Raw genomic sequence first — 141978 nt, forward strand, 5'->3', positions numbered from 1 at the left:
GAGACCTAGGGCATCCAGGGGGTGTATGGCCCAGACCCCTCACCTTCCATGTTCAGATTTGACACCCCCCTCTGGTACTCTTTTATCTGGGGGAGCACCCCCAGACTGCAAATTTACCTTCATCACAGCAGCCATTCTGTGTCTAAAAGGCAGGGTAAACTCAGGTGCAACCTAAACATTAACGAGGGTTTCCGACTTTGAAACGCTATCGTCCTCGAGACGAGACATTACTCTCTCTCTCTCTCTCTCTCTCTCTCTCTCTACGCCTGTGCCTCAGCTGTCTGTGCAGACCGGGGAGCTGGTGGGGATGCCACACCCCCTTCCTTGTTGCCTCGAGCCTATAGTCTCGCTGGCCAGCCTCCTCTCCCTTCCGTGAGAGGAGTCTGGCGGCGCTGGTCACCATTATGGAATTCATGGGCGGTGCTTAGCAGCAGTGCGCTTGGAAAATAGTTTCCAACAATCCAACTTGCCATTTTCAGCATGTAGCAACGAGCTAGCGTGTAGGTTTCTGCCGTTAGCTTGCCAGCTAGTTAGCGTTGTTGTTTTCACTGCGGCGGCAGGGGACTATTTGCAGCGACACACAGGGAGGAGGGAGCGGAAGCCGCTCTGATTGACATGGTCGGAGCCAATGACAGAGCTTCTTAAGCGGGGAGCGGAAATCCGGCAGCGTCGGAAATGGACGCTTCCAATGGGAGAGCGGCTGTAGAGCAGGGGAGGGCTTATGCCAGCAGCCATGTTTCCGTGCAGCCAGAGTCCTCTCCCGGAAGGGAGGGGAGGCTGGCCAGCAAGACTACCTCGAGCCAGTCTCCCCCAAATCTCAGCACACACATCTCACCGCAAACACACAAAGTCACTTGTAGAAGCAGCTGCACAGCTTCAAAAGGGGAAATAAAGTGCAGTGGTAAAGGAGGTGGGCAGGAGGGAAGCAGGGAGCAGAGGAAGGTGTGACTGCTCTGGTACTCCGCTGATTACAGCTCTGCTGCTGGTTCCTGCTGCCTCACTGTCGAGTGTGCCTAATGCTCTGTTAGCTCTATTACAGCCCACAGCACTGCAGCCAACACACACACGCACACACCACCGCACGCACGCGCACACACGCGCATGCACGCACACACACACACACACACACACACACACACAGACACACACGCGCGCGCGCGCACGCACGCACCACCACCACCAACAACAACAACAACAACAACAAAACAACCCCTTGTCCTTGTTATATTTATCTGCTTAATTCTCCCCTGCAGATGTCACAGTGTTGAATAAACTCTGGCTCTTGAAGAAATCCTGTTCAAGTGGCCCTCCTCTCTCTCTGGTGAATGTAAGGCCATGGGGGGGTGGTGGATCCCATGGCCCTCCTCTCTCTCTGGTGAATGTAAGGCCGTGGGGGGGTGGTGGATCCCATGGCCCTCCTCTCTCTCTGGTGAATGTAAGGCCATGAGGGGGTGGTGGATCCCATGGCCCTCCTCTCTCTCTGGTGAATGTAAGGCCATGAGGGGGTGGTGGATCCCATGGCCCTCCTCTCTCTCTGGTGAATGTAAGGCCATGAGGGGGTGGTGGATGCCATGGCCCTCCTCTCTCTCTGGTGAATGTAAGGCCATGAGGGGGTGATGGATGCCATGGCCCTCCTCTCTCTCTGGTGAATGTAAGGCCATGAGGGGGTGGTGGATCCCATGGCCCTCCTCTCTCTCTGGTGAATGTAAGGCCATGAGCGGGTGGTGGATGTCATGGCCCTCCTCTCTCTCTGGTGAATGTAAGGCCATGAGGGGGTGATGGATGCCATGGCCCTCCTCTCTCTCTGGTGAATGTAAGGTGATGAGGGGGTGATGGATGCCATGGCCCTCCTCTCTCTCTGGTGAATGTAAGGCCATGAGGGGTGGTGGATGGATGTCATGGCCCTCCTCTCTCTCTGGTGAATGTAAGGCCATGAGGGGGTGATGGATGTCATGGCCCTCCTCTCTCTCTGATGAATGTAAGGCCATGAGGGGTGGTGGATGGATGCCATGGCCCTCCTCTCTCTCTGGTGAATGTAAGGCCATGAGGGGGTGGTGGATGCCATGGCCCTCCTCTCTCTCTGGTGAATGTAAGGCCATGAGGGGGTGGTGGATGCCATGGCCCTCCTCTCTCAACACGCTGGACCTTGTATTTACACTGGGTTTAAATGTCAGGGCTGTTGGCACCGAACAGTTGCCTGTAACCGATCATCACTGCGTTTTATTTAATTTGTCTTTTGATGCTGACTTTGCTCCAGTGAAGCGAGTGAAAAGCTCGCGCATTTTAAATAGTTTATCGGCTGAGAAATTCTCTGCTGCTTTTAACAACAGTGTAGTTTTAGTGCAGTCCGCCCTTGATGACATTGATTGTTTGGTCCACTCTTTTAACTCTCACTGTTCTGCCATTCTAGATGACATTGCCCCCATAGTAACGCGTAGCATCCCGTCTGTAAACTCCTCGCCCTGGATAACAGATGAGATCCGCAGCCTCAGGCGCAAATGCCGCAAAACTGAGCGGCTGTGGAAATCCACAAACCTCCAGGTCCATCGCTTTTATTTGAAGGAGCTGTTAACTGATCTTAATGACTCAGTAAAGAATGCAAGGGCTTCTTATTTTGCAACCCTAGTCACAGCTAGTAGGCGTAAGTAACCCTAGGGTACTCTTTCAAACTATTCATAATATTGTTAGCTCACCTCTCCCCTCACCCCTGGTTTTTTCCAATCAGGACTGCAACACTTTCCTTTCATTTTTTGTGAACAAAGTCTCTGATGTGAGGGCCAGTATCCCCACCTCCACCTCCCCCACCCCCCTTCCCACCTGTCCTGCGAGACAGGTCTCTTTTAGCAACTTTACCTGTGTCACCCTGCAAAACCTCACCGAGTTAGTCAGCTGGATGAAATCCTCCTCCAGCCCTTCAGATCCCTGACCAACTTCCCTGCTCAAGGAAGTCATCGGCTCTGTTGTACCCAAGCTTGGTTTCCATCATCAACACCACCTCACTGCAGTCTGGCTGTGTTCCATCCTCCTTTAAGCAGGCCGTTGTCAAACCCCTCCTCAAAAAACCCAATCTGGATCCGTCCCTCCCCAAAAACTACAGGCCCATTTCTAAACTGCCTTTTATTTCTAAAGTACTTGAGAAAGTTGTCGCTAATCAACTGACCTCTTTCCTGACAAATAATGACATTTTGGACAAATTCCAATCTGGTTTTGGTCAGAAGCACTCTACAGAGACGGCCCTGCTCCGAGTCTCAAACGACATCATGATGGCTTCAGATGCTGATGAATGCTCAGTCCTGGTGCTATTAGATTTACATGCAGCCTTTGACACTGTGTAGACCAGAGGTTCTCAAATGTTTTTCAGCCAAGGTCAAGGACCCCTTACAAGATAGAAAATATACCGGGGACCCCCTCATTCTGATTTGTGATTTTGGGCTAAGCTTAATTGTTTCCACGGTAACGTGCTTGACTTTTAATTTGATAGGTTTGTTATTAGAATATAATCCATGAACCATTTTAGATTTAAAGCATAAACTATTTTCGTTGAACTATGAAGATTTTGCAAAAAAAAAAATATATATATTTTTTTTTATTACATTACATTTACATTACGTCATTTAGCAGACACTTTTGTTTTATCCAAAGCGACTTACAATATCACAATTTGTCAACAGTACAGAAAACCACTATGCAACACAATCAATGACAGCCAAGATATTTTGATAGACTAGCACCATGTAGGAAGTAGTTTGAGAAGGAATAAGTAACATGTAGCATTTTATTTAAATTTTTTTTTTTTTTTTTTTTTTTTTACTTGAAAACTTTTCGCGGACCCCCTGGCAACGTGCCACGGACCCCTGGGGGTCCGCGGACCCCCATTTGAGAACCACTGGTGTAGACCACCGCATCATGTTGGACCCACTCAGTGATTGGGTGGGTGTTTCCTGTAGACCACCGCATCATGTTGGACCCACTCAGTGATTGGGTGGGTGTCTCCTCTCTGGGAGTGCCCTGAAATGGTTCTCATCCTATCTCTCTGAGAGAAGCTTCTCTGTGGCCGTTGGCCCTTTTACATCTGACCCCGCCCCTCTACCATGTGGCCTGCCCCAGGGTTCTGTTTTAGCCCCAATTTTATGGGCTCTGTATATGCTGCCTGCCTGCCTCTAGGCCTCCTCATCAACAGTTTTAAGGGCATCTCTTATCACTGTTATGCAGACGATATCCAGCTGTATCTGTCTTTTAAACCAGAAAAAATAGAAAAAATTAACATCCTGCATGAGTGCCTGTCTGCCATTAAAAACTGGATGGCAAATAACTTTCTACAACTAAATGCAGACAAGACGGAGGTCCTCATCGTGGCTGCTGACTCCATTGTTTCTAAGGTGGTCAAACACATGGGCTCTTTAACCCCCAACATTCGCTCCAGCCTAAGAAACCTCGGTGTCATTTTTGATCAGACCATGCTCCTGGACAGTCATGTAAAATCCCTCACCCGCACCTGCTTTTTCCACCTCAGAAACATTGCCAAACTCAGATCCATTGTCTCCCACTCAGAACTGGAATTGGCTGTTCATGCCTTTATTTCATCCCGACTGGACTATTGTAACTCGCTTTTCACTTGCCTCAATAAATCATCTCTGGACCGTCTACAACTGAACTGATACAGAACGCTGCTGCCAGGCTGTTAACCCGCTCACGTAAATCCTGTCACATCACTCCCATCCTGTTCTCACTGCACTGGCTCCCTGTGGCCTTCAGGTTTCATTTTAAGGTTCTGGTGACCACTTTTAGGGCCTTGCATGGGGAAGCTCCCTCGTACATTTCCGACCTCCTCCAGCCCTATGCTACCAGCCGGTCACTGAGGTCCTCCGACCAGGGGCTCCTGGTCGTACCCCAGACCAGGCTCAAAACAAAAGGTGACCGCGCTTTTAAAACAGTAGCTCTAAAGCTTTGGAACGCTCTCCCCCTGGACCTAAGAGCCTCTGCCTCTGTGGATATTTTTAAGAGACAGCTAAAGACCTTTCTGTTCCGGCAAGTCTTCAGATAACCGGTTATTATTGTTTATGTTCCCTGTGTCTTTTATCATGTATGTTTCTTGTTCATCGTTGCTTCTTATGTTTTTTACTTCACTGTTTCATTGTGACTTTGACTCTGTTTCTCTGTAAAGCACTTTGTGACCTCGTGCTGTGAAAGGTGCTATAGAAATAAAGAATTACTTACTTACTCTCTCTGGTGGATGTAAGGCCATGAGGGGGTGGTGGATGTCATGGCCCTCCTCTCTCTCTGGTAAGGCCATGAGGGGGTGGTGGATGCCATGGCCCTCCTCTCTCTCTGGTAAGGCCATGAGGGGGTGGTGGATGCCATGGCCCTCCTCTCTCTCTGGTACGGCCATGAGGGGGTGGTGGATGCCATGTTAATTAGTTGTGTCTTAAATATAGCCCACTATCACTGAAGACCCTCAATTACCGCTCCCATTGTTTCTAAAGGGAAGCCTTCTGCAGAGGAGACTTCAAACACAGCAGCAGAACTGAATCTCGCTATGTTGCTTCCATAGATGTTATTCATATCACAGATTCATAAGAGATCAACAACAGAGGATTATCAATGTGTGTGTGTGTGGGTGTGTGTGTGTGTGTGGGTGTGTGTGTGTGTGTGTGTGTGTGTGTGTGTACGCACACACGTGGGTGTTACAGCTCTGCTTCAAAGCTCAATGTGTTCCTATAGCCTATATACAAGTGGAGACCAAAGTGCAGAAAACAAGACCCTAGGCTGATGATTTCAGCACACACACACACACGCACGCACACACACACACACACACACACACACACACACACACACACACACACACACACACACACACACGACAAGACTTTAGACAGCCATCCCCCATATCCCGATTGCATTTCTTGTCATATCTTTGGATTTTGATTTGATTGTATTAAATACTTGTTTCCAAGGTCGTATGACTCACAATATGTAAAAGCACATTGTCAAAATGAATCTTTATAATCTCCTGCTGATCGGCAAGACTTTGAGAGAATTATGTTAACTGTAATGTTCTGCCATTCATGATATAATTATAGCATAATATAATGCATGAGGCTACAGTATATTGTATCATTAAACAAATGATCATTTCAATTGCATCAACCTGCCAAGGGACAACAACAGATGAAAATTAGCCTGTGGCTAATTTTCATATTTAATTTGGTGTCATATTTGATTTAGTGTTCAATATTTATTCAGTTGCACTGTATATAAATAATTCATAGATACAGTAATAAATAATGTCTTGAAAAATGGTTTCTACAACATTTATGTTTCACCTTTATTACCAGGCAAGTGATTAAGAACAAATTCTGATTTACAATGGGGCCTGGAAAGCGACAAGAGACACTTGAGGGAAGGGGAAGTGGGGCGGGCTAGAAAATAAATAAATAAATAAATAAAAACAAAATGCAACAATAATATCAACAAACATAGGCACAATAAAACACAGGCAGGCAAATCAACAAGACGAGATATGGGGAGAGAGAGAAGTGTTATGGAGATATTACATGGTGGAGAAAAAGCTGCAGGTATCAGTGACAATGTCTGAGATGGCGTCTTTGAAGGCAGAGATGGGAATGAATGTGTCCAGTTTGAGGTTTTTTCGCAGAGCATTCCAGTCACACGCAGCAGCAGACTGAAAAGATGCGAGTCCGAGGGAGGTGTTGGTTTTGGGAATTTTTAACTGGATATGGTGTGAGGACGACCAGGTGTTGTGTGACAGACATTGGGCGCAACAGGTGACACAGGTAAGGGGGGTGTTAGGCCAGGTGCAGTGATGTGTTTTGAGTGCGGCATTTGTGACAATAGCAGAGTGGTAAAGGGTGTCTTAGCTTGGAAGGAGTGCCTTTGCAAGCAGAAATGGTGTCACCGTAATGGAACACAGTGAGAAGGGTCGTTTGTATGAGCGTGAGTTTGGCAGAAGAGGTGAAAATGAAGTGATTTCTATGAAAGAACCCGAGTTTGGCCTTTACCTTAGACTGCAGCTTTGAGGTGTGGTAAGAAAAGGAAAGTGTGCTGTCTAGCCAGATGCCCAGGAACTTATAGACAGTGACCTGATCCAGGAGAGCTCCCTCTCTGGTGGTGATATTGAGGACTGGAGGGGGCGTGGCACCCTTCCGACAGAAGCTATCCTGGAGTGTTGCGAGTACAGCGTCAGGGGAAGGGCCGGTAGCATAAAGAATTGTGTCATCAGCGTATAGGTGAATAAATGATTTACCGGCAGCCTGAGGTATGTTATTGAGGTATATGGAGAATAGTGTAGGACCAAGTATGGAGCCTTGGGGGACGCCCTTGGTTACTGGAAAAAGAGGTTTTCAAACCTCACACGTTGCACTCGGTGAGAGAGATAGTGAGAAAACCAGGACAATGAGTGATTAGTGACCCCAATACTGCGCAGTGTATTTAACAGGACGGAATGTGAAACAGTATCAAAAGCTTTGGCAAGGTCAATGAGTATTGCAGCACAGTGTAGTTTAGCATCTAATGCAGATGCAATAGCACTGAAGACAGTATACCATACACTTCCAGGTAATCAGTTAGCCATTTGTTAACGAGCTTTTCAAATACCTTGGACATGCAGCAAGGCAAGGTAGAGATGGGCCTGTAATTGTTTGGGTGAAACAAGGGTGAAAGACTTCAAACAAAAACCTTTAAAAAATGTGTTTAGTGATTGGCTTGATTTGGCTGTGATGCTTTAATCCAACATTGCGGTTGAGAAAGATGAGAACAATGAAGACAATTGCTCACTTTTCTGAGTTCTATTAGCGCCTTTGTTCGTGTCGCACTGTAGTAGAGCTGCAACGATTAATCGATTAATCGAGAAAATAATCGACAGATTAATCGATTATGAAAATAATCGTTAGTTGCAGCCCTACACTGTAGCAAGAAAACAGATCAACCAAAATACAAGAGTTGATTCACAACCGCTGCTGGGAGGATGAAACACAAACTTTCTTCATCAATGCCCCTTTTTACAAAACTGATAATGAATCTGTTGTTGTTCCTATTTCTGCAGCTGTCCGTCTTGAGTGTGTGTATATTGAGAGGTTGGTTGCTTTCCAGGCTGGCACTAAGGGCGTGTTCAGCAGGTCCCAGGACGGGACCTGTTTGGGGCTGGTGAGTCACGCTGACTGTCAGCCTCTCTGTTTTGCAGCTGCATCAATATGGCAGCAGACAGACGTCTGGCTGGCAGGGTGGCAGGCAGGGCCGCGGGCCAGTGACAGGGACAACTGACAGCAAAGGCCAGGCCACAGGGGGCTTTGGCACAGTCACACACAGACAGTACACCAAGACACACAGCACTGAATCGGCTCTTTGTTAGTGATACTGTAATACTTTTCGGATTTTTTAAAATGTTTACACATTTTAGAATAATGGTAAAGACACAAAAAACTATGAAAATAACACAAATGGAATTATGCAGTGAGCAAAAAAGTGTTAAACCAAACCTATCTTTAAAGTTGCCGCCGTTTAAACTAATCAAGTCCGTTTGAATCCACGGGCTTGGGCCAACAGGAAGGGGGGGGGGGGGGGGGGGGGTCTTGAAAAAGTAATTGTAGCATGTAGCATACATTTGCATTGACTTCACTATTTTAAAGCATTGAAGTAGGCTGGTATAGTGTTTAGACTGCAGGCTGAGTTTCTGACTTGCAGTTATTTCTCTCCTTCACCGATTCAGTAAAACCAGTTCAGGGGCGGCTGTAGCTCAGGAGGTAGAGCGGCTCGTCCACTAATCGCTTTGGATAAAAGAGGTCGTGGTTAGATTCCCGGCTCCTCCAGTCTGCATGTCGAAGTGCCCTTGGGCAAGATACTGAACCCCAAATTGCTCCTGATGGTGTGCCAGCACTCTGCGTGGTAGCCTGCAGCCATCGGTGTGTGAATGGGTAAATGTACCTACTGATTGTAAAGCGCTTTGGATAAAAGCGCTATATAAACGCAGACCATAAAACCAGCTTATTTGAAACTAAGCTAGGGGTTTTTAAAAAAACGATCAACTGGACTCCTCACTCCAGTGGCTCTGAACAGAGGTCCATCACAGTTTTGACGGGAGGATCCAGAGTCAATCTCGGTGGCTGTGTGCGGAGCATGGCCTCAGTGAACAGCTGGGAGTCTCTGTTCTTGAGCCTGATCTCAAAGCCATTATCTCTGCTCCCCGAGAGCCAAGTCACACACACGAGAGAAAATCAACTTTGCTGCCTTGTGTGTAACTATAGTGCCCAAAAGCCTATTTACCTCCATACATCAAGCTGGCTGCTATTTTAATGACAGGGATGGAGCTCCAGCAAAAATGTCAATGAAGGTCCTCCTGTTCCATAAGGTCAATATGGATATAGGCTATTTATATTTATTTTATCTATGAGAAGTCATTCTATGTTGAATATCAGTCGGTGGGCGCAGGAGAAAATAAAATAAATTGTGAAAGAGACAAAATATGGCAGGGATATTGAAGAAGGTCCATTTGGCAGATTCAGGATATTTAACATGACATTTGAACTTCTTCCATATGGGAATAATCACGCACAGACAGAGGAATAGCTCAGCCACAGGCAAACAAGGCAGGAAAGACAAGACAGCGGACTCTTGGTGTATGACAGATAATTACAGTCTATAACACACCCTGAAGAAGGCTGTTTATGCATGCTTGTATCCTAGCTCTATTTTTAACATGTTAAGAATGTTAAAAATGTTAAGCATTTCACCATGAAATAGCCATCTGAATAAAGGCTTTTCACATTTTTGCCAGAAGAGTGCCTTGGACCTTTTTGTGTTCCTTACCAGAGAGCTTTTCTTTCAGAAGATAATGATAGAATTTTGAGCCAATTGTGAAGAACTCAAGATATCTTCTCCTTCATAGTATCAATGAATTGTGTGTCGTGGAAAACAGTGTGTGCGTTATTGCAGTCGGAAGCATTTAACACAACAGTCCAGTCCAACACATAGTGAGGAAGCCGCCTATACAAACCCACAATCACCACACCATTATGTCGTCTTCCTAGTGGCGTTTGACTGAAATCAGTGGACTTTCTCCGCAGCACAATAGTATCTCAGCAGCAACAAAGGGCCTAAGTAAAGCCATTTTGTGCTTCAGTTGACTCAAACCCAGATGTGGTCCCATCTGTCCGACCTCTGTCAGCCACCCCCCCCAAACACAACTTCCTGTCCCTCACTAAAGCGTCCCCATCTCTTTCAACGACACAAAGACTGTGAATCAATCAGTAGTCTATGAATAATAGTTTCGTTCTTCATCTAAGGAGTCTAAAGTCCTAAATGTGCTCAATAACATCTAAGACATTCAAGAAGTGTCTAAAGTCCTAAACGTGCTGCTCAATAACGTTGAGAGGACATTATTCTATGAAGCGCTGCACCAATGATTGATTTGCCATTCTTTGGCGGTAAGGATTTGGTTTGGTTAGCGTTCAAAGAACAGGAAGCACGGAGCAGGTTATTGTTAAGTCTGTCAAATAGATTTGCAGTGAATGGTAGCACGCCTTATAATAAACAGCTACCAATCGGAGCCAGGAAAACATCCATATACTACAAGATGGCTGTCATCCCATTTTCAAGTTTCAACAAAAATGCATCTGACTATCTCGCCCATGAGGTGGAACAAGCTGGAATCAATGAACACAGGCAGGAAATGTCCCCATCTTTACATTTTTTATATTATAAGGCTTCACTTTAAAGAGATCTGCAACTTCAGTGTTTAGAAGTTTTTTTGGACAAACACTGCCTGCTCTGTGTCTGACCGAAGCCGGCCTGCTCTGTCAGTATCTTATGGCGCTATGGCAAAAGTTCAATCACAACAAAACATGACTGTCTGGCCCTTGGAGGCTGTGCAGTCTGACCTTTACAACCTCTCCAAACATAGTATGGGGCAGTGGATCTTCATCCACGCCTGTGGACAATTAGGTTGGAACAGACAGTCCTGCTCTTTACTGTAAACAACGGCTGTGTTTTCATCCCAGGAGACCATAGACTTGTCTGATGTTGGACTGAATACAATAGCCTATGGTCCAAATTCAGATGGAATGACGGTAGCTCTGGGAAGCGAGCCTCAACTGAGCACAACCACATTAGCAAAGATAAAGCTGAAGAACAATAGTTGTGACCTAATGGGCCGCGCCTTCATTTCACCATAGCGTCATGAAAATGTGATTAGCACTGATGTAGGCGTGTTTCTCTCGGGAGTGACAGCAAATGAAGATGCAGAGTCTTGTTTTCTGCTTACAGGCACACCAAACCTGTTGTTTTCTGCTTACAGGCACACCAAACCTGTTGTTTTCTGCTTCCAGGCACACCAAACCTGTTGTTTTCTGCTTACAGGCACACCAAACCTGTTGTTTTCTGCTTACAGGCACACCAAACCTGTTGTTTTCTGCTTACAGGCACACCAAACCTGTTGTTTTCTGCTTACAGGCACACCAAACCTGTTGTTTTCTGCTTACAGGCACACCAAACCTGTTGTTTTCTGCTTACAGGCACACCAAACCTGTTGTTTTCTGCTTACAGGCACACCAAACCTGTTGTTTTCTGCTTACAGGCACACCAAACCTGTTGTTTTCTGCTTACAGGCACACCAAACCTGTTGTTTTCTGCTTACAGGCACACCAAACCTGTTGTTTTCTGCTTACAGGCACACCAAACCTGTTGTTTTCTGCTTACAGGCACACCAAACCTGTTGTTTTCTGCTTCCAGGCACACCAAACCTGTTGTTTTCTGCTTACAGGCACACCAAACCTGTTGTTTTCTGCTTACAGGCACACCAAACCTGTTGTTTTCTGCTTACAGGCACACCAAACCTGTTGTTTTCTGCTTACAGGCACACCAAACCTGTTGTTTTCTGCTTACAGGCACACACACACACACACACACACACACACACACACACACACACACACACACACACCAAACCAGGCACTCCTGTCTCCTGGGAATACAGTACCGCAGGGATGACGTATTTTTGTAGGCTTACCCACAAGTCCCTGCACGTCCTGGTTCTTATGTGTAAAAGTCGTCAATGGGATTTTTGTATGGGAATTTCGGTTAAATGCATGAAATAAGGTCTGTGGTTAACAAAAGTTTACGAAATAGTTAACCATTTTTTTTGAAATAGTTAACACAAGTTTATGAAATAGTGAACTGATGGAGATGGAGGGAAGCTAACTATTGTTCATTTGCATATACTACCGTAATGATACAAAGCTAAAAATCGGCAAAGTGGCCCTTTAAATGGTAGAATTAGGAATTCAAGAGACGACACTGCAGAATTCATGATTTCATGATTTCATGCTGTGGAAAGTCTTTTTTGAGCCATTGGGCTTTGGTTTCACATGGGTGCTTACAAGCTCCAGGAGCCCCAGGCTCTTCCTGGCTTCTTCCTTCAGTGTGTGACGTAAGGTGTGAACACATCTCCTGCCTATTCCCGTCATGGCTGGGCTCCGAAGAGTATGTTCCCCTGGTGTGAGAGCAGATCTCAGGCCTGTGTCCCGCTCATCAAGCACTGCTTCTCCCATTGATCACTGAGGCAGGCATAACTAGCCGCTCGCACGCTGCTCCACAAAGACACAATCAGCCGGTGCTTAGTATACGTCCCTCCAGTCTGCCTTCTGATTGAGAGCTGAAGAGAAAAGCGGCAATGACAGTTAAAGAGAGAGAGAGAGAGAGTGAGTGTGTGTGTGTGTGTGTGTGTGTGTGTGTGTGTGTGTGTGTGTGTGTGTGTGTGTTGTTTGCCTGTTAGAGAGATGTCGAACCAGAAAGAGAGGCAGACAGAGGGGAGAGGGTGAGAGAAAGTGCAAGTATGCAGAGAGATAGTCCTAATAGGGGTAAAAAGTAACATAGTGCAACAAAACATATTTAAAATATAAACACAATGCAAAGTGAGAACCTGAGTTAGAGCTCTACATAGCTCTACATACTGTAGCTAAGTGAAAAGTGCAGAGTACAAAATATACAGGAATTACAGTCTGATACTAAAACCTGAGTTTGGGATAAACATACAGCTAAAAAGTGAGATCTACATATCGCGTTAACAAGCTTGAAAATGGCATTCGAGAGGTCACAGCGACCTTGACCTTTGACCACCAAAATCGAATCAGTCCATGCTTGAGTCCAAGTCGATGTTTGAAGCAAATTTGATGAAATTCTGTCAAGGCATTCCTGAGATATCGCGTTAACAAGCTTGAAAATGGCGTTCGAGAGGTCACAGTGACCTTGGCCTTTGACCTTTGACCACCAAAATCGAATCACGTCATGCTTGAGTCCAAGGGGATGTTTAAGGCAAATTTGATGAAATTCCCTCAAGGCATTCCTGAGATATTGCGTTAACATGCTTGAAAATGGCATTCGAGAGGTCACAGTGATCTTGGCCTTTGACCTTTGACCACCAAAATCTAATCAGTTCATCCTTGAGTCTAAGTCGATGTTTGAGGCAAATTTGCTGAGATTCCGTCAAGGCATTCCTGAGATATCACGTTAACAAGCTTGAAAATGGCGTTCAAGAGGTCACAGTGACCTTGACCTTTGACCACCAAAATCTAATCAGATCATCCTTGAGTCTAAGTCGATGTTTGAGGCAAATTTACTGAGATTCCGTCAAGGCATTCCTGAGATATCACGTTAACAAGCTTGAAAATGGCGTTGGAGAGGTCACAGTGACCTTGACCTTTGACCACCAAAATCTAATCAGATCATCCTTGAGTCTAAGTCGATGTTTGAGGCAAATTTGATGAAATTCCGTCAAGGCGTTCCTCAGATATCGCGTTAATGAACATCGGACGGACGTACGTACGTATGTACGGACGGACAACCCGGATCCATAATGCCTCCGGCCTGGCTATCGCCGGCGGAGGCATAAAAAACAGACTTGTTGCTGGAACCACAAGGCAAACAAAAGATAACAGGAGGCACAGGAGGCCAGCTGTAGCATGTATATATATATATGTAATAGTGAGAATGTGTGGTGGGCCTGGTGAATGTGACATGTTGCAGGTACAAGAGAGAAAGCCAGATACCTGCTATTGTGAACAATAGAGATTGATGCATCAGGCCTCTGCCATGCGGTCTATCAAAATAAGACTAGTCATATACAGAACACATCATGGAGAGTGCAATCATGAACAAAAGGTCTAATTTTTCATGACTTCCCATGCTTATTTATATATATACGCTATACTCTCTGCTTAACAGTAATCCGGTACTTTCACTGTGTCTAATGGGGCTATTTTGTTGCTAAAGGTGGCTGATATGTGTTTCGGAGCGTCTATTTGTACCCGGGTGCAAATAGACTGCCCCAAATAAATTTTAGGCCCTGTGAATTGGAGGTGTAAATATTCACATGAGCTAATGCCTATTTACACCCGGGTACAAATAATAGCCACATCGTCTATTTACACCCGGGTGCAAATAGCATATGCCTATGTGTTTCTCCTTGTTTGTGAAGCATTTCGTTTCCTGTTTGGGGTTTTTCTTGAATCCGAATTTCCCCAACTTAAGTCTCTTATGTTACCCCTGCTGGTATAGTTTAAGTCTCTTATGTTACCCTGCTGGTATAGTTTAAGTCTCTTATGTTACCCATGCTGGTATAGTTTAAGTCTCTTATGTTACCCTGCTGGTATAGTTTAAGTCTCTTATGTTACCCCTGCTGGTATAGTTTAAGTCTCTTATGTTACCCCTGCTGGTATAGTTTAAGTCTCTTATGTTACCCCTGCTGGTATAGTTTAAGTCTCTTATGTTACCCTGCTGGTATAGTTTAAGTCTCTTATGTTACCCATGCTGGTATAGTTTAAGTCTCTTATGTTACCCTGCTGGTATAGTTTAAGTCTCTTATGTTACCCCTGCTGGTATAGTTTAAGTCTCTTATGTTACCCTGCTGGTATAGTTTAAGTCTCTTATGTTACCCCTGCTGGTATAGTTTAAGTCTCTTATGTTACCCTGCTGGTATAGTTTAAGTCTCTTATGTTACCCATGCTGGTATAGTTTAAGTCTCTTATGTTACCCCTGCTGGTATAGTTTAAGTCTCTTATGTTACCCTGCTGGTATAGTTTAAGTCTCTTATGTTACCCATGCTGGTATAGTTTAAGTCTCTTATGTTACCCTGCTGGTATAGTTTAAGTCTCTTATGTTACCCCTGCTGGTATAGTTTAAGTCTCTTATGTTACCCCTGCTGGTATAGTTTAAGTCTCTTATGTTACCATGCTGGTATAGTTTAAGTCTCTTATGTTACCCATGCTGGTATAGTTTAAGTCTCTTATGTTACCCATGCTGGTATAGTTTAAGTCTCTTATGTTACCCATGCTGGTATAGTTTAAGTCTCTTATGTTACCCATGCTGGTATAGTTTAAGTCTCTTATGTTACCCTGCTGGTATAGTTTAAGTCTCTTATGTTACCCCTGCTGGTATAGTTTAAGTCTCTTATGTTACCCATGCTGGTATAGTTTAAGTCTCTTATGTTACCCATGCTGGTATAGTTTAAGTCTCTTATGTTACCCCTGCTGGTATAGTTTAAGTCTCTTATGTTACCCATGCTGGTATAGTTTAAGTCTCTTATGTTACCCATGCTGGTATAGTTTAAGTCTCTTATGTTACCCATGCTGGTATAGTTTAAGTCTCTTATGTTACCCATGCTGGTATAGTTTAAGTCTCTTATGTTACCCATGCTGGTATAGTTTAAGTCTCTTATGTTACCCCTGCTGGTATAGTTTAAGTCTCTTATGTTACCCATGCTGGTATAGTTTAAGTCTCTTATGTTACCCATGCTGGTATAGTTTAAGTCTCTTATGTTACCCATGCTGGTATAGTTTAAGTCTCTTATGTTACCCATGCTGGTATAGTTTAAGTCTCTTATGTTACCCATGCTGGTATAGTTTAAGTCTCTTATGTTACCCATGCTGGTATAGTTTAAGTCTCTTATGTTACCCATGCTGGTATAGTTTAAGTCTCTTATGTTACCCATGCTGGTATAGTTTAAGTCTCTTATGTTACCCCTGCTGGTATAGTTTAAGTCTCTTATGTTACCCCTGCTGGTATAGTTTAAGTCTCTTATGTTACCCATGCTGGTATAGTTTAAGTCTCTTATGTTACCCCTGCTGGTATAGTTTAAGTCTCTTATGTTACCCATGCTGGTATAGTTTAAGTCTCTTATGTTACCCATGCTGGTATAGTTTTGCTGTTGCATGTGGTCGCCTGCTGATATGTCACACTCAGATTAAGAATATATACTGATGTGAGGACTATAGACTAGTGTATGGGAAAGACTTGGACAAACTTGGTGATTGTGTGATGCTCTGTCTTCTGGCCCCCTGCAAAGTCCATCAATAAACTCCAACATTCCCAAAATAGTGTTGCCCATGTCCTCGTACATGACATCACACTTTTAAAATTTGAATTACATTGGCTAATGGTAGTAGTAGTAGTAGTAGTAGTAGTTGTTGTAGTAGGAGTAGTAGTGGTAGTAGTAGTGGTAGTAGTCGTAGTAGTCAGCTATTGAGCCATCAGACAAAATGTGGCTGGAGAAGTCTGGAACATCTGTGCTCTTTAAAATTCAATAGCCAGTCACTGCAAATGATGTTCTGTTGTTGCTACAACAGTACTTGATATAGCAATAGATTTGTCTGGTCTGAGATAGACAGAAGCAGAAGCTTCAGGACTGCTCAGAGAGGCTGTATGGGAAGGCAATATGTGATTATTACCAATGTTTTGATTCAAAGAAGAATACACATTTTCTCTGAATACATTTACATTTTATGAAAATAGATTTTTTTTTTTTGCTACGTTTATGTGCTACTACACTATGCCATTTTTCCAGGTTAAGTGGGCCATACTTCAATATTTTTCTCTGGCTGTTTTGATAAATATTATATTGTTGCAAACAAAGTGAAGATGCAAGCCTGGATATCATAAAGTCATTTTTTCCAAACCACCCCCTCTCACCGAATTCAACAATAAGTGCCCTTGTCGTCTCAATTTATTGTAAAAAAAAAATCACGTTGAATAAAACAATGTTAGCAAAACAATAGTAGCATAATACCACTTCCTGTGACTTCAGCAGCTGTGAGGCCTAAACAGGCGCTTCTGGAGAGCAATCCCTAGAATGTCAGTGTTTTCTGTAATTGTGTCTGACTTTATGACATCTCACACAGAAGCGAGGGAGACCACAGCATTTTGCATGTCGTGGCATTTAATATTCTTTGCGGCAGCCAACCATTCCCCCCAATTAGATGAGTTTAGCAGAAGGTTGCTTATAGTGGAGAGGACCTTGTGTCTGTGTGTGATCCCCCTCAGGTTACCTAGTCAAGATGGATGGTCTGCAGCTGACGGCCGGCCTGACCCCTCTCTGCTCTCGCTAACTGTACGTGTATGCTAATAGCCACACACTGGTCGCACATCGCTATCATGTTGCATCCTCACCAGAAAAGACCAGAAAAGACTGAAAATATTGGATGATTTTAATCCGGGATGTTTCTGAAATGCGTATGTGAAATATTCTGAAGATTTGACATACAGAGGGTAGATTAGCATAGTATAGTTTAGTAGAATAATTTACCCTAAGAATGCCTTAAGGCTGGGAGGTCTGCAAGCTGACCGGAGGCTTACAAATCTGAAGCTAGATATTCTAGAAAGAGTTGAACATATTGAACCATTGTGAATGACTATGAATTGCCTTTATGCCAGCATGTCAAACAGCATGAGATTAAGACACTGATTTGCCTCGCCTCTCTGAGAGTGAGTGCAGACACACAAGCTTGGACCAGCTAACTGCTGTCCAATTGAAACATTATCTCTCTGGGCCAGAATATGAAAGACATATGAGCACATATGAGCACATAGGCAACATGTCTCTTTGCTGAGATGGGGATTGGAAAATGAGACAAAGCCAATATAGGTGGGAAGAAACCAAACGGCGATGAAAAACTATTATTGTTATAGTGTTAATGCCAATCCATCCGTTAGATAAGGTCAATGGAATTTATTTACATGTATAGAGCGCTTTTCTAGTATATCAAATACTCAAAGCGCTTTTCTACTGTATCAAATACTCAAAGCGCTTTACACAATACAAGTATTTATACATGTACAGTGTACAGTATTTATACATGTACAGTGTACAGTATTTATACATGTACAGTGTATAAAAATACAACGAATCCCTCACGTTTTAAAAATAGTTTCTTGTTTCTTCCCCACTGCGATAAGGACACTGAACTCTCTATCACAATCCCCCATATCTCTGCTGCTACGACTATTGTGTACTGCTACTGCGTATTGTTACTGTGTATTGTTATTGTGTATTTAACTGCACTTAGTGCATATGATGTTCAATGTGGAACCTGGCTTATGTGTGAACTGTACTGAAAACAAATTCATTAAAGAATCTCATCTAATGTAACTAGGAGCAGTGGGCAGCTGCAGTGCAGCGTATTAACCTTACATGTCTTTGATGGTGGGAGGAAACCGGAGCACGCTGGAGGAAACACAAACTCCACACAGAAAGGACCTGGGACTGACCGGGATTCGAACCCAGGACCTTCTTGCTGTGAGGCGACAGTGCTAACCACTGAGCCACCGTGCCGTCAAAAATGTCCATCGTGGCCTTTAGAGGCTCCGTCCCACGGACTCCATGACTGTCTGGAGCAAATGGACAGCGTTGGTGCTGAAAAGACTTCAAAGAAATCAATCATCAGTGTGCGGAGAAAATCCTAACAAACCAAACTTTACTTTTTCCTCCACTTTGAAATACTTTCCCTTTCATCGCTCCTGAAGAATGAAATATTAAAAAATTTCACATCTGCATTTTCAGCCAGGCGTTGTGCCTGAAGATCAGCTCAATCTAGCAGGATTAGAGCCGGGCGCAGACACTCGCTGACTGTGACGGAGGGCTGGAGAGATGCAGGAGCACAGAGATGAAGGGACAGAGGGGGAGGGAGGGAGGGTGATGAGTGGGCTGTAGCATGAGGGACAGAGGGGGAGAGAGGGTGATGATGATAAGTGAGCTGTAGCATGAGGGACAGAGGGGGAGGGAGGGAGGGTGATGATAAGTGAGCTGTAGCATGAGGGACAGAGGAGGGAGGGAGGGTGATGATAAGTGAGCTGTAGCATGAGGGACAGAGGAGGAGGGAGGGTGATGATAAGTGAGCTGTAGCATGAGGGACAGAGGGGGAGGGAGGGTGATGATGAGTGAGCTGTAGCATGAGGGACAGAGGAGGGAGGGAGGGTGATGATGAGTGAGCTGTAGCATGAGGGACAGAGGAGGGAGGGAGGGTGATGATGAGTGAGCTGTAGCATGAGGGACAGAGGAGGGAGGGAGGGTGATGATGAGTGAGCTGTAGCATGAGGGACAGAGGAGGGAGGGAGGGTGATGATGAGTGAGCTGTAGCATGAGGGACAGAGGAGGAGGGAGGGTGATGATAAGTGAGCTGTAGCATGAGGGACAGAGGAGGAAGGGAGGGTGATGATGAGTGAGCTGTAGCATGAGGGACAGAGGGGGGAGGGAGGGTGATGATAAGTGAGCTGTAGCATGAGGGACAGAGGGGGGAGGGAGGGTGATGATAAGTGAGCTGTAGCATGAGGGACAGAGGGGGAGGGAGGGTGATGATAAGTGAGCTGTAGCATGAGGGACAGAGGGAGGGAGGGTGATGATAAGTGAGCTGTAGCATGAGGGACAGAGGAGGAGGGAGGGTGATGATGAGTGAGCTGTAGCATGAGGGACAGAGGAGGGAGGGAGGGTGATGATAAGTGAGCTGTAGCATGAGGGACAGAGGGGGGAGGGAGGGTGATAAGTGAGCTGTAGCATGAGGGACAGAGGGGGAGGGAGGGTGATGATAAGTGAGCTGTAGCATGAGGGACAGAGGGGGGAGGGAGGGAGGGTGATGATGAGTGAGCTGTAGCATGAGGGACAGAGGAGGGAGGGAGGGTGATGATGAGTGAGCTGTAGCATGAGGGACAGAGGGGGAGGGAGGGTGATGATAAGTGAGCTGTAGCATGAGGGACAGAGGGGGGAGGGAGGGAGGGTGATGATGAGTGAGCTGTAGCATGAGGGACAGAGGAGGGAGGGAGGGTGATGATGAGTGAGCTGTAGCATGAGGGACAGAGGAGGAGGGAGGGTGATGATGAGTGAGCTGTAGCATGAGGGACAGAGGAGGAGGGAGGGTGATGATGAGTGAGCTGTAGCATGAGGGACAGAGGGGGAGGAGGGAGGGTGATGATGAGTGAGCTGTAGCATGAGGGACAGAGGGGGAGGGAGGGTGATGATGAGTGAGCTGTAGCATGAGGGACAGAGGAGGAGGGAGGGTGATGATGAGTGAGCTGTAGCATGAGGGACAGAGGGAGGGTGATGATAAGTGAGCTGTAGCATGAGGGACAGAGGGGGAGGAGGGAGGGTGATGATGAGTGAGCTGTAGCATGAGGGACAGAGGGGGAGGGAGGGTGATGATGAGTGAGCTGTAGCATGAGGGACAGAGGAGGAGGGAGGGTGATGATGAGTGAGCTGTAGCATGAGGGACAGAGGGAGGGTGATGATAAGTGAGCTGTAGCATGAGGGACAGAGAGGGAGAGAGGGTGATGATAAGTGAGCTGTAGCATGAGGGACAGAGGAGGAGGGAGGGTGATGATAAGTGAGCTGTAGCAGGAGGTAGTCACACACGGCCGCCTCGCAGGTTATTGAGAGATAATGGGATTCTCGGGGCGAGTCAGAGACACAGACAGAGAAGACATTAGAAGATAAAGAATGCAGAATTCTCTTTCTCTCTCTCTCCTGCTCTGTGTGGGTGGCTGTCCCTGTGTGTGTGTGTGTGTGTGTGTGTGTGTGTGTGTGTGTGTGTGTGTGTGTGTGTGTGTGTGTGTGTGTGTGTGTGTGTGTGTGTGTGAGTCGGTCTCCAGCAAACCCTTCAGTATGATGAAAGATGGAGATATAAGGCATTAATCGTCAGCTTTCCTAGTCTGACAGACAGACTTGAACTGCTGGCAGATATTTTTATATACAGTATATACAGTATATAAAATTATATATATATAAAAAATATATAGAAAAATGTATAAATATATACTGCCATAATATGGCAGTAGTGAAAAGTGTGTGTGTGTGTGTGTGTGTGTGTGTGTGTGTGTGTGTGTGTGTGTGTGTGTGTGTGTGTGTGTGTGTGTGTGTGTGTGTGTGTGTGTGTGTGTGTGTGTGTGTGTGTGGGGTGGGGGGGTGTTACTGGGAGTTTTTGCAAGTGAACAAGGACACACACAAACATACCATGCAATCTCCACAGTAGCACATCTCACACTGAAACACCTGGAGAGTAACAATGCATATGCTAGAATGTTGTTTATTGACTTCAGTTCTGCGTTCAATTCTATCCACCCAGACATTTTGCTAAGGAAACTAGTTAAGCTGGGTGTGAACCCCTTTGTAATAAGGTGGTATTTTTCCTTCTTGTCCAAGAGACCACAGAGGGTCAGATTCAACAGTGTGCTATCTGAGGAGGCACTGAGTAGTACAGGGGTACCCCAAGGAACTGTAAGCTCCTCCTTCCTCTTTACTCTGTATACAAATGACTATGTAAGCTCAGATCCGAATCAATATGTAATCAAATTTTCTGATGACACTGTCGTACTAACCCTACTAACAAGCAATTCCAGCCTTCTCAGCCATACAGAGGGAGTGGACAGGGTTGACGAGTGGTGTGATCAGAATTACCTGATCATAAATCCAAAGAAAACAGAGGAGATGGTTATAGATCCCAGGTCCATAGGTGACCACACTATTATAAGTGTCCATAACAATAACATCAGACAGGTCTCCTCATATAAATATCTAGGAGTACATATTGATAAGGATATGAATTGGCACACGCATGTCACATCTTGCTGTGCAAAGATACATCAGCGTTTGCACTTTCTTCGCAGACTCAGGTTGTTTGGAGTCAGTACGAGTATCATGTTGATTTTCTACAGGGCGAGCATAGAATCGATCCTGAGGTATGGTATAGCCAGCTGGTTTGGCAACCTGACAGTCAAATTTAAATCCCAAATTGTAAGGCTTGCAAAAACGGCCGGGAAGATCATGGGCATGTCTAGCCCCCCGATCACCCTCCAAGCCATTTTTGACCAGGAAGCTGTCAGACAAGCTCGGAACATTACTTCTGACCCTTTGCATGTACTGAACCCAGAATATGTGCTCATGAGGTCCGGTAGAAGGTATAGAATTCCAAAGTGTAAATACAATAGATATAAACACTCCTTTGTCCCTCTCTCAATTAAGCTACTTAACGATAACTAGATGCTCCTTACTAAGGGACTTGAAATGCACAAGGGTGTATGCAATTTCACGTTGCAACTATGCAATTATGTCTTATGTTTTTGTATCTGATGTATCTGTGTTAAATGTCTGTACGCAGCTTGGATCTCTGTCTCCAAGACAAATAAACTTGAACCTTGAACCTTGAACAGCTGTCTGTGTGTGTGTGTGTGTGTGTGTGTGTGTGTGTGTGTGTGTGTGTGTGCGCATGTACGTGCGTGCCCGTGCGAGGAAATGTTCAGACATGGGACCAAGTCACTTCTGTCCAAGTCTAAAGTAAGTCCCAAGTCATTTTGTTTTGGTCAAGTCAAGTCACAGCCAGGTTATGTCAAGTCAAGTCGCAAGTCATCAAAACAGGGACTCAATTTTACGCCCACTTCTCAGCGAGCTAGCATAAAATGGTATACCTAATATTCACCTGGATTTCTAGTTTCCACTAATACCAGAAGCTCTGCTGTAGCTTACAAATTGAGCGCAGGCCATATTCTCCTTCTTCCCACGGAGGTCCCCCCTGGCAGCTGCGGGGCCCTAAGCAGCTGCTTAGTTGGCTTATAGGGAGAGCCGGCTCTGCTTGGAGGCCCGGCAGTATAGGCTCAAGAGGGATCGCTGAACCCGACACAGAGCATAAATTCATCTTTTCATTTACATGTCTGACCGAGCGGGCTTCATTATGCACGGTGGAATCACTGCAGACTGTCAGTCAGCGGCCATGTTGGTCTGATTTGGATTGACCGTGTGATGGTGTCATTACTTGGTTTCAGCGTCCTGTCACGTTCAATAATTCAAACGGGTCTGGACTCGAGTAAAGCTTAGCCGTTTAAAATATCAATATCATTTGGACGAGCATGGGCCATGATTGATTTCATCGAATGATTTCATCACATATTCCCATAGGCCTATAGCTAATCCACAAGTCATTATATGATATATGATATGATAGTTATGTCTTATCTTTCTTTGTCCTAGATGCACAACCTCTCTCATTCTTTAGAACACTAGTGGAACACCCATCCCGTGTGTGACTGGCCATTTAGTCAGGCCTTGCTCACAGAGTTGGCATGCAGCCTCTCCTCTCTCTCCCCAGTGGGTTTTCATAGTCCACTCCCCTGGCTGTTTCCAACTTGAACAAGGATTGAAATAAAAAACAATCGATACAGTACACAATATAGACTCACAAGGTAAAGCTCTTGATAATAGTTCTACATCCAGTCTGCAGCCTACAATGTTTCAGTTGGATTGACTCTTCTAGTCGTATATACGGGTTTAAAAAAAAGAGCTAAAGGAATGTCTTGTTAAAACACACCGGCTGAATTAGTGTCACTTCCCTCAGTGAAACTAAGCTACAGAGAGCGTGTGTGAGGAGAACGCAGAATTCACAATGAGCCAGAAGAACAGTCGGCCAGTGATTTCTCTCCATAAAGGTGGCAGCAGTGGCACAATTAAAACGTGTCTGACGCGTGTTACCATCCACCTCCGTGTGTCTGTTATGTACTATATGTCCCTCCGTTCTAGTTAAGCGTAGTGTGTAAAGACATGCCCAAAGGGACCAATTAATTATGAGGGGGAAATGTGCATGACTATGTTGGGTTTTTAAACGAGTCAAAAGGTCAACATGTTGCTTCAACAAGTGAAAGACTGGTGGTTGTGTTGGATCCTGATGCTGAGAACACCCTCCAGAACAAGAGACTCAGAGCCTGACCGATACTGGATTTTTGAGGCCGATGCCGATACCGATATTAGGGATATCGGTAAAATCCGATATCGATATATCGGCCGATGTTCTTATATTATATGTACACTGTACATTATATTACACTTTTTTTTTTGCAGTGATCCCCCTCAAATAATCACTTGACAAAGATATGACTTGACATGACTTGCGATATGTAATGTAGGCAGGATATTTTACAGCTTATCAATCAACTTTATTGTCCAAAATGACATCAATGCAATGAAACGGTGAACTAGAATAACTAGAAACTAGAAATACAAAAACACAAATAGAACAAATATAAAATATAACTTGAGTTAAGAAAAAAGATCAAATATGCACAACATATAACATTATAACTTAAAAAATACAAAATAAAAACATATCTGCCAACATATTGGCCGATACCGATATATCGGTTATCGGCCAATATCAGCCGATAATATGGGTGGACCGATATATCGGTCGGGCTCTAGAGAGATAAAGATTGCTCCAGGTTTACAACTACCTTGTTGCTTTCTTTCTTTAGTGCGTATCACTGCTTACCAGGCTATATCACTGCAAGGCTGTGATTCAAATATCCTTCAGTACAAAGGAGCTGGCTATCACAGTACGTATGTGCTGTGATTAAAATATCCTTCAGTACAAAGGAGCTGGCTATCACAGTACGTATGTGCTGTGATTAAAATATCCTTCAGTACAAAGGAGCTGGCTATCACAGTATGTATATGTGCTGTGATTAAAATATCCTTCAGTACAAAGGAGCTGGCTATCACAGTATGTATATGTGCTGTGATTAAAATATCCTTCAGTACAAAGGAGCTGGCTATCACAGTACGTATGTGCTGTGATTAAAATATCCTTCAGTACAAAGGAGCTGGCTATCACAGTATGTATATGTGCTGTGATTAAAATATCCTTCAGTACAAAGGAGCTGGCTATCACAGTACGTATGTGCTGTGATTAAAATATCCTTCAGTACAAAGGAGCTGGCTATCACAGTACGTATGTGCTGTGGAAGAGGACAGGTTAAGTATACAGCAGCATCCTCTGTGATGGGAGACACTAACGAGCCTCCTCAGCCTCCGCCCTCAATTTACTCTCACCGACGTTAATTAACTATTAATTCCATTTAGTGGTGGGGAATTTCTTCAACAGTGTTGTTTGCAAAGAAGGATAACATTGTTGCATGGCTAACAGCACCTGTGCCGGTTAGCACAGCACAGATGATCCTGTTGTCTGTCAAGCTTAACGCTGAGCTGCTGCATGGTTCAGGCGTTGCAACACTTCAGTGCAGCTCAGGAGAGAGAAAGAAACGTTTTGATACGAGGTAACCTTGTGCTTAACGAACTCCCCAGGCTTCATTACAGCGCAGTGATCCTCACTGCTTCAGTAGGCTGACGGGCAGTCAAGGCTGCTTGTGGTGAGGAAATATACTCAAAGGGGAAAAACACATGTCTCAGTGCACATGTGCACCCGGTTAACTAAAAGGAGGCTGGGCGCATGTTTGCTGCAAGACTTGTTGAGTTTTTATATTTGGGCATATTTTCTTCATTGCAAGTCTACTTTATGTTGGTTTCCATTATGATCTTTGGAATGGTCGCCTTGATTTACATGCTTTGAAAAGTGATTCATTGCTCACATATGGTACACAGTATGTCGTAGGTCATGAGGAAAATGAAAAGATGTCCCTTTGGTCAACAGTGTGTGCAACAAACATTTCTGACTGAATTCAAAATTCAGTTAAATAAGATAAACAGCAGCACACACAAAAACTGAATAGAAAAGAATACAACAAATAAAATCACTACATATTTTTCTTGTTTTGTGCATTGATTCAAATGCTGCTTGTCTAGAAATTCAATGGCAATTATTAGGCTTCCTGAAAGGGAAGGATTACTCCAATCCTCTGAAGTGACTTATTTATTTTTCATTCACAGTGGATGGTGGCTTTGGATTGACGCAGATTTCAGTCAGCAGGATATTTGTCTGTGTCAAGCTGACCGGGATCTGATCTCACATAGCCTAGTAGAACCTAATGTGACTTTCAATTATGATATGACAATGCATATTCACATTCTTATTATAGGATGAATGAGTCATTCACCTCGACACACTTAAGTTTAAGACATCTTTCATACTGAAACCACATCAGTCTCAATTTGAATGCTTGCAAAGCAGTCTAATCCATGTGTAATTAGAGCCCATTTCAGCCAAATTAATGAGTAACTCATTTGGTGCATATTTTGTTTCAAAATGTTGACAAATTCTGAAAACGCGTAAAACTGCATCAAAAAGTCAAATTATTGAGCCTAATTTGATTTGATTTCGAACATGAAGATAAAAAAACAAAAACAAGAATAACAAGAATAAAAAACAGTTGGAAAACAAATAAGGCAGTCTAAATGTTCCCCATAGTCTATTTATGAATGAATATCTGTCCCCTGTCTCTGACTCATTGGATTTGTTTGTATTTCAAATGACGCGTGCCATCAATCATCCAGCACCGTCCAGTTACGCACGACTTGGTGACATCAATGGAGACGAGGGATCCCGCAAAACTACAGCGTGGTGTGACGCCAGTGACCGGTGAGTATAAATGCTGAGACGCATAGTTAGCTCATATCTATTGGCCTTTACGGGTCACCAGCAGCTGAGAGAAGCAGAACAACTATCATCACTGCCGCTGGTGCGCTCAACAGAAACTGCGAAACAGGAGAATTCCAAAGCAAGTATGGCTCACTTTTAATGCTTTATAGCCTACTGTACAGTGTTTATTGTATCCTATGCTGCAGATTTACTGCTGCATTGTGATAGATTGAGACAAATTCATTCATGAGGGATTTTAGACAGCATTTATTTTCCAAATAGGTCCATCCCATGCTAAATTGAATCTCGCATTCAAAACATTTTCTACGAGTGAAAGATTCTGCCGGGTGAGACCATTTCAGTTGTTTCAGAAATTAGATAATAATTGGATAACAGTCAAGACATTTCTTAGGGTGCCTACAGATTTTGTTTCACTTTAAGATGACAAAGTCTCAATATTATGTAGAATTACTTAAGATGGATATTTTTGCAGTGCCTTTGCCTATCAATTTAACTTAATCTTGTCATGTTTCCTATCGACCATGGCATGCTTTATTCCCTCAACACAGGACCAACAAAATTACCATGAAGTCGACTTGTCTGGTCATCTTGGCTTCTTTCACGGTCTGCAACTTAGCGGTGTCTGGAGGACAGGATGAGACCATAGACGACATCATACTACAGAGAGCAGAAAGTCTCCTGCTACGGTCCATTCTCAAAAAGATCAAGGATGGAGATGGCAAAAACGGTGCGTAAAAATATGGTTTGGGTCATTTTTTCAGGCAAACTTCAGCGCAAAGATTACGTGGCACTCTTTCCAAACTATAGACTACAAGATGCATGCGCAACATTGTGACATTCAATGCATGACCAACTGCGTATTTAATATATGATTATGGACTTATTGTCCTTTAAAATTATATTTCCTATAATCTGATGACTTGTGAATGTTTTAGCATGAAAAAGTATTTAACTGCTGTGACAGCACACGGAAATTGAAAATAATCCCATCCTGCGCTTCACGTCTATCTTTAGATATTTCCCAGATAGATAACTACAAATGAAGTTATGTTTAAATAACACAAAAATAGCAAAGACTTCTTGCAATGCTTTTTTGGCATTTACTCTCAACTCTAGGCTGTGCGTAATTTACGCACGGAATAGCCACTGAAACATGTGGCGATATTTGTTTTTATTTGACATGTATTAGTTGCAAATCTAAGTACCTCGTTCCATTCCCCAGAGGGATTCTCCTCTCAGCACGAGTGGGTAACGAAACGACAGCATCCCGGTAAGAGATACAGCGAGGACTTGGAGAAGCGGCAGCATCCGGGGCGGAGAGAAGAGGACCAGGATGAAGACTACATGGACGTTGAAAAGAGACAGCACCCGGGCAAACGCCAAGATGGAATGGACTCGCTCATGGAGCTCCAGAAAAGGCAGCACCCGGGAAAGCGCTCGATGGTGGGAGCGATTTCTGAAAACCCCATCATCATCCTAGGTGAACTTTCCAAACGACAGCACCCAGGCAAGCGCTACCTGGTGCTGCACAGCAAACGCCAGCCAGAGCGCTACCCTGAGTCAGAGGATGAGAACGGGGATGCGGATGGGGATGGAGACCTGCAAGAGTTGGAAAAGCGTCAACACCCCGGGAAACGCTTTTGGGATAACTCGAGTCCGGATTTAGGCACAAATAGTCCATGTGATGTATTGGACCCTATGAGCTGCAGCAACACCAGCCTGTTGCTCGACTTTTTAGACAACATCAAAAGTCACGCTGAGGAGAAGAGGCAACACCCGGGTAAAAGGTCGGCACCCGAGGAGGATTTGATGCAAGAAGAGTAGGGCAATTCAAATGTCTGGTGCTGTGCGTCTACTGTTGTACTATAAACAAATAAAAATTTAAACTAATTAGTACGATTAATTATTTAAAAAAGTTAATACGTTTACATTATTACCCCTTTTGTGCACAGTAGGCATATTCTTTGACAGTCATTTTCGATCGCCTCACAAAACATTGTCAGTTTCTTTGGAGAGCGAGAGCTGAGCTGGTGCGTAATTGGGCACTAAACTTGAAAGCAGAGGCGGCTATTTGGTTTAAAGTAATTAGAAATAACGTACTCATAACAGAGTGTCTGTGTCGAATCTATATCATTATTATTGCGTTGTTATTTAGTGACCCAGGCTGTGTCATCCAAGACCAAGGATGAAAACATTTGCCATATTGACTTTGGCAGGTGGAGCCTCTGTGAGGCTGCAGCCAGTATGCCCAAACTGGAAAGATACATTCACATTACATTCACACCCTTAAGTGTTCATAGTCTAGATACGAAATTCATTTGGATTTGTTTGTTTCATTTTTATTTTCTACACTTGTGTAAAAAATAGCAGCAAATAAAGTGTGCCATTGATTATTTTTCGACACAAATATTATTGCATGGATTCTAAGATTATTTAACCTACACTGTTGTAAATTCTGTTACCTTTGCCTTAAACCTATCACAAATAATTTTGTTGTACAATAAAATGCATATTGGTTCAGATTTAACACTGTTGCAGAGTGAATGACAAGACACAGAGCTTTCATAAAAGCCTGTTGTTTCAGTGAACACACCCAACTAAGTGTCCATTCCAACGAAGCAGTAGCTGGCATATAGCCCCATCTCCAGTAATGAATGCCAGTCAATAACAGGCAGCGTGTGTCAGGTAGGCTACTCTCTCTTCAGCTTAATAGGCTCATTCCATCACTGTCTGTTGCCCACATTGATCAATATGCAAATTGTCCTTCAAGCACACGAGTTAAGATAGGGACTTGGTCCAATCCTCACCTGTAGACACTATTGACACGCACACGCGCTGCGCACGCACGCAAACGCACACACACACACACACACACCAGCAGACAGTGACATCTTAGAACCCACACAACTTTAAACCCCAGCCCATAATATGGCCCAGTGCGTGCTTGTCGGTCCATTTTGACACAGGTACAACTTTGGTTTGAGAAGTGTGGGGGGGGGGGGGGATGTTATCTCTCATGAGAGAGATAATGAGGAAAAGAGTGGAAGAGAGATACAAAGTATGGAGGCAAGATACCGTAGGTCGCTTTTTATCCTCATCTAGACTTGGACAACTATTATGAATACCATATCAGTGGTGTAAGGCAGTGGTTCTCAAATGGGGGTCCGGGGACCCCCAGGGGTCCTTGAGGGGGTTCCAGGGGGCCCCCAGCCAAAAGGGGGATCATTTATTTTCACTATAATTCCATTCATAAGTAACACAATGACTATTTCGGTCATGGGTTTTATACACTTTCTGTAATAAAACATCTAAAAGCATCAATCTTATTATCATATGGGGGTCCGTGGGACAAAATCCTATCAAATGGGGGTCCGTGGTCTAATTTTTGTCAGTTTAGTGGTCCTTCATGTGAACAAATCTGAGAACCACTGGTGTAAGGGATCAGTTCGTCCCAGGCCTGGACAAGAGACGCGGTGGCCCTGTGAATATGCTCTGGGTTTTGGGCCCCCTGAGCTCTTGGGCCCCTGGGCCTGGGCCCAGTAGGCCCATTCGGTAATACATCCCTGAGCATAGCATGACATGATTGGTATCAAATGGATGGCTTAGGTCTTCTAGTTTCAGTATCTTCACGCTCTGAAAAGAGCAATATCGGCTCACATCCGCAATTTTTGCGATTAAAAACTGACTTGACTTGTATGTCAAACAAAAATGCTTGTTGTTTGAAACAATTAATCAGTCGCTCGTTGAAATGAACCAAGGAGGATTTATTTCCAAGTAATGGTCTGTCTGTATACAGAGAGTCACACTGTCTGTATACAGAGAGTCACACTGTCTGTATACAGAGAGTCACACTGTCTGTATACAGAGAGTCGCACTGTGTGTATACAGAGAGTCACACTGTGTGTATACAGAGAGTCACACTGTGTGTATACAGAGAGTCACACTGTCTGTATACAGAGAGTCACACTGTCTGTATACAGAGAGTCACACTGTGTGTATACAGAGAGTCACACTGTGTGTATACAGAGAGTCACACTGTGTGTATACAGAGAGTCACACTGTCTGTATACAGAGAGTCATATCTATATCTTCTAACGAGCAGTGGCTGGCCCCCCACCCTCCAGAGTCTGCTGTAAAGTTCCATCACCTCATCAGGGAGGATTCAACTCTCACTCCGGTCAAGCAGACCTGGATGTTCTCTCCCTCACATGCCTGAAGGCCTTTGAAGCTCAGCAAGCAGAGATGATTCATCTTAATGATGTTTTTTAATTATGTTTTGGAACTACAGCATCTCTCAGATGGGGAAGGCCGCTCACCAACACTGAACACAGACAATAATGATCAACAATCAATCAATCAATCGATCAATCAATCAATAATTTTCACTCACAGGCGTCCGGTGTCCCAGTGGCTCACCTGCATGGGAACGCGCACCACAAATGTCCACATCATCCCCTCTCTCCCCACCTTTCCTGTATATTCACTGTCCTATCCATTAAAGGCAAAACACCATTTCAAATCTCTTGATAAACAGTATAGTTTTTCTAAAGCAATGTCCCTTATGGGGTAACAAAGTTCAGTTCAGCCAGCAGCTGAAAGGCCTTCGGCTGGGAGCACCAACTGAAGATGGCTGCCTGCTTCGGCTGGGAGCACCAACTGAAGATGGCTGCCTGCCACTGTGGTATTTGATCTGAAATGCCCGAGGGATCAATGGAAACAGATGAAAAGAGGTAAAAACACACACCTCCTAACCTGAATATAGGGCAGGTGCAAAGCTAAAGGTAAACTAAAGTGGAAAAAGAAAGAAAAGCACACACACACACATTGCAAGGCTCCAAGTTGATGCAATAAACTTGAAAGGAATCCACTTGGAACCCTTTTCTTTCTTTTTCCATCAATGGAAATAGGCCGTATGCTGTGTGGGCATAGGGTTGTCTAAAGGCAATCTCATACACAAGAGACATCACTTGTTTAAGGCTTTCATGCTGTTTTGACATTTCTCAAAGGCCTACAAAAGAAAAGAAAATCTCTCAAAAATGTCAAAAAAAGTAAGTATGTGGAATTATTAAAACCGTCTCTTTTCATCACTCCGTCACCAGACACATTTTAACGATTTATGTCCACATAGGGATTGAATGGTACAAGGACACAAATACTGCAGGTGCAGTGGACTACATTCACAAAACCATGGACTTATTCACAATACAAAACAGGCTACAGCATAAGTTCTCAGGGGTATAAGTAGCAGCGTCTCTGCCATAGGCTATATGGCAGCTGGCGCACACACGCGCACACACACACACACACACACACACACACACACACACACACACACACACACACACACACACACACACACACACACACACACACAATGATGGCCACACAACAAATCATAATACCTTTGTACAGAGTCAAGAAAAGAAAAGGCATTTCAATTAAACAATCACTTTCCAAGAGATACAGTCATACTGGGTACAATATTCCCTAGTCTTAGTTGCCAGGCATTTTCTATAAATCTGGCTAAAACAAAAATGTCCTTATCAAAAAGCCAACTCAACATATGACCTTCCGACAACCATAAGCATATAAATGCAACACTTTGGTTTTTTATCCCATTTTTCATTAGTTGAAAGAAAGAAAGAAAGAAAGAACTAATACTTTCCCCTATGCACACAAAAGGCTTATTTCTCCCCAATGTTGCTCACAAAGCTGTGTTAGTGAGCACCTCTCCTTTGCCCAGATAATCCCTCCACCTGACAGGTGTGCCAGATAATCCCTCCACCTGACAGGTGTGGCAGATAATCCCTCCACCTGACAGGTGTGGCAGCATATCAAGATGCAGATAATCCCTCCACCTGACAGGTGTGGCAGCCTATCAAGATGCAGATAATCCCTCCACCTGACAGGTGTGGCAGATAATCCCTTCACCTGACAGGTGTGGCAGATAATCCCTCCACCTGACAGGTGTGGCAGATAATCCCTCCACCTGACAGGTGTGGCAGCATATCAAGATGCAGATAATCCCTCCACCTGACAGGTGTGGCAGCCTATCAAGATGCAGATAATCCCTCCACCTGACAGGTGTGGCAGCATATCAAGATGCTGATAATCCCTCCACCTGACAGGTGTGGCAGCCTATCAAGATGCTGATAATCCCTCCACCTGACAGGTGTGGCAGCATATCAAGATGCTGATAATCCCTCCACCTGACAGGTGTGGCAGATAATCCCTCCACCTGACAGGTGTGGCAGATAATCCCTCCACCTGACAGGTGTGGCAGATAATCCCGCCACCTGACAGGTGTGGCAGCCTATCAATATGCTGATAATCCCTCCACCTGACAGGTGTGGCAGCATATCAAGATGCTGATAATCCCTCCACCTGACAGGTGTGGCAGATAATCCCTCCACCTGACAGGTGTGGCAGCATTATCAAGATGCTGATTAAGCAGCATGATTATTGCACAGGTGTGCCTTGGGCTGGTCTCAAGAAGAAAAGGCCTGCACTCTAAAATGAGCACTTTCATCTGGAAAAAAGACAGTTATTGGGCACTGAACTACTATAATTTGAGAGTGGCCTTTTATTGTGACCAGGCCAAGGCCTAATCAGCATCTTGATGTGCCACACCTGTCAGGTGGAGGGATTATCTGCCACACCTGTCAGGTGGATGGAGTATCTTGGCAAAGGAGAAGTGCGCTCACTAACATAGATTTTTGTGAACAAAAATCTTTTGTGTGGATAGAAAAAGTATTAGATCTTTTAACTTTCCTTGACCTTGCATTATAGGCTACCAAACTTCTCCAGGTGTTCATATAATGACACTACAAGCAAACGAAAGGGCCCGGGGGAAACTATAATATTTATAACGATTTGTGAGCAGAACTGCTCTTTTATACTGGGGTGGTAAATGTCTTTACCACGTCTAGGGACCGCAACAACAAGACAATACATGTCTTTGATGGTGTGAGGAAACCGGAGCACCCACAGGAAACCCACGAACACAGGGAGAACATGCAAACTCGACACAGAAAGGAGTTGCACAAAGCACCTTAGGTTACTCTTAGAGTCAGAGTTAAGGTGTCCATAAAATAGAATTGGCTGCACAAAACACCCTTAGATGTTCTCCATAATGTTAAATATTTTAAGGAAAACATAAGCACAAGATTTAAGGGTGTTTTGTGCAGCCGATTCTATTTTATGGACACCTTAACTCTGACTCTAAGGGAAATCTTAACCTAAGGTGCTTTGTGCAACTGGGCCCTGGGACAGACTGGGGTTTGAGCCACCATGCCAGTGTATGCCTTTCCCCATTATTTCAAGCAGATAACCTACAGAAACTTAGCTACTACTAACGCTACACAACAACAACAAACATTAGAACCTAGAAACGTTTCTGAAGATGCTAAACTGTTGATGTGCTGGGGGCTACATACCACTCTCGTGTCAGTTGTTTCGTGCCATTTGTCCCTTCTCCCGTGCCGTACCGACTGTCTGCTAGTCACCTGACTAGGCAGGGCTGCTGTGCTGCAGCTGCTTTTCCGACCTGTCAAGAGAAGCAAACTGTCAACACCGTTATTATTATCGTTGACTACATTTGTAAGTATAGATAATCCCTCGCGTTGATCGGTTCTCAGATACAGTATTTGTTTTAGTCTGCTAAGTTATTTATCTCCGTGATTTTAAGCTACAAGATTGGAGAAACGATAACTAGCCAAAGCTAGCAAGCCTCGCAGCTAGCATTCTGGCTACATGATCTGTTCAGTGTCAACGGTAGTTAACGGTAGTTAGTTAGCAACGTAATTGGATAGCAAATTAATACGTTTGATGTAACCATGTAATACTCTTTGCCAAAGAGTATTAGTTGTATGGTTACTACATCAGTCTATAGCTACAAGCGACTGTAGCTATTAGTAAATACTTGTACAATAATCATCTAATGTTAGCTAAACGTTATCTAGTTTATTCCTCCCGTGATGGGGACAGCTGCCCCAGTGCTGCTTATGTTGTGCTTATGTTCAACTGAACTTTTACAGAGCTCGCTTTGACATGCTTTGTAATGTAAAGTCTGGTTTAATGTTCATGTGATTCCAGAAAACGTGTATGAGTCAGTGATGCCAGGATGTGCTGACGGCTGCAGTTAGGGTGAAATGTTGAATTTGCATGGTTTATGCTGCAACTCCAATAACGCTTAGCTCAGTTTCTAGCATGCAACTGTCTAGAAACTGATCAGAGGGATGTGTGTGTGTGTGTGTGTGTGTGTGTGTAATAGGTGACACTATAATGGTGTAATAAACCAAACCTATTTTACATTTACTTACATTCAATGCCTGGGGATTCAGAATGGAGTACATGTTCCAACATGGGTTGGAAAGTGGGGCGACCCTGTAAGAAAAGTCTTCCCTCATTCTGGATTGGTTCGGAGTGTGTTTAATAGGGGATGTCACAATATATCGTCCCACGATATATCGCGATATCAAAACGTGACAATATGTATCGTTGAGATGAAATCTCATATCGCGAGAAGAAGAAGCTGAACATGGTGGCACTGATCTGCATCTGATTGCATGCTCGCTCTCCTTTTCATTGCTTTGTTTGAACAGACGAGGGACGTTACAGACACGGAGGATGAAAACGGTGAAATTGCTCAAATTAGCGTGGAGGATAATGCCCCCTCAACTTACAAATCGATCGCCAAAAAATATTGTTAAAATATCGTATCGTTATCGTGAACCCAATATCGTGTATCGTATCGTGAACTGAGTGTATCGTGACACCCCTAGTGTTGAATAGTCTCTAAATCTTCACTTCTGCTTTGTTTTTGTGTGTGGTAACAATCCTCAGGCTTTTGTCAGGAGCGATGGAGTGGACATGGCTTGGTCTGCACAGTCACACCCAGTGGCATCATGTGGAATGAAGCAGGTTTCTGCCGCCTTGCTTCTCTTCTCTCCGGTCCTGCTCCACAGCCTCACCTGTCATGGCCTCTAGCTACCCACCCCCCTTTGAGGGCACAGGGGACGTGAAGGAGGGCTTCCTCTGCCCTCTGTGCCTGAAGGACCTGCAGTCCTTCTATCAACTCCAAGACCACTATGAAGAGGAGCACTCTGGCGATGACCGCCATGTTAGAGGACAGCTCAAAAGTGAGTCTCGCCCACGCATAGATAGACTCTGTTCTCTACAACCACAACTTGTGTTCACTGGTTGCCACACAGACATTTTTATAGCTCCAATCAGTGCGGTATTGTTTAATATATTTGCGTTCTCATAGCAAGTGGGATTAACAGAATGGTGATGAACAACAGATTCAGGTGAAGACTGGAATGTAACAAGAGATTTAGAATGCCTGGAGTGTGGGCTCAATATTACCGTTCATACCATGGTCTGGGTGAATACTTGTTTCTGATTGGCCGGCAGGTGTGCATTAAAACCATATAATGCACACGTAGTCTGGCTCAAGTCTAATCACATGTTGTAAATTCATCTGCTCCCCAACCTGCGCAGCTGTTTAATCAAACAGCACAGCTAGCGTTACTCAACTCGGTACCTCAGCTTCTCTGAGCTGAGCGGACTAACTTCCCTGCACCATACCGGCTCGTATCCAAGGTCCGTCCTATTTACTGGAACAACAAACAACGTTTCCATTTCCATTGCATGCGAAGCTGACGGGATGGTAACGCTTGTTCCAGGTATTAGTAGTTTTCCCAAGGGTTGCTAGGTAAACAGAGTTATGGCTTGTGGAAAAACTTAAGATTTTGATTACTAAACTTGCACCAACAATTCACAAATGGTTTTATTTTATATCGTTGGCAAATGACCAAGGTATAAGCGGGATAATCAACTCCTAGGTGTGCGTTATACGATTTGAATGTACTTCGCGGAGGCAACCATCCTCCGCCTGCGGCGCGGAGTGGTTCTTTGCCTCCACGTCGTGCCTTTAAAATCGTAGAACACACACCTAGTCGTTGATTATCCCTTACATGTTGTCTCCAGTTTGGGTTCCTAACTTTGCTGACATGGCCTTTGACAGTGTACATGTATATGATACCCATCATGAAAGTGGGTAAGTTTGAGAGAATGATTCACTTCAGTTAGGAAATGAGTCCCACATTGTCTTCACACTGTATTAGAACTGAGTCCCTATGGCACTTTTATTAATGCATGTTTTGAGCCCTGAGCATCTTTGTGAGTACAGACCTCATTTCTAAAAACTATAGTAAGCTCCATGAGCAGTGAGCACAATCGCCATTTATGTACTTTTAAACATAGTGACATTGTAGTGCAACAAGTCTTGGAGCCACTATGGGAAAGTCTTGGATGCATTGATCTTAGCACAGAAAATCGTGCTTTGGAACAAAGCAACAACCTTAGAAAAGAGGATGGTGAAGGAGTCAATATGTTAAGCCAAGCAGAAATGTGGAGAGAGCCACGCTTAGCTGGACAGAGCTTTGAAATGTGGTGGAATATTTATTGCTGGAGCTACATATGATGCGCTGTCATGTCATCCCCCCGAAACCCCCACCAGTGGTGAGGTAAGGACCTCACATTGAGGTAAGGACCTCACATTGAGGTAAGGACCTCACATTTTTGTGTGAAACAAACAGCATTGATTAGACATATCCCGATTGCTGTCAGGATGCAAAGTCAATGCACTTGGTGCAGTGTTTCCCCTAGAATTTTTTTCAGGCCTGGAGGGAGTTTTCGAAATGTAACCCGACCGCAACGGTGGGGGCCCTCACTGGCGATGCTAAACTTTTAGCTAACCTGTTCGCATCTATGTTCGCAATGGTATCATCATACTATTATGGGATGCGATGCGAACAGTTGTATTATGGGATGTGCGTTTCCCAGGCAACGACACACGTTGACACGTTTTGGAACAGCGCTGCACGCTGGCACAATGCTCCGAAAAGCAAAATGATTATTGTTTTGAATGATTTGGCATATTCTATTACTGTCAACACTCTCAACAACAGGGAAGCAGATTTTTGGCCTGGCGGGCCGCCAGGCCTGTAGAATGGTAGAATGGTAGGGGAAACACTGTCCAGGCCTGTAGAATGGTAGAATGGTAGGGGAAACACTGTCCAGGCCTGTAGAATGGTAGGGGAAACACTGTCCAGGCCTGTAGAATGGTAGAATGGTACAGTAGGGGAAACACTGTCCAGGTGGCATAGTAAAGTTTTGAGCTCCTTGTCAGAGGCAAAAGAGCAAGAAAAGATCGAAAGAGAGCGAGCCATATGCATCACATTGGCTTTGTTTGTGAAGGTGAACAAGTCAGGAAATTAATAATATCGTGTCTGCATGTGCTATTTATATATATTTATTTATATTATTCATGTGCTATTTACAGTATATAGGCATGACTTTGAGCAGTGTTTCCCAAACTGTGTTGTGGGGACCCACTTAAAAAAAGAAGCCAACCCACCATGACCCAATTCACAATAGGCCTTACATGTATATAAATAGTGAGAAGATTGATTTTGTGCGTAAATGAACGTCCCTGACCATGTTTTACTGCCATTTCAACATCACCTTATATATGATCTTGGAGAGGTCAACTGTCATGGCAGATTGTCTTTAATAAAACAAACTGAAGAAAAGAGCGGTCTTAATTGTTCAAACAATGGCACACATCACTTCATCAAAATGATAGGAGCAGAAGAGAGCAACAGCATCATGCTCTCATGTCTTTGTACTGATATCTTATTGAAACATATTACAGCAGCGATATGTGAGCGATACATTTATTGATACATGGGGAACATCCAGAACGTTCTCTCTGGGAAGACTAAAAGTCTTTTCCCAGCAAGAAACCAAACATTCTTTCCCACAGACAGAATGAGAGAGTAAATTAAATCCAAGAAGTTTCACCGGCAGAGGTAATTACCAGAACTTATTTTTTAGCCTTCCAGAATCCGGACGTGTTCTGGGCCTAATTCAGTGAAACATCTGTCACTTGGCATATCCACTCCTAACACTGAAACCAATCTTCTCCACAGGAGCCCACCAGCACCAGGGGCACCATGGGCCAGTCACATCAGCTCCTGTGTATACTGTAGGTCATATCCTTTCTTCTTTCCCTACTGGGAGTTCATTTTCTTTCCCAATTTCTTTGTGCACAGGTTTGGTTCAGAAGGCTAAGAAGGCCAAAGACAAGCTGCTGAAGAGGGATGGAGAAGACAGACCAGATACTGGCAGTTATGAGTCTTTCTACTATGGCGGAGTGGACCCATATATGTGGGAGCCTCAGGAGCTGGGTGAGACTGGAAAGCCTCAAATATCAAATATATGTAGGGAGGGAGGATTTGGCCGCCAAGTGCATCTCTCCAATGCATTCGAATGATGTTGACGTTTCTCGTTGTCTTTGTAGGAGCAACCAGAAGTCACCTGGACTTTTTCAAAAAACACCGGGCAGCCAGGATAGATCACTATGTCATTGAGGTCAACAAGCTCCTCATCAGACTGGAAAAGGTGTGGTTTTGTAACAGATAATCACAACTCATTAAAAGCATGATTTTCTTTCTACGGCTGTGGAAATGAGATTTAAGGCGAGCTTAACACGATGCCAACTCGTTCATTGTTCATCTTTTCAGCTGACGTCTTTTGACAGGACCAACTCCGATGCAGCCAAAATCAGAGGTTTGTCCACGTTTTAATTGAAATTGAGATTATTTTACTATCCGTGGTAAATGTTATGAATTTTGATATTACAAATAAATGCGCGCTCATCCCCTTTTCTAGCCATAGAGAAATCTGTGGTGTCGTGGGTGAGTGACTCCGACGTGCCCTTCTGTCCCGACTGTGGGAACAAGTTCAACATTCGGAACAGGCGGCACCACTGCCGTCTCTGTGGATCCATCATGTGCAGGAAGTGCATGGAATTTGTCTCGTTGACTTTGGCTTGTGAGTATGAACAAAAGCTTTGGCTTGTGAGTATGAACAAAAGCCCAGCAAAAATACAGGAACTCGTCACGAGTCTGGTCCAGGGTCAAGTCAACTTTCTGTCATATTCATCCAAACATCATGTGAAATGTGTCTCCGGCTGTTTTCCAGATAAGCTGACGACTGGGACACGGGAGGCCCTGTGCGTGCCACCCGGCAGCCCCGGGCAGTCGCAGTCCCCCCCGGCCGGGGCCGCCGGCGGCGGGATGGGCTCCAGGAGAGGCAGCATCAGCAGCCTGAGCAGCGTCACCTCCATGCTCGAGGAGAAGGACGATGACAGGATCCGCTGCTGTCGCCACTGCATGGACACGCTGCTGAAGAGGCAGCAGAAGTTGGAGGAGAAAGACCAGATGCCCGACATCGTCAAACTTTACGAGGTCGGTCACTGAAACGATCAACCTGTCAGAAGTTCAGAACTGAAAAGGGCTTGTTAATCAAGGACTTTACTTTACTTTACTTTATGTCATTTAGCAGACGCTTTTGTCCAAAGCGACTTACAATACAATACAATACAATACAATACAATACAGTGCAGTACAATATAAAATCAAAGAATACACTTGAAAAGTGCTTGGTTTATAAAGAGGTCCTTAAAGGTGCTCGGATTTAGCCTACCAGAATCTCTGAGCCTTATGCGCTCCGTAATCTCATAATTCACCTATGATACCATTTTTATATGTAATCATCAGTAGTGCTGTGCCAACTTGATACAATTTCTTCCTATCTGTTTTGTTTTTTCTTTATCTCTCTGCTTTATTGCTTGAAAAGTGCTTGAAAAGTATCGTTACAAAAGAGTGGCAACCCTACATTACATTGTTTACTGTCTACCTCTCCTTCTGGCACAGTTCTTTCTTACTCCGTGTTTTCATTCCAACAATTAAAGCAAGTCTTATGGAGTTTACACTGTTTAAACCAAGTCTTATGGAGTTTACACTGTTTAAAGCAAGTCTTATGGAGTTTACACTGTTTAAACCAAGTCTTATGGAGTTTACACTGTTTAAACCAAGTCTTATGGAGTTTACACTGTTTAAACCAAGTCTTATGGAGTTTACACTGTTTAAAGCAAGTCTTATGGAGTTTACACTGTTTAAACCAAGTCTTATGGAGTTTACACTGTTTAAACCAAGTCTTATGGAGTTTACACTGTTTAAACCAAGTCTTATGGAGTTTACACTGTTTAAACCAAGTCTTATGGAGTTTACACTGTTGTATCCTTCCTGTCATTTCATCTTTTTCTGTTGCGGTTTCCTGTTTCCTGCCATTCACTGGCTCATACGTTGTCTTCCTGTCAGAGGCTGAGGCTGTGCATGGACAAGGTGGATGAGAAGGCTCCAGAGTATATCCGAATGGCCGAATCTCTCAAGTAAGCCCAATTAATTAGCAGTCAAAAATTTAATAAGCATTAATGATATTAGAGAGATATTCTTTAATGTGGGAGCGTTTTATTGATTTTTGTCATGGCTCTACACTTTCATAGTGCCGGAGAAATCACATACAATCTCGACACTGCTGGTGGACTGAGATTGGAAGTACAGAAATACTACGAACTAATCGATGCACTAAGGTAGAAGCCGGGTGTAACCAACAGTTTTGAATTTGGACAGCATTCTTTTCTCATATTTGTCAAATATTACGTTTTTACAGAGATCAATTGAGTTCTGTTTATTCTCGTCAGTAAGAAGATTTTAACGCTGGGATTGAAAGAGGATCCACCACCGCATCCAAAGACCCTCCAGCTACAGAGGATGATCCGCTACACAGCTACACTGTTTGTCCAGGTAAGACCTGATTTAGACCTGATTCAGACCTGATTTAGACCTGATTCAGACCTGATTCAGAGAACGCTCAGCATCTGAATGAGTTTGGAAAAACTGATGTCTTATATCCGAAAAGGCCAAAAAAGACACATCTTTCCAATTGCCTCGGTCTATCATTCATAATTTCCCTCAATTCTGAGCCCTTCCTGCTTATTGTCCTCCTCCCTCTGTTAGGAGAAGCTGTTAGGTCTGATGTCTTTACCCACTAAGGAGAAGTATGCAGCGCTGAAAGAAAAGCGGAAAGAGGAACAAGAAAAGAGACTGCAGCAAGAGCGACTGGTGAGAAGGTGTACACTACACATACTCTTCTGTTTAGTGTCCATTGACCCAACAAGGTACTAAATGTGTCAAACTTTGTATCCTCCGCTGCTCAACAGGCTTCACAGGAGGCCCTGAAGAGGAGGCAGGAGTCTGAGAAGAACCGTCCAGCTACCAGTACCAATGGAGAGCTGCCCCAGGCCCCTAGAGCGCCGCGCATGACCAAAGCTGCTGGTTGGCTGCCCTCCGCAGACTCCCTCCACACACGCAGCGAACTGGAAGACCCGCTGCTGCAGCAGATCAACAACATCCAGTCCTTCCTGCGTCAGGCACGGGAAGCCCAGCGGGGCGACGAGGTGGCCATGCTGGAGGAGAACTTGAGTCAGCTACAGGACGAGTACGACCAGCAGCAGACCAGCCTGGCCATCGCTCTCTCTCAGAAGCTGGCTGAGGAGGAGAGCTTGCAGCAGGGGGAGATCCATCGCCTGGAGACCCGGGAAAGAGAGGAGAGGGAACAATGGGCTCCAGCTTTAGGCTCCGGCCAGCCTTCCTTCACCTGGGACAGCCATCTGGATTTCCGCCAGCCGGCGGCTTTTCAGGGAGCGGAAGAGGAGGCAGCAGAGGACCTGACCCCTAAAGCCGAGAGGAGCCCGCCATCTTTAAGGGCTTTCCCTGCTCTTACAGGCCAGGAAGAGTCGCCCCCAAGGTTGAGAAGCTTAGGAGGGCACGTAACGCCCCCTGGTAGTGATGGACAGAACAGCGCCTCCCTTAACCCCTTTGACGATGAGGAGACTACCCCCACTGAGGAGGATCCGTCCAATCCCTTCTTCGAGGAGATCCAGAAGGAGCACAAAGAGGTGGCCAATGGGAAGAAGGAATACAACCCATTTGAGGAGGAAGAGGATGGCGAGGAAGAAGGGCAGGCTGGGACCATACCTAGCAACCCTTTTGAGGAGGAGGATGATAGTGACGCAGGCAACCCTTTCATGGAGGCCTCTGGGAATTCCCCAGGAGTCTCGACCAACCCCTTTGACGGGGCAGATGACCATGAGGCTTTGCCAGATGTTGACATGATCGAGGAGGAACTGCTGCTGCAGCAGATTGACAACATTAGGGCCTACATCTTTGACGCCAAGCTCAACGGCCGTTTGGACGAGGTGGAGCTGCTGTCAGAGAACCTGAGGGAGCTACAGCACACCCTGCAGGAACAGAAGAAAGAAACACACTGACACCTTCCCCTCCTAAACCCCTGATCACCTGCTACTTACAAGGTTGTCCATCCAGCTCTGCAAGGCTAGCTCACTGTACAGGACTAATGAGCCTGGTGGTTTTGGTTTGGGTGAGGTCAGCTGCACCACCGAAGGTTTAGGCTAGTCCTAAAACTAAGTAGGCGATGGACTCGATCTCGCTAGTCTGAAGTGACTCCCTCCATTTGCAAGCACTGCAAGTAACATTCCATTCGTAGAGGCGGGCATGTTGGCAACTGTTGCTTCGACCTATACTGTTAACTCTGTTTTATCAGTGCAAACCACAGTCTATGGTGCAAACGAAGATAAGGGAAGAATGTAACCTAAAAGATGATTTCTGTTTTATTTTCATGGGGCCTGTCTGTCAGATGATTCTTTGAGTTGAGTGCAGTCTGTGGTCTGTAGTCTGTAGTCTGCAGTCTGTGGTCTCGGTGCTTTGGCTCTTTCAATTGCTATAAAAATGGCAAAATGTATCCATGAGTAAGAACAAACAAATGGGACGGAGTTCAGTTGTGGCAACTGAAGTTTCAAAATCCCACCTCAAATAATCTTCAATCAACAGCAGTGCTTTGTTTTGTGCTAAATTAAGTTAATTTAACCAATTTTAGAGACATCTTGCTATTTGCACCGACGACAATTTATTAGTGATTAGTAAAGTTTTGCTGCTGTTCATGTTACTAATACCAAAGAACCAAACCATGCATGACAGTTAAAATTTGGCCATTAACTATTCTCAGGCCAAATAACCAGCCAGAAACAAATTGAATTATCCTTAATTGGGTATATGTTCCATGATTTGGCAGCCTAGCACTTTGAGGACACTGGCCATGAAATGCATCATGTTACATCATATTTTATCACATACTTCAATTAGTAATTCAATCACTCACCACTTGAAAGACCCGGTGACCCTTTGTTTGAATAGATTTGAATGGGAAAAGCACAAGGCACAGTGTGCACAAGAACAGGTCATGTGACCGTCAGACACCACCGACAACCGGATCTTTATGATAAGATCACAAGGAAATGTGTTTATCTTTAATCATATACCTAGTCAAAGGTACACCATCTGCAATGCAAAATCCACGACAGGATTGCATAATTGTAACAGTAACTCATAAGTCGTGAAAGTGTGCTCATTAGTAACAGTTTGGTGTAACAGCTGCTAATTTCCGTCAGTGAAAGTTGTCATTTTTTACAAACAATACAAATTGACACGTTAACGCATAGGCTACACTCTGTGTCCTAATGCATGTTTGATTTGAAATCATCCCTACAGTGTTTGGGTCATACTGTATCATTTTGTTTGTCTCACTGTCTTGGGCGGCCTTGGCCTGGTTGGACCTCTGTTCAACAGAAAGTGCATGGTGAATGCCACAGTGAGCCAAGTGAACAATCCCCCCCTTCCCCCAAACCCCTAAAGGTCAGGTTGTGCTCTTATTTGGTTTCCAGTGGTACTATTGATCCAAACTAAGCACAGGATAAATGCGTTGGCCTAGCTTTGAGTAAGGTTGTTAGCCTAGCTTTGAGTAAGGTTGCATTAGCCTAGCTTTGAGTAAGGTTGTTAGCCTAGCTTTGAGTAAGGTTGCATGATTCGTGTGTTCATGGTATCTGTCAAGTGCTATTTGATGTCGGTCTTTCTATGGAGCCTGTGGCTTGGCCTGTCTTCCTGCATTCATATAGTTTTTACAATTGTGACATACTGATGATAAAAGCTGTGACCTCTGAATACACTACTCTCGTCCGATGCTATCTGCCATGTCTTGACCTGAACGTAAAGCATGTTATTCATTCAATAGTTTCAACTAATAAGTCAGTTTACAGTAGTTGTAAACCGGATTTAACCGTGTCACTCAGCACATTATAGGCAACAAGAAGACAGTAAATAAGACAAGAATAATCCCATCTCTTGATCCACCAACCTTAGGTCACAGCAAAATTTAGAAAGATATATTAACACTAAATCAATACAGTACCAGCAAGTATTAGCACTCAGTGCTGCTAAGTATATATGAATCTGAATGCATTGCAATAGTGCGTTATCGTTCAGAACGTCCCTATTTCTCTCCGTAGACCAAGCAGTATTTTGTGGTGGCTGTTGATCTCACACACACCGCTAATCTATATTGTCAGACAGCAGAATATGTTTAAGCAAAATAACGCAAACTCTAAATGATTTATTGTGGCAAATGTGAATAACACGTTTTTTATATAATATATTTTAGCAGTTCACTGTTAAGTTGGGAAGCGATTAGGTTCAACCTCTGCATTAAAGATTCCTTTTATTGCAAAATGAAAACATGTTTGGACACTCAAGAAGACCATCAGGCAATTTATCCGCTTTAGAAGATTCCATCTCCGCACTTAATTAAAAAAAAATGTCTACACTAAAATGTGTGATTGTATTTTTCCTCATTGAGTTTACCAATTTGTGTGTGTATATATAAACTACACAAAACACTGATCTGAAGTTGATCATTAGAAAGAATATTCTGGTTGCAATTATTTACAGTTGAAATACCCCTTGTGGGAATATGGAGCAAAACCATAAGCTAGTTACTATAGATAGCCACATAAGTTTAAACTTTTTTTTAATTTGAATGTTGCAATCAATATTCAGTAGAACCGTGACATTCTATGAAAACATCACACCTTGACTCAAATCAAGGGTTCTGCACCAGGCCAGACAAGGTGCAAATACATGGTTTGATGTTATTTTATCCAAACCTAGCCCACAGTTACTAACTGCCCAAACATCAATTTGCTAGTTTAGTGGTGCTCATTGGACTTTAGGATAGCTTGGAGGATCTGAATGGCCTCAGTCCATGAGGCCTTCGTCTTCATGCACAGCCCGCAGCATTGTGTGGACCATTTCATAAACACTATTTACAAAAAAGTAAGCAACGTGCCAGAATGTTCAAAATCAAACATACAGAATAATGTCAGACTGTCATAATAAGTGTCCATTGAATCAGCCACAGTCTGCTCTTCTTTCAGCCTCTCAGTCCTGCGAAGCAGCCATCTGGGTGCGGTATTTGCCAGTCATCTCTTTGGGCAGTGGAGTGGTGCCAGGACACGGCACCTGGCCCTCCACCTCACAGATACACTCCTTCACACAGTACTTCTTTGGACCAAAGTTGGCAGGGTTGGAGGCTTCCATCTTGGCTAGAGCCTCTGCCTGCAACACGTCTCTGTGAGCAGAGGGGGGGGGGGGGGGGGGGGGGTAAATAAAAACAACAAAATTAACAGCTCATCCACTCAATCTACAAAACGTGAACTAGAGATTAAATAGAAAATGTCCAATGTACCGGCGAGCTTTCCATAATACTTTAGTGTGATCAGCTAACATGGGATTCCTCAACTCATATCTGAATTAAAGATGACACTTTTTTTCATCATGACATGCCTATGGCCATTCATAACCATTCGCTACATCATCTTGCAATACAGATAGGCTATATCAGTGATACTCAACTTGTGGGCCGCGGGCCACATGTGCCCCCATGTGGCCTGCGATGGAATTGCAAAAAACAAAAACAATTTTTTTTACAGTGCACCTGAACGCAACATGCAAGATACCGGCTGAATAAGTGTCCAACTGTTCATGTCATTCTGGCCAATCCTCCACTTCTGTTATAGCATTTCAGTCTGGAATATGGAATCTCTTTCAATAATCTATGATTTAGCTGCTAAATTGTCAAATACCGCCATCTGCTCGCTACCCAGGCACGTATGTACTTCACCTAACTAACTATCCGGTGTGCACATTGTCAGACTTATCTCCGGCTGACACCCCAAAAACCTACAATCCGCTACAGAAAAATGTATATTGTTTGTTTATTAACTGACCCCTGGCCTTCTATCATTTCACGAAAGTGGCCCCCGGGCAAAGCAAGTTGAGTATCCCTGGCCTATTATGGTCATGACAGTTATCAGTAAATGAGGTTGTCTTACTCTGTCTTGCCTAGAATCTTCTTTACATGCTGTGCAATTTGTTTGCGGTCCTTCCCCTCCACATCCACGAGCACTTGCTCCGCTTCATCTGCAAGAGAGAAAGGAAGAGTAAAAGATGAGCCCATGAACCCCACTAAAGCATGATCTAGAATCCAACACAGGCCAAACAGCAGGACGGGACTACGCACCCAGGTAGAACTTGAGAAACGATGAAGGCGTCATGTTCTTGAACATCACTACTTGGACCCATGGGTTTTTGTACTGGATTTGAGGAATATTGAAGAATACAAACTTTCTGCAAATAACAGGGAGAGGTGCACAAATTAGGAATGGTTTATTGTCATTGTTTAATACGCCCATTTGCCTGGCTAAGCTTTTATCTATAATAATAAATATGTGCAAATTAACAGGGGGGGGGGGGGGGGGGTCGGGAGGAGGAAGATATTGTTTCTCGACATAAACGGCGTACAGTAAATACATGTGTTATGTCCTCAATGAGCTTCCGTAACGTTATGATACTGACACTAGCACGGCATATACATAAGTACATTAGCCTAAAAGGCGCATATCTACTCTGTACATAAAGTAGGCAGACGAGTGTCGGTGGGTTGATCCTGCACTAGCTAGTTTGCTAAATCGTGGCTGACCTTGCTCCGTCGCTGAGGTCTCCATGTGTGTTGTAATTCACCGTCATGACCCTCACTCTGTTTTTAAAGATGATATCGCCTTTCTGGAGATATTCCAGGGTTCTTCTGATCGGAAACCTTCCTTTCATAGGCATTTTTACTGTCTTTATTTACACGATAGCATCTGAAATCTGCCTGCCTGCCTGTGCGCATGGACGCACAACCGGTGACGATGGGCCCGACCCGTGTTGATGACGTATGAAGTATTTTGACCCGTTACCTAGCAACCTGGGGCCAGTAGCACAAAGCACCTTAATTTAAGATTTTCAACCAACCTGGTGCTTGTGTAGTCTCTCCCCTGCATCTCAAGCGACATCCGTGATCTCCCCTCCTCTTCTTCTCCCCCTCTCCCCTCCTCTTCTTCTCCCCCTCTCTCCTCTCCTCCCCTCGCCTCTGGTTCCCCCCGCCCACCCCGCTCCTCTCCTCCCCCTCACCTCTCCTCTTCTTCTCCCCCTCTCTCCTCTCCTCCCCCCCTCTCCTCCCCTCTCCTCTGGTTCCCCCCGCCCACCCCGCTCCTCTTATTCTCCCCCTCTCTCCTCTCCTCTCCTCCCCTCGCCTCTGGTTCCCCCCGCCCACCCCACTCCTCTCCTCACCCCTCTCCCCTCCTCTTCTCCCCCTCTCTCCTCTCCCCTCCCTCCTCTCCTCCCCTCGCCCACCGCGCTCCTCTCCTCCCCTCTCCCCCGCTCCTCTCCTCCCCATCTCCCCTCCTCTTCTTCTCCCCCTCTCCTCTCCCCTCCCCCTCTCTCCTCTCCTCCCCTCGCCCACCACGCTCCTCTCCTCCCCTCTCCCCCGCTCCTCTCCTCTCCTCCCCTCCTCCCCCCCCTCTCCCCTCCTCCTCTTCTCCCCCTCTCTCCCCCATGGCTCTCCCCTGGTTCCCCCCACCCACCCCGGTCAGCAGTCGCCTTTTATACACGTCCCAAACATCGCAGGACAACGCGATTGGCTGGCTCAGATTTGAACAGATCTGAGCCAGCCGATTGGCTGGCTCAGATCTGGCGTTATACTGTGATGACGTAATGTCCTGTGCCCCATGACGGATGGACCACATATGGACTTCCTCCCCCCGAGGCTAACGGCTAACATTCGCTAGTTAGCCAACCAACCAGCATGTCCTGTGACCCATGACCAGATGGACCATATATGGACTTCCTCCCCCCGAGGCTAACGGCTAACATTCGCTAGCCAACCAACCAGCAGCTAACATTAGCTAGCTAGCTAGCTTACCGGAAGCGATATTTTCTTTCGGATGATAGCGAAGGCATAACCCACCCCTGGCCCTCTCTGCCTCTGATTAGTGGCAGGCAGCGTTATAAACCATAGATATGACTATATTAAAAACATAAACACACTGGCGTCTTTCATGCAGGCTAGCAAGCGTAACTGCTGTATGTCTGTCTGTCTGTCTGTCTGACCCACTGAGTCTGACGGTCTGACCACAGACTGTAACAGAGAAGAAGAAAGAGATGTAATGCAGGATAGCCAAGCGAATGTGTTTGGATGGAAGTTTGACGCTAGGCCAATCAGAGGCAGAGAGGGGCGGGTTATGCCTTCGCATAGCCTTCGCCATCATCCAAAAAAAATATCGCCTCCGGGACAACAACGCTTCTTCCTACCCAGCGTGTGCACGTCTTTCCGACAGGGGTGGTTGTTATGGCAACTATCAACAACAACAACTACTACTAACTACTACAAGACATAAAGACCGAAATAGGCTACCTTGTTAATGTGTCTGTCGGAGACACGGCCTAACGTTAACATTGAATATGAGCCGAATATCAGCCTGCGCTCAGCTATGTATACAGGAAGTAAACCGGATATTCAGGTGGGTTGTGACGGTTGTTATCGTGCATTCCTTTATAACTGGGGACTGGTAATCTTACGACTTCAAAGGTCATGAGCTGGGCGGTGACGTCATCAGAGCTGGTATGTCCCATTCCAAACTCGTAGGAGTCTCAGCAGCCCCAACCTCAAAAATCCAAGATGGCTGCGCCGCGCAACAACAGTAGTAGTATAATCGTAGTAATGTTGTTTAGCACTTCTGTTTTGTTTGTGTCTCATTACATCAGCTGTACACACAGCACTGCCTAACATCTATCTGTGTGGACATGAGGCTGCAGTGTTTGTATGCGCAAATTGCCGCGAAATGCCATGTTGTCAATTTTATTGCTAACAATGGCTAACAATGGCTAGCGACTGGATCTGACCAATGAACAGTGAACTTCCCAGCTCAAGTTTTCTGCAAATGGAACGCTAACAAAACGGATGTGATGTCATTTAGCCTCCACATCCCAGTTATTTTGCGATAAAGGAACGCACCATTATTGTTGTCAAGTTAAAACTGTCTATACAGGAGCTCAGAGTGAAATACTGTACATATTTTAGGTAGGAGGTAGAAAATGTAGGGTTGTGACAAACTTGACCAAACATGAATGTTATGAGTTATCTTTCAATTACAATGTTTGAAGAAATGCATTTTATGAACAAAGAAAATAAAGCTGGGAAAAAAAAAAAAAATCGCGTTTAATATCCTTAATATGGCAGCATGGTTAATATTTTAAAGCCACAACATTTATCTTACAGCATTTAATAAAATACATTTAAGCAATTTCATGCACTGCAATGCACTATAAAAAAAAATAATAAAAATAACAATGCTCCTCATTAGGGCAGACAAGATTATAAAACCCTGCTTAAAAACAACATGCACTCATTTTAATGAAATTACATGTGATGTACAAAGGTCAATTCACACAAGTTCCTTTACAAACAGTCTTTATGGGGTTTAAACCCAGATATTACAATTGACATTTATTTCACAAGAACATAATCATTGTTAACTTCTTTACATCCTTATTATCATTCATGTTGCTGTGGATGCTGCTGCTGAACCACAATATGTGTAGGTTGGCTGATGCATATTTCCATGACGGTCTTCAAGACAGATACACTTGAGGCTAATTTCCCAGGATTTTTTTTTTTATCTGGGAAACCTGCCCAAAAGTACTTTAAGTACACTTAGTATGCGACAAGCAAATTTGTTCACAACAAATTAAGTTTAAAGTGTTTAAAAACACATGTAACACAAAGTATTAGTCAGCATGAATGCAGTGGAGTGCCACAAAAGCTGATGTGCATTTAACAAAGTACAAATGGCAACACATTTATGCGTGCAAAAACGGTAGCATAGCTACACATAAGTAACATTTTCTGAACCCAAACCTTGAAGATCATCCGATTCCTTCAAGGAAAATAGATGCTATAAATACACATTCAAAACGCAGAAACGAGGCTGGTACGAAACTGACACTACTGAACGAAACGGGAGATAAACAGCATACAATTGATTGTCATAAAGGGAAAAGTGATGTGGTGATTGCACAGGCAACATTTGCAATGTAACAATACTACAAATGTGCATCTCCTGAACCAGAAATAATTGTACCTAATCGTATCCAACTACATAAAATCTCTGACAGATACTATTCAATAAAAATAAATAAAACATTTCAAAGAATCAAATTAAAAACACAACAATTCCATTAAGAGGGATTTGGTCAGTTTAACTGGCCAATGTAGTGTATCTTAACTGAATTTGTGAGACTAGACTGATTCAAATTGAAATACTAAAACGACATGAAATAGAAATCAAACATGGTCATGTTGTAATGAACTATGAATGCTCAATACTAAAGAGAGCTAGTCCATTATTTTGAATACATTACAGATTAAGGATTGAGGTTTGTTGCCATTAAACTGAGTTAGTTATTGTACCTGATTTATAAATGATCTCTTCTACTGTTATTTATGAGTAAAGAAAGGATTGTTATGTAAGTAACTGTACATTGACATCTTCCACCTTAGGAGATTGTGTCAATTTCAAAATAGACAAATAAAACAAAACATTATTCAATGTTTCAATTCACTGTTGTATAACATTCAGAAAAGCCCAAATTCTCCATCTGTCAACAACTGTCATTTCATAGTAATCCAAAATATCAGTGTTAGCAAATAATGCCAACACTAACAGACACGTTGCAGATTCAAAGTACATTTTACAGTCAGTACCAAGAGGTCTTTTAGTCTTAAAATTAGACTTTTCAATCTTTTTATAAGATTTCTGTTTACTTGACTTTCAGATTAGGACTGTGCTTGCTAATACACCTATCTGATATTAGCAACAAAAGCTAGTGTTAAATGATATACAGACGGGTGACAAATTAAAGGGAAAAACCAACATAAAGTGTCTCAGTTAGTAAGGTGTCGGTCCATCACGTGCCACCAGAACAGCTTCAATGCGCCTTGGCATTGACTGTACAAGTCTTCCTTCTGGAGGGATGGAACACCCAGCACCATTCTTAAAAAAAAGTTATTCCCTCATTTGGTGGTGGAGCGTGCCGTCTCACACATTGGTCCAAAATCTCTATTCAATTGGGTGAGATCTGGTGGCGACTGTGAAGGCCATGGCATATGATTCACATCATTTTCACACTCATCAAACCATTCACTGACCCCTTGTGCCTTCTTACTGGATGGATGGATGGCATTGCCATCCTGGAAGAGACCACTCCCAACAGGAAATGTTTTATTATAGGATAAAGGTGATCAATCAGAACAACTTTGTATTGATCGGCAGTGACCCTTCACTAAGGGGACAAGTTGACCCAAACCATGCCAGCAAAATGTACGCACCCCCCCCCCCCCACACACACACACGGCATAACACAGCCACCGCATCCCCTCACTGTAGGGGTCAAGTATTCATCATACATTCAGGTTTCTCCTTTAATTTGTCATTGGTCTGTGTGTGATCGACATAAGAGCACGGTAAGCCTCACATAAGACTAAAACAACTTGAAAGGCTTCAGCCAAAAGATAAAGTTCACATGAGGAATTTGCTTGAAGTGCTATAAAGACAGAAAGGGAGACGAGCACCAGCTGCTCCTCTTTCATTAAGTTCCAACGCCACGAAACTCAAGATTACTACGCTTGTATCTCCTCCGAAAACATTCCAAGTGTCATCCTGGCTTCCAGAATGCCAGATGATTTGAATCTACTAGGGATTCCTGAATGACTTTGCTCAATGCATCCGCTGCAGGATCATGGACTAACCCTTTAAGGGACAAAGAGGGTATGAAGTTGCCCGACTTACAGTCAGACAGTTCTTCTAGGTCCGTGGAGTGACGTGGTGTCATTCTGTAGGGTCAGAGTCCTGGCTGTTATACTCAGCCGTCTCCATCTTGAGGATGTAGGGAATGATGCTGTCTATCGAGACGTTACCTATCAAGCCAGTGAAGAAGAGCTCCTCTGTGATGCTTGAATTGATGAGGCGCAGGGCCGGGAGACGCGTCAGGATACGGGTCAGCCTGGAGGAACCAAACCCATTGAAACCACCTATGTTATATCTTTATGCTGAATGATCACCTGATAGTGATTCGCTATGGCTCTGGGGTATTTGGCCACCTAGTTGGTAGTTAGTAGATATGCATGTACCTGTAGGTGTCCTCTGGATAGGTCTTCTGCACATAGTCCTGCAGCTCCATCAGGGCTTTCTCCTGGAACTTCTCAATCTGGCTGCAGCTGTCCAGGCCTGGGTGGTCTGGTGAGTGACGCACACGCACGCGCACGCGCACACGCACGCGCACACGCACACGCACACGCACACGCACACACACACACACACACACACACACACACACACACACACACACACACACACACGTCATTCCCTAAAATGCACATGTAGGGTTTCTGTCATAGTCTTTCATTGAAAACACTTTCACTCATGGAATTCCTTTCACTTTATTTCTAACAGCAAAAAGAAATCATTGAAACTCAGATGCTCTTCTGAACCGACTCACCTGGGCTGAACAACACTAGAGCCTTGAGGTAGGTTCTGAACCGATTCACCTGGGTTGAACAACACTAGAGGCTTGAGGTAGGTTCTGAACAGACTCACCTGGGTTGAACAACACTAGAGCCTTGAGGTAGGTTCTGAACAGACTCACCTGGGTTGAACAACACTAGAGCCTTGAGGTAGGTTCTGAACAGACTCACCTGGGCTGAACAACACTAGAGCCTTGAGGTAGGTTCTGAACAGACTCACCTGGGTTGAACAACACTAGAGCCTTGAGGTAGGTTCTGAACAGACTCACCTGGGCTGAACAACACTAGAGCCTTGAGGTAGGTTCTGAACAGACTCACCTGGGCTGAACAACACTAGAGCCTTGAGGTAGGTTCTGAACAGACTCACCTGGGCTGAACAACACTAGAGCCTTGAGGTAGGTTCTGAACAGACTCACCTGGGCTGAACAACACTAGAGCCTTGAGGTAGGTTCTGAACAGACTCACCTGGGCTGAACAACACTAGAGCCTTGAGGTAGGTTCTGAACAGACTCACCTGGGCTGAACAACACTAGAGCCTTGAGGTAGGTTCTGAACAGACTCACCTGGGCTGAACAACACTAGAGCCTTGAGGTAGGTTCTGAACAGACTCACCTGGGCTGAACAACACTAGAGCCTTGAGGTAGGTTCTGAACAGACTCACCTGGGCTGAACAACACTAGAGCCTTGAGGTAGGTTCTGAACAGACTCACCTGGGCTGAACAACACTAGAGCCTTGAGGTAGGTTCTGAACAGACTCACCTGGGCTGAACAACACTAGAGCCTTGAGGTAGGTTCTGAACAGACTCACCTGGGCTGAACAACACTAGAGCCTTGAGGTAGGTTCTGAACAGACTCACCTGGGCTGAACAACACTAGAGCCTTGAGGTAGGCGTATTCATAGGTGTCCGTCTCCACCCTCGTCATGCTGTTACAGAACTCCTGCAGCTTCCAGATGTGCTCCATCACCTGCTTCACTCTCTCCCCTGAAATCTTTTCTGAGATGGAAGAGAATGACCAGTTTAGTGTTTGAATGATTCATTTGGCCATTTCACCTTTACTTGACCTGGGAAAGTTACTTAGAACTAGGCAACAGTCAACATGTCGTCCCCAACAAAAAGTCTCCCACCACTGTCAATCAGTGACAAAGATGTCACATTGTTTTGCCTTTTAACTGTAGTGCCCCCAATATAACCTGACGCTGCCAGATGGACGGTTTAGCTTCACATTACGTTTCACTAAACCAGTCGATCTGGGAATGCAGTAACCCGACCCGCTGACGGAGGCAGGCACTTTTTCCAAGCTACTTGGCAGGTGATTGGATGACCCCTCTGTCTATCACCGCTGGTGCGTGTTAACTTCAACCAATCAGATCGCCATGCCTCTGACGTCACGTTTGCGACCGGAGGAAGGTGCCTGTCTATCATTGATTGAGTCCTCACCGTCCTCATCGTCGTAAAGTCGCCTTTGAAACATGACGTTAGATTATAACGAACTAGTTGTGTGGCTTAGCCTTCCCAAATGTTGAGGGTCGTTTTTTAGAATTTAATACATAGAATTGGGAACGTTACATTCAATTTCATTCAGTTTCAGTTTCAGTTTATTTAAAGAAAGGACAGTACACATTAATCAACATTACTGTAAATGCGCCAGTTTTAGCCAACTGGCTAATTCGCAACTGTAGTCCTTTTGGCAAGATGTTATAAAACCATACACCTAAAACAGAAGCATTAAAAGTAAAACACAATATTTACAACACAATCCAAAATAATAATAAAAACAATAATACAATACACAATTAACTGATTACAAGTGGTCACATGTTTGATTTGTTAATAGCCAGGTCTTGAGTTTTTTTGTAAAGGTGTGGTAGGTAGCACAGTATCTTATATCAGTTGGTATGATGTTCCAAAACTGAGTGGCTCTGACTGAAAAACAGGATTGACTGAAGGAGCTGGACCTAAACGGCACAGTACAGTCCCCCCTCTGGGAAGATCTTGTGGACCTATTATGAGATGTTTTTTGTTTGACAAAAGTACTGAGAGGTGGAGGTGCCTTACCATTTAAAATTTTAAACAGTAGGCAGGCATCAGTGAATTTTGTCAGGTTTTCCCAGCTGAGGATTCTGTACTTGCTGAGAATGTAACAGTGGTGGTAAGTATACGGTTTTCGGTCCAGCACCTTGAGAGTCTGCTTGTACAGAGAAAGAATGGGTTTCATGGTTGTGTTTTTTGCATGGGTCCAGCTAGTCATACAGTACATGAGATGGGAGATGATCATTGCGTTCAGACTGCCTGTCACTTCCGCGGCGGCAGCCATGTTGACGAGTGAAAAGAACTACAAAGACCATGTACCCACTACTTGCCCAGACAAGCCTAAGCCTGCCTAAGGCTGCCGCTGATTCGTCGAGCCGGCATGGTTCGGCCAATCATCTTAACTGCCTGTGCATGACAAGATGGATTACGTCGAGAGAATCTCTTTTGATCTCGCGAGGTTATCCATCTTGCAAGCAAGGTTACCCCCAATAGGCCAATCTGCGTAATTCCGAGTATGCTGGAGTGTAGTGGTAAGATGCATCATTCGCCCAAAAAACATCAAAATTCCATCTGTGATGTCTGAGATATCACCTCTGATGGACAAACAAACGAATGAATGGAAGGAGATCGATCCATACTAAAATTGCTGGTTACGCTAAACAAGAATAGTCCAAAATCGCCTTTCATCACCCCTACTTATACATGTGTGTCATACTGTGAAGTGATGAGGAGGTCTGCGGGCCATACCATCCTGGATGCTGCTCTGAAGGTGGTTGATGATGGCAGCTAGGATGGTTGACAGGTTCATCACATGAGCGCACTGAGCCAGGCCCAGAGTGAACAACTCATTCCAGCAGGCTCGCACCAAACTGGTGTTTGCCTCCTGACTGAGACAGACAGACAGACAGACAGACAGACAGAGAGAGAGGAAGACAGTCAGAGAGGAAGACAGAAGTATGGATCCATAAATAGATGATTATGCGCTCCACTCTTGTAGTGCTTACAAAGTTACAGGCAAACAGAGAGGCGTGTGGTGCTATTGACTAAGGAAGAATGTGATTTAAGTGTCCTTGTGCCAAAAGTCTTCTCACCCAAGAGCTGAGAAGGCGGTGATGGAGCGTGCCCAGTGCATGGAGAGGAAGAGGAGGCGCGATGCTGACTCACAGATATAGTGTACATTCAGATACTCAGGCATTGGGCTGGGCATGGTCAGCTAGAAGAAAGGAGGCAAGGAGGAAAAACAATCCTAAAACATTCAGATGAACGACCACCTACAGATGACTGCCAAAATAAAAGAAACACCTACACGGTGTTTGAACTTGCACTGGGGACACAGCAGCAAGCCACCAGAAACCTAAACGCTATCTCAGGTGCCACTGCAGAATCTAGCAAGTGGCAACAGACATTCCCATCCTCACACATCTTTTGGGTGTGTGTCTGCAGCACATTATGCACTCATCCACTTGTCAGGAACAGGATGAAGGATGACTCATCTGAGGATATGAGCACTTAACTCTCTAACCCCGAAGCTGCTCACAACTTGACAGTTGGAGCCAAATGACTCAGAGGTGTTTGTCTGTTTTTCCTCCCTGCATGTTGAACCAGTGGAGACGGTCGAGGAGTTCAGGCTCTTCTGATGATGTCTTTCCCTCATGAAGCCATGTCAACATTACCTCAGTCACTGTTTCTTGTGAAACATCAGCAAGTTGAGAAGTATCCATCACTGAGGCTCCTGATAACGGTGTCCCGCCAAAGTCTGAAATTAACACCCGCCACGCACCAAATAGTAACATTTGTCTTTGGTAGATAAATGAATAAGCATCACCTGCCACACTGGACAGTAACTTTCTGAGACAATAACATTTGTAATACCTCAGACTTTGCTCTTTGCCCGTTCTCATGAGCCAATCAAATGAAAGCAAAAACAGCAGCTCTGTGTCAAACTGACTGCTGGCTGTCTGTTAGTCTGACTCACAAGGTGGTGGCATCCTTCCTTCCTGGATTGCTAAATATCCTAACGTCGGTTGAAATGTAACGTTATGTCCATGTGGTGGTGACACATAGCAGGTTTGAGGCCATTAAGAAGAAAAAAATGTAAACCAAGACAAAAAAGATAGAAGTCAGTGACAGTTAAAGCTGCTCTGCTCTTAGTTTTACACAGTGCCTGATTCTATACATTAAAGTACATTGACAATGGGTAGGGTGGCATAAATATCTGAAAAATATGTACATTATTTATACTGGCCGGTAAAAAAATGTGGCAGGTAATGTTTTGTTTGTTTTTTGTTTTCAATGCACAATTATTAAAGGGATAGTTCGGTTTGTTTGAAGTGGGGTCCTATCAGCTAGTTCCATACACGAACTGCAATATGTGAAGCGTTCTGGACGCTGAGCGCACCATGTATCGAGACCCAGCACTCTGAAGCAGCAGCCTCCAGAGCTTTGTCTCTCTCGTTCTGGGGGCCAGGAACTAAAACATAATTACATAATTTAGCCAGCTAAAACAACGCCCCCCTAAACAAATCAATATCAGTGTACATGGACGCTCTATTTTGACAATTGTCAGTGCTTTACTTTACCGTCAAACAGCCATCTTATTCAGCACTACATTTTCTCCCAACCGCAGAACTACCGTATTACTCCGCCAAACGCATTCACAGCGCCGCGGGGCTCGATTACTCCGCAGATCAGCTGGGATCTGTGTCATTTTTCCTGTTTGTTGTTGAAGAAGACACAACAAATACAATACACGAACGAAAATATGAGTGATTTTGAGAGCGACGACGATATGCCGTTCACCATGGTGACAAGAGGATGAGCTGGTGAACGTGAAAATAAGCCTAATTCATCATGCATTTAGACAGAAGAGAAAATTAAATGACGATAGTACAAGCATGGTTTCATTCATACTTCATATCTCACCTGTGATCTAGGTACAGCGTCGCTCTTCAGAAACTGCTTGTCCTTCTTATCTGCTATTGGTTTTTGATAATCCTCTTCAGAGAAATGTTCACTGCAAACGCAAACTTCTGCCAAACTTTCTGGAGGAGTGTTGGTGTGTCTATTCAGTGCAACCATTGCAGTGCAACAAGCCACAACTGTGTAATACTTCTGTCCTTCAAAGGAATACAGTGAAACCGATACCAGACCAGGATCTTTGTCTGTTTGAACAGCCAGGAAATACACAAACACGCACCATCGTTGAATTATTTATGAAAAAAAAAACTCCAGACTTGCTGTCACGATCTATTTGTACTTGGTGAACTGAGATAACCTATGATCTGCAGAGTAATCGAGCCCTGCGGCGCTGTGAATGCATTTGGCGGAGTAATATGGTAGTTCTGCGGTTGGGAGAAAATGTAGTGCCGAATGAGATGGCTGTTTGACGGTAAAGTAAAGCGCTGAAAATGGTCAAAATAGAGCGTCCATGTACACTGATATTGATTTGTTTAGGGGGGCGTTGTTTTAGGTGGCTAAATTAGGTTTTAGTTCTTGGCCCCCTGTAATAGAGAGACAGAGCTCTGGAGGCTGCTGCTTCAGAGTGCTGGGTCTCGATACACGCTGTGCTCAGCGTCCAGAACGCTTGACCTATTTCAGTTAGTGTATGGAACTAGCTGATAGGACCCCACTTCATACAAACCAAAAACTATCCCTTTAATTAAGAATATTACTCAAGTGTTTCCTTTATTTTGGACGTTTCTATGAGTTGATTAGCCGCCCCACCAACCTTAAAGCTGACGTGGCTGTCTGCGAGCAGTGGCCCCTCCACCTCGATGATGGGGGTCTCCTGGTCTCGACCAATCAACTGGATGGTCGCTCCACTGATGCATTGGGACTTATTTGCCAGGCACTGTCGCAGCCCTGTTTCTGATGGGTTCAGGACTTTGGCCAGAGTGTCAAAGGCACTGTGCACAACACACACATATACACATTCATCACATTTAATGAACTCATTTGCAACATTGAATTTCTTATTGCTCTGTGTAATAATGGTTGTTATTATTAGTTAATATTAGGCTTGCTTAAAGGAAGGTTCCTTTTCCAAATCCTAAATACTGTTAAAATGAGTAAAGAACCTCTTACAAAACACACTCAGAGTAAACACTCTTCATCTCTTCATTCCACTATAGACCTATTTATTGATGTCAATGCTACAGACTGACCGTGTTATCTCGCTGGCAGATTGCTCCTCCTGCTGGCTGTCTGAGGTATCACTGTTGTTTAGATTCTCAAATTTTAGTGAGTCACTCAGGTTCGCCAGTGACGTCACCACATTGGCTAGCGTCCCCAAGTCCCCCTGTCCCGACTCCATCTGAAGAGGACACATGTAACCATGCACTCTTTTGCATTATCCATCATTAGGAGAGATCACAGGCCGCTTGCCTAGATCTCAACTAAAGCACTAGAAAAATAAGATCAAAGACAGAAACAAAAATAGACAAAATAGTGTAGATCTGTACTGGAACAAAATAGAAAGAAATAAAGCAGCCTGGCAGACAAAGCAAGACAAATGCTTCTTAAAAAATAGGACATGACTGAGTGAAGACTGAATCTAATACATTTCTAAAACTGAATCTGCCCTATTGCTGTTTTACAGACCACATTGTTTCCTGGGCCTCTAATACAAAATACAAAGTCCTTGCACCATTTTTTGCTGATAAATCATCAGAATGAGGAAGACGACAGACAGGGACAGAGAGCAGCAGAGCAGACAGAAGTTTTGAACCTGATGGCAGTATGAGGGGAAGACGACAGAGAGCAGCAGAGCAGACAGAAGTTTTGAACCTGATGGCAGTATGAGGGGAAGACAACAGAGAGCAGCAGAGCAGACAGAAGTTTTGAACCTGATGGCAGTATGAGGGGAAGACAACAGAGAGCAGCAGAGCAGACAGAAGTTTTGAACCTGATGGCAGTATGAGGGGAAGACAACAGAGAGCAGCAGAGCAGACAGAAGTTTTGAACCTGATGGCAGTATGAGGGGAAGACAACAGAGAGCAGACAGAAGTTTTGAACCTGATGGCAGTAGCAGCTGTACCTTTGAGTCAGTAGCCAGGAGCAAAGTTCCATCGGTCTGGATGACGGGCTGCTGGATGTTAACCAGCATCCCCTGGTCCAGCAGATTGGACCTGCACATGACACAGAACATCCATCAACAGGCTGGGGCTGATAACAAATAGTACTATTAAGTAGGGTTGGGTACCGAAACCCGGTACCGATTTGGCACGGGTACTTTCACAACCGGTACTACCAGTACCAGGTATCTCATTTAGGTGCCATGCCCGAGCTACTGAGTGAAATATCTGCCCCCGGTGCTGCACGCACCTTCACTAACATTCTAGGGCAACACATAACATTATCGTTTGAAATCCTCTTTACGGCCTCTTTCAATAAAAAAAATGCTTTAAATCCACTTTAAATTTAAACTGTTTCAGGCACCAGTACCATTTTAAAAGTATCATTTTAGCACCGGTATCGGAAAATTATGAAACGATACCCATCCCTACTATTAAGTAGAGCTGCAACCATTAATCGATCGACAGAAAATGTACTCTTTTGATAATCGATTAATTGTTTTGAGTACTTTTTTTTTAAAGAAAAAAAGTCAAAATTCTCTGATTCCAGCTTCTAAAGGCAGAACATTTTCAACTTTCTTTACCCCTCTATATGACAGTCAACTGAATCGCTTTGGGTTGTGGACAAAACAAGAGATTTGAGGACGTCATCTTGAGCTTTGAGAAACACTGAACGACATTTTTCATCATTTTCTGACATGTTATAGAGCCCAAACAACTAATCAATGAATCGAGAAAATAATCGACAGATTAATCGATAATGAAATTAATCGTTAGTTGTAGCCCTACTATTAAATCATTTTGTCCCTGGGAGAGAAGAAAAACAACAATAAACCAGACACAAAACAGAAGCCAGCTCTGTTGTTTGTCTGTATGCCAGAACACCTCTAACCTGGAGCCATCTGCCTCTGTGTCGGACATGAAGGTTGGCGTGGCGATGAGCGGACTGTTGAGGTCCTTGCGAATGTAGATCTTTTGGGTGGAGGCAGCACAGTTGGCGTGCTTCTCTCTAGGCAGCAGATCGATAGGCTTCCTCTCACTCTGCACAGCTGAGGACACACAAAACAGCATATATGAATTTATTTTCTTATTTGACTAGTTATAATAATCAGAATCAGAATTATTTATTATTCTCTCTCTCTATCTACCTTATTTTTTGATGCCTTTAAGCATAAGTTTAATGCATGATTATGCTTCATTTATTACAATCTCTAATATCTATTTTATATTTGCTGTGAAAACATCAACAAATGTATCCTTCAAAGAACTTTATTTATTCATTAAAGTTACTCGCCACAATATTACATTTGAAAACATCATGATTCATCATCAGTTTTACTGAGCGGACCTTGAAAACCTCATGTAACTCAACTCAACCTGATGCAACCTGAAGTGAAAATGCAAGTGGGGGGAATATGACGTTGTAATTAGTGGATCAAAGTTTTTCCAGGACCTAGAATATAATTACCATTACCATTACCATTACCATTCGCAACCATTACAACCAGTACATGAAATGCACATTGTAGCACCATGCCCTTCGCCACAAGATACTATATTCACCAGCATCCGCATATAGTATTAAAGGAGAACTCCACCAAAAAACTATTTAGTTTGACAGTTATTGAGATGATTTGAATTAAGTTAAGTGGATGTGACATCACTGGTCCCCAAGTTTACTCAAATCAACTCACAATAACCGTCAAACTACATGAATGCAGTTTACAGTTTTGGACATGTGCAAAAATAGGAATTTCATGACCGTGGGAACCCTGGGTAACCACAAGTCTGCAGCTGTCAGCGGATGTGGCTATCACTTCTGAGAGGACGCGCACATGGAGAGCTGCAGACACCACAGATCAGTATAGTTCTGTACTAGTTTCTGGAGTGGTTGGATCAGTATAGTTCTGTACTAGTTTCTGGAGTGGTTGGATCAGTATAGTTCTGTACTAGTTTCTGGAGTGGTTGGATCAGTATAGTTCTGTACTAGTTTCTGGAGTGGTTGAATCAGTATAGTTCTGTACTAGTTTCTGGAGTGGTTGAATCAGTATAGTTCTGTACTAGTTTCTGGAGTGGTTGAATCAGTATAGTTCTGTACTCGTTTCTGGAGTGGTTGGATCAGTATAGTTCTGTACTAGTTTCTGGAGTGGTTGGATCAGTATAGTTCTGTACTAGTTTCTGGAGTGGTTGAATCAGTATAGTTCTGTACTAGTTTCTGGAGTGGTTGAATCAGTATAGTTCTGTACTAGTTTCTGGAGTGGTTGGATCAGTATAGTTCTGTACTAGTTTCTGGAGTGGTTGGATCAGTATAGTTCTGTACTAGTTTCTGGAGTGGTTGGATCAGTATAGTTCTGTACTAGTTTCTGGAGTGGTTGGATCAGTATAGTTCTGTACTAGTTTCTGGAGTGGTTGGATCAGTATAGTTCTGTACTAGTTTCTGGAGTGGTTGGATCAGTATAGTTCTGTACTAGTTTCTGGAGTGGTTGAATCAGTATAGTTCTGTACTAGTTTCTGGAGTGGTTGGATCAGTATAGTTCTGTACTAGTTTCTGGAGTGGTTGAATCAGTATAGTTCTGTACTTGTTTCTGGAGTGGTTGGATCAGTATAGTTCTGTACTAGTTTCTGGAGTGGTTGAATCAGTATAGTTCTGTACTAGTTTCTGGAGTGGTTGGATCAGTATAGTTCTGTACTAGTTTCTGGAGTGGTTGAATCAGTATAGTTCTGTACTTGTTTCTGGAGTGGTTGGATCAGTATAGTTCTGTACTAGTTTCTGGAGTGGTTGAATCAGTATAGTTCTGTACTTGTTTCTGGAGTGGTTGGATCAGTATAGTTCTGTACTAGTTTCTGGAGTGGTTGGATCAGTATAGTTCTGTACTAGTTTCTGGAGTGGTTGAATCAGTATAGTTCTGTACTAGTTTCTGGAGTGGTTGAAACAGTATAGTTCTGTACTAGTTTCTGGAGTGGTTGAATCAGTATAGTTCTGTACTAGTTTCTGGAGTGGTTGAATCAGTATAGTTCTGTACTAGTTTCTGGAGTGGTTGAAACAGTATAGTTCTGTACTAGTTTCTGGAGTGGTTGAATCAGTATAGTTCTGTACTAGTTTCTGGAGTGGTTGAAACAGTATAGTTCTGTACTAGTTTCTGGAGTGGTTGAATCAGTATAGTTCTGTACTAGTTTCTGGAGTGGTTGAATCAGTATAGTTCTGTACTAGTTTCTGGAGTGGTTGAAACAGTATAGTTCTGTACTAGTTTCTGGAGTGGTTGAATCAGTATAGTTCTGTACTAGTTTCTGGAGTGGTTGGATCAGTATAGTTCTGTACTAGTTTCTGGAGTGGTTGGATCAGTATAGTTCTGTACTAGTTTCTGGAGTGGTTGGACGAGGACGTGTGAAGGGGGAGAGGGAGGGAAGCAAGTGCAGATCTCAAAAGTAGGTAAAACCACTGTGGGATTAGTGAGAAAGTTGAACATTGAAGGTCTGTTCAATATCCAACCTAAAACTCACTTCACCACCACTAAATTCACCACTACTTCAATTTCAGCGTCTGTTTTGGTCAGAGCATTGACAATAGAGGGGAACGGAGCAAAGGAGAGGGGGACAAAGAGAGAGACATAGAGATAGATAGATAGATAGATAGATAGATAGATAGATAGATAGATAGATAGATAGATAGACAGACAGACCGGCGGGCCGGTGTGATTTGATTGGGGGGCGGACTGCATGCCGCATGTTAACCCTAACCCATCCATGGGTTAGGGTTAACCCTAACCCTGTGGATGGGTTAGGGTTAACCCTAACCCTAACCCATCCACGGGTTAGGGTTAACCCTAACCCTAACCCATCCACGGGTTAGGGTTAGGGTTAGGGTTAACCCTAACCCGTGGATGGGTTAGGGTTAACCCTAACCCTAACCCATCCACGGGTTAGGGTTAGGGTTAGGGTTAGGGTTAGGGTTAACCCTAACCCGTGGATGGGTTAGGGTTAACCCTAACCCTAACACATCCACGGGTTAGGGTTAACCCTAACCCATCCACGGGTTAGGGTTAACCCTAACCCTAACCCATCCACGGAGAATGTGAATTTTCTCCGTGAGGAAAAGATATCGAGAAGGCTAACACTGCCCATGTGCTTATATTACCCAGATTATAATGATACAGAGTGGGGTTGATAATCGGTAAAGCCATCCTTTAACACTTGGTTGCCAATCGAATGCAAACTCACACTCAGTCTTCATCCCCATCTCAAGGCATTTCCTCAGTCGACAGAACTGGCAGCGGTTGCGGTGGTGTTTATTGATGACACAGTCCTGTTTACTGCGGCAGCTGTAGGTCAGGCTCTTCCTCACACTCCTCTTGAAGAAGCCTTTGCATCCTTCACAGCTGACCGCTCCATAGTGACGACCTGAACACAGACAAAACACAACAACTGACCGCTCCATAGTGACGACCTGAACACAGACAAAACACAACAACTGACCGCTCCATAGTGACGACCTGAACACAGACAAAACACAACAACTGACCGCTCCATAGTGACGACCTGAACACAGACAAAACACAACAACTGACCGCTCCATAGTGACGACCTGAACACAGACAAAACACAACAACTGACCGCTCCATAGTGACGACCTGAACACAGACAAAACACAACTGACCGCTCCATAGTGACGACCTGAACACAGACAAAACACAACTGACCGCTCCATAGTGACGACCTGAACACAGACAAAACACAACAACTGACCGCTCCATAGTGACAACCTGAACACAGACAAAACACAACAACTGACCGCTCCATAGTGACGACCTGAACACAGACAAAACACAACTGACCGCTCCATAGTGACGACCTGAACACAGACAAAACACAACTGACCGCTCCATAGTGACGACCTGAACACAGACAAAACACAACAACTGACCGCTCCATAGTGACAACCTGAACACAGACAAAACACAACAACTGACCGCTCCATAGTGACGACCTGAACACAGACAAAACACAACTGACCGCTCCATAGTGACGACCTGAACACAGACAATTGATTATTGATGACACAGTCCTGTTTACTGCGGCAGCTGTAGGTCAGGCTCTTCCTCACACTCCTCTTGAAGAAGCCTTTGCATCCTTCACAGCTGACCGCTCCATAGTGACGACCTGAACACAGACAAAACACAACAACTGACCGCTCCATAGTGACGACCTGAACACAGACAAAACACAACAACTGACCGCTCCATAGTGACGACCTGAACACAGACAAAACACAACAACTGACCGCTCCATAGTGACGACCTGAACACAGACAAAACACAACAACTGACCGCTCCATAGTGACGACCTGAACACAGACAAAACACAACAACTGACCGCTCTATAGTGACGACCTGAACACAGACAAAACACAACAACTGACCGCTCCATAGTGACGACCTGAACACAGACAAAACACAACAACTGACCGCTCCATAGTGACGACCTGAACACAGACAAAACACAACTGACCGCTCCATAGTGACGACCTGAACACAGACAAAACACAACTGACCGCTCCATAGTGACGACCTGAACACAGACAAAACACAACAACTGACCGCTCCATAGTGACAACCTGAACACAGACAAAACACAACAACTGACCGCTCCATAGTGACGACCTGAACACAGACAAAACACAACTGACCGCTCCATAGTGACGACCTGAACACAGACAAAACACAACTGACCGCTCCATAGTGACGACCTGAACACAGACAAAACACAACAACTGACCGCTCCATAGTGACAACCTGAACACAGACAAAACACAACAACTGACCGCTCCATAGTGACGACCTGAACACAGACAAAACACAACTGACCGCTCCATAGTGACGACCTGAACACAGACAAAACACTAGGGGTGCACCGATCGATCTGCACGCAATCTGTATCGGCCGATTTGGACCTCAAATATGTGATCTGCTGTTTCCGATATTCCTTTAATGTTGCCGATCGCATAGCCGATCATGCTGCACGTGAGAAACATGAGGCAGCCCATTTTCATGTCTTCAATGTCTATCGTTTAACTTTCATATTGTGCTCTAACGTTTATATCATTGTGTTGCAAAGCACACGCTTTGCTTTCATCAGTGTACTCACCTCCATGCACACACCGCACCAGACTGTCAACACACCTCTTGCGTCTTTGAATCACACAAATCAGCTGGTGATTAGAGCAGACTCAGCAGAGAGAAGTTACCTCCAGTCCTCCCGCCTACCGAGGCATTTGCATGCTGTTAAATCCGTGTGTATTAAAGTCCCAGATTAACGTGGTAGTCGGGGTAGTGCACGCGCACACACAGACAATTTCCACGCAAGCATTGATGTTCCCGCGGGCACTTTGAAGGAAGCGAAAGTGTGCTGCTATGTGGATGTGCGCTCCATTCAGACGGACTTTCTTCCTTTCTTTGGACAGTTGTCCATGTTCTAATCCCTCGTGTGTAGCTTGTGATTCTGTTGTTTCTCCCGTCATGTAACCCTGTCACCATTATGTAGATCGCACTCATAGTGCTGCTAATTATAACACTGTAACTCGGCCTCGATGGGCGGGTCGTTTTGATGTTCGTTCGATGCGGATCCCAATGTATGACGGTTATTGTGCATAACCCCGGTTCTATGAGTGGGAGCTCTTTGGCTTTAGTCATGGTTCAAGACTGGTGTTTAAGAGTAACTGACTTACAGTTTATCTAATTATCATTTATATATTATTAGTTGTTAATTATCACTATAATTGGCCTATATAACAGCAAGCTTGGTTACTGACCTGTTTGTATATTTTATTGCCTCCTTTTTCCAGACCACACACAATCCTACTATTCCTGTCATAATGCTGTAAAAAGCCTATACTGCTGTACTGTACTGAAGAGAACTGACAACTAAACGGTTGAACTCCCATCTGTCTCATGTTGGCAGTTTCCTTTAGCCTAAAAAATATAAAATAAATATATATATATATATCGGTGATCGGTAATCGGTGATCGGTCGATGATCGGTTGGGCAGATATTTCTCATAGGTGATCGGCAATCGGTGATCGGTGGCAAAAAACGTGATCGGTGCACCCCTACAAAACACAACAACTGACCGCTCCATAGTGACGACCTGAACACAGACAAAACACAACAACTGACCGCTCCATAGTGACGACCTGAACACAGACAAAACACAACAACTGACCGCTCCATAGTGACGACCTGAACACAGACAAAACACAACTGACCGCTCCATAGTGACGACCTGAACACAGACAAAACACAACTGACCGCTCCATAGTGACGACCTGAACACAGACAAAACACAACTGACCGCTCCATAGTGACGACCTGAACACAGACAAAACACAACAACTGACCGCTCCATAGTGACGACCTGAACACAGACAAAACACAACAACTGACCGCTCCATAGTGACGACCTGAACACAGACAAAACACAACTGACCGCTCCATAGTGACGACCTGAACACAGACAAAACACAACAACTGACCGCTCCATAGTGACGACCTGAACACAGACAAAACACAACAACTGACCGCTCCATAGTGACGACCTGAACACAGACAAAACACAACAACTGACCGCTCCATAGTGACGACCTGAACACAGACAAAACACAACTGACCGCTCCATAGTGACGACCTGAACACAGACAAAACACAACTGACCGCTCCATAGTGACGACCTGAACACAGACAAAACACAACAACTGACCGCTCCATAGTGACGACCTGAACACAGACAAAACACAACAACTGACCGCTCCATAGTGACGACCTGAACACAGACAAAACACAACTGACTGCTCCATAGTGACGACCTGAACACAGACAAAACACAACAACTGACCGCTCTATAGTGACGACCTGAACACAGACAAAACACAACAACTGACCGCTCCATAGTGACGACCTGAACACAGACAAAACACAACTGACCGCTCCATAGTGACGACCTGAACACAGACAAAACACAACAACTGACCGCTCCATAGTGACGACCTGAACACAGACAAACACAACTGACCGCTCCATAGTGACGACCTGAACACAGACAAAACAAGTCCATGTGTGCGAGTCACTACATGTGTGTGTTTAGTAGGGGTGGGAATCACCAGATGCCCCACGATACGATATTATCACGATACTTAAGACACGATACGATAGTATTGCGATATGCTAGTATTGCGATATATTGTGATTTATTACCTTTTTTTCAACTGCAAATGATGTCCCCAAAGGAAAAAACGTTGTCAACATCTGTTTTATCTCATAAGATCAAGTTTACAGTCTGTTCATCTCACTTCAATCATTTTTATTGCAGCAAAATGGCATTGTCAAGCTGACAGACTGACCAACACTGTCAGAAATGTTGCATGCACTTGACATTTTGTATAGACGGTTTTCACCAGAGCACAACCCCACAGCACTTCCTTTTTCTCAGCATTCGGCAAACTGCAGAAATATTCACTCGACATCGCGTTACTTTTGTTTTCGCTGCTCAGCTGTATAGACGGTTTGCACGGAATGGTCAGTCCTGCACTTGAATGTTTTTTTTTCTTTTATGTCCATAGCAAACACTGCAACAGGAAGTGAGCGGGGGTTCAATTTAGAATGTTTTTGTTGTCAAGTTAAAACCGTCTATAATAAAGTATCATGATACTTGGCATTCGATACGATAAGATATATTGCCCACAAAATATCACAATACTATGCTATATCGATTTTTTCCCTCACCCCCAGTGTTTAGTGCATCATACTGTCTAATTACTAGGTAAATACTTTAGTATTCAGCGGCATCGGTCAAGATACATAGATTAGACAGGCATGTTCAGGTATGCAGATGTAGACTTGGGTACCTGAAGCCTTGTCTCCACACACCAGACAGTACTCCACTGGCTGCGGTCGGTTCAAATCCCCTGACTGTCCTAGCAACCGCTCCATTGACACAGGATCAGTGACAATCTGAAAAACAAAAGGACAGTCAAACACTGGCCAGTGGCTGCTAATCTTGTGACATTGTGTCTCACAATGTCTACAATGGTGGTATCATGGTTATCAGTGTTGGGCAAGTTACTTTCAAAATGTAATATACTACATATTACTAGTTAGTTTCATTTGAAAGTAATAAGTAATAACAATATTACTGTCTGTGTAGAGTAACTCGTTACTTATTACACTACTTTTGCATTACTTTTACCAAAACAACAGCAGCAGCAGAATGACATCGCCGCCCCGGAACCATCCCGAAAAATGATTTCAACCGCCTTGAAGTCAGTGTAAACAATCCAAAATTCTAAATGTTATTCTTTTCCTTTGTTATTGTCATCTATAGTGGTTATTTGCATAAAAACACAGTTTGATTAGGAAATTATTATATCTTTTTTAAATATGTGCTTTGATTTAATAAAATGTAACTCAATTTGTAACTTGAGTTACTTGACAAAGTAACTGGTATAATATTACTGAAATCCTATAAGTAATAAGTTATATTACTGAGTTACTGCTAAAAGTAATATATTACATGTAATATGTTACTTTTGTAATGAGTTACCCCCAACACTGATGGTTATTATGTTGTTTGAACATAATCACCGCAACACCACAGCTATAAAATACAGAAACCCAGAGTGGGCAGTGGGCACACTGTGTTATACCAGGATAATGCCTATAGCGTAATATCATAACACTATGTACTGAGCTTTGCGGTGATATTACAGGGCAATCTGTACCTGTATCCTGTTATGGTGCAGATCGTCAGGCGTCAGTTTATGAGCTCTGATTGGTTAGTTTAACTGCTGATTAGAAACAGCCGTTAGGATCCATCAGATCCGTCGCGACTCGCGGCAATTCAGGAGCAGTCATTGGTTAGTTTGACTGTCAATCGTAGATTACGAGTTGTGTGTGCCGTGCGTTTGGGCTGTTGTGATTCGCGGACCTGGCTGGAGGGCGGGCCTGCCAGGCGTCATTTCCTGGGGCTCGACAGGTAGTGTAGAGAATGTTTGTGAATGGGAGACAACATGGGGGGGGAGAGCCACGGGAAGCCAACGGATAAGAAATGTTTGGCCACACTGACAAACTTTCCCGCGCGGCGTCAGGACTAAATTCTGGACTGTGATGGAGATATTTGAATGGATTAACGACTCTTTTGACACCGAGCGAACTACAGTAAGATGTTGCACCAGTGTATGTGTGTATAGCTGTTTGTCTGTCGGTCATTTTACACGGCCGTTCGGCGCATTGGGGTTTCAGCTCAACACAACAGATGCTTGGATGTACCGAGACCCGCAGAGGAGGAGAGCCCATGGTTGGAGGAGCTCTTTCCTGCCTGGGTTGGCCCGAGGCTCGACAGTGATGGTGACACCAGGAGACGGTGTGGTTTGGCCCAGAGAGAGATACCGGCCGGAGCGTCTCAAAGGTGAGCATGTCCCTCATTGCAAGTCAGGGTCATGCTAATGCTAAGACAAACGATAGCCCAAACGGTTACATTTCAGTTTGCGGTGGATAACTTTTGAGTGTATGTGAACACTACCCTAGACTAACGAGCAAAACGAAGCCAAAGTAGTTTGATAATTGATCGGAGAAAACACATTGAAAGACCCCAACCGTAACAATCCTTCCCGACGTCAGGCTGTCTGCAGCGGTAAAGACGATCTGCTTAGTGCTGCTGTCTGGGGAGGCCAGGATCATCTTGCCCGTCCCTGAGCCATCAGCCGTGGTCAGGATGAACTGCTGCTTGGGAGCACTGGACGGGTTCATCGCCGTCACTATCTGGATCTTCTGACCTGTCTGTTGGTCAGTTACAATCTAAGGGTGGAAGAGATGGGAGAGAGAGGGAGAGAAATGCAGAGGCAGCAAAGGAACAAAGAAAAGGGGGTTGGTGATGGAGAGTGAAGATGGGAGACCTAAGCCACATGTGTAACATCAACTTCCATCAAGCTACTCAACTTGTTTATGACCTCCGCCATGGAGGTTATGTTTTCGGTGTTTTTTGTTTGTTTGTTTGTTTGTTTGTTTGTCAGCAGAATTACAGAAAATCGACTGGGTTGATCTTCAATCTATTTTGTGGAAGGGTGCAGCATGGGCAAAGGAATAACCCAGCGGATCCAATCAGAGTCAGACTCACAAAATGTGCATATCATAGCAGACTGGACTATTGGCCTTGACGGAGGTCTGCGGCTGCGCTCTCCGAGTGCCCTTCTGTTATTGCTGGGGTGCTGTAAGAGGACAATATCAACAGGTGGCTGGCAGTCTAGTGTCTAGTGCAGAGGTTCTAGTGCAGAGGTTCTAGTGCAGAGGTTCTCAAATGTTTTGTTCAGCCAAGGACCCTTACAAGATAGAAAATATACCGGCGGGGACCCCCTCATTCTGATTTGTGATTTTGGGCTAAGCTTAATTGTTTCCACGGTAACGTGCTTAACTTTTAAATTGATAGGTTTGTTAGATTAGAATGTAATCCATGAACCATTTTAGATTTAAAGCATAAAATATTTCCGTTGAACTATGAAGCTTTTGCACACAAAAAAAAACATTTGAGAACCACTGGTCTAGTGTACAACAATGACCTGTATTCGCTGTGGTGTTGTAGCAGGCTCAGTGGAGATTACCTGAAAGCGCTGCGGAGAACCACTCATCGTTGAATCTGGAGGAGAGGTTGACACCTATAATTTGCAACACATTTCAACATGCTTAAACATAACGCAAACTAAATGTTGACCATCTTGTACTTGTGTCTATGGGAAAGTCATAGCTTTTTCCACTACCAAAACAGACACATGATTGACATAAACACAGATGAGATCTGTCTACAGAAAAGCTGTAACTATATAGGTGGAGGAAGTGGTGTGGTGGTAACCTCAGCTCAAAGTGGAAATGTAACGTGTAAATTCTGAGTGGTAAGTTGGTAACCACCAAATAGTTGATCATCTTCCATGGCAGGTGCAATATTCTATTATCCTGCATTGCTCATAATGATATGTGATAGCCTCTCCGCATAGAAGAGAGGTCTTGGTCAAGGTTGATCAATCAATGACCTCCCTTCACCAGGTGATATGTACACTATGTACCTCCCTTCACCAGGTGACATGTACACTATGTACCTCCCTTCACCAGCTGACATGTACACTATGTACCTGACCCTTCACCAGCTGACATGTACACTATGTACCTGACCCTTCACCAGGTGACATGTACACTATGTACCTGACCCTTCACCAGGTGACATGTACACTATGTACCTCCCTTCACCAGGTGACATGTACACTATGTACCTCCCTTCACCAGGTGACATGTACACTATGTACCTCCCTTCACCAGGTGACATGTACACTATGTACCTCCCTTCACCAGCTGACATGTACACTATGTACCTGACCCTTCACCAGCTGACATGTACACTATGTACCTGACCCTTCACCAGGTGACATGTACACTATGTACCTGACCCTTCACCAGGTGACATGTACACTATGTACCTCCCTTCACCAGGTGACATGTACACTATGTACCTGACCCTTCACCAGGTGACATGTACACTATGTACCTCCCTTCACCAGGTGACATGTACACTATGTACCTGACCCTTCACCAGGTGACATGTACACTATGTACCTCCCTTCACCAGGTGACATGTACACTATGTACCTGACCCTTCACCAGGTGACATGTACACTATGTACCTGACCCTTCACCAGGTGACATGTACACTATGTACCTGACCCTTCACCAGGTGACATGTACACTATGTACCTGACCCTTCACCAAGTGACATGTACACTATGTACCTGACCCTTCACCAAGTGACATGTACACTATGTACCTGACCCTTCACCAGGTGACATGTACACTATGTACCTGACCCTTCACCAGGTGACATGTACACTATGTACCTGACCCTTCACCAGGTGACATGTACACTATGTACCTGACCCTTCACCAGGTGACATGTACACTATGTACCTGACCCTTCACCAGGTGACATGTACACTATGTACCTCCCTTCACAAAGTGACATGTACACTATGTACCTGACCCTTCACCAGGTGACATGTACACTATGTACCTGACCCTTCACCAGGTGACATGTACACTATGTACCTGACCCTTCACCAGGTGACATGTACACTATGTACCTGACCCTTCACCAGGTGACATGTACACTATGTACCTGACCCTTCACCAGGTGACATGTACACTATGTACCTCCCTTCACCAGGTGCCATGTACACTATGTACCTCCCTTCACCAGGTGACATGTACACTATGTACCTGACCCTTCACCAGGTGACATGTACACTATGTACCTCCCTTCACCAGGTGACATGTACACTATGTACCTCCCTTCACCAGGTGAAATGTACACTATGTACCTGACCCTTCACCAGGTGACATGTACACTATGTACCTCCCTTCACCAGGTGACATGTACACTATGTACCTCCCTTCACCAGGTGACATGTACACTATGTACCTGACCCTTCACCAGGTGACATGTACACTATGTACCTCCCTTCACCAGGTGACATGTACATTATGTACCTCCCTTCACCAGGTGACATGTACACTATGTACCTGACCCTTCACCAGGTGACATGTACACTATGTACCTCCCTTCACCAGGTGACATGTACACTATGTACCTGACCCTTCACCAGGTGACATGTACACTATGTACCTCCCTTCACCAGGTGACATGTACACTATGTACCTGACCCTTCACCAGGTGACATGTACACTATGTACCTGACCCTTCACCAGGTGACATGTACACTATGTACCTCCCTTCACCAGGTGACATGTACACTATGTACCTCCCTTCACCAGGTGACATGTACACTATGTACCTCCCTTCACCAGGTGACATGTACACTATGTACCTCCCTTCACCAGGTGACATGTACACTATGTACCTGACCCTTCACCAGGTGACATGTACACTATGTACCTGACCCTTCACCAGGTGACATGTACACTATGTACCTCCCTTCACCAGGTGACATGTACACTATGTACCTCCCTTCACCAAGTGACATGTACACTATGTACCTCCCTTCACCAGGTGACATGTACACTATGTACCTCCCTTCACCAGGTGACATGTACACTATGTACCTGACCCTTCACCAGGTGACATGTACACTATGTACCTGACCCTTCACCAGGTGACATGTACACTATGTACCTCCCTTCACCAGGTGACATGTACACTATGTACCTGACCCTTCACCAGGTGACATGTACACTATGTACCTCCCTTCACCAGGTGACATGTACACTATGTACCTGACCCTTCACCAGGTGACATGTACACTATGTACCTGACCCTTCACCAGGTGACATGTACACTATGTACCTCCCTTCACCAGGTGACATGTACACTATGTACCTGACCCTTCACCAGGTGACATGTACACTATGTACCTGACCCTTCACCAGGTGACATGTACACTATGTACCTGACCCTTCACCAGGTGACATGTACACTATGTACCTGACCCTTCACCAGGTGACATGTACACTATGTACCTGACCCTTCACCAGGTGACATGTACACTATGTACCTCCCTTCACAAAGTGACATGTACACTATGTACCTGACCTCCCTTCACCAGGTGACATGTACACTATGTACCTCCCTTCACCAGGTGACATGTACACTATGTACCTGACCCTTCACCAGGTGACATGTACACTATGTACCTGACCCTTCACCAGGTGACATGTACACTATGTACCTCCCTTCACCAGGTGACATGTACACTATGTACCTCCCTTCACCAGGTGACATGTACACTATGTACCTGACCCTTCACCAGGTGACATGTACACTATGTACCTGACCCTTCACCAGGTGACATGTACACTATGTACCTGACCTCCCTTCACCAGGTGACATGTACACTATGTACCTCCCTTCACCAGGTGACATGTACACTATGTACCTGACCCTTCACCAGGTGACATGTACACTATGTACCTGACCTCCCTTCACCAGGTGACATGTACACTATGTACCTGACCCTTCACCAGGTGACATGTACACTATGTACCTGACCCTTCACCAGGTGACATGTACACCATGTACCTGACCCTTCACCAGGTGACATGTACACTATGTACCTCCCTTCACCAGGTGACATGTACACTATGTACGTGACTTGAGATTATAATAAAGAAGGCACATTTATAAAACACAGGATGAAAAAGTGTGGTGAAAAGTGATATCCATCCCTCATTAGGTGACAGACAGGAGGAAGATGCTCCTGATTGGTCAAACAGAATGTCCATCAACACTTCCTTCCAAAAGACATCAAAACAAAATGGAGAATCTGGCAACCAGCCAATTAGAGTGGCGAACGTTTATTAAATGTATAATAGTATTTTTCTTATCAATCTAGCGGGCACATGCTGATGCACTGGTGGTAGGAAACCTAAAAATGCCGTTTTTATTAATAAAGTAATATTCCTACATGTTGCCCAATTTAAATCCGTCAACCCACTCGTGTCCCCGGGATGGCAAAGGTAAAAGGGTCGAGTTAATCTGCAGCAGCTAGCTTGCTCATGTTAGCTGCTGTGGCTATGATGCAAGTGAACGCACGCAGAGGAGGTCTGCAGCAGCAGCAAGAGCAGAATGTGTGCCGTCTGTCCCTCTCCCTCTCTGGACTCTTCCTTCTACTAGCATGCAGGTGTCAAGTCGATCATGGTGACACATTTACAACTGATCGTTTTGCTGTTTGTCTGTAACCATAATGATACAGAGATGCTGGCTGCAAACGCGCGGTGGTTCACATCCTCCACGGCTCCCTCCCTCCCTAGCCAACCTGCCTGTGTCGGGCTAGGGGGGAACAAGCTCTGCACAGTATGGCTAGCTAGCTAGCTAACATGCTAACACGTTAGCCAGGCAGATTAGCTGTGCTGTTTATCCTTCAGTACCTCAATGAGCTTTCTACCCTTTTCAATCTGGGATGAAGACTTACCTCCGGGATTCTGGGATCACTGGTTTATAGTTCTCCGCTATTTTATAAAATATTTGTTTTGTTTTTCTTCTGTAAAAGGTCATAGTTCGTGACCCCGCACAGCCGGCGCTGAGGTTCACTTTTTTCCCCTCTCTCTTTTTGCTCGCGTCCCCGCGAGCCTCCCCCCCCCCGCCCACCGCACGGCTCAGCGCGAGCCAGACAGCACTGACGTCATCCTGTCTGCCTGTCTCAGGACTTTTGAGACCACAAGAGATCAATTAAGTCTAATTAAAGTGATTTTCAGGTTATGTTCAGATGGTTCTTTGGAAGAGTATATTACCAATGTTCCCACGCATAGCGGTCATGTCAATATTCATCAGAGATAAAGAAGAAATACGGAACCCCACAGCAGTTAACTAGTATGAGTCGTTCCAAACAAACGTTAATATCTCAAAAACTATAAATCACATCGCTTATATTTTGACATTCTGAGTGAGAGCAGAAGTAGCTCAAGAGTTTGATGTAGCCTAATAGCCTATGCATGTCGTGTTAAAGTTGTGTGAACTGTCGCAGTTTTTAAAATGTAAACAGGGACAGCCGGCTATAGAGTCAGACGCTCAAACTCAGGCTCCATATTGTTCCATTGCCGTAGCCACCCAGTGACCGGTTTGTTTACCAAGGGTGTGGGTGTCATCTTTGTGTATGATTATTTATGTTGTTTTATTGATTGATTGATTGATTGATTGACTGACTGATTTTATGATCTTATGATATCCTTGTTTATGTTTATTACTAGACTGTGTTTTACCTTGACCCCAGACTGTGTTTTACCTTGACCCCAGACTGTGTTTTACCTTGACCCCAGACTGTGTTTTACCTTGACCTGTGACCCCAGACTGTGTTTTACCTTGACCCCAGACTGTGTTTTACCTTGACCCCAGACTGTGTTTTACCTTGACCCCAGACTGTGTTTTACCTTGACCCCAGACTGTGTTTTACCTTGACCCCAGACTGTGTTTTACCTTGACCCCAGACTGTGTTTTACCTTGACCCCAGACTGTGTTTTACCTTGACCCCAGACTGTGTTTTACCTTGACCCCAGACTGTGTTTTACCTTGACCCCAGACTGTGTTTTACCTTGACCCCAGACTGTGTTTTACCTTGACCCCAGACTGTTCACAGGCCAAACCCCTGTGTTTTACCTTGACCCCAGACTGTTCACAGGCCAAACCATTTGAGCATCACATGGAGATAACCGGAAATATCATTTAGCTTCCAATTGCAACCATTGAGATAAATAAATTGCAACATGGATTTGCAATCTGTTTTCTCCATGCATCCTTCTGTCATTTTGGCATGGAATTGTAACTGAACAACAAACAATCAAATGGGTCTGCCAATCGCAACATCAGATATGTTGCCCCTTGTGGTTTCGTTTGTATTTGTATAGGTTACCCCCATTATCCTACAGCCCAGTGCAGTGGTTCTCACATGTATAGGTTACCCCCATTATCCTACAGCCCAGTGCAGTGGTTCTCACATTTTTTCGCATAAAGGACCCCTGAACTGACAAATTAGGCAGCACGCCCTCATTTGATAAGATTTTGTCCCAGGGTCCCCATTGAATTTGTTAGGCTGATTGATGTACCCAGACCATTCAGTCTCTCTCCCTCCTCACCGATGTACATAACGATGTTTAATGTAATTTGTGTTGTCTACTTATTTTCCCTTAGTTTTAGTTAATACATGATTGTTTTAACTTACTTTGGTGTATTTGTTACTTCCTGGTTGTAACACTGAGAGGAGTCATACACCAAAGTAAAAGTTAAAACAATAATAGTTCTAAAACCAAGAAAACAACTACACAACACAAATGAAACAGAAATATGAATGAATGAATGAATGAATTTTATTTTGGATAATGCAGACATATATATCCAAGGGATAACATGAAAAGTGTGTATACTTATTTCCATCATGGTCCCTGATCTTTAAGAACATGACACATACAGTAATATAAGAGCATCAGATAAACCAATACAACTCAGACAAAGGATAAACGGAACTTGAGATTAAAACAAACATACCATAAAACAACGATAGAAACAATAAAACAATAAAAGGAACTAGAAATTAAAACACATACCATTTATAAACAGCACAAGAGCAGCACAATAAACAGCACAAGGGGCTCTGAAAGTCTTCTTGAGCCCAATGAGTGCACCAAGGTGCACATGTTGAATCTAGGCAACATGTAGACAACATGTACTTTGACAGCATGTTAGGTTAGGTTACGGTTAAGTTTATTTGATATGGACATGGACATCACAGAGCATTGGAGATGAAACATACATGTATGCACAACAACCAGATACACAGTGATTCAAGATTCAAGATTTTTATTGTCACTCCATAGTATCAAGTATCACGTGTGAAATTCTTGTGCTGTAGACTCCCTTACAACATAGTGCAAAATGACAGGGCATATAGGTGCAGGAAAACAAGAGAAACAACAAGCAATAAGGCAGTAAAGCAATAAAACAAGCCAAAAACAGTGACATAGTCACTGCACATAGGTGCAAATAGTATAGAGACAATTTAAACATAATTAAACATTCTGCTTGCACAGGTGCAGATAGCATAGGCCTAATTAAACATACATAATGGTAGCAGCTGCAGTGCTGCTACTACATGATTGTTGGGAGTTTATTTGTGTATGTTAAGGAGTCTCGTGGCCTGCGGGAAGAAACTGTCCCTCAAGCGATTTGTGCGTGCTTTTCGGAACCTGTATCTCCTCCCTGAGGGTAACAGGGAGAACAGGCTGTTGTGGGGGTGGTTTGTGTCCTTGATGATCTTCAGGGACCTCCTCAGGCACCGCTGGTTGTACAGTTCCTGCAGTTCTGGCAGCTCACATCCTGTTACGTGCTGGGCCGCGCGCCTCACTCTTCTTAGCGCCCTGCGGTCCATGGTGGACCGTGGACAGTGTTTAGTGTTTATAGCGGAACACTAATTTGCAACACCTGTCCACAGGCGACTCCTACACCAAAACACAACCCAAATGGACATACCCCAAAAGAAACATAATCAAATATAAAACCACAAGAGGAAAGCTAATACATACAAATGTATTGACAAGAGTTGACTAACTGACATAGAACAAGCATTACCGCTGAATTACCACCAGGCGTCGTAGATCTACGTATGTCAGGACTGGATACAGTCTGAATTGAGAACCACAGCCAGAACAATAGTCTGTGGACAGCACGGCTTCACGCCCATGCAAATGCTAGAGAAATTGCCCCTTCGGGTATGTGAGAGAGCTAGGCTATAGCTACTAGATCTCGCCGAACTTTTTGTTGCTTTTCATTTGTAATATTTAGGCTATTCATGATTATTCAGATTGTGCCTACTAAAACAAATTGTAGCCTAATTGCCACTCGCGCCCCCGCCCACACACATTATAATGTAGCCTATCCTTCCATCACTGTCGATCGCTAATTATTCCCATATAGGGACTATTTGGTGACCTTTGGGCTAGGCTACTTTATTCATTTTTTATTTTTGTGTGTGATGTGAACTGGCCTTCTAGACCTAGGCTATTAAAGGCATCCTCCTATCACTCTTTTTCGATTAATGAAACAATGCCATCGAACCGATTTAACAATATAGGGACGGTAGCCTATAAAAGACAAGCCTCCTGCAGAGTTGCAGATGTAGCCTAATGACTGCGCATGCAGCCCCGACATTACATCAAGAGTGACAAGTGACAGCTCTCAAATGCAGCCAGCAACATCTGCTGCATTTGGCAATCTGAATAGCGGGGCTGGCCGCCAAACGATGTCATCAGAGAGCCTGAAAAACGAAAGAGAGAGAGGCACCATGAAGAAGATCTGCATGTCGGAGCGCGTTTTTATTACACTCGATGCGGTCGTGGGTTGCCTACTATTATTTGGCACCATATGCATTATCCCAAAGAGATAATATTTCTTTTAGCTCAGTGTTTGTTTTTTTCCCTCCGTCGCGATCCTTAAGCTACACATTCAGATATAGTATTGTGAAGAATAAGGGCAGATAGCCTACAGCTCCGGACTACGCACGCATATATTGCCAAATCGACCGTTTCATTTGCGCAACTGCGCATAGGCGACCCCCACTTTTGTCCAAAGTGATGCGGCTGCAGCACCGAGGGTACCAGCCTCTCCGCCACATCCACACCGCCTGGCAGCAACATCTGGACCTCTGATCAAGGGCAAAGGAGATCAATCAAGGGTGCCCAGTCTGCCCACACACGCAGAGAGAGAGAGAGAGAGAGAGAGAGGGAGAGACCCTAACTAACGGAATGGCACAGCACGTATAGCCGTCGAGACAAAGGAGCAGCAGAGACGGGGTGAGTTGCAGATAGGTAGGCTGGCGGCCTGGGAGAACCCATCACATTGTTGCTAATCAGCCAAAGAAGCTGGAAAACGAGTTGTGCATGTATTTTGAGATTTTGAGTGATTTGGTTATTTTAATCTCCATATAATAGCCGCCTACATCATGGTGATGGCGAATAATTGTTTTCATCAAATGCCTATTTATTTGTATGGTTTTGGTGGAATGTCACTGTATAAATTATTAGGCTATGTTGTGGTTGTGGAATGTTTATACATTTTTTCTCACTTATTAGGCTACTCACTTATAATAGATTAAAATAGCCTACTCCTAACTTTTGATCTGAGCTTTCGTTTCGTGGACACCAACTCCAACCTCAAAAAGTTATATATGGGGAGAGTTTCTTGAAATATCAATAGGCTAAATGAAAACATGTGAAGGGTTTTTGCAGGCCACCTCAGGCCACCATATGCGTGCATAGGGCCACCATATGCGTGCATAGGCTATATGAGATAGTTCTATGTGTGTGTAGATTTCATCATAATAATAATAGCCTACATCTTAATAGGGTGTAACATTGTGATTGAAGTCTGTCATTTAATTTGACAGTTAGAGGCATTGTGATAAGAATGCGTAGCGCGACATGCCTAGTTAGTGGCCGGGCCAGCGAAGCGGCAGGGCCACTTCTTGTATTTGCCTGTATTATTATTATTAGGGGTCCAAGCACGAAGTGCGTGGATCCCTATTGTATCTGTTCCGATTTTTTTTTTTTTTTTTCTTCTTCTCCGGTAAAACTGTATGTACAGCAGAAACTGTAATGCTCAGCGTAGCCAGACTGGGCACATAGATTGTAAATGTGCCTCACTACTCAGAAACAAAAAATTACCCATATCGGCCAGATGGTGGCGCTATAACAGACCATTTCGCGTTATGGTCCATATCTTCTGAACCGTGAGGCGTAGAATCAAAATTCCACTTCGGCTGTATTCCCTGGATCAATACGCATCTATCCATATAGGCCACGCCCATTTGCGTGTGCCTAGATGTTCCGCCATCTTGGACTTTGTCAATAACCTATTTTTGCTATCTCCTCCCAGGCCATTTGCCTGAATGAGCCTAAACTTTTTCTGTGCAATCTCTGGACTTACCTGACCAAAACTCTTACACAGAATTTGGATACGTGAAACCGTCTTGAAATGATAAATGTTTAAACTTTTGTGTATTTACTTTTGTTCTTTTCCTGCCCTAAAAGTGTGTGGATCTCAGAAACCATACACCCCCCATCACCCAAACTTTCCACACAGGTTCACGACATCACCCACTACTCAGAGTAAAAAAATTACACCAATCCACCAGATGGTGGCGCTATAACAGCCAATTTCACGTTTGTCGGTCCATAACTTCTGAACTGCGAGCTGTAGAATCAAAATTCCACATCTACTGGTTTCCCTGGAGCATCATGTATCTAACCCACTAGGCCACGCCCATTTCTGTGTGGTAGATTTTCCGCCATTTTGAATTTAATCAAAAACCTACTTTTGCGAGCTCCTCCTAGACTGTTTGGCCAAATCACACAAAACTTTTTCTGGGTTATCTATGGACTACCCCGACCTAAAGTTATTAAAGGATTTTGGATACGTGAAACCGTTTTGAAATGATAAATGTCTAAACTTGTGTGTATTTGCTTTTGTTCTTTTCCTGCCCTAAAAGTGTGTGGATCTCAGAAACCATACGCCCCACATCACCCACCTTTCTACATAGTTTCAAGACATCACCCACTACTCAGAGGAAAAAATTACACCAATCCACCAGATGGTGGCGCTATAACAGCCAACCACCACTACTACTGCCGCTGCTGCTACTACTACTACTACTATTCTTAGTACTTCTGCTGCTACTATTGCTACCACTCCCACTACTACCAACACTACTACTACTACTACTACTATTACTACTACTGCTACTACTACTACTACTACTACTAGTACTGCTTGGAAACCGTCAGGTCACCGGATCTCAACCAAACTTTGTTTACTTGTGCACATACCTTGGACTTGTGACTAAAGACTTGAGACATGACTTGGACTATAGCTAAAAGACTTGAGACTTGCCCGGCCACGACCCATTGCTGCGCAGCAGCTATAATTGTTTTTCGTCTCTTACCATGCTTTTATCTATTCACTCTGGAGGTTGTGTCATGGTGGGACGGGGGCTCTGGGTGTGTAAGCCCCGGGTTGGAAAGCGAGGGAACAGACTTGGACTCGTGCCTCTCCTCTGCGTGGTGATCGTGACCGTGGCGCTGCTCGCCCTGCTCTTCGTGGACCGGATCGAGTCATGGGTCACCTCTATGAGTATGAGCACCGCGCTGGAGCCGCACGACGCTGGCATCGCCCCCCTACAGAGCCTCCCTCTCCCTCCCACCAGACCCGAGGAGTTCCTGCTCATGCCCAGCCCGCTTGTCTGCCAGCGTGCCAAGCCATACCTCATCACCATGGTCACCTCGGCTCCTGCCAACCAGAGAGCACGCCAGGCTATAAGGGACACTTGGGGTGGGGAGGTGGAGGTGAGGGCCCGCCGGGTCATGACCTTGTTCATGGTGGGTGTGGCGTCTGACCCAGGACTGGCCAAGCTGCTGATAGAGGAGGCCCGCGAGCGAGGAGACCTGATCCAGGGCCGTTTTGTGGACACCTACTCCAACCTGACGCTGAAGACCCTGTCCATGCTGGGCTGGGCCCGCAGGTTCTGCCCTCAGGCCCACTTCATGGCCAAAGTGGACGACGACGTCCTGTTCAACCCCAGTGCCCTGCTGCACTTCCTGAACAGGAGCCGAAATCCCTACGAACAAGGGGACCTGTACCTGGGCAGGGTGCATCTCCACGTGGCTCCCGACCGCGACCCCGAGAGCAAGCATTACCTCCCATTTGGAGCTTACCCTGCCTCTGTCTTTCCAGACTATTGCAGTGGTACAGCCTACGTCCTGTCCCGCTCCACGTTGCTCAAAGTGTCTCTGGCAGCCGCTGCGTCGCCTCTATCCACGCCGCTGCCCCCCGAGGATGTGTTTGTGGGCCTGTGTGCCCGTACGGCCGGGGTGCTGCCCTCGCACTGTCCGCTTTTCTCTGGTGGACCGGCTGTGCCGTACGGGCGCTGCTGCTATCAGGCCATGGTGTCCATCCATCACATCCCACCCAGGGAGATGCTGCGCTACTGGGCTGATGGGCATTCGGCACCCCGCTGCTCCTGGCTGAGCCTACGTGCTTCCTTGGGAGTCTGCAAAGTCAGGGCCATGATCGGGACAGCCTTGGGGCTGGAGCAGGGGCTGTGAGGGGAGTGCAGACTGCCTTGGAAGGATGGTTGGACTCATTGTGGCGCTGTGCCCCACTTCAATTCTGTGAATAGCACAAGCACTGTTCTGGCTGTGAGGCAAACACTGTGTACACTAAGAAAACAAAATGTGATTGTATTTTTATAGCTTTATTTTTTGGATTCCAATTTATTTACTCTCTAGACCACACATCATGGTATGGAGTACAAACATAGACAAAACATCAGTACAAATGGTAAACAACCAGAATAGATCTTTGACACAAATGACAAAATATTTTGGCACATAGCCAAATTTTACATTGCAACTCAAAATTGTATTCATTTAAACACCTGAATGCATTTCTATTAATTTAAAAGGCATTTTGGTCAAGGCCAAAAGAGAAATGATCAAATGGTACACAATAGTTTGAAGATATGAAGACTGTTAACAGTATCTTGCAATGTTACATTGACACACACCATAGCTATAAATAACAAACACATGCAACTACACAATATTCACACACTGCTAGTGTAAAGTGAAGATATACAGCTGCTTGTTATATGTGATACATGCACTATGGAACAAGTCTTTCTATTAACACAGAAAGCATGAACTAATAGGCTGCTACCAGTACCTACACATTGTAAGACCTGTCTAGTCTGGCACCGACTGCTTCCAATGTAGATTTTAGTCACAAAAAACAGATGCATTAAATGCATGTTTTCCCCAAAAGCAGCACACGTAGATATCAAACCTACAAGCGAGTCCTGAGACACAGCGGGAAGAAAATACCACACTGGTACTTGATTTATTAGCCAAAACTGTTTATGTTCAGAATGGTCATACTCACTGTGGTACTGTCATGATGTATGAAGGAACATTGGACACTTGGGGCTGGAGAGAGCTAAATGTATTTGGCCTGTGTTGTGGATAGATAGCAGAGGAAGTCAGGCACCATTATGCTCATCTCTCCTGGAGGCCCAACTGTTCTGGAGGTGCAGCCTCCCACCAGACGCTGAAACGGCACCATGGACGTGGTGTGATACACGGCTATTGGCACACTGAGCCGCAGTATTTTTAAACTCGTTCCATCCAATTATGTAACGCTAAACAAGTGGAGTGTGAATGATGGCGTGACACTGCTTGGTCTGGACTGATTCATTTGCAGCCTCTGCTAGTATAGGACTTGGGATAGATAATGACATTTAAAAAGGCAGATGGGGATGGGTCAGGACGGGGCCTCAGGCCGCGTTTTGCTCCTCCCCTCGTTTGTGTGTGTTTACACTCAGGAAATGTATGAATGGAATGCTGTCACAAATAAACCACTCTGTTTTATTTCAGGCTTTCCTGATGTCTTTGTGAGGAGATTAAGTTCACATTATGTATGCGTGCCTATTGACGACACACTGAGGATTGTGGGAAATTGGTTTTCTCCTTTTTAAACTATCTGTAGAAAAAGTTAAGGAAGTTAAAAGCAGAATGACATGACACCTGCAACAAAAAATGGAACAAGCTGCCTATTGAATAGTAACTTTTTTTTTGTTATAGCCAATACCAACCGTTCTGTTTAACCACTGATTGGGAAAGACGAGAAGAGGAATGAGAGTAAAATGTGGTTGGGTTACTTCCTGATTTGGAAAAAGATAAAAGAAAATAAAAAAAAATCACACACTGATATTTTAAATCTCAATCTGTTTTCAAATCCGTTTTTTGTTTTTTCTCTTTTGCATTGGGCTCAGCACCTGCCCTCTTATGGTTTGGATGTGTGTTCATTTATTTCTTCTAACATTTACTTCCTTATCTGCTGAGATCATGTGTCCTCCACTTACCACTTCCCTTTTAGAGTTTTCCTGAATGCTTTACGAACAGTGTTTCTTGAAGCGCTATCTCTGAAGCCATTAACACGTATTTACCAAGTGTGCAAAACTTAATGCGTGTTCTCTGCCTTTTGCAAAACTGTAAACACAACTCACTGTTTTACATTCAGTTTGCAATTAACACTTATAGCAAAACTGTAAACATTGCAATGAAAACACTTTTATATAATGTTAAGTGCCCTATTTTTTTTTGGGGGGGGGGGGGGGGGGGTGACTGTCAAAGGTGACTAGTTTGCATCCCTGCAAGGTGAGATTTAGCCTCTCTCTTCTTCTTTTTTGCACAAATGTCTTTTGTTGTTTGAGCAGCAGTGTTAGAATTTTTATTTTATGGATACATTTTTTGGGGGGGAGGTGACTTGTTCTCCTTATTTGTATTGATAGTGTGTTATGTTCATAATACACATAGACATTTGAATACCTGTGTGTATCTATGTTTACTACAATACTTTCTTGTTAACTGCTATGCCCTACACACAGGAAAGCATTAATTTCTATCAGTGCGTATAGTTGGTGCTTTTGTGTGCTAATTCAATTGATTGTTTGTGTGTACTGTATCAATGCAAAAACAATATTTTAAAAGCATTTGAATAGTTTCGGAAGAATTGTTTGCTTTAGCAAGAGATGTAACCGAAGGGCCACACATTGGACTCATAACTGCCAATTAGTCTCTCTATTTTGAACCCTCTCTCCCACTGTGATTGGTCATTTCTCCTGTTAATCTCCTGATGCATAGTGATACAAATCAAATGGCTGTAGTGGATGAGATTTATGAACATAATGCTGCTTTTTATAGGCAAAGTGGAACGTCACTTCCTGCTTCAGCACTGTACCAGAGATTTTCATCCGCCATTTCTTTTCCCGTAGACATGTCATAAAATGCTTATAAAATAGTTGTACTTCGTTGAACCAAATGGTTCAGCTAACGCTATAATCGGGAGAGACCATAGAACATTTCACTCAGACCAAAACTTAAAACATCGAAGAAATATTTTCTTTAAACCCGCATTTTTTTTAAACGTTTTGGTCTTAGTGAAATGTTCTGCGATCTATCCTGTTTCTAAATATATCTGTACCGTTTGGTTTGAACCAGTAAAACTATTTTTATACACATTTTACTAAATGTCTATGGGAAAATAAATTAAAGTACCAGAGATGAAAATCTCTGGTACAGTGCTGAAGCAGGAAGTAGGCGGTCACTTTGCCTCTCTATTGAGTTTTTGGAGGTTGTTTTCTTTTCTTTTGAGGAGGTTGGGGGCCGGATTGGGATGGTCCAGGGGCCGGCCACATTTTGCCCATGTGTGCCATAGATGCACACTGACTGTTACTGTTGGTAGTGATGATAACAGCTGTTACTGTTGGTAGTGATGATAACAGCAGACGCCTCTAAAAAGAAAAGTTAATTTCTGTGCCCACCTCATCAGTATGCAAGCTGAAATTCCTTATCAGTTGACAACATGCAGCATTTCTGCAGGGTCCGTTTTGTCAGCAGGGAGGAATGTAGGACAGTGTCAGAGAATGCTCCTTTTATACAGAGGTCAAAGGTCACCACAGAAAGTCACTGGGTTTTGGCCTGTACAATGGTTCCTTTTCTATTTCTTGAATCTGTCAACATTATTACCTCCATCATCGTTCACTGGTCTCCATTTCAGATAATTAAGGTAAAATCTTACTGGGAGGAGCCCGCATAGATGATAATAATCATAACAGATGACAGCTAAGGCAGTGGTTCTCAACTGGTCGAGGCCTCAGGACCCACATTTTTCTTAGTCATTAAGTTAACAAGTTTATCACCAGTTTAAACAAGTTTAAACTGGTGATGCTTGCAGCTATACCAGGACTTAAAATTCACTTTGCAAAGTAGGGGGGAATTCCCCCCTTATGTTCTTCAGATAGGGGGGATTTATACATTTTGGGGGGGGATCTATAGACTTTGGGGTGAGACACTAACCCGAGTTCCCAGTAAAAGTGCAAATACTCAACTAAAAATAGACTCAGGTAGAAGTTGAAGTAGGGGTTCAAATCCTTTAGCCTACTCAACTCATATTATAAAAGTACATAGTTACAGAATGTTAAGCAGCTGAATTCACACAGCACCATGCATTTTACAAATTGAGCAGCTCATTTCACCCTCCTTATGCTCAAGTATGTACCATTTCTGCTGAGACTTATCTTTAGGTTTGATCTTTTTCCTCTTTACATTATGGGTGCTGCGTGTCTCGGGTTCATTAACGTCGTTCTTGTTCTCTGGATCATCAACAACAACGTTGACATCACTGGCACTCGGCATCGGGAGAATTAACGTTATTAATGTCATTGTCACTATCGATTTCTTCATCGTCAGTAACGTAAACATCACTGACACTGACGTTACTCGGTGTTACGTTAACGTTACCACTAGAAGTGCCTTGTTGTTCGACCGTTTGTTTTTTGTGACCGGGTCCCCCTTCTGACGACGTAGTTTTCCTTTTTAGCCAGCGATCAATCACGTTTGCAAGCAGCTGTCTGTATCCACGAGAAACCAGCAGAGGAGCGTTGATGTCGAGAGAGGACTGAGTCGACAGAGCTAGTGTGCTAATGTTTGTTGTCAACTGGCCAACGAAGTGAAATTTGCCCAGTTGTTTGAATGCTGCAACGTTCCGCACAAACACAGATCGGTCGACACAAACCGGATTACTCTCCCTTTATAAATTGAAAATATGCGTGAATTCGGGAAAATGTGCGGGATGCCCTCAATGGATAAAGGACTTCTAGATACATATCTGGCTTAAAAAATGAGCCTGATACAGCCTCTGAAAGACAGCATGAGCCTGATACAGCCTCTGAAAGACAGCAATGTCAGGGAGTGGACGCCGCCAACCTCAAGGAGTAGAATAACTCTTTTTTTCCATGCACACATCCGCTACCCACTCAAAACAGCCCCACGACCCACTTTTGGGCCCCGACCCACCAGTTGAGAACCACTAATATAACGCAATCTGCTGTGGGAGAGTTGAAGGCTGTGGTAACCTCATAAATCTTACTGCTTAAGAGACCAAACTGCATTCCATATTTCAGCTTCAGCTAGTTGACATGCCATGCTAGCCTGGGTAAACCCAGCCTCCACGTGACCTCTATCTATGTGCTATCAGTCATGTTACTGACAGCACATAGATAGAGGTCACGTGGAGGCTGGGTTTACCCAGGCTAATGCCATGCGGGTGTTCTTTTGAACCCAGTTCTACCAGATGGAGTTGACAAGCTGACAATCAGACACTGTCTGACATAGAACATTTGACAGATATACTCTCGGGTCCATTACCGGTCACTCAGACAATTTCTCTGGCCTGGCCTGAGCAGTGTTCTCTCATTAGTCAGTCTAGCCTTTTTGCTCTTCAGCTCCACCACCAGGGGTCTCTGCTGAGTCCAGTCTACATTCATTTGGGCTGGTTCTACCTCTTTCTCTTTGATCCCACCACCTTCAGGTCAGTCCAAGGACAAGCAATGTCAGGTGGGTTACAGCATCTCTAATTCTAGCAGCCGCTTTTTTGAAGGACGCAGTCAAAGCAGTGACCATGTATATACGTTGCCATAAAATTACATATTCTTCTAGACTAATAGCAATTTGTGATCAAATGTTTTTATTTCAGAAATTTGTTTTAATATAAAATAACTGACCAGTAATTTGATCAGACAGTCCAGTCACTCCATCTTGACATGGTCAGAAATTAGTGGCGCGGGGGCTGTTTTGCATCTCCCATAAATTAATCCACCCATGCAAACCAGAGGCCTACGTATAGAGGAGTCGCGACATCTCCATTCACTCCAATGGACAGTTTTTTACTCTCAAAAGTTCCAGGAAGTAAGCTCCTGGATTAAGCAGCAAAATGGACAGTTTGCATTGTATATGAAGGTTTTATTTATTTTTAAATCAAATTGTACATTATCAGCTTTATTTTAGCATTCAAAAGTAGCACGAGACCCCTTCCTGGCTGTTCATTGGCTAATGAGTCACGCATTTTGGGCATCTGCTGACACCACTCTCTCTAGAGGACACTGATGCAAACAGACGACACTCCAGGCAACAGGCATTAAATGGATTTTCCTGACCTGGGCACTGATCACAGGCTACACAGATGACCTAATTAACCATCAGAATGCAAAGTTGAAAGCCCTTATCAGTTGACAACATGCAGCATTTCTGCAGAGTCTGTTTTGGCAGGGAGGACGACTGCAGGACAGCGTTAGAATGTTGCCTTTTATATCAAGTTCAAAGGTCACGCCCACAGAAAGTCACTGGGTTTTGGGCCGCACAATGGTTCCTTCTGTTCTATTTGTTGAATCTGTCCAGAGCCGACCTCTGGCCAGATGATGCCTCCTCTTTCTTCTCCCTCTCCTTTCTTTCTTTTTCCATCTTCATCTTGTCTTCCACTGAGGTCTTGATCACGTCCTGGGGGGGTGACGTCAAAGAGTAATGAGTCAATCGCTGGAGATCCAGTATGCGAGGGAGATCACAATGTGATCAAATATGACAGCATGTGATATTGTGGATAACTTACCCTCTGGTCCACATGAGCCACTTGCTTCTTCCGCTTTTCAACTTTGCCAGTAGAACTCCGACCTTTTGTCCTTAACCTGGGCATGAACTTCTCTTTGGCAAGTGGGTCAAAACCCTGAGAAGACAAAAATATATAAGTTCATCTTTAAGAAGGCGGGAAACAATCAACATGGTATTCTGGTATAGACCTTATTCACTAACCCCGGACAGCGCCATATTGTTGACATACCGTCCTGCAGCTGACAACTATAGTAACGGCCTTATTGTCGTTTCTGTTCCATTAAAAAATAGCGATAGTGATGACAGCAATAAAAAATCCCAGAGTTGTTGTTTGTATGCTGCCGTTAATGCCTGTAATAATAAACAAAAGAAAAAACGAGGTGAACAGACTTTGCTGTGAGGAGCTGTCAGAAAGTTTCACCTGTCTCTCCTAACTATCCACACATCTCCTGTGCTGCTGACGTATCCTCCGTCTCGCTCCCTTCACGTCTGTGGACGGTAGAGATAGAAACAAACCACGGGGACTTTATTGCTGTCATTACTACAGCCGTGTGTAATGCAGGTCACCATCCGAACACAATTGGAACGATACAGGTAACGCTAACGGCGGCTAGCTTCCTATAAACTCTGCTCTTACATAGGCTGTCACTTAAAGCGGCTGCGCTATGTCAACAACATGGCGGCAGTGGGCGTGCCCGTACGTGAGTGACGTCAATCGAATAAGGTCTATACATTTTCAATAATTCAAACAAAACATAATGTGTGCCGACAAGAAGCTTCCAGTCACTAACCAGGGCTTGGACTCTGTCTTGGTGCCTTTGCTGGAAGCTAGCTTGGTCAACCTGGCTCAGCTGGCCTGGGTCTAGGCTTATCAGATCTGGCTGGATCTTCTCCAATAAAGCCTTGACCTCCCACTCCTGCCTCTGCTTTGCACTGCGGTATGGATTTGCATCCAAACCGTCGAAGTTGGGCTCACCAGCACCTGTCAAAGGCAAGGGAGGACACAGAGGTAATTCATTTTCTTTGCCTGGTTTGCATTTTCTTTCCCTCTCACTCTCCTTTACTTGAACCTAGTTGCTCCCACGTTCAAGTTTTGGTGACCAATCCAAAGGGAGGAGGTGTCAATCAGCAGCAACCAATCAGTGGGCTCATTGTTTTAATTTTCGTTTCTCTAGATAGTTGCACCTCTCCTGAATTAATAAAACAAAATCTTGCCTTTGGTTTGGCATCTCTCTCGCTCCTTGTTTTCCTTGGTGTTTCAAGGTGTAAAAACAAAGACTAAAGCACCCGGCATGGTTTTGCGCAGCCACGACTTGGAGCCTTGCTGCCGCCGAGCGCCGACAGCGAGACTGTGCATACTCGAACGTAACTCGTCCAAAACACGTCCACAACGTTATCGTGTCGTTTACCAAGAACTTGCAATCATGTCGGTGGGGGGACATTTTATTGTCCCTCCATTTCAAAACTCATTCCGGTGAGCCTGCAGAAGGCTTTGCTAGATGAGGGACAAGCATGTTAACACGTTCACTGCCATTGGCGAGTTGACTCGTCAAAAAAAATCCAACGGTTGACTGCCATTGACGAGTCAAGTCGTCAAAAAAAAAAAAAAAAAAATTGACGGTGGGACGTGGATCAACGCCCCCCACGTCTCCTATAAAAATATGGGAGCCACCGAACGTGTACAACCCATTCCACCGACCCACTAAGTGGTGACAGTGCTCTCCAGACTAGAAAAAGCCGAGCCAAAACTGCAGGGGAACGCGCGAGGAAACCATTCTCATACTGTAAAATGGATTGGCGAAAACGCTTTCGCTTTCGCGCATTATCGCGCTGGGAGCTGGCGGTGGGGGATTGCAAATTTGCATAATAGATTATGCGTGCAACACACTTTGAAACACCGGCAGAAAGCCCACAATCGCACGCAGCTTCATTCCAGCTGAGCTCACAACCGAAACGACTCATGCAGACTCGCCCAAAGAGCAGCCGCCAGCAGCCAGGCAGCACAGACAGGCAGAGCCTCGCTTGTACCGCTGCAGCCACAGAGAGAGGAGAACACACACGGAGGGAGGAGTTTGAAGGAGAGGGGGGTTTCCTGCTGCTATGGAGGAAATTACTGTTCAAAACTATTGTTTAGATGTCTGACGTCTTACGCCAAAAATAAATGGTTAAAGTGACTGTTCTATCGAATTTCACAAAAAGCCATTTATCTCAGCATAAATTTTCAGACGCTGAAACCATGCTGTATTCTACTGCTAATGCCTACATAACTACTAACTCTACAAACTAACTCTTTTAGACAGAGAAAGCACACATTCTATTAGTTCTTTTGAGATAATTTGTGTTCACAAAATCTTAGCAGAAAAGAATCCTCGGCTCTTGAAAGATGAGCCAGAATCCTCAAAAAAAAAAACTTGGCAGAACCTACCTACAGTATTGAAAAAACGGCTGGCAGTGAATGTGTTAAATGAGGAAATAGCATTTCCTCATTCCTCACAACAAGGAGTTGACGGCACTAGACGGCGCAGGAGCTGCATGCCCCCTACGCCGAGCTGCGCCGATAGTACGCCCAGCTGCAGCGACCCCCTCGGCGCAGTCAGCGCCGTCGATTTCGCTCAAGCATAATTTGCGCTAAGAGATTTCAGCTAAATTCTTATGTTTCTGTCCTTCTGCTCGTTCATCCATCCCATTTTTGCCATCACAATAATCATGTTTATGTTGATAAATATAAAACCTCACCCTCCACCCTCCTACCATACTGTCTCCCCTCACCCTCCTACCATACTGTCTCCCCTCACCCTCCTACCATACTGTCTCCCCTCACCCTCCTACCATACTGTCTCCCCTCACCCTCCTACCATACTGTCTCCCCTCACCCTCCACCCTCCTACCATACTGTCTCCCCTCACCCTCCTACCATACTGTCTCCCCTCACCCTCCTACCATACTGTCTCCCCTCACCCTCCTACCATACTGTCTCCCCTCACCCTCCTACCATACTGTCTCCCCTCACCCTCCTACCATACTGTCTCCCCTCACCCTCCACCCTCCTACCATACTGTCTCCCCTCACCCTCCACCCTCCTACCATACTGTCTCCCCTCACCCTCCACCCTCCTACCATACTGTCTCCCCTCACCCTCCACCCTCCTACCATACTGTCTCCCCTCACCCTCCACCCTCCTACCATACTGTCTCCCCTCACCCTCCACCCTCCTACCATACTGTCTCCCCTCACCCTCCACCCTCCTACCATACTGTCTCCCCTCACCCTCCAACCATACTGTCTCCCCTCACCCTCCTACCATACTGTCTCCCCTCACCCTCCACCCTCCTACCATACTTTCTCCCCTCACCCTCCACCCTCCTACCATACTGTCTCCCCTCACCCTCCTACCATACTGTCTCCCCTCACCCTCCAACCATACTGTCTCCCCTCACCCTCCTACCATACTTTCTCCCATCACCCTCCTACCATACTGTCTCCCCTCACCCTCCACCCTCCTACCATACTGTCTCCCCTCACCCTCCACCCTCCTACCATACTGTCTCCCCTCACCCTCCTACCATACTGTCTCCCCTCACCCTCCTACCATACTGTCTCCCCTCACCCTCCACCCTCCTACCATACTGTCTCCCCTCACCCTCCACCCTCCTACCATACTGTCTCCCCTCACCCTCCACCCTCCTACCATACTGTCTCCGCTCACCCTCCTACCATACTTTCTCCCCTCACCCTCCTACCATACTGTCTCCCCTCACCCTCCACCCTCCTACCATACTTTCTCCCCTCACCCTCCTACCATAATGTCTCCCCTCACCCTCCACCCTCCTACCATAGAGACACTGAAAAACGCGTCATCATTCAGAAGCCACGCCCAAGACGGGGGAAAATACAAGGAAGCACTGCCTGACGACTGCAGCTGGCAAAACAAACTGCGGCTAACCGGGGCGAACGTAGGAACTCTCGTCAGATAGAAATAGTTTTGCAGGGTTTTACAGGGATTTGGACAGTTTTCTTTTTAGATAATGTCAAAAGATTATTTCAGTACACTCCCCTCACCCTCCTACCATACTGTCTCCCCTCACCCTCCTACCATACTGTCTCCCCTCACCCTCCTACCATACTGTCTCCCCTCACCCTCCACCCTCCTACCATACTGTCTCCCCTCACCCTCCTACCATACTGTCTCCCCTCACCCTCCTACCATACTGTCTCCCCTCACCCTCCACCCTCCTACCATACTGTCTCCCCTCACCCTCCACCCTCCTACCATACTGTCTCCCCTCACCCTCCACCCTCCTACCATACTGTCTCCCCTCACCCTCCTACCATACTGTCTCCCCTCACCCTCCACCCTCCTACCATACTGTCTCCCCTCACCCTCCACCCTCCTACCATACTGTCTCCCCTCACCCTCCACCCTCCTACCATACTGTCTCCGCTCACCCTCCTACCATACTTTCTCCCCTCACCCTCCACCCTCCTACCATACTGTCTCCCCTCACCCTCCACCCTCCTACCATACTGTCTCCCCTCACCCTCCACCCTCCTACCATACTGTCTCCGCTCACCCTCCTACCATACTTTCTCCCCTCACCCTCCTACCATACTGTCTCCCCTCACCCTCCACCCTCCTACCATACTTTCTCCCCTCACCCTCCTACCATAATGTCTCCCCTCACCCTCCACCCTCCTACCATAGAGACACTGAAAAACGCGTCATCATTCAGAAGCCACGCCCAAGACGGGGGAAAATACAAGGAAGCACTGCCTGACGACTGCAGCTGGCAAAACAAACCGCGGCTAACCGGGGCGAACGGAGGAACTCTCGTCAGATAGAAATAGTTTTGCGGGGTTTTACAGGGATTTGGACAGTTTTCTTTTTAGATAATGTCAAAAGATTATTTCAGTACACTTCCTCCAACGGAGAGGGAAAGGTACATCGAGAACATGAACTCAGCTGGCCTGGAGCAGTGTCCCTTTTCATTGCCCAAACAACGCTGGATAAACGATCCCACACAGTGGCCTGAAGTGAAATACTATGACATGAGCTTTTAGGCATGTTTAAATTAATGAAAATAACGCTGGTGTAACGTCAGACAGATGGCATCAGACGCGCTGGTGTTCTCCTACAGTATGTCACGTAGTTGCACACAAAGATCATAATTATATATGGAAGATGAACGCTCCTACTTCCTTGACAGCTAAATCCACATTTTCTTCTCGCGGATGCTCAATGGCTTCCTTGTTTTGCTTGGGAGTACAAAAAAACTATAATTGGCGATTTTTTACATTTGTTGTCTGCGCAGCCCACCACACAACAGCTTTTAGCTATGTTTAATTCAAGGAAAATTACGCTGGTGAATGGGAGTAAACGGAGCGATTTCCCCCGTGATGGGCGTGGCCTATTTCATGCAGTGTCTCTATACTGTCTCCCCTCACCCTCCACCCTCCAACCATACTGTCTCCCCTCACCCTCCACCCTCCTACCATACTGAGGTTGATGGTTATTGTCGTAAATCGTAATGTTTGGATTTTTGTCAAAGTTAAAGGAAAGAACTGCATACAGATTTCAGTGATGCTGGCTCTGATAATGTGGGATGCTGCTTTTTCTAGCATTGCTTTTCAATGTTCTGCACTAACTACTTTTCTCTTGAGAAAAACTGCACCATCCATGATCAAGATGGCACTGGAGATAACACCATCTCAAATACAGTTTCATCTATAAATGGATGGTTGTTCCATGCCAGGAAATGCACACCATGCTAGTGCTGAACCACCAAATCTTTTTAGTCTAGTCTAGTGGAACCTTATGTAGAGACACTCACACTGCATCAGTATTGTTGGAGCCCAAGACAAGTCTAATCTTATCTTAATCTTAGCTTATTATTCTAACAATTTTTCAAATATGTAGGCATCGTATAAAATCCAATCTGACCTGGAACCAGCATGCTGGTGAAGCCCTCTCCATGCCCGACTCCGAGGACGTCCTCAAAGGGACAGAAGTGAAGGCCCCACACTGCTCCGCGCACTCTGTGTGCCATGTAGGGTTTGGTCACTGCAGCACTCCATACATCCCGGTACACCTGCATGGAGACATTTTCAATGGACTAGTGTCAATTATTGAGGTTATTAACAAGATGTGAGTTTGCATTCAAAAAATGAGATATTATCCATTTGAAAACCATATGATCAAATTAGACAGCAAAAATTTAAATCAATGGTGGTGTTTGTAAGACAAAAACAGAATCTCAATCTTTAGTTTTAAGCGCTCATTGCTGTGCCATTTTTGCACTGCACTCATTTGACAATCAAACCGTGACAGCGGTAGTCTTTTTTCCTTTGATTTTCAGTTAATGAGGTTGATGAGTTTCTATAGCTACTGGGCTTTGTCTTTGTCTGCTCAGCCATGGTGGCGTCGATCACTTCTCACTACAGTTCTTCTATTGATTCCAAACACACCGCTGTTGCTGCTACCGGAAATGCTAAACGTTTCACTTCGTGTGTGCTAGTTAGATTTTTCCCGGGTAACAACACCAAGTGTTTAGAACAGGAAATGTAAAATATTTCATGAACTGGGTGCAATAATTTTGTTCGTTATATCAATAAGTGATAGAGAGCAACGATTGACTCGACCCGCAACAGGTTCAGCTCATTTCATATCTCTGCTCATTGTAACAAAGTTGCTGTTATGTACGAGACACAACTCTGGCTGGCTGGGATTTATGTTCAACGCTTTTACGAGGCTCGTGGTACCAGAGCTACTGGCAGCGAGATCTGTGGTTCTGAGGGGGAGACTGATCAGATCTGTGGTTCTGAGGGGGAGACTGATCGGATCTGTGGTTCTGAGGGGGAGACTGATCGGATCTGTGGTTCTGAGGGGGAAACTGATCCACAGCGCTCAAAGAAGCAGGTCCCATCTGCACCTCCACACGGGAGCCACAGCCTGGCGAGCGATCGGGCAAATTGACGGCAGCAAATGAACATCCGTGTTGTGTCTTCTAATGTGCGAGGGCTGCGTGTTGGCCACAGTGAGGCGGATAAATCACGGCGTGTTGTTGTGGATCAACTCTTTCACAACTATGATATTGTATAGATCCAGGAGACATTCCTGGCCAAACAAGACCTGGAGAGGCTCAGTTCTATACACAAAGATTTTTATGGGGCTGGTGAATCCACTACAGACCTCAGCACTAAAATAGTCCGTGGTAGGACGCCAAGGTGGAGTTGAGATGAGATGATGAGATGAGATAAACTTTATTGTCCCAGAAGGGAAATTTGTCTTGAGCAAAAAGTGCGCATAGCCACATCCAGCGTTACAAAAACACAAGAACACACAAACAGGACAGACATAGCATTGCACTAAGACACAGTGGGTAGATGCCAACTGAGACAGCCCTATTGCACAATTTGTTTAAATCATACATGCCCGTAGGTAAAATAATATAAAATCAAAACCTCAAAAAGAATAAAAGAGTAAAAGAATAAAACATTAAAATAAGATTAAATGAAAAGTAAAAGAAATCAAATAAGAAGGTAAAACATGGGGCTAAGATTACCGTTCCTACTAAAAGTGCCTCCACCTACATACTATGGGTTGCTACAGCCTGGAGGAAGAGCAGGCTGTTTGTTAAGAAGAAGTGCATTTGAGGTAGGGAGGAAGGAGAGCAGCGGTAAGAGTTGCTATCTTATGGAATAATAAATATGATCAGCTTATCAATGTGGTTAGACTGGATGTTGATTGGGCGATTGGAATTGAGTTTAATTGTAATGACAAAAAGTTCATCATTTTGTAATTTTATTTAAATTTTTTATTTAATTCTTAAGTTATTAGTGTCGTTTTATTTTATTTTATCAGCCGCACCAGACGTACAGCGTACGTGTATGCTCTTTTATATTGGCTCATCGTATGTCTAAATGTTGTTACATCCTGATTATTTATGACATTGTACGTATGGTTTGCACTTTATGTTTTTATGTTTCAAGCCTCTATGCCTGCTGTAATCCAATTTGCCCTTTGGGACAATAATAAACTACTTGAACTTGAACTTATATCAGTGAGGCTTGGCACACAACCTCATGGCTTTATGACTGCATATGCACAGTCGATGCACACGATTCTCTCGATGCCATGCAGATTAACTATGACCATATACCCTTGTCTATGTTGGTAAATATGGGCAATCTACCTCTGTTATCGTCTGTGGATGGCAACAAGAAAACAGGGAAATTAGACTGGTCTAACTTAACTAATGCTGCCTACACACTAGAGGATTTTCAAATCTTAACCGATTTTAAAAACATGAGACCACCAACATAAGGACAATTTCATCAGATTTTAACATTAAAATCGCCTGAACGCACACACTAGACGATTCGGTCAGACTGCAAGACCACACACCAGCCGTTTGAAGTACCGACTCACAGCGATTCCAGCAACTAGACTGTTAGGCTGTTTATATCCCACAAAACTGCAATTTTTTCCCACAGACAACAGCAGATGGCTCTCCAAACATGCACCGAGCGGCGGGTCCACTACAAGCAGGCGGACACCCTCGCAAAATGAGCTAAAACAACGTCCTGTCTGAGAGCTCATATACAGCATATCCGCTCCCTTGAAGCAAACAAACCGCTCCCTCGGCACATGTTTGGAGAGCCATCCGCCGCTATCCACCCTGTTTTAAGCTGCTGTGAGGATGCTGGGGAGAGAGGAGCTGCTACATGGCACTGCTGTTGCCACAACTCGTTTGTTGTGAGCGCTGCATTAACATCCGGGTATGACGCGTCGACGCGTCCCGGTCTGCTCGCTCTCATTGGCTATTGCGGGTTCCGTCGGGAGACAGCCATCGTAAATATCAAACATGTTTGATATGCCCGATTCGAGATCGGGCAGGCTCCGATTCAATCAATACTTTATTGACACCAGACACTTGACAATTATTTTGACAAAAAATCGGTTGAGACTAGCCTCGAATCGGGCCACGCCCCCCCCGAGGGGAATCGGGCATTAAATCGGGCCTTTTATCCTCTAGTGTGTGGGAAGCATAAGGTAGATCTTGAAGAATATTATGTTTAAGACTGATGCTCTGCTGTGAAATATTGAGCTTCCTAAGGAGGCCATTTTGTGTTGTGATTTGAATTGCAATGACTCACTTTGATTTTTATTCTCTATGTATGATTTTATTGTGGAGTCTCTTTCTATCTCCGGCAGCGTGTGGGCAATGCAGACCGGTTTGGAACGACTATGTAGAAGAGCTGCATGCTGAAGCCAGAAGGGCTTTTAAAGAATGGGCTGAATCTGCTAAAAATAAATGTGCTTCCTTATTTAAATACAAGAAACAGGCCGATGCTAATTTTAAATACGCTCTCCGTTTCATTAAGAGAAACGAGAACACAATGAGGGCTGATGCACTTGCGAAAAAGCTACAAAACAACAGTCCTACTGACTTCTGGATACAAAACAACAGTCCTACTGACTTCTGGATACAAAACAACAGTCCTACTGACTTCTGGATACAAAACAACAGTCCTACTGACTTCTGGAAAGAAATCACAACCATCACCAACTGTAAAACATCTCTCCCATCGAATATCGATGGAGCAAGTGGTCCTGAGAATATCTGTCATTTGTGGCAGAAGAAGTTTTATGATTTGTTTAACTGTGTGTCAAGCAACCCTCTTAAAGTGGGTGAAATAGATGACGATGAAGAGGTGTCTGTCACCCCACAAGAGATTCATGAAGTTAGATAATAATAAGGCCTGTGGTATGGATAACATAACTGCTGAACATTTAAAATTATTTGCCCGTAGAAAACTTCATCTTTTGCTCGCCATTTGTTTCACTGGGTTTTTAGTTCATGGTACTTTACCAGATTCTATTTTATCTGTTATTTTAGTGCCTGTCATCAAAGACAAAGTTGGTCAACTAAACAGTTCAGAGAATTACAGGCCTATAGCTCTTGCCAGCATTTCGTCTAAAGTGCTGGAAAGAACTCTACTTAATAGGCTGGAGCAGTACATCCTGACTTCTGATAATCAGTTTGGTTTTAAACGGAAACATGGCACTGATATGTGTATTTTTTCTCTTAAGGAGATTTTCCAGATAAATACTCAAGGAAAAACTCCACAATGTGTATGTGTTTTATTGATGCTTCTAAAGCATTTGATCATGTCAGCCATGGAAAACTATTCCATAAATTATGTCAACGAGGGGTCCCTAGATCTCTGGTGAGGATTCTGGTTTATTGGTATGCTCACCAGACGATGCACGTTAAATGGGGAAACTCTGTCTACTCCGTCCCATGTGAATAATGTACACAGATGATTTGGTGATTTTCTGTCCATGTAGTGCTGGTCTTCAGCAGTTACTGAGGATTTGTTCACAATATGGTCTAGATTTCAACATCAAATATAATGCAAATAAGAGTAATGCTATGATTGTCAGAAGTAGGGAGGACAGAAAATGTGTCTTTCTTGACTTCTTCCTGTCTGGTGTTTCTCTTAATAAATGTAATGAGGCTAAATACTTAGGCCATTAGATAACCAACGACCTATCTGATGATAGGGACATGTTCATTAGATATCCAACGACCTATCTGATGATAGGGACATGTTCATTAGATAACCAACGACCTATCTGATGATAGGGACATGTTCATTAGATAACCAACGACCTATCTGATGATAGGGACATGTTCAAACAGTGTCGTAAGATGTACGCACAAGCAAACATGTTGATTCATAAATTTAATTTATGTTCTGTGGCAGTGAAGATTGCTCTTTTTAAAGTGTTCAGTCCATTTCCATAGCTCCAAGCTGTTTGGCAGAAGAAGAAGATGATAAACACACTCAAACAAACAGTTACAAGCCTGGGGGAAAAAGAGATTCAAACAAAAATCTATCCACTGCAGGTTACCTAGGCGACCAACTGAGCTATTTGAGCTAAGAACGCCTATGAGAGAGCGCAACAGCCGATGACAGCTCAGCGATCAGCAAATCACTGTATCGTTGTAGCCTACGTGGAGAGTGACACTGTAGATAGGATGAAAGTGTATCAAACTTGGCCCAGCACTACTGATGACATAAAAGATATCAATCCAAGCACTTTCAAGTACTGTCCAGGCCCGTGGCAACCCTGAAATGTATGCAGTAATTACCTTTTTTTTAAGTGGCACCAGAATTTTGACAGTGGGCCAAAGTTGCCCCCAAAATATTTTTTTAATTTCCTACACTGCCTAAAAGTGGCCAAAAATAATGAACCAGCCTGTCCTGGTTAATTCAAATTTGTTTACCTATTGCTCTGTGTGCTATTTAACAGACGTTTAATAGTGTTTCACTTCACCCTTGACATATCATTAATTATATGGTGTGGAGGAGATAGTGACCTGGACGATGTCCCCTGTGGCTGCAGACAGCAGCCCCCTCTGGCTCAACGACAGACTGGAAGCTCCAGCAGGAAGGAAGTAGGACTGGAGTGGTTTGAAGGCTCTGATGTCATAGACCTTCAGCTTCTTGTCCATGCCTGATGTCACCATGTACCTAGAAGACACAAGATGAAAGCATGAAGAGACTGCTCTCTAATGGACGTTAAGGGAAGTGCAACACACCGAAAAAGACAACCTTGTTAAAGTCGAGCTGAACCCAAAAATGACTTTTCTTTTCTTTTAGTTCAAATACCTGGGTATGCAGTGCACCTATTTAATAATGTACACTATGCCAAAAAAAAATCACAAAAATCAAATTTCTTCATTAAAAAAAAAAAAAATCACATCAAAAGTTCATTTTTCAAGATTTCATTCATAACAATAATCTACAGTTTGCTGACGTCACCTACTAACAAATGTCTACCCCATTTCAACCAATAATATCACGACATGGCAGCTGTCAATCAAATCTTTATTTCAGGATAATTTTCTCCTCCAAATGAAGGAGAAAATGGCACCTAGTGCCTGTCATCTGGCAGAATTCCTATCCCATAAACTAACTACTACTAACTACTTGGCCAATTGTATGTTGATCTACACAATAAAGAAAATGGTAATGCCTAAGAATGCAAACAAATGTAACTGGCTCGTTAAAACTCATTCCAGGAATATTGTCTTTACCGCAATAGGGATAATGGCGCGTGCCTGAGAGCCTGGTTGTCAGGGGTTTGCACCTCGGAGATTCCAGGCCGACGGGCTGCACTCTCCACTCCGGCAGCTGGCTGCCTGCGGCTCACTGAGCTCCACTCAGCCACTAAACCTCGTGTCACCAGGCTCTTACCGAGGAGAGCGCCACAACACGCTGAATCCCACTCGATTTGGGGGTGGAACACGCCAGGATTGGCAAAAGCCCAATCCAGTCGCCAGAATTGTCAACTAAAATCATCAACATGCTACTATGACCCGCCTGTCAACCTGTCATCTCAGACAGGTTATATTTTCAGTCTGAAACAGACTCCGACCCACGTGCCACTACGGGTTCAGTTCCACTTTAAGAAGCAAAATGACATTTATCAATAAACTCAACATGCCAAGAACTCATTACACTCTAAGAAGAAAGGGCAAAAAGGGGCGGGAGCACTTCAGGGATCAACATTTGCTTGGCACCAGCATATGATTTGGTTGCACTCGCACTTAAATGCAAATCTTTTCTCCTGTCATCCTAAAGTTCCTGCAGCTTTCTCCTCTTGTTGTTCCTCCTTGGAATCATCAGCACGTCTTGGTGGCTCCATCTCCTTTTCTCTTCCCCTCGTTTTTTTTTAAGTACTCAGCTATAGATTGCTTCAGCTTTCTATTGAAGGAGTTGGTTGAGTAACCTAAGTTTGTGCGATCATTACTGTGAATAATTTAGAGCCCTACATGAGTTATGTGTGTTATGTCATGTTATGATGGGGCATCGTCTGAGGCCTATACCACGAAGCAAGATTAGTGGCTTAGTGATGTAACTTCGGGTTTAAACCTAGGTTTGCTGTACCACGACGCTAGTTAACTTCTTACCGAGATAGATCACCATAGCAACTTATGCTCTATGGCTAACCTGGTCTGTAGCAGGTTAAGTTCAGAGGATAAGATCAAAACCCATGAAAGACCCCCCTGCTTACCAATCAGCTCTCTGGAAAAAGCGAGTTGCCATTCATATGGTCCCTATATGAAAAATCCATTGCATTCATATGAAAAAGAAAAAAATCCATATGGCTCCTGTTGAATTAATCGAGGACTGAAGTCTTGCATTTGTTGCAGGCTACATTTAAATTAAGCCCTACTTACCACTAGGGATGCAGGGGTTAACCGGTTTGACTATTAACCGCGATTTCAAACGTCACGGTTATATAACCGCAGAGGCTCCGTAACACCGGGTGTTTTGTTGTCAAAATAAGTCCGTCAGTTTAAACTCCCATGCGGCGCAGACAGCGCTGGAACGAGAGGAACCGGCCTCTCGCTTCGTTTCCGCACGGACTATTTTAGCGGGTGCACAAAACACAGCTCTCCCACCAGTCTGCTATGCTCCCAATAGCATAGCCATGGACGTCAGCCAAACATAAACTTTTCAGAGACGTGCGCGATGCGACAGTCGCCTGACACGAACTGTGGTCTCCGTGGCCTCTTAATTTGTTTACTGAACGGCCATCGATGTAACGACGTAACGCTAGTTAGTTATCTAACTAGCGTTAGATAACTCCCTTGCCTCCCTTGCCTACGCTAGCATTACAGCTAACGTAATGGCAGAGCCTGAGAGACCACAAGCAACTCAAAGAGATGATCTCTTCCCCCCCAAAACATGTCTAAAGTAATCGGTATGGCAGCATTTCGGTTACAAAAAGGACACCCAGGGTGTTGTTAAAGATGACGGCTCCCCAATCTGCAAAACCTGCCGAAGTCGCAGTCGCAGCTAAGGGCTCCAACACCTCCAACCTTCTACAACACCTGCATAACGTTAGATGATTAAAAATGAATAATAATCAAACTAATAGGCATGGATGAGGATGACACAGTTGATGATAACACTCAAGTGTATCCACATTCGTTATATTTCTCATAGGAGGTCACTAAAAGTTAATCAACATTTACACTAAAAGATAAGTTAGATCTGTTTTTCCACCAGGTTTTACAAGTTCTCTACTCAGGTGATCCAAAAGAAATGTAGAAAAATAATACACCTGCCTGACTATGTTTTGTTCCAAAGAGATCTACTGTCATAAATATTACAGTCAGACTTTGTTTATTTTATTTATCATTTTGGACAAATATTTGCCTTTATTTACCTTTCAAAAGACAGCAACCTTTAAACAATGCATGGACAATACAATAAAACCTCTGTTCAAAGAATGCTCATGTGATTTTTATACGTCCATAAATAATCGTGAAACCGTGATAATCGTGGTTTTTTCTCAGACTATAATCGTACATCAAACAAAATAATCGATGCATCCCTACTTACCACTTTGGAATATGTTTTTATATATTTGTGCTCTCAAGTAGGCTAGATACGTTTGACCCCGCCGATCGATTGCAGCTGAATAGTGAGTGGAGAAATATCACTAAACCGGCGTAAAAAGGTTACATAAACGTCTCCAAAGCGCACGATGCCGTGTGCGCAACGGAGCTGAGGCTGACGTTGGTTTGGACATGGTCATACATGCCAGAATAGCCTACTACATCTAAGCAATTTAACTCATTGAGTGCCAAGGACGTCGATCGACGTCCAAATAAATAGTGACGTAGAGTGCCAAGGACGTCGATCGACGTCCAATACGTTTTTTGCAGAGCAGCACACAACACTGACCCAGACAGACGCAGACAGCAGGACAGGATTGGCAAACGCAAGCCAGAATATCCGATGCCCACCAGCAGCAAATCAAGACCAGCAAGAAGCTGCAACCAGCAGCGCACGCAGGGGCCAGCGCTGCTGGTTGCAGCTAAAAAATATTATTCTGCCAAACAAAATTCCCTGGCCTTCACTGTTTTATTGAAGGAAATTATTTTTGAGGTGTGACTACATCAGAAAATTAGCTTCAGAGTCAGTGATGTGCTTGAAATGTTTAATTTCACAAAAGGGTCATTATCTCAGCTTCTAGAAAAAAACGGCTGTTTTTGGTTAAATCAAGCTATCTTCTCCGGCTGATAACTAAAGAACGGAAAATTATATCAATAAACCTGTTTTTGCTGATGATAGAAGAGAGTCTCATTGTTCTTTTTGCGTGTTCAGTGTTTACATAGTAATATCACACAATATTCTGTGGGCCTCGAGAAATCACTGAAAAAAGCTCTGTAACTCTGGCACTGGGAGCGTCCGTTCTCCAAAAGTGGCTGGCACTCAATGAGTTAATATGGGATCGCCTGCACACAGATGATTCATATCTATTCTACTCCTGCATTTTTCAGCTGCAACTGTGTTGCTTTTGGCCTGTATGATGTGATTGAACTTCATATTTCCAGCATAGTCCTTGTATGAAATATGGAGATATGCGACTCTGCTGCCAATAGCCTATATGTGACCACAAAATAGGCTATTTTTTATAAATGAAATCTATGCCCGCACGTACCGTGTCGATTCGGTTCAGCAGCCTTTTTTAAATTTATTATCATGAGTTTTTTATTGATAGCCTATTAGCCTATAGGAATTATTCCATCAGTGCGACCAAACACATCATGAGATCATTATTATTCATTGAGCCTAAATGGTCTAAAAACGCCTACGGATTTTGGAAATTTAGACTGAGATAGATTACACATTACTTCCACTCGCAAAAAAGACATGCAGGTTTTATTGAGTTTATTGAGAGGGTGAATTGAGCTGCTGTAGGATAATACGTGGAGGCAGAAACCGCTCTTCAAAGAAATGACTGATGTGAATAAAAGCGGTAACTTTAGACAGTCATTCGGGAACAGACTAATAATATCCAACACGGATTTTGATTCTGACATACATAGTAATTAGTAAAGCTTCATGATTTGCGCTTTGAATGAATGAGGAAATAGGCGTGTCTGATGCTGTAAAAGCTGGAGCAGTCAATATTGCATTGTGATTGGCTAGTTGTTAAAAACCATGCCTCTTTTGCGGGCACAAGCTCCTGTGCATGGGCATTTTCATGTGCACGCGCTCTCAACTTGATTAGAAAAACCTGGATGCACTTAACGAGTTGAGAACTACATTCGTGGTAGACTTAACTAGAATCCAGCTAGATGGCAATTATCTGGTTAAGCCAAACCAGATCAATGGACAGATCCTGGATCTGCTTATCCTACATTCATGGTATTGCCCACTGGTGTCAAATCATGTGCCATAGACTCTAGAGTCTAGAGGACCAAGAGTCTGCAGGTTTTCCTTTCAACTAAACCAGAGGTGCCCAAATTCTTTCGTATGAAGGGCCAACATCAATCTGGGTGGAAGGTCGTGGGCCAAAAATAAATGTTGATGTTATGTGAAAAATTACATTAAAATTATATTATTTATAGACTATTTACATTCTGCAGAAAATCTAAAATAGGTCTTCTAATTTCATATGGTAAAAGTATCATCAAGCTAGCTGTAAAAATGAGCCCGCCACAGCCTCTGAGAGACAGTAATATTGGCTGTGTTTTTTTCTTCTTCTTTCAAAACCATGGAGGGCCAAAAGAAAGTGAGCTTGTCTAAGTTTGGCCCCTGGGCCCCACATTTAGAAAGTGAGCTTGTCTAAGTTTGGCCCCTGGGCCCCACATTTAGAAAGTGAGCTTGTCTAAGTTTGGCCCCTGGGCCCCACATTTAGAAAGTGAGCTTGTCTAAGTTTGGCCCCTGGGCCCCACATTTAGAAAGTGAGCTTGTCTAAGTTTGGCCCCTGGGCCCCACATTTAGAAAGTGAGCTTGTCTAAGTTTGGCCCCTGGGCCCCACATTTAGAAAGTGAGCTTGTCTAAGTTTGGCCCCTGGGCCCCACATTTAGAAAGTGAGCTTGTCTAAGTTTGGCCCCTGGGCCCCACATTTAGAAAGTGAGCTTGTCTAAGTTTGGCCCCTGGGCCCCACACTGGTCACATTGGTCCCACATTGGTCAGCCATGAACTAAACACCACACCAGCAACTGATTATGCACAATTATTTGCACACCTTCAACAAGAGAAAGGGAGCAATTAGTGAAATGTACTGGTGTAGTAAAAGCAACGCTTACTTGATTGTACACCACTGATATAGATATAGATATACTGATATATATATATATATATATATTGCCTTTATTAACTGTTTTATACAGGATAATCTCTGTACTTGTGTCTATGTGGTTGGTGATTGGAATGCTGACATTTCTGATAGAAGCTCCCTATTTGCTAGACACTTGACTCAATTTTGTAATGATAGTGAACTCACTATATCTAGCCAAGTGCTGTTGCCAGCTGACAGCTTCTCTTATATTAGTGAAGCCTGGAACACCACATCTTGGTTAGATCACTGTGTTTGCTCGGCTGATGCCCATGCCAATCTGCCCTCTATGGAGATTGTGTATGAGGCTTCAATGAGTGATCATTTACCTTTTATTTGTTACATTGAGTTAGACAGTCTCCCTGAGATGACCCGGGAGGTCAACAACAGATCTAGGTCCAAACTAGACTGGTCTAAACTCACAGATAACGATGTCCTATTTTACTATGGGAAAACGGAGGCTCTTTTGAATCAGGTGTTGTTACCCTATGATGCTATCCTGTGCTCGGATGTTAACTGTAAAGATACAGCTCACCACCATGATCTCTGTACTATGTATGATGCCATTGTTGGAACATTGTGTGAGGCCAGTAGCCCCTATATCACTTATACTAATTGTAAAACAGGTAAGCCAGGTAAGCCAGGTTGGAATAAACATGTAGCCCCCCATTTTGCTGCAGCTAGGGAGGCCTTTAGTCAATGGGTAACGGCAGGCAGGCCCAGGCAGGGTCCTGCTCTGGACCACAGAAAGAACACCCATGCCAGATACAAAGCTGCTATTCAGTATATAACCAAACATGAACAACTCATGAGAGCAGACTCAATGGCTGAGAAGCTCCTTAGCTGCAATGTCACTGGCTTCTGGAATGAGGTGAAGGCCTTGAATCGAGGCAGTACGCTGCTACCTGGCATGATTGAGGGAGTCTCTGGTGCTGCTGACATAGCTGAGCTGTGGAGGCAGCATTATTCTGCTGTGTTTAACTGTGTAAAAAGTGACCCGTTGCCAGTGAGCAGCATCCCTAACAGTGAGGCTGTTGGTTTTACGGTTAACCAGGTGCTACAACCTATAACTCAGCTGGCCGATAACAAAGCCAGCGGCCAAGATAATATCTCTGCAGAGCATCTTAAACATGCGAGCCCCAGGGTGGCTGTCCTGCTCTCCATCTGTTTTACAGGCCTCATGACACATGGGCTGCTGCAGGACTCCTTACTGTCGGTCACTTTGGTGCCAGTCATCAAGGACAAGGCAGGTAAGGTGGGGAGTGTGGACAACTACCGACCTATTGCACTGGCCAGTGCACTTTCTAAAGTTTTAGAGAGAATTTTATTTGATAATTTAAGTTCCTTTTTAGTCACGTCTGACAATCAATTTGGATTCAAAGCCAAGCATGGCACTGACCTCTGTATCTATGCATTGAAAGAGGTTATTGATATGTATAAAGGTAAGCATTCCTCTGTTTTAGTGGGGTTTATTGATGCCTCTAAGGCATTCGACCGAGTCAACCACCAGAAACTATTTTTTAAACTGAGGGAGAGGGGCGTGCCTGATAGCATTATTAGAATCCTGGCATTCTGGTATGCTAACCAGACCATGCAGGTAAGGTGGGGTAATACGGTCTCTGCTCCTTTTGGTGTCGGCAATGGCGTCCGTCAGGGGGGGCTTCTTTCCCCCGCCCTGTTCAATTTATATATGAATGAACTCTCTGTACAGCTCAGCAGCTGCCGAACGGGATATGTGATTGGTAATACCACTGTAAATCACTTTATGTATGCCGATGATTTGGTTATCCTGTCTCCAAGCAGTACTGGTTTCCAACAGTTGCTGAATATCTGTTCTGACTATGGAGGTCGTTTTGATGTGAAATATAATGCTAAAAAGAGTGTCACTATGATCTGCAGAACAAGAGGTGATAAGGATCTCTCCTTTCCTTCTTTTTATCTGTCTGGGCAGGTGCTGGCAGTTTGCTGTCAAACTAAATATTTGGGTCATATTATAACTGATCAAATGAGTGATGATGATGACATGTACAGACAGAGGCGTGTACTGTATGCTCAAGCTAACATGCTGAGGAAGAAGTTTTATTTTTGCTCAGATGATGTAAAGGTTAACCTGTTTAGAGCCTACTGTACTCCTCTGTATACTGCCCCCCTGTGGGTCAAGTATAAGCAGGCTAGCATTAAAAATCTCCAGGTTGCTTAATGACTGCCTGAGGATCCTTCTTAGGCAGCCACGCTGTAGTAGTGCCAGTGAAATGTTTTGTGGAGCAGGAGTGAGCACCTTTCATGCCCTGTTGAGACACCTGATGTATAGGTTTATCTGTCGTCTGAATATGTCTCAGAATATGCTCATTATGTTGCTCTCTCAACCCAATCTCAGTGACACTAGATACATGTCTTCCATCTGGAAACACTGGTACAGTGCCTTACTGTAGAAATGTTAAGTGTTCTTATTGTGTTGTTACCTGTTTTATATGTATTGTGTGTTTTTTAATGGACCTTGTGTCTGACAATAAAGTGATGATGATGATGATGATGATGATGATGATGATGATGATATACTGATATATATACTGATATACTGATATATATATATATATATATACTTGATTGTACACCACTGATATAGATATATATATACTGATATACTGATATATAGATATATATATATACTTGATTGTACACCACTGATATAGAGAATCATACAGCTTCCTGCTTCTAAAAGAAATACAAGTGGAGAAACTCATCCTGCCCCACATCAGCGGGACACCATGTTCTAAGAGACTCACGTGCCAGTCTTGTCCACTGCGACGGAGCGCACACCACCCTGGTGACATAAGAGACTCACGTGCCAGTCTTGTCCACTGCGACGGAGCGCACACCACCCTGGTGACATAAGAGACTCACGTGCCAGTCTTGTCCACTGCGACGGAGCGCACACCACCCTGGTGACATAAGAGACTCACGTGCCAGTCTTGTCCACAGCGACGGAGCGCACACCACCCTGGTGACAGAGCATCTTGACAAGGGCTTCCTTCTGGTTGGGGGACCAGAGGGTGACGGTGCCGTTGGGGTGGCCCAGATGGATGACAGCATTTTGAGGGTTCTGGCACATGACGTCAAGCCGGCCAGCCTTAGTGGGAACAGCCGCCACCTCCTTCCCCACAGACACATCCAGGTACTGCAGGAAACCTGTGGCACTCTGACCGTGAACGGGAGGGTTTTAACAACAGAGCTCTCAACAGAGCAGCCTCACATCTGACACACACCTGTGTCTGTGTGTGTGTGTGTGTGTGTGTGTGTCTGTGTGTGTGTGTGTGTGTGTGTGTGTGTGTGTGTGTGTGTGTGTGTTTTTAGGCCGAGGCAGGTATTATTAACACAAACATGCAACATATTTTGCATCAAATCCAGAGGAGAGGTTTTAGTGAACTACTCACCGCTGTGGCCAGCAAAAAGTGGTATGGGAGGAACTGCATGCGAAGGACATCGTTGAATTTGCGAATGCAATGGAGCTCAATTCCATTAGAGTCATAGATATATAGCCACTTCTTCTGAGCCACTGCGTACATGTGCTCACTATGGAGCCACCTAGATGAGGCAAATTAAATATGATTTCAAGAGGGAAAGATGTTCACACACACCTGTGTATGGGTGAGGCGTGATTGTAATTAAATGCTTGTATTCACCTTATTCTTTGCCCATACAAGGACGCTTCTGCATGACGTCATTTTGTAATCGTCTTTCCGGTTTTAGACACGGAAGTAGATTACACCTACCATAATCATTTTTAGACTTGCCACAAATCTGTTTTCAAGCAAAAAAACCCAAACTGTTTGAAAGTTTAAATATTTTTCGGGTGAGAACGTAATTGTGTGACCAGTTTATCAGAATAACGCTTATTTGGAAATATTTAACGAGCAGCGAGGACTGGGAGCGCTGGCTGTGCTGACACACTGTGTCGGACAAGCTATCTGTCAAACCCTACTGTAGGCTACTGGCACGGCAGTGAGAAAACACTGTCGACGTGCTTTTGTAACTAACGTTAAATGCTGACCAGGTACAGCCATCGGCTCCTCGCAGCAGTAACGCTAATGAGCTTTGGCCGCCAATCAGCGCTGAACCGGAAGAACAAATACAATTGCGTGTAACGCGGAAGAGAGAAAAAGTGGGCGTGGTGAATAAGGTGAATATACGCTGTGTGATGCTGGCTGCACAATGCAGGGTTGGCCGACTTACTTCACATCAGTGACAGACTCCATCACGTTGATCTCACACATTAGCTGTTTGGACTGCCAGTCTAGGCAAGCTACATGACCTCTCCTCCCACCAAGCAGCAGGTGGCTGCAGCAAAGAAAACACAAAGCATTGAAAACTACGTCTTGTAACCATGAACACAATGCCGAACTCGGAATAGGCATTCAACTGCAGCCACCGGCAGAAACATAAATCTATTCATAAAGGCTGTATACATTTCCAACCAATACAGTAAATTGCCATAAATTAGCTGTGGCAGTTGAATTCATTCACCTGTATTTGATGAAAATGGGAGTTTATATTAATTAAAAATTAACCATGATTTCCATTTGGTGATGTAAACAAATAGCAGTAAAGTATTAGTAGACATAAACGCCAAGACAGACTTTTAATACATGACTGGGTTTAGATGTGTGATACTGACCGGCCAGTCTTGCTGTAATCCAGTCGATACGGCCCAAACTGAGACAGATTAAGATTAAAATACTGGGGAGAAAGTAGGGGGGGAGAGAGAAATGTCTTTAATTAAAATGCAGAGACTCAGAGCACCACAGAATTAAAAATAATAATAATAATAATAATGTTAAATCATCCATGTTACACCCTACTACGTCTAATGAGTGTCTCACCTTTGCCCCAGATGTTATATCCACAGCATCTGCAATGTCCTTCTGTGAGATGGTACATGTGTCCTCATCCTCGTCTCCCTCTAGGAACCTGAGGGTAAAGGCAACGGTGTCAGAAGAACCAGGAAGTGCATTTCAGTGGTCATCGACCTCGCACACGATGATGTGAAAGAGGTGTCGCATCAGAACGTAAATACCCTGCATCCTCTGGAAGGAGAAGGTCAAATTGCGCAGCCTGTTTCTGGGCCATTTCTGAGACAACCTCCGACTGAGCCACAGCCTCTCTCAGCTTAAATTGATGATGCGGAGGCTAGGAGGAGAAGAATAAAGGACAAATAGTCAACTCTAGTCTACACATTACCGAAAATGTGAATAAAGAAAGAGGGTAGGGGAGGGCTTACCAGTTTACTTTTCTCTTTCCTCCGAAACTTCTTAAGTCTCTCTTCTGGAACTGGAGCAGGCCCAGGGAACGGGTCCGATTTCTAAAGGAGCATGAGTAACAATCAGTGGAAATCAATTTGATTTAATTTCACAAATATGAAGTGAGTAAGGGTGGTAAATACATAGTAATAGAGGTTAGTGTGAATGACTGCAAGACATCCCTGTTACTACTCACACACTGATCAAGTCAGACCTTAGCCTCAACGCGAGACTCTTCAGTCATTCTTCCTTCAGAGTCTCGGATGCGTGGTCCCCACAGCCACTGCAACGCCTGCTATGCGGCTATCAATCACAATAAAACTGTACCTACCTCCGAGCCAATGTTGTTATCAAAGATGCCGGTGTCATGCCGAGTTTTGCACCCCCGCCGCCAAATGCATCCCCACGTCACGGGAGCGTATTTTAATGATTTATGCGGAAACTTAACTGTTTACAAATTATATAATTGTCTGGGTAGACGTGATCTCCAGGCCAGGGGGTCTGTCCTGGCTCATGGAGACTGACTTTGATGCATAAAATCTGCATCGAGGTGACTTCCATGCTTGGGGCTCTCTTCTGGCTCATGGAGGCCGACTTTGGTGCTTAAAATCCAGCTACAGGTGACCTCGAGGCCTGGGGTCTCTCCTAGCTTTATGGAGGGGGAAGCAAGTCTCGGCGGTTTGTACCTGCCGAGATTTGCATCCCTGTTTTTAAGTTAAAACAGCCCCAAAATGTGGTGGGGATGCAAAACTCGGCATGACACCGGTGCCCTGGAACTCCCAAATAGTGCGTACTTTCCAATACCGAGCCCTGCAAGTCTCGCATTGAGGCTAGTCAGACCTCATACAAATAAATAACAGTGACATATTGACGCATTTGTGCTCAGATAAACTCATTCACTTACCCCTGATATGAGTTTATTTCCACCTCTCGGATCTCCTCCGTGCTTTCTCTTCTTTGCTCCTTGCATCCTTTTCTGCTGCAGAGCCCGTCCACTCTTTTTTTCTCTGACATGTTGACCTTTTGACTGACTTTCGCTCTTCCCGTCCTCCTGTGTCTCCTCCCAATAACGCGACGGAGGCTGTCAGAAAGAGAGCAAATGTTAGCGGAATACGGTAGTTAAAAGTGACTGTATCAAAAATAAGGAGAACAAGTCAGGGGCACTTCGCATATGTTACCTGACATTAGCTAACCAGTCAGCTAACTTTACCTTGGGTCTGGTGGTATACAGTAGCTTTAAGGCAAGACACTGCCACTGCTTCTCATGCAGACAGTGACTACGTTTACATGCACACAATATTCCACTATTATTCGGAAAATGACAATATTCTGAATTTGATAAGGGTCATGTAAACAGCATATTCCAGTTGCATTTTCTGGATTTGCCCTTTTTCCGAATTTAGCATTTTCCGATTAAGACATCTGGGTTATTCCAGTATTATTCGGGTTTTCGGAGGATTCTTTGATCATGTATACAGTGCATTCGGAATATGGGTCTCAATCAGGGTTTTTACCACAGTTTGCGACGCATGTTGCCTGTTTGTGGTCAACTGCTATGTGCTAGAAAGCACTAGAAGAGGCGATATAATCATATAATCCATCATATCTGGCATACGAAAAGAAAAGCCGACATTTCTGATCGGGAGGAGATGAGAAACATCGATTTAAAGAGAGAGAGAGGCCCAATCTCAATGTCCGCAGTCCGCACTCACAGACTTTGAGGCGCATGCCCGCGAGGGCTTAGGGCTGTCCCACTGTGAAATCGTCAAGTGCATGATGGCTCTCGGCAGACATTTTCAAGCCCTAAATGCAGACTTTCCGTAAGTCCGCACCTCTGCAGACTTTGCCCGAGGGGATTTCCCACAGTTCATAGCGTTGTGATGCTACATTTGGGTTACCGTGGTTACTAGGGGGTTTCCCAGAAGTGTGAAAGAAACGGTAAACACGATGGAAGGAGCAAACGTTGCCGCTATCAAAAAGAAGTTCACATGTATACTGTTTTTTTTTGTCTTGTGAAGGAATGGGGTGAGGGGGTGGGAGGAAGGTGGCTGGAGCAGGTATATATACTTGTTTGTAAAATAATATATTATACTGTCACTGTTACAATCATTTACAAACTGAAACTAATACAAAATATTGTAAAAAAAAAAAGTAAATGTAAGAGAACAAATCCCAACCCCACAAAGCTGAGAAACATGGCTGCACTTGTTGTTGGTGTTGTCAGGGTAACGTGAGAGTGCTGTCCCATTCCTCTTTATACCATTTTGAGCCATTGCAGCCTCTCCCCCTCAATCACTTACCAGCTGATGTCGTCTGTGAGGGCTCAGTGCTTAGGGGGGACATTGAGATTGGGCCAGAGAGTAGCCTATAGTGCCCAGTGCCCACGGAAGTCCACAATGCTTGCGAGCCTGCGAGGTTATGTAGGCTACTAGCCTACTTTTTATGAAAGACTTGGATGCGCAACACCAAACTTTTCAGCAGCAAGCTCCTGAAATGGACCAAGTGATGTTGGTAAGAATACAGTGCTGCTCTGTTTATTCTCAACAGAAAAACTCCGCCTACCTGCATCTCTCTCTCTCCCCTCCTCCCTCACGTGTCGGGGAGGGCGAGCTACGGCTGCATGTAAACGGGAATATTAGTGGATTATTCATTTAGTCGGAATATTGTCATTTTCCGAATATGGGCAAAAAGCGGAATATTGTGTGCATGTATTGTAAACGTAGTCAGTGTCGCAGTCGCATCGAGGTTTAAGTCTGGTAGTTTCAACAGCACGGACAGTAACGTAGTTACTAACCAATGAGTTGAATGTAAATAAAGTACCCACATGATTACCACATGATATAACGGCAATGGTGTCTTCTGACAAGTGAATATACTGAATTTAATCGTAATAGTCACCTTTTTCTTTTCCCCCACGTGTGAAACCAACGTTGTGGTCTCTCCGGCCGGCGCCATCTTTGTTGTGTACGTCCTCCAGTTCCGCTGACGTCAGCAGCCAGTCTTGTGCTGCGTTTGTGGCCTTTCGGAAATATCAAGGTTAGAGCTGATTGCACATTAACGAACCAAAACAGTTTTAGAACGTAGCGATTCATAACGAGTTGACTTTAGGGTACCTGTCTTGAAATAATGACGGAGAGCATGGAGAACAACTGAGAGCAAAAAGTATGTATTTTATATGTAGTTCTTAATATTTGTTAGCATTCTATGTAAATGATTACTGTTGTATGTTTATATTTCAAGTACAGTCATTGGTTATTGGTCGTTGTGCTTTATTTATTTCTAAAACAACAACCAACAAATTACTATTCATTACAGGCTAATTTTGGTTCGTCCGGGTCCGACCAGAAGCCGTTAAATGCTTCATAAATAGCCTAATTCTTGTCCGAGGAGTACTTGAAAGCAGCATTAGGTGAGCCCTTCTGTAGTCTCTCAAGCCTAGTCCCCCCCATACGTCTCTTCAAGCCCTCTACTCTCTTCTCATTAACTGTATACAAATACCGGTAGTCTCTTCTACATTCTGCGAATCCATCACAGTCTGTATTTCACACCCACAGAGCCTGGTCAAAGGAAGTTGGGAAAAAACCCAGACCGGATCATGTTCGACTGGATGCAGGTGATCTGCTCGTATTTCTCCAATCACCTGCCTTTAGGCGGGACATCCGGGACATCGCTCATTATTTTCTCAGAGTTTCCCTTTTCGCTTTGGCCAAGTTTTCCCAGCTTGAAGTACAGACTGTATGAGACTGTATGCATTCACAGAATAGAAGAGAGTCTGGCATGAGAGACTCCCTTCTGGCATGTCAGTAGGAACTGGGTTGACTTCAGTCCCGCCAAAACGTAGGTCACGTAGCAAACCGTTTATTCCAACGGAAATCGTGATGCTTTGAACAGCCTGTTGTGTGACAAGCGTTGCAGCCATCTGTTGGATCTGTCCGTTGGAGTTCTTGATCGTGGTGGATAGCTCAGGGCTTGTGCCCTTCCAACTATCCACTAGGTTCTCAGGCTGCTACGCGGCCTTCAAATCTAGTTTGGTGGGACCTCGGCCTGGTGTTGTGTTGTGTGTGTATGTGTAAAGGTCTGTGTGTGTCACGTAAGTGCCAGACCTAGAAGCACGTATAAGTGTCAGACGTGAAACCACGTAAGTGCCAGACCTAAAGCCACATAAGAGCCAGACGTAAAACCATGCATGGGAGGCGGATGCTCTAGAGAGGAGGCTATGGGCTCTAGCGTCTGTCGCTAGAGCATCGCTTGAGGTCTTGGGGAGTGAGGTTAACACTCACTGCACAGCACTACCCCCCCCCCCCCCCCCCCCCAAAAAAAAAAGTCATGTACCCTATAGATTCAGGCGATGTCTCGTCTCGACGAGTGGTCAGCGCACTAACATCAATGGGTCAGCATGGGGGAAATCCCCCATGGCCCTAAAACGGAAGTAACGTGTGCACATTCCCCCACGCAGACCGACTGTATCTATACATTTCATCAAAAAAAACTAAATTAAAAACATAGCGCCCCCCCCCCCCCCCCCCCACGCACGCACGCACACACACACGCACGCACGCACGCGCACACACACACACACACACACACACACACACATACATACACACACACACACACACACACACACACACACAAGATTATACATACAATTCCATATAGGTGCAAGTTTAACATGTAAATACAGGTGAGTATATAGGCGGGCTACATTTATATGTTTATTATTATTATTATGATGTTCATTATGAAGTTATTTCCACAGTCCTGAGCAAAGGATTTAGAGATGTCGGAGTGCAGATATTCCTTATCTGAAAAGCAAGAGATAACTTCTCTGATGGTTTTCAGTGTCCCTCCCTCTCACGCACTGCCTTGGTTTTCAGTGTCCCTCCCTCTCACGCACTGCCTTGATTTTTGTTCTCTGACACGTACGTCCTTGAGTACAGCAGACTCCGACTAGACCAAATCAGTTTCACATGCTCCACACATTCGTTTCTCGTACGAAATTCCAATGCTCACAATACACAATTGTACATATTCCCCATGCACATCAAAGAGCCCACATGTTCTTGCTGCAGAGGCTTGTGCAAAGTGTGTACAGTGCTTGCCTTCCAGACTCAATGTGCTGACAAGCATTTTTGAAAAGGGGCCAAGTATCCCTTAGGGGAGGATGGGGGATTTCTTTGGGTCAGCATATAAAAGATAAGTTTCTTTTCTTCTGTATTCATTTGCCTGAACAGAGCGATGAATCTGACAAGAGCATGGTAAGAAGCCTAATCTATTCCTTCTCCCATACATTTTTGTAGTATAACCTCAAAAGCACTAATATACTGTAGGCAAGGCGAGTTTATTTGTATAGCACGTTTCATATACAGAGGCAGCTCAAAGTGCTTTATAAAAATGGATCAAAAGAAAAGAGCATAGAGAAAAATAAAAATAAATGTTAAGAAAAAAGTTTTACAAGGTAAAAAATAATAAACTGTAAGTACAATGAAATCCAAAAGATCCAACTGTAGAGGAGAAGAGAGCCATATGTTTGGAGTCAGACCCACGCAGGCTTTCCGGATAACTCCCAAGTGACTGACTTTTTTAAATCATGCACATGCTGGACATTCAAGCCCCAGAGCAACAGGAGAGATTTGTGTTGTGAACCAGCAGATCGCAGTTAATCCATTGATACCTGATGCAGCATTTGTGTGTGTATCCCTTTAAGACCGCGAACCGCGCTAACGCGGTTCGCGGTCTTAAAGGGATACGCACACAAATGAGGGATATACACGCAAATGCTGCATCAGGTATCAATGGGTTAAATCAAAACTAGCATGAATGAAGTTCAGTTCAGCATGAGCCTGCCTCAAGCGTCAGTTCTGTTTATGTTCTGCCTAGGCTGTGATCAAAAGGCTGGGGCGGGCCTCCACAATAGGGGACTGAGTTTTCCGCTTGGAATGACAAGAGGTGAAAGGAGAGGTCATAGCGTTACATAACCCGAGGAACGGAAGGAAGTACAATAATGTGCCAGAGAGGGAACTGTATAGTGGAGCAAGAGAAAAACACCCAGCAATACGACAGAGAAAGCAGTTTGGATAAGAAGATAATATTACTAAACTATCAGCACTGAAGTTTACGGTACCGAGACTAAGGTTTGTGAGGGTAATGTGTCTTCTGTGTCTGTCTGATTTGCAGAGTTATTCTCGATTAGCTCCCAATGTTTTTTTGTTTTTACTATTAGTTCAAAATGTATCATGGAACTACTGAAAACAGATTTGTACATAACGGTAATCATTTGTTTTCGTCCCCCTCACTTACAAAGACCGTGGAGGGATTTTATAACTTTTCTGTGAACTTCACACCGATTTGATTGTTTTGTCATTTTGTCCATGTCGCCTGCTCCCCTAGCATGAAAAACACACGACTCCTTATTTAGAGCTTTATTTCTGACAGCCTCTATCATGATCACATTTCTTTTCCAGATGGATTTACCTCCTCGGCCAAAATTATTGGATTTCCACGGAGTCTCAATGACGCACCCTTTCACAGACAACTGGGACAAAGTTCAATCTTTCCAGGCCAGGCCAGATGATATACTGATTGCAACATATCCTAAAGCAGGTTGGTCTACTCTATAAACATGAGAGGACTGTGTTTACGGGCTGTGTTCCGGTCCACAGAATATAGGCTAATGTTTACACCCGCCTCCCCTCTCTTCTCTCTTAGGAACCACATGGGTCTCTTATATGCTTGACCTGCTGTATTTTGGTCAGACACATTCAGAGCGTCAGACATCCATTCCTATTCACGAGAGGGTGCCTTTCCTGGAGCTCTTCATCCCAGCTGTAACTGCAGGTTGAATCAAATGATCACGCACACACACACGCACACGCACACACACACACGCACACGCACACGCACACACGCGCACAAACACACACACGCGCACGCACGCACACACACACACACGCACGCACACACACACACACACGCACGCACGCACGCAATGCTGTTTCATTTAACAATCAATATGCAATCGCAGTTATTTTCTAACTTTGCTCTTTTTTGTTAAACCTATTCTTAGACCCGATGAAACATACAGTGATTTCACTTGACATAATAATTACATCATCTTGTTCACAATGAGTTACATAGCATGTTATCACGAGTGTGCATCAAAGGTGAGTGTGTGAAGTGAGAGTAAAGGTAGTTCCTTTCTTCCACCATCTTCACCCCTCCATAGGAACAGACGTGATAGAGAACCTCCCCACATCTCCTCGCCTCATCAAAACTCATCTTCCAGTTCAGTTTGTGCCCAAGTCCTTCTGGGAGCAGAACTGCAGGGTAGGCTACAGTAGGCTATATGAGTTTCTTCCTCTCTCTCAACTTATGACTCCCAGTACTATGATGCTGATATACTGCAGTCTATTTACTATCATCTAACGATAAAGCAAGGATCTTGTTTGTATGTGTGGCTGTGTGTTATTCGCATAGCTCGAGCAGCCCGTTTGTGTTATTGATCACATCACATAAATCTGTGTTTTTATTTTACAATACGTCCCAGAGTATGGCGCAAATGGTTTTAGCATTTTCAATTCACATGCATGAAACGGTTTAGCATTTGAGCTAAAGTTATAAAGTGATTAAAATCCTCATGCAACATAGGGGACATTTTTGTCCCATTGGCTCCCATAAAAATGTATCCGCCTTTTTCACAGTAGCCATTTTGTGTCTAAAAGGCAATAAGTAACACAGGTGCAAGCACAACATTAATGATAAGTAACACAGGTGCAAGCACAACATTAATGAGGGCCCCAGCACTGGAACAGCTAAATAGATTGCAATTGAATTAATTAATCACTACCTAAGTGTTAAAACACAAGGTAACATCTGATGCAGGTGAATTTCTCTGTTGCCATCGGGATTCGGGATGTCGTTATGTTTTGCCTGCTTGCAAAACTAACCATCATTCTGAATTATTTATTCCCTCTGCAATCCGACTTTTAAATGCTTCATAGATTGTGTAGGTGGGAACGTTTGATGTACTATTTACTTATACATTTTACTTTGTATTGTCCCTTTTTATGGTGAACTCCACATTCTAACTCCTTGGGGTACTTGTTTGTATGTTTGATGAGTCTGTGTTTTTGTATGTAAAGCTGCTCAAATCCAGTGAGATTAATAACGTTTTTAAATTTGAACTTGATGCTGGTGTAATTTAAGTGTTGTTCTCTCCGTGCAGATTGTCTATGTGGCCCGTAATGCCAAGGACAATGCAGTGTCCTATTTCCACTTTGACCGGATGAACATGCTCCAGCCTGAAGCAGGAGACTGGAGCAGCTTTCTGCAGAGGTTCATGGAGGGAAAGAGTGTGTATGAAATAGAGTAATGGAGTTATTTTTAGTGGAACAGGGATCTGCAGATTTCTTCCATATTCTCATCTAGTTGTGCTTTCATGTAGTCAGCACCAGTGGCTCCTGCATTACATTACTGGCTTTCCTTGGGAAGCTAAGCAGGTCTGGCCTAGGATACTCCTTGGATGGGAGACTGATGCTGGAAGTGGTGCTGGAGGACCAGTAGGAGGTGCTCTTCCCCTCTGGTCTGATATCTGATCTGATGAATAATCTCCCCAATGCCCCAGGGCAGAGACAGGGACTCTGTCCTGTGAGTGAGCACCGTCCTTCAGATGAGACGTTAAACCGAGGTCCTGACTCTCTGTGGTCATTAAAGATTCTATCGGCACTCTAAGCAAGAGTAGGGGTGTAACCCCGGTGCCCTACATGGCTAAATTCCCAAACAGGCCTTCCTTCAATCATGGCCACCTAATCATCCCTCCTTACTTAATTGGCACATTCAGTCCTCAACTCTCCACCGTGATAGGCTGATGTGTGGTGAGCGTTCTGGCGCAAACCAGCTGCCCTGCATCACCCAGGTGGGTGCTACGCATCAGTGGTGGTTGAGTTGAGTTCCCTCCCCCTCCCTCCCCTGATATGTCAAGTGCTTTGAGTGTCTAGAAAGGCGCTATTTAAAGCCCCAATCAGTAAGATTTTTGACATTTTTTACTGTAATATAACAGCTTTTTAGTCACAGGACATGGTAGATTGACTTGTAATAAGGAGACCCTCGTCTTTATTTATCCCACACCGCCCTCCATTGGCCAGCACTGGGACTAAGCAGTTTGTCTGCCACGTCCCATAGCAAGAAAAAAGAAAAAAGAAAAGCATGCGCGCATGCGCTGTACAGCGGAAGCGCTGTGTTCATGAAAACAAGGAAGTAACTCGATTCGGATTTGCTACGAAAATGATGTTTCACGGAACTATGGATTATTATTTCATCACGTGGTGAGTACCCGATGTCACAACATGTACATAGAGCTTTCTGGCGCTGTGTTTTGTTGACTTTGAACGGCGATATCGTTATCGATACTATTGGACCCAGAGGGCGCAGTTTCTCCAACAGTAAAACTTGGAAAACTTACTGAATGGGGCTTTAAATCCAATCAATTATTATTATTATTATTATTATTATTATTATTATTATTATTATTATTATTATTATTATTATTATTATTATTATTATTATTATTATTATATGTTTTCAGTGGTGTTTGGGCCCTGGTATGACCATGTGATTGGCTGGTGGGAGAAGAAACAGACTCATCCCAAAATACATTACATGTTTTATGAAGATCTGATTGAGGTAATTGTGTGTGTGTGTGTGTGTGTGTGTGTGTGTGTGTGTGTGTGTGTGTGTGTGTGTGTGTGTGTGTGTGTGTGTTTGTTTCATTTGGAGGTGGAGGCCTATGATCCTTCCTCCAAAATTCTGCAGTAATTGGTGAGATGATGTGTGACCGTTGTGTTTCCAGGATACTGGACGGGAAATAGACAATCTCTGCACTTTTATTGGTTTGTCTCCATCAGCCGAGGAGAAGGAAAGAGTGAAAGGGGGAGTGCAGTTCGACAATATGAAGAAAGACAACATGGCCAACTATTCAACAGTCGCCATTATGGATTCCAAGATTTCTCCCTTTATGAGAAAAGGTACAATGAATAATAGCGCATACAATATAATATACCAGTAATTATGGATATATAATCTCACCACACTATAATTGGAGAGGGAGTCACGCAGCGCACAATTGCTCAACAGCAGCCGAGTTGCGTATAATGTGAGCCAGTCGGTCTGGCCATCGGGAGCACCGGGACAAATCCCGGTGGGGTGGTGGACCGCTTGACCATTTTCTTTTTTTTTGAGACAGTGACCCCCAGCGGCCCACTTTGCAAATGCACCATCCCCACAGGATTACTCAAGTGGAAATAGTGTAGAAGCTAGTGTAGAAGTGAGTGACTAAGCTAATAACGATAACAGCACATAATTTATAATTGACAAAAATCTCGAAATAAATATAAAGTATTTACCCTAATAAGAAAAGGAGCAAATATTGATGGTTAAAATGGAATAATGACATCACAACAGTCTAATGTTAATTTAAAATGAGATATTCCTCTAAATCTGACCACCATTTTAGAAAAACAGCTTTTTCGGTGGAGACCTTTGGTCGTCTGTGAATTTTGGCTTGCTCTTGTGTTTGTGCGTCATTTGGGGCAGGGGTTGCGGAGTATCCGCGCCACGGGCTGGTTGAGGTGGGCTGGTCTGGGTAGAAAAGTCCAGGGCTGTTTTTTAGTCCCAGTCCGACTCTGGCCTGCGTAGCGGGTGAGGCCGTGCGAGCTGTGTCTAGCCCGCAAAGTGGGTGAGACCTCGAGGGGAAACCAATGAGGCACGGTAGAAATGACCAATGAGGAGGAGGACGGGAAGGAGGGCGAGGCACAGTGGGCTAGAAAGGAGCATTCTCTGTTTCTAGCAATAGTAATACATGAAATAATTATGCAAGTAGACAATTGACAGGGACAGTTTCTAATGTGCTCAGATTGTTATTGCTCAGATTGAACAAAAACACCTGATTGACTGATTGACTGTCTCTGTCTCTGTCTCTGTCTCTGTCTCTGTCTCTGTCTCTGCTTCTCCAGGAAAGGTTGGTGACTGGAAGAACCATTTCACTGTGGCCCAGAATGAACAGTTTGATGAAGACTACAAGAGAAAGATGAAGAACCCCACACTGTATTTCCGCACTGAAGTGTAGAGAGGTCTGGCCAGCCTGTGCAAGTGTAAGGATGGGCCAATCAGTCTGTATAGAGACACTGCATGAAATAGACCACGCCCATTGTTGTTTTCCCCATTTTGGGCATGGTTTCTGAATGTGTCTCTATGATCCATGTTTGACTGGATTCACAACATGATGCTTCCAGATCACCATGGCATGCCTGAGTTATTTTCCTTAAAGGACCTGTTTTTAAAAATGGCTGCCCTGATTTAGATGAATACTCTGACACTGTGACCTCATATATCCATTTTGTTGAAAACATAATGCATTCCCTCCAAGACTCATGCGGCTCCTTTTAAGTCCTACTGAAGAAGAAAAAAATCACAATTCCGTCAACATTTCATTCTCATTCTCAAGTCACATCAATCTATTACTGTAACACCCAGTACGGTGTGGCCTGCTCGGTCTAAACTCAGTGGACCTTTATATTAGTCTTATACTGTATAGAAAGGAGTCTGTTCTTATGTTTATTCTTTGTGTATAATTATAACTTGGCCTTAGAAGGGGGGGGCATATTTCGGCAGCTGCAAAATCCACCCTGCCGAATATCGCACCCCCTGTTCAATTTCCTTTCAGAGACTCTAGGGTGAAACACAGTTACCAGCTGATATTTTAGGCTGTTTGCGAATGACATGGAGAATTTCATAGAGGCAACAGTCACCTGGCCTTAGAAAGGGGGGGGGGGGGCATATTTCAGCAGCTGCAAAATCCACTCTGCCGAATATCACACCCCCCTGTCCCTCATAGTCTGAATGAGTTGGCTGTAAGTTATACAAATATTTTTCATAACAATACAAAAAAAAAGTAAAGACTATAAGGAGTGATCAATTAGACTTCAGAGGGTTACACACTCCAAAAACATGTCATTTCTCTGTACTTACAGGCAGGGTAAGTAGGGTATGATGTGAATTGACCCTGTAAGTAGCCTACTTGTACAGGGTACCAAATCTGTACTTAGGTTACAGGGCAAGTGTTGTGTTGTGTTGTTTTCTTGTCTTTAAACTAATTCTATTAGGCCAAATCTGGTACCCTGTACTTATAGCCTATGTAAGATTAGATGACATTGTTGTCTTTAAACAGTAGCCTAATGTTGACCTATGTTGCGAGCTGTATGTGTATCGCCCCCCAGGAATAGCGCTGGGCTGTGAAGCCATTCATCGAAGCCTGTCATCGAGAAAGCAGCCTCAAAGGTCTCCTCAAAAAGCCAGGAGGAGTGTCTGCTCCCCTCTCAAAAAAAGAACACTCTACAAACAGTTAACTGTATCATACAGTATTCACCCATGGGAAAACAATTCGAAAAAATAATAAAAAAACACTGGCACCTCTTGGATACAGATCCGGATCTGAACAGTTTATTCAATACTGCCCCACGGATGGTATATAGGAGACCACCAAACATTGGAGATCAAATCGTGCATTCTGACTTAACCCCTAAGAAACCCCACACTTTCTTAGACGATCTACCTGATGGCAACAGACGTTGTGGAGCTTGTACACAGTGCCATTTTACAACAAAATGCAACGTTTTTAACCATCCAACAACAGGCAAAAAGATTAAAATCAGAGGAAAGATATCTTGCACAACCACCAATGTTATTTATATGCTCACCTGTCCCTGTGGGAAATCCTACGTGGGCAAGACGTCAAGAGCACTTAAGACATGGATAGCAGAGCACCGCAGTACAATCAGAAACTGTGATGTAAAAAGCTCAGTAGCCATTCATTTCACGCAAGCACACCACAATGTCTCCCAACTCAGATACGTGGGCATTGAACATGTTACGACCCCTAGGCGCGGGGGGAACATGGACAATCTCCTTCTAAAGAGAGAATTATGGTGGATTGACTTTTTGGGCACCATGGCACCTATTGGACTCAATGAGGACTTTGATGTCAGACCTTACTTGTGAGACCTCTGTACTGTACTCAGTTTCCAGTTGTTTTTTGCCTTTTATTTCCTTTTGATACAAGACTGTATGGATGAATGTTCTCTGTGAGATACTTAGAGGGCCAAGCTGATTGACGGCGTCCATTTCTAAAAAATATGCTTAAAAAATATGTTCAAAAAATATGTTCTAAAATATGTTGTGCATATATAGTGTGCAGTGATTGCTGTGTAGAGCTATTGTATGTTCATTCGGAGAGCTGAATAGATTATGCCACCATTTTCCTTTTCCTTAGAATGTGATTTATGCTTTGTGAAACTGCTTTAAAGATTGTACCTGGGTCTGCCTCCACACCACTAGGCGGAGACAAAGACCCATGAAAATGCTATTTAAGCACTTCCTTGTAAATGTATTTTTCACTTGACACTGACGAAGGCCCGAACCAGGCCGAAACTGTTTGTCGTCTGAATAAATGTCCGCCACGGGAGCTATCCAAAAAAATTGTGTTGCGAGCCCTTTTTTTGTTTTTTTATAGGGATAGTCTCATGGAACTGTCTTCCTGGTGACATTCGTTCCATCACAGGAAAGGCAGATTTGAAAAAGAAACTTAGATTTGATTTATTTTCACATTAACTTGTATTTTATCTTATCTCTTGTCATATTTTGTGATGTCTGTTTTAGAGACTACATTACAGTATTCCAGTAATGTTCTATTTGATTCTAGTTTTACTTTTTCTATTTTCTAAATGTTTCTTCTTTGATATTTTCTCTTACTCTTTGTGACATGTTTCTAGACATTCAATGTTTGTCTAACATGTAATGTATTTGTTGTCGTGGACCCCAGGAAGACTAATGGGGATCCTTTTTAATAAACTAATAAACAAACAAATAAACAAGTGTCCTCCTCTGAAGGTTTATATGATGTGATTATGGCTGGCAACATGTGTTTTTCTTATATGTTGTTTGTTTGGCTGTTTGTCTTCTGTTGAACTGAAAATTTGAATAAAATACAAGTGAAAAAATATGGCATGTTTTACATAGGCCTAAGTTGGAAGTAGTTGTCTTACTTTGCCCAGTGAATGTGTACATTGACATTACATGAAAAGCATTATATTTATGTCTGCATCTGTCAGTGGGCCATCACGATAAGAGCATGTATACTGTGTTCATGAGGAATATGTTATACTATAACTAAGTGGATCAGCACCGCAAACGGCTCTTCTGTCATCATCTCTCACGAGTCACGTGGTCAGATCACGTGACACTCCAACCTACCCGTCTAACCCGCGTGCAATATTTTTTTTCCCATGATGGCGAAGGCTAGGCGAAGGCATGACCCGCCCCTCTCTGCCTCTGATTGGCTGACTGCACTCGGCTGCTCCCACCTTCTTTCCAGGCGAGCTAGAAGTATCTCAAACGAGCCGAAACAGTTTCATTCAATGTCACGAAGCAGCGGGGGGAAAAGTAGGCTACTTCCAACCAAGCATGATTCCTATAAATATTAGTGTTTGCTGGACAGCTAACATTCATACATGACTGCAGTTATTTGTTGCTGAGGCTATGGTCATCTAGCATTTGTTCATAACGTGAGCAGCAGGTGCAAAACAATCATTAAATCAACAAGCATGAGATACTTCATTATATGTTACAATTGCAAACCCTATAGACAGTTTTAACTTGACAACAATAACAACCGTCACAACCCACCTGAATATCCGGTTTACTTCCTGTATACATAGCTGAGCGCAGGCTGATATTCGGCTCTTATTAAATGTTAACGTTAAGCCGTGTCTCCGACAGACACATTAACAAGGTAGCCTATTTCGGTCTTTATGTCTTGTAGTAGTTAGTAGTAGTTGTTGTTGTTGTTGTTGTTGATAGTTGCCATAACAACCACCCCTGTCGGAAAGACGTGCACACGCTGGGTAGGAAGCGTTGTTGTCCCGGAGGCGATATTCTTTTTTCGGATGATGGCGAAGGCATAACCCGCCCCTTTCTGCCTCTGATTGGCCTAGCGTCAAACTTCCATCCAAACACATTCGCTTGGCTATCCTGCATTACATCTCTTTCTACAGTCTGTGGTCAGACCGTCAAACTCAGTGGGTCAGACAGACATACAGCAGTTACGCTTGCTAGGGCCAGGGGTGGGTTATGCCTTCGCCGTCATCCAAAAAAAATATCGCTTCCGGTAAGCTAGCTAGCTAGCTAATGTTAGCTGCTGGTTGGTTGGCTAACTAGCGAATGTTAGCCGTTAGCTAACGTTAACACATTAACTAGACAAACACAGACATGCAGAGCTCCAAAAACAGAGCAATTCGTGATTTTGTTACTGTAGTTTCTGCAGAGTAACGTCCATGTCACGGATCTGACTGATAGTGCAGTAACAGTCAGCAGCTATGATAGCGCAGCCAGGGGGGGGAGGAAGTCCATATATGGTCCATCCGGTCATGGGTCGTAGGACATTACGTCATCACAGGATAACGCGATTGGCTGGCTCAGATCTGTTCAAATCTGAGCCAGCCAATCACGTTGTCCTGCGTTGTTTGAGACGTGTATAAAAGGCGACCGCGGATGGGGGTGGGTGGGGGGAACCAGAGGAGAGGAGAGCAGAGGGGGGAGAGGGGGAACCAGAGGGGGGAGGGGGGGAGAGGAGAGAGGGGGAACCAGAGGAGAGGGGGGGAGAGGAGAGAGGAGGGGAGAGGAGAGAGGGGGGACCAGAGGGGAGAGAGGGGGAGAGGAGAGAGGGGGGACCAGAGGGGAGAGAGGGGGAGAGGAGGGGGGGAACCAGGGGGAGAGGAGAGGAGAGGAGAGAGGGGGGACCAGAGGGGAGAGAGGGGGAGAGGAGGGGGGGAACCAGAGGGGAGAGAGGGGGAGAGGAGAGAGGAGGGGAGAGGAGAGAGGGGGGACCAGAGGGGAGAGAGGGGGAGAGGAGAGAGGGGGGACCAGAGGGGAGAGAGGGGGAGAGGAGGGGGGGAACCAGGGGGAGAGGAGAGGAGAGGAGAGAGGGGGGACCAGAGGGGAGAGAGGGGGAGAGGAGGGGGGGAACCAGAGGGGAGAGAGGGGGAGAGGAGGGGGGGAACCAGGGGGAGAGGAGAGGAGAGAGGGGGAGAGGAGGGGGGGAACCAGGGGGAGAGGAGAGCAGAGGAGGAGAGGAGAGAGGGGGAACCAGAGGGGGGAGAGGAGAGGGGGAACCAGGGGGAGAGGAGAGAGGGAAGACCAGAGGGGAGAGAGGGGGAGAGGAGGGGGGGAACCAGGGGGAGAGGAGAGGAGAGGAGAGAGGGGGGACCAGAGGGGAGAGAGGGGGAGAGGAGGGGGAGAGGAGAGAGGGGGAACCAGAGGAGGGGAGAGGAGAGAGGGGGAACCAGAGGAGAGGAGAGCAGAGGAGGAGAGGAGAGAGGGGGAACCAGAGGGGAGAGAGGAGAGAGGGGGGACCAGAGGGGAGAGAGGGGGAGAGGAGGGGGGAACCAGGGGGAGAGGAGAGGGGGAGAGGAGAGAGGGGAGAGGAGAGAGGGGGAGAGGAGGGGGGGAACCAGGGGGAGAGGAGGGGAGAGGGAGAGGAGAGGGGCTGGATCCCTCCAGGGGCACTGCCATCCCTCTGGGCGGCCCTGGTAGTGGAAGCGATCATCTTGCTCTATAATGACCAGAATGGGTGTTGTTCAAACTGAACATTTATTTCTTCAACATGCTGCAGCAGAAAGGGAGATAAACAGCGGACACTATTTTCGTAGTTAAGCTATGAAGTAGCCTACTTCCCCCCGCAGCATCGTGACATTGAATGAAAGTATAGGCTATAATGGCTCGTTTGAGATGACTTCTGGCTCGCCTGGGAAGCAGCCGAGAGCAGCCGAGTGCAGTCAGCAAATTAGAGGCAGAGAGGGGCGGGTCATGCCTTCGCCATCATGGGAAAAAAAAGATTGCGTCCCGGAGCTAGCCTGAGAGGCTAATAAAAGCTACATGTTACAGAGTAAGCTGACTATCAGTACGTTATTGCACGCATAGGCCTATCTTTACATTTAAACGTTTACATAGCAAAAATAGAAATAGAAGTAGGCTATGTCAGTGTTTTCCCCGAATAGCTGAGAAAGTGGACACTGTCAATAGTTAGCACTGTGAAGCTGATACAATTCAGGTGGCGGTAATGCAACATTTAAGGATGCCAACCGCCATAAAACACAGAAGAAGAAGCTGAGAAAAAGGAAGTGCTGTGGGGTTGCAGCTGATATCTGAGTTATTTAGGCCTACTTAGCCTATTGCACAGACGTGTACTTTTTTCTTGTCATTCTGAATTTAATCACATTGATGCTCTGATTAATATTTCAATTCAAATACATGTCACTCTTGTGTTAGAATGAGTAAATGGATATTGACACTGTTTTTATATAACCCTTGATCAATTCTCATTAATCTTTTATCTTTTTTTTATTTGTCTGTAGGCTACATACGTGCACTGCCAAGAGTAGCGGAACCATTATAAACCTGCGACCAGACTATATCAAAAACATAAACACACAGTGGCGTCTTTCATGCAAGCTAGCAAGCGAAACTGCTGTCTGTCTGACCACAGACTGTAGAAAGAGACGCAGGATAGCCAAGCGAATGTGATTGGATGAACGTTTGACGCTAGGCCAATCACAGGCAGAGAGGGTGCCTCCAGCCTTCGCCATCATCCGAAGAAAAATATCGCTACCCGCATAGCATGGCAATGCATGATGGGAAAGTAGAATTATACATGATCGAGCCAAATAAAACTGACTTTGATTTTAAATCGTGTAGTATACGGTACGCCTTCATAATATTGGTAGGTTGATGTAAATATTGTGTGTCCAGTCCAGTTAATTGAGTCCAGTTAATTTGCGGGCACCGTCTTACAGACGTGCCTGTGTGTGAGTGACGCCTCTGTGTCTGACGTGTACAACTCATACTTACCTGGCAGGGGAGACACCATGATCAAGAAGGTGGTTCACCTTTGGCGAGGCTCAGCCATTGCACTTCCGGCTGTGCTGACCCGAGCGAACGGCCCTGGGACCATGTGACGTGCAAATGACTGTAAAGCTAATTGGACTAGGCTCTATGAAGCAGAAATGTTAGATTGTGGGAGGGGTAACCCAAAATAAACAGAATATTAAGTAGCCATGCGTTTGACCGGTCCCATGGCACCATCTAGTGGATGAAGAAAGGAATGTCAGTTCTGTATAAGCAAATAAATCCTACTACATAATTCATGTCATGATTGATTTACAAATATCCCCCTATTTTAATGATTGATTTACAAATATCCCCCTATTTAATTATTAAGAAATATACCCCATTCAATCATTGAGATTCCACAACTCTGCTTTGTTGTTTTTAAGACTTATGTTGTTTTTAAGACTTAAATATTTCCAAGGCTGTTTAAATTTACTGTAACATTCATGTTTATGTGTAAAATGATCTGGTGAACGATGCTTGGGGGATGTCCTATCTCATACAGCACCGACGCCCTCTCTCATAAGCAAGAGGAGCGTCACATCATGGAGTCATACGCCATACTCAAACCGTCTATTCTGATTCAATAAAGGTTGTTAAAATTATATTAAGAGTCTCTCATGATTGAAGTGTAGTCGTAGACTGAATTTCAATCATGGAAGACCAAATAAGGCATTAATAGAGCACCCCATGCTGTCATACCCTTCAGCCCAAATGACGTCACTAAATGACGTCACCATCTCCGACGTCCCAAATGACATCAGTTATGACATCATAAATGACATCAGTTATGACATCATAAATGCCCTTTTCCCAAATGACATCAGTTATGACATCATAAATGACATCAGTTATGACATCATAAATGACATCAGTTATGACATCATAAATGCCCTTCTCCTCCCCAGATCACCACCAATGTCATGACTCCTGTTGGAAACAAATCCCCTTAGGGGGGATGTCCTATCTCATACAGCACCGACGCCCTCTCTCATAAGCAAGAGGAGCGTCACATCATGGTACAAATATCCCCCTATTTTATGATAAAGAAATAAACCTCCAATCAATAATCAGAATCAGAATCAGAATCAGAAAGACTTTAATAATCCCCGGGGGGAAATTGGGACAAATCACAGCTGCTCGTTCACAAAACACACATATCCTAAAATAAATACACAGTAGTAGTGCAATAGTAAAATAAGCAGAATAGAATAGTGCTGTATTCAAATAATAAAGAAATAGTCAGAAATATCAACTACAAATAAAATCACTGTCAGTACTAAAAAACAATATAAAAACAACATAGTACCTGATGTAGGAGCAATGGAAACACTTAAGGTGCAATGTGTTTGGCTCAGTTAAAGTGCAGTTTGTTATGCTCACAGCTGGAGGCAATAAGGTGCATAGAATGAAGCAGCAGTACATTACACAAAACATTTGCAAAACTTTGAGGCCATTTTTCTCAAAAAACATAGTTTGGAAACAGTCAAGACATAAAGAGGTGTATCTCACTTAATCTTTGGAGTACAATGATGATTTTGATATCACCAGAAAGCTTAAATTCTCCTCTTTCCAACATTGTATAAAACTCAAAATGTGTTTTGGGGACAATGTGACTAATTTTGACAGAGCATAAAAGGTGTCAGCAGTAATTTGCCCATAATTGTTGCAGTGTCCACACACAGGCCAGGGGAAAAGATGAGAAGGGCACTAAAGGGCAAGTGTCAGCTTCTGAGGGGCAGGAGAAAGACCATTTCAAATGTCCTCCTCAGGGACCTGGGACTGTGAGGCCAAAACCTGGTCCACCGCCTTCTGAAAGTCAGCCAACGTCTCAAAAGTCTGGAACGCCAGTCCTTTAGAGGTGGAAGCTTTCACCTTTTCACAGTAGGTTTTTTTTCTGTACTTTTTGTGCCCTTGAGTGGACTGGCCACACAGTATACAGGTGTACAGTTTCACTGTTTTCTGAGGTCCAGTACCACTGCGCTGCACTTTAGCCGCCTTGTACAGTGTGGATTGGGCTGGCTTGATGGCTGAGGACGGCTGTTGTGGCAGGGAAACAGAGGCCTGTAGCTGGCGATGAAGAGCTGGGTGCAAGGTCACCTGCGCTGCACTTGGCTGAAGGAGGACAAAGGAGGGCTGGAGTCCTGCTGCTGCTGTGCCCACCGGTGTGTGTGACGGCTGAGGGAGCAAAAAGGAGGGCTGGAGTCCTGCTGGTGCTGTGCCCACCGGTGTGTGTGATGGCTGAGGGAGCAAAAAGGAGGGCTGGAGTCCTGCTGCCACTGTGCCCACCGGTGTGTGTGATGGCAGGGTGGGGGGTGCAGCAGAGAAATGGTCGTGATGTCATTTATGATGTCATAACTGATGTCATTTGGGCACGTGCCTCCGTGTGAGAGAGAGAGTGTGTGTGAATATGCACACATGGGGTAGATGGATTATGCATGTCATTACATTCATGTAACTAACATTTCTGCTTCATAGATGACTTGATTAGACATTAGCTTTACAGTCATTTGCACGTCACATGGTCCCAGGGCCAGTCCCGTGCACGGGACCATGTGACGTGCAAATGACTGTAAAGCTAATTGGACTAGGCTCTATGAAGCAGAAATGTTAGATTGTGGGAGGGGTAACCCAAAATAAACAGAATATTAAGTAGCCATGCGTTTGACCGGTCCCATGGCACCATCTAGTGGATGAAGAAAGGAATGTCAGTTCTGTATAAGCAAATAAATCCTACTACATAATTCATGTCATGATTGATTTACAAATATCCCCCTATTTTAATGATTGATTTACAAATATCCCCCTATTTAATAATTAAGAAATATACCCCATTCAATCATTGAGATTCCACAACTCTGCTTTGTTGTTTTTAAGACTTATGTTGTTTTTAAGACTTAAATATTTCCAAGGCTGTTTAAATTTACTGTAACATTCATGTTTATGTGTAAAATGATCTGGTGAACGATGCTTGGGGGATGTCCTATCTCATACAGCACCGACGCCCTCTCTCATAAGCAAGAGGAGCGTCACATCATGGAGTCATACGCCATACTCAAACCGTCTATTCTGATTCAATAAAGGTTGTTAAAATTATATTAAGAGTCTCTCATGATTGAAGTGTAGTCGTAGACAGAATTTCAATCATGGAAGACCAAATAAGGCATTAATAGAGCACCCCATGCTGTCATACCCTTCAGCCCAAATGACGTCACTAAATGACGTCACCATCTCCGACGTCACCTTCTCCATGACGTCCCAAATGACATCAGTTATGACATCATAAATGACATCAGTTATGACATCATAAATGACATCAGTTATGACATCATAAATGCCCTTTTCCCAAATGACATCAGTTATGACATCATAAATGACATCAGTTATGACATCATAAATGCCCTTCTCCTTCAATAATCAGAATCAGAATCAGAATCAGAAAGACTTTAATAATCCCCGGGGGGAAATTGGGACAAATCACAGCTGCTCGTTCACAAAACACACATATCCTAAAATAAATACACAGTAGTAGTGCAATAGTAAAATAAGCAGAATAGAATAGTGCTGTATTCAAATAATAAAGAAATAGTCAGAAATATCAACTACAAATAAAATCACTGTCAGTACTAAAAAACAATATAAAAACAACATAGTACCTGATGTAGGAGCAATGGAAACACTTAAGGTGCAATGTGTTTGGCTCAGTTAAAGTGCAGTTTGTTATGCTCACAGCTGGAGGCAATAAGGTGCATAGAATGAAGCAGCAGTACATTACACAAAACATTTGCAAAACTTTGAGGCCATTTTTCTCAAAAAACATAGTTTGGAAACAGTCAAGACATAAAGAGGTGTATCTCACTTAATCTTTGGAGTACAATGATGATTTTGATATCACCAGAAAGCTTAAATTCTCCTCTTTCCAACATTGTATAAAACTCAAAATGTGTTTTGGGGACAATGTGACTAATTTTGACAGAGCATAAAAGGTGTCAGCAGTAATTTGCCCATAATTGTTGCAGTGTCCACACACAGGCCAGGGGAAAAGATGAGAAGGGCACTAAAGGGCAAGTGTCAGCTTCTGAGGGGCAGGAGAAAGACCATTTCAAATGTCCTCCTCAGGGACCTGGGACTGTGAGGCCAAAACCTGGTCCACCGCCTTCTGAAAGTCAGCCAACGTCTCAAAAGTCTGGAACGCCAGTCCTTTAGAGGTGGAAGCTTTCACCTTTTCACAGTAGGTTTTTTTTCTGTACTTTTTGTGCCCTTGAGTGGACTGGCCACACAGTATACAGGTGTACAGTTTCACTGTTTTCTGAGGTCCAGTACCACTGCGCTGCACTTTAGCCGCCTTGTACAGTGTGGATTGGGCTGGCTTGATGGCTGAGGACGGCTGTTGTGGCAGGGAAACAGAGGCCTGTAGCTGGCGATGAAGAGCTGGGTGCAAGGTCACCTGCGCTGCACTTGGCTGAAGGAGGACAAAGGAGGGCTGGAGTCCTGCTGCTGCTGTGCCCACCAGTGTGTGTGACGGCTGAGGGAGCAAAAAGGAGGGCTGGAGTCCTGCTGGTGCTGTGCCCACCGGTGTGTGTGATGGCTGAGGGAGCAAAAAGGAGGGCTGGAGTCCTGCTGCCACTGTGCCCACCAGTGTGTGTGATGGCAGGGTGGGGGGTGCAGCAGAGAAATGGTCGTGCCTCCGTTTCAGGTTTCTGGTCCCTGCCAATGATGGAGGGACCTCATACTGTACTTGAGGCCGACTGGTGTGCGGCCTCTCTTCTGGAAGCTCTGCTGATGTGGGTTGGCTGGTTCTGGAGAGACTTTGGTGACGTCGGAGGAGAGCCAAGCCTTGATCAGTCACATTTTTGGCTGACAGGGCCTCCTGTCTCCTGATGAACACCGCAACAGACTTTAAATTAATCTTCAGGATTGGAATCCCAAGTTTGCAGAGTTCAGGGTCATCAACAGTCACTCTCTGCTGCACACGCTGGTAGAGCGTTGTGATCTGCTTCTTTGGTGGGGACCCTCGCACCTTTTTTCCACCACAGTCAGGATGGAGCCACAGCTGTTTGATGATGCAGTACATTAGCCGGTTTTTTCTTGAATCCAGCAGGTGGGCGGGCGAAAACCTCTTGGTGAACTTGAGCTTCTGAACCAGAGCTGCCTCTGCAGGATCACCGTTGGTTCGTCCGTACCGCGCATTACCCCAGCGTGCTCTGTAGAGGCTGTCAAACTGCTGGATGTTGCGATCATGGAGGTCAAGCTTGCTCCATGCACTGATGACTCTCTGCCTTGTAGAGTCACTGAGAGCTAGCTGGCCCCCCTCCAAGGCAATCTCGACCAGAACAGCGCTCAGCTCCTCCACGTACTGGTACCCGGGGAGATGATTTGGACCGCACACATCCTCCACACATGGATCCAGCTCAGGGGCCACAACCTGGTCAGTGAGACGTAGGTTCTTCCTCAGTGGAGTCAGACGGTCGCTCTCACCGTCAGAAATGTAGCCCCGATCATCCTCCACAGATTCTTCCACGTCAGCAGCCACCTCATCCTCGTCCTCCTCGGTCGCTTGAAGCGTCTCTCTGGTCTCAGCATAATGTTCTGTCACGCTGAATGGCTCTGATGACTGGGAGAACAGGTACTCCAAGCCGATCCGCTCGTCCCCAGCAGGAACAGGAGGTCGGTAGTTCACCTCCTCCACCTCACCAAACAACTCCTGGCACCTTTGGTTGAGGCGATGTATCAGAGGAGACACGTACACCATGTGCTTCCTCCCCTTCTGACCTTTCACGCGGTCCGACTCCCTGTCAGCGTTCCATCGGGCCATGCCACTGAGGAGATAGACCTGGAAGGGGACAGCAGCACAGTGGGGCCCTGGGATCATCCTGGGCAGGAAGCAGTGGAAGCCCTCCAGGCTGTTGTTTCCTCTCACTGTGGTGTAATACGGCAGGCGCACACCGTTACGGGTGGTGTGATGGGTGATGGTGTACATGTCTCTTCCTGGTGGATCTTGCATGCACTCGAGGTGTTTCTGCTGGTTCTGCCACACTCTGTCGATGGCTGCCGCGTCCTTGAACAGACTGACCTGGTTTTCGTCCATCCCCGCCGGTCCCTTGAGGGTGTCGATGATGCTCTGCACACGGGCAAAGGTCTCCTGGGCTCCGACCGTGATCCTCCTGACATGATGCCGCAGATCGTATCTGCTGACGTGCAGTTCAATGATGTCAGCATCAGACAGGGAAACATAATGTGAGTGTCCTGCCCGCATAGCCTGGATGAGCAGCGCCATGTCATCCTTGTTGTACGCGAACACAGCAGCCGAGAGCGCAGACATAAAGAGGGCGTACTTTGGATGGTGATCTGTTCTGAGGGCAGCGTCGAACCGGCAAATCCAGTGGAAAATGTCCAACCGCACAATCATGCCGCTCTGTGTCCAGTCATCAAACATCTGCTCCAAAGTGGTGACACCGTACATGCGACAGCAGCCGCGGTCCGTGTACATGAGCTCAGGAGGCGCCTCTCCTGCCCTCTTGTACCTCTCCATGAGACCTTTAGCCATCGGCCTGATTTTGTCCAGAGATTCCTCACAGGTGAAGACAGACATGAGGATCTGGCTGAGCTCATTTGCCACGTTGGTGCACCATTCTGCAGTCCCTTTTCCGGGTCCAGAAAGTTTCCTGCAGATCTTAAACATAAAACAAAGGGAGTAAAAAAAAATTATGCACCTTTCTTTATTACCATTTTATTTTGTTTAATCATGTATTGGCAATTATCCTAAGCATTATAATTGTTTAATTATTGATCATGCTATTATATGTACAATACTGTTTTCTGTTTACCAGTGTTTTGTATCTCTTAACATGGAATGTCCTTATCCTAACTATTTTCCTACTATGTTTCAGATTCTATTTTTCCTACTGTTTTAAGCTTGTATTTTACCTGCCCTGGGACTACGGGTGGAAAATAGCATTTCTGCTATAACCTGGTATGATGCATCTCTCCCAATTTTATAGGGTTAATGTTCTTGTACACTGTCCCTGTATTAAAAATAAAGAAATTCAAACTGTGCACCACACCAACTGTAATTGTGCAATAATCTCAATAATACTAATTACAACTGTGCAATAATTAATCTACAATACATACACTGCATTATCTATACTGTTATTACCACTGGAACTAACTTTATCTGCAGGATGCACATACTATATACACTCACTTTACTTCGATTGACTGTTTGTTCAATTAAACATGTTCCCCTCGTAAGACTGTGTCAAAGTTACCTTCCTGGTGGAGTCGTATTTGAGGACTTTGCCAAACGTGGACATGATCTGTGTACGGTAGTCCTCAATGTTTTCCGCTTCAGAGAGGAGGAAGGCTTTCCTCAGCAGCCTTGGCGACGGCAGCACCCTTCTTGGTGGCGGTCGCTGAAACTGATGGCCCCCCAAGGTACCTGGAGGCAGAGTGAAGAAGAGAGAGGTTAATGTTGTCACTTATTTTATATGTAACTCTGCTTTTATTTTGATCTGCTGTGATCACATGGCACCCCTGTAAAAGAGACTGACAGTTTGCGGTATAAATAAAGGATAATAATAATTGAAATGATCTAAATCTGACTGAGCATTGATTTCTACATAGACTAAACACTGGGAAAACATACAACTCAAATCTGACTTACTTATGATCCCACCACGCTTGTTCATCTGGCAGAGGAGTGTGGTATAGAGGTCTTTCCTCTGCAGATACTCTTCACAGTGGCTCTCCTGGACCTGCCTCCACACCTTGGCCATGGTGTTGCCCTGGGTGCGATCCCTCAGCAGGCCAATCACCTGCTTGTCAACGCCGCGCCTGCAATTAAGCACAATGGGCCCTTTTCACAGCTGCCATTTTGTGTCTAAAAGGCAGGGTAAACACAGGTGCAACCAAAACTCACTAATTAGGGCCCCAGCACTGGAACACCTAAATGGACTGGAAGTTGGAAGCCCTAATTAAGGATTTGGTGCACCCTGTGTTACTTCCTGCCTTTTAGACACAAAATGGTGGCTGTGAAAAGGGTCTATCATGTGATGCCAGTGAAACTATGTTCTCTAGCACAACTGTTTATAATGCAAAATATTGAGTCGAGTTGAGTAAACTTTACAAACTGTAGTTTAACATAAAAACATGAAAACAATGTGCGATACACACATAAATACAGTGAATATGTATTGTGAAATGAGGTAGACACTCACATTAGTGTTAAAACAGCAGGAAAGACTGCTTGGTGAGCTGGACTGAGCTGGTTTAGGATGGACGCATCCCACGCCAGGAAGCGGCCGATGGCATATTCCTCGGACTCCTTGGCAGCTTTCCTGCACGCGTTACAGGCCAGGACCTCCGTCAGCATGGAGTACCAGCGAGACATGTGGCAGATCTGTCTGACCGTTTTGGAGTAGCCGCAGCGGTACAGAAAAGCACTCTTGTCCGCACGCGCAGGGCACTCGGACCTGGGGCATCGGAGGCTGTAGGCCCACACGCCTACCGGCCTCCACAGGAACAAGCTGCTGCGGAAGAAGCTGTCTGCTGTTGGCACTAGTCCCCCTGTCACCACTCCAGGACGCTCAGGGGGGTGAAACCACATCCGGTCATCCTTAAGGACCTTCCTTCTCCTGATGTTGCCGTGCTTGTCCTCGTACGTCATCTCCCTTTTGAAGATTGTGGTAGTGGGGGACTGCGTTCGCGCTCTCCCCCTGTATTCATGTGAAAAGAAAATAACACACCGATGGTGAGACAAGTGTTTTCACTATGCATAAACTGTGTGTTCAACTTTGTTTTCTGATAACCTCATTATGGTTTCCTTGATAGGCAAATTGATTGACAAATTTGACACAAATTTCTTGATTGACTTTCTGAGCTCTGTATCTGCACATCACCAAAGAAGAGAATATCATTCTGCAGTCAAATTCAGAGAAAGATTTAGTGGCATTCATCAAGTAGGCCTACTAGCGTTGCCAATCTAAGGATCGAATACAGCAAAGGATAAGCAAATTACACGAACACGATTAGAACAATTGGAGTTGGATCAGGTCAAACTAACTGTACATTGTAGACTGTAGATTGTAAAACATGTTCCTTCATTTTCGATCTTAACAGGAGGTGGCGCTGTTTTAGCGCTGACGTCAGACCCCTTCCATCTCTGCTGCGAGCAGAACAGAGAGAAAATAACTGTTTGTAGAGTGGATGGTGACGTCACCACGGAGAGAGTCCAGCTATATTTAGTTATAAATAACTAAACTGCTGCTTTTTTACGTCTTTATTTCATGATTGCGTTAAACACGGGTTATGTTATCTCCGGAATGTAGAGGCAAAAAAACCAACAACATCCACCAAGTCTGGTCAGTCCCCATTACCCATCGTGCACTGCGCGTGATAGTTTACTAGCCTATTTGAGAACAAATCACGATTTCATGATAATATAGGGTCCTAAAATGGTATAAACAGTAATGCGTGTTTAACGATATAATAAAATAAGGACACAACAAAGCACCAGTTAGTTGCACCGTCCATGAGAATAGTAGCTGAGTGAATCCGTCCGTCCGTCCCTGACGTCAGTGTTTATCTTGATCCGTATCCATATTTTTAATACGATAATTTTTAGATAGCCTGGCCCGCCGTGGTAGGGCTACTTACCCTGTCGAACGCAAAAGGATGATTAAACGCGATCAGAATCTTCCTATTGCGTAACAGCCGCTCACATGTAGCTCCACATTATAGTAATGCTACACCTGACTCACTTCTCAAGACCCTTTAGGACAAGAAGGCCCTAACGCCAAATCAATCAATCAAGATATATTTTTGATCAATCAAAACATATATCTTGATTGATATATATATATCTATATATATATATATATACTGTATATATATCAAGCCACCTGATCTCCACTCCAGCCAGTGTGGCCAAACCCTGTGACTAGCTGAGCTTGAGAATATACTGTATATCACAGTTCTTGTAGCCAGCACTGTGAATGAGAAACACCAGGTAAAAATTATAGCTACTTTATTCCACCAATAAGAAGAAAAAAACCTCAGCACTCAGAAGCCGGATCATTATGTTTCATTTCATTATTCTATGGATTTCATTGTTCTTAGCCTGGAGCTACAGATACTAGTCTAACCATTTCTAATCACTGCAAAGGTAACTTGGTGTGTTTCATCCAACACTTGAAAGTGAAAGACACCAAATAATTAAGCAGAAAACCTTGAATTAAACCATTACCACAAGTATTTTTTTTACTTTAAGCTTCTGCCCAAAATACCTCCAATATACTTTATTTCAGATGATGGTAAAACGAATTACTGTAACAGTACAAACACAGCAGAGCCGTTACATTAAAGTAAAAAATAATTTAATGTCATTGTCTGTTGTTTCCTTTTATCATTGCCTGCCTGAATAAAATGGGGGGGGGGGGGGGGTTAAGAAAAATCAATATGAGGGCAATTATATAAAATCTCTAACAGAGACAGGCAGTTTACATTGCTGTTAAGCATTTTTGGGTCCCATTGTGTTCTAGTCTATGGATTACAGTCTGAAAAGCATTAAGCCATTTTAAATAAACCTGTGCATCTAGTTTGGGACAACACACACTTGTAACCATTATAAATACTTGCCAATAACATGTTTCAAGGCGTTGCCGTTAACGTACAATAACATGTTTCAATGAAGGACTTGCCGTTAACATACGGTTTGTCAAAAAATGGACACGTGCGTTGTTCCAAATGAGATACAAATGTGTGACACTTTGTAAGAGTGCAGTGGAGACATTCTAAAATTGGATCCACAATCTACATTACTAGTAGTAAACTTGGCCATTAACCTGGGCGCAGAAACAGAGTAGGGGGAAAAGACACTTGTCTTAGTAGATTGTTGCACTTCTATGGAGTGAACCATTC

The 141978-nt window shown here is 44.4% G+C and overlaps 7 protein-coding genes across 10 annotated transcripts; 4 read left to right on the top strand and 3 right to left on the bottom strand.

The window, feature by feature from the left end:
• Positions 1-27212: 27212 nt before the first annotated feature.
• trh (thyrotropin-releasing hormone) lies at positions 27213-28472 on the top strand (the record flags this gene model as incomplete). Its single annotated transcript, XM_083638408.1, has 2 exons — positions 27213-27375; positions 27871-28472. The coding sequence occupies 2 exons, from the start codon at positions 27213-27215 to the stop codon at positions 28470-28472; spliced, it is 765 nt and encodes a 254-aa protein (XP_083494534.1).
• Positions 28473-34168: 5696 nt separating this feature from the next.
• Positions 34169-42891, top strand: rbsn (rabenosyn, RAB effector; the record flags this gene model as incomplete). Its single annotated transcript, XM_083638398.1, has 12 exons — positions 34169-34247; positions 35493-35788; positions 38768-38902; positions 39016-39116; positions 39239-39284; positions 39387-39548; positions 39699-39964; positions 40880-40950; positions 41065-41151; positions 41263-41365; positions 41579-41683; positions 41782-42891. Exons 2-12 carry the CDS (start codon positions 35626-35628, stop codon positions 42889-42891), a joined length of 2349 nt encoding a protein of 782 aa, XP_083494524.1. The 5' UTR covers positions 34169-34247; positions 35493-35625.
• Positions 42892-42971: 80 nt separating this feature from the next.
• On the bottom strand, positions 42972-47693 carry mrps25 (mitochondrial ribosomal protein S25). The gene is made up of 4 exons (XM_083638409.1): positions 47511-47693; positions 47052-47158; positions 46864-46951; positions 42972-46100 (listed from the first exon to the last, which is right to left on the bottom strand). The coding sequence occupies exons 1-4, from the start codon at positions 47642-47644 to the stop codon at positions 45911-45913; spliced, it is 519 nt and encodes a 172-aa protein (XP_083494535.1). The 5' UTR covers positions 47645-47693; the 3' UTR covers positions 42972-45910.
• A 2503-nt stretch (positions 47694-50196) lies between these two features.
• nr2c2 (nuclear receptor subfamily 2, group C, member 2) lies at positions 50197-72206 on the bottom strand (the record flags this gene model as incomplete). The annotated part of the gene is made up of 14 exons (XM_083639238.1): positions 50197-52912; positions 53040-53145; positions 54290-54427; positions 56213-56352; positions 56557-56678; positions 59193-59370; positions 59629-59777; positions 60501-60591; positions 61421-61586; positions 64756-64840; positions 65600-65694; positions 69432-69537; positions 71179-71379; positions 72138-72206. The coding sequence occupies 14 exons, from the start codon at positions 72204-72206 to the stop codon at positions 52738-52740; spliced, it is 1821 nt and encodes a 606-aa protein (XP_083495364.1). The 3' UTR covers positions 50197-52737.
• Positions 72207-80828: 8622 nt separating this feature from the next.
• Positions 80829-85903, top strand: b3galt4 (UDP-Gal:betaGlcNAc beta 1,3-galactosyltransferase, polypeptide 4). The gene is made up of 2 exons (XM_083638400.1): positions 80829-80913; positions 83087-85903. The coding sequence occupies exon 2, from the start codon at positions 83095-83097 to the stop codon at positions 84217-84219; it is 1125 nt and encodes a 374-aa protein (XP_083494526.1). The 5' UTR covers positions 80829-80913; positions 83087-83094; the 3' UTR covers positions 84220-85903.
• Positions 85904-89972: 4069 nt separating this feature from the next.
• On the bottom strand, positions 89973-116023 carry wdr46 (WD repeat domain 46). Its single transcript, XM_083638399.1, has 14 exons — positions 115963-116023; positions 113969-114145; positions 113046-113126; positions 112842-112954; positions 112648-112735; positions 112443-112504; positions 112001-112105; positions 111202-111352; positions 110731-110966; positions 102000-102153; positions 96554-96701; positions 91407-91597; positions 90617-90730; positions 89973-90507 (listed from the first exon to the last, which is right to left on the bottom strand). Exons 1-14 carry the CDS (start codon positions 116017-116019, stop codon positions 90388-90390), a joined length of 1797 nt encoding a protein of 598 aa, XP_083494525.1. The 5' UTR covers positions 116020-116023; the 3' UTR covers positions 89973-90387.
• Positions 116024-119078: 3055 nt separating this feature from the next.
• On the top strand, positions 119079-126931 carry sult1st4 (sulfotransferase family 1, cytosolic sulfotransferase 4). Of its 4 annotated transcripts, none has more exons than XM_083638402.1 (8): positions 119079-119198; positions 119529-119667; positions 119773-119901; positions 120290-120390; positions 121289-121415; positions 122648-122745; positions 122912-123086; positions 124074-126931. In XM_083638402.1, exons 2-8 carry the CDS (start codon positions 119529-119531, stop codon positions 124184-124186), a joined length of 882 nt encoding a protein of 293 aa, XP_083494528.1. In that variant the 5' UTR covers positions 119079-119198; the 3' UTR covers positions 124187-126931. The 4 variants fall into 4 exon arrangements, with proteins under 4 accessions (XP_083494528.1, XP_083494531.1, XP_083494530.1 ...); XM_083638403.1 differs by having other exon boundaries at positions 119133-119208; XM_083638405.1 differs by lacking the exon at positions 122648-122745.
• Positions 126932-141978: the final 15047 nt, after the last annotated feature.

This window comes from Poromitra crassiceps (genome assembly GCF_964638095.1).
Source record: "Poromitra crassiceps genome assembly, chromosome: 6".
NCBI classification, from domain to species: domain Eukaryota; kingdom Metazoa; phylum Chordata; class Actinopteri; order Beryciformes; family Melamphaidae; genus Poromitra; species Poromitra crassiceps.

What these genes read in the sequence shown, in the direction of transcription:
- sult1st4 (XM_083638402.1), top strand. Translation starts at nt 119,529, where the DNA reads ATGGATTTACCTCCTCGGCCAAAATTATTGGATTTCCACGGAGTCTCA. An exon ending in CATCCCAGCTGTAACTGCAG is followed by an intron (nt 119,902 to 120,289) that starts GTTGAATCAAAT and finishes ACCCCTCCATAG; the next exon opens with GAACAGACGTGATAGAGAAC. An exon ending in TTTATGAAGATCTGATTGAG is followed by an intron (nt 122,746 to 122,911) that starts GTAATTGTGTGT and finishes TTGTGTTTCCAG; the next exon opens with GATACTGGACGGGAAATAGA.
- b3galt4 (XM_083638400.1), top strand. Translation starts at nt 83,095, where the DNA reads ATGGTGGGACGGGGGCTCTGGGTGTGTAAGCCCCGGGTTGGAAAGCGA.
- mrps25 (XM_083638409.1), bottom strand. Translation starts at nt 47,644, where the DNA reads ATGCCTATGAAAGGAAGGTTTCCGATCAGAAGAACCCTGGAATATCTC. An exon ending in GTTTCTCAAGTTCTACCTGG is followed by an intron (nt 46,952 to 47,051) that starts GTGCGTAGTCCC and finishes TCTCTCTTGCAG; the next exon opens with ATGAAGCGGAGCAAGTGCTC. An exon ending in AAGATTCTAGGCAAGACAGA is followed by an intron (nt 46,101 to 46,863) that starts GTAAGACAACCT and finishes CTCTGCTCACAG; the next exon opens with AGACGTGTTGCAGGCAGAGG.
- wdr46 (XM_083638399.1), bottom strand. Translation starts at nt 116,019, where the DNA reads ATGGCGCCGGCCGGAGAGACCACAACGTTGGTTTCACACGTGGGGGAA. An exon ending in ACGTGGGGGAAAAGAAAAAG is followed by an intron (nt 114,146 to 115,962) that starts GTGACTATTACG and finishes TCTTTCTGACAG; the next exon opens with CCTCCGTCGCGTTATTGGGA. An exon ending in GAAATAAACTCATATCAGGG is followed by an intron (nt 113,127 to 113,968) that starts GTAAGTGAATGA and finishes ATGCTCCTTTAG; the next exon opens with AAATCGGACCCGTTCCCTGG.